This window comes from Bos grunniens, chromosome 29 (assembly GCF_055505025.1).
Source record: "Bos grunniens cultivar Pamir isolate PY7600 chromosome 29, Bosgru_T2T1.0, whole genome shotgun sequence".
NCBI classification, from domain to species: domain Eukaryota; kingdom Metazoa; phylum Chordata; class Mammalia; order Artiodactyla; family Bovidae; genus Bos; species Bos grunniens.
Window position 1 is genome coordinate 458,654 of NC_141193.1, and position 115,759 is coordinate 574,412.

The 115,759-nt window shown below is 60.8% G+C and overlaps 8 protein-coding genes and 2 long non-coding RNA genes across 30 annotated transcripts; 5 read left to right on the forward strand and 5 right to left on the reverse strand.

Annotated features, from left to right (window-relative positions):
* The first annotated feature begins 826 nt into the window (after positions 1–826).
* PHRF1 (PHD and ring finger domains 1) lies at positions 827–23,826 on the forward strand. Of its 5 annotated transcripts, none has more exons than XM_086384215.1 (18): positions 827–966; positions 4,581–4,696; positions 4,999–5,097; positions 8,072–8,286; positions 9,162–9,245; positions 10,644–10,762; positions 13,263–13,360; positions 13,631–13,806; positions 14,215–14,341; positions 17,172–17,299; positions 17,741–17,922; positions 18,270–18,389; positions 18,851–19,005; positions 19,617–22,109; positions 22,298–22,455; positions 22,639–22,908; positions 22,990–23,118; positions 23,496–23,826. In XM_086384215.1, exons 2-18 carry the CDS (start codon positions 4,603–4,605, stop codon positions 23,637–23,639), a joined length of 4,791 nt encoding a protein of 1,596 aa, XP_086240341.1. In that variant the 5' UTR covers positions 827–966; positions 4,581–4,602; the 3' UTR covers positions 23,640–23,826. The 5 variants fall into 5 exon arrangements, with proteins under 5 accessions (XP_086240341.1, XP_086240342.1, XP_086240338.1 ...); XM_086384216.1 differs by having other exon boundaries at positions 18,273–18,389; XM_086384212.1 differs by having other exon boundaries at positions 853–966; positions 4,522–4,696.
* Positions 23,827–24,388: 562 nt separating this feature from the next.
* On the reverse strand, positions 24,389–27,801 carry IRF7 (interferon regulatory factor 7). 3 transcript variants are annotated; one of them, XM_086384233.1, is made up of 9 exons: positions 27,309–27,801; positions 26,802–27,097; positions 26,556–26,718; positions 26,267–26,474; positions 25,971–26,029; positions 25,697–25,874; positions 24,867–25,394; positions 24,676–24,794; positions 24,389–24,602 (listed from the first exon to the last, which is right to left on the reverse strand). In XM_086384233.1, the coding sequence occupies exons 2-9, from the start codon at positions 26,819–26,821 to the stop codon at positions 24,435–24,437; spliced, it is 1,443 nt and encodes a 480-aa protein (XP_086240359.1). In that variant the 5' UTR covers positions 26,822–27,097; positions 27,309–27,801; the 3' UTR covers positions 24,389–24,434. The 3 variants fall into 3 exon arrangements, with proteins under 3 accessions (XP_086240359.1, XP_086240360.1, XP_086240361.1); XM_086384234.1 differs by having other exon boundaries at positions 27,394–27,456; XM_086384235.1 differs by lacking the exons at positions 25,971–26,029; positions 27,309–27,801 and having other exon boundaries at positions 26,802–27,066.
* A 396-nt stretch (positions 27,802–28,197) lies between these two features.
* On the forward strand, positions 28,198–33,370 carry LOC147341638 (uncharacterized). The gene is made up of 2 exons (XR_015157771.1): positions 28,198–29,642; positions 33,274–33,370. It is a non-coding gene; the product is annotated as an uncharacterized LOC147341638 (long non-coding RNA).
* Positions 28,501–35,643, reverse strand: CDHR5 (cadherin related family member 5). 3 transcript variants are annotated; one of them, XM_086384223.1, is made up of 15 exons: positions 35,473–35,643; positions 34,835–35,010; positions 34,440–34,490; positions 32,785–32,877; positions 32,579–32,680; positions 32,392–32,502; positions 32,138–32,308; positions 31,533–31,623; positions 31,316–31,413; positions 31,023–31,223; positions 30,793–30,906; positions 30,640–30,715; positions 30,035–30,193; positions 29,324–29,517; positions 28,501–29,011 (listed from the first exon to the last, which is right to left on the reverse strand). In XM_086384223.1, the coding sequence occupies exons 1-15, from the start codon at positions 35,534–35,536 to the stop codon at positions 28,592–28,594; spliced, it is 2,121 nt and encodes a 706-aa protein (XP_086240349.1). In that variant the 5' UTR covers positions 35,537–35,643; the 3' UTR covers positions 28,501–28,591. The 3 variants fall into 3 exon arrangements, with proteins under 3 accessions (XP_086240349.1, XP_086240348.1, XP_086240350.1); XM_086384222.1 differs by having other exon boundaries at positions 30,035–30,553; XM_086384224.1 differs by lacking the exon at positions 30,035–30,193.
* Positions 35,644–37,907: 2,264 nt separating this feature from the next.
* On the reverse strand, positions 37,908–39,209 carry SCT (secretin). The gene is made up of 4 exons (XM_086384236.1): positions 39,046–39,209; positions 38,846–38,947; positions 38,334–38,426; positions 37,908–38,129 (listed from the first exon to the last, which is right to left on the reverse strand). Exons 1-4 carry the CDS (start codon positions 39,120–39,122, stop codon positions 38,015–38,017), a joined length of 387 nt encoding a protein of 128 aa, XP_086240362.1. The 5' UTR covers positions 39,123–39,209; the 3' UTR covers positions 37,908–38,014.
* Positions 39,210–49,404: 10,195 nt separating this feature from the next.
* Positions 49,405–52,307, forward strand: DRD4 (dopamine receptor D4). Its single transcript, XM_086384238.1, has 4 exons — positions 49,405–49,705; positions 51,194–51,306; positions 51,410–51,942; positions 52,024–52,307. The coding sequence occupies exons 1-4, from the start codon at positions 49,436–49,438 to the stop codon at positions 52,224–52,226; spliced, it is 1,119 nt and encodes a 372-aa protein (XP_086240364.1). The 5' UTR covers positions 49,405–49,435; the 3' UTR covers positions 52,227–52,307.
* Positions 52,308–55,360: 3,053 nt separating this feature from the next.
* On the reverse strand, positions 55,361–84,616 carry DEAF1 (DEAF1 transcription factor). 3 transcript variants are annotated; one of them, XR_015157769.1, is made up of 12 exons: positions 84,306–84,616; positions 81,830–81,927; positions 80,409–80,538; positions 80,002–80,148; positions 79,038–79,177; positions 77,018–77,083; positions 73,343–75,920; positions 72,566–72,694; positions 71,445–71,573; positions 69,809–70,056; positions 63,216–63,305; positions 55,361–55,799 (listed from the first exon to the last, which is right to left on the reverse strand). XR_015157769.1 is itself a non-coding variant. In XM_086384231.1 (12 exons), the coding sequence occupies exons 1-12, from the start codon at positions 84,592–84,594 to the stop codon at positions 55,695–55,697; spliced, it is 1,695 nt and encodes a 564-aa protein (XP_086240357.1). In that variant the 5' UTR covers positions 84,595–84,616; the 3' UTR covers positions 55,361–55,694. The 3 variants fall into 3 exon arrangements, 2 of the variants coding, with proteins under 2 accessions (XP_086240357.1, XP_086240356.1); XM_086384231.1 differs by having other exon boundaries at positions 63,216–63,302; positions 73,343–73,469; XM_086384230.1 differs by having other exon boundaries at positions 73,343–73,469.
* A 149-nt stretch (positions 84,617–84,765) lies between these two features.
* Positions 84,766–90,265, forward strand: TMEM80 (transmembrane protein 80). Of its 7 annotated transcripts, none has more exons than XR_015157767.1 (7): positions 85,378–85,423; positions 87,430–87,449; positions 88,201–88,294; positions 88,383–88,475; positions 88,566–89,139; positions 89,347–89,552; positions 90,096–90,265. XR_015157767.1 is itself a non-coding variant. In XM_086384228.1 (7 exons), exons 2-6 carry the CDS (start codon positions 86,577–86,579, stop codon positions 89,550–89,552), a joined length of 423 nt encoding a protein of 140 aa, XP_086240354.1. In that variant the 5' UTR covers positions 85,378–85,423; positions 86,447–86,576; the 3' UTR covers positions 90,096–90,265. The 7 variants fall into 7 exon arrangements, 5 of the variants coding, with proteins under 5 accessions (XP_086240353.1, XP_086240355.1, XP_086240354.1 ...); XM_086384228.1 differs by lacking the exon at positions 88,566–89,139 and adding an exon at positions 86,447–86,586; XM_086384227.1 differs by lacking the exons at positions 85,378–85,423; positions 88,566–89,139 and adding an exon at positions 84,766–85,310.
* Positions 87,029–88,234, reverse strand: LOC147341644 (uncharacterized). The gene is made up of 2 exons (XR_015157772.1): positions 88,096–88,234; positions 87,029–87,371 (listed from the first exon to the last, which is right to left on the reverse strand). It is a non-coding gene; the product is annotated as an uncharacterized LOC147341644 (long non-coding RNA).
* Positions 90,266–91,936: 1,671 nt separating the features above from the next.
* On the forward strand, positions 91,937–110,573 carry EPS8L2 (EPS8 signaling adaptor L2). 5 transcript variants are annotated; one of them, XM_086384219.1, is made up of 21 exons: positions 91,937–92,024; positions 94,220–94,342; positions 94,447–94,502; positions 95,274–95,338; positions 103,792–103,953; positions 104,273–104,422; positions 104,508–104,587; positions 104,663–104,805; positions 104,885–104,955; positions 105,111–105,237; positions 105,395–105,483; positions 105,695–105,769; positions 106,009–106,157; positions 106,251–106,380; positions 106,491–106,603; positions 107,949–108,054; positions 108,633–108,746; positions 109,001–109,070; positions 109,179–109,359; positions 109,475–109,607; positions 109,679–110,573. In XM_086384219.1, the coding sequence occupies exons 2-21, from the start codon at positions 94,299–94,301 to the stop codon at positions 109,760–109,762; spliced, it is 2,142 nt and encodes a 713-aa protein (XP_086240345.1). In that variant the 5' UTR covers positions 91,937–92,024; positions 94,220–94,298; the 3' UTR covers positions 109,763–110,573. The 5 variants fall into 5 exon arrangements, with proteins under 5 accessions (XP_086240345.1, XP_086240346.1, XP_086240347.1 ...); XM_086384220.1 differs by having other exon boundaries at positions 94,220–94,312; XM_086384221.1 differs by having other exon boundaries at positions 94,282–94,342; positions 103,752–103,953.
* Positions 110,574–115,759: the final 5,186 nt, after the last annotated feature.

Here is a 115,759-nt window from a genome sequence, read left to right on the forward strand (position 1 = left end):
CGGCCGGTCCACTCAATTCACCCGCCGCCGCCGCCCGGGGCTCTTAGAAGCCCGCGTTTGTCCCCCACCTAGCCGATGGGGCTCCCCGCTTCTGGGGTCCTGGCAGCTTCTCGCGCTCTCCCCTCCGCTGCCCCTTCCGCCAGCACCTCTCGGCCAGGTCCCTCCTCACCCACTAACTACCACCGGCGAGTCCTCCTGGCTCCCGAGTCCGGGACTCGGCTCTTCTATCAGAGCACGAATTCGTTTCTCACACACCGAGCGGCGCAGCATCCACATGGTTCACTGTTTACTGTGTGCGGCCCCGGCGGGACTCTGGGCTGGGGGCTCGTTCTTGTCCAGCACCTGGCGGAGCCCGCGCACAGGGTCCGCCAGTGTTCGGTGGCGTGAACGGACGGCGCAAAGCTGTTGGGCCGGGGACGCCGCCAGGCTGATCCTCGGCTCGCGCTCTCCGGGTCCGAGAAATGGGGATCCGGTCCGGTGAATGCGTGGGGGCGGAGCCACCGCGCGGGGCGGGGCCCGGGCTGGGGGCGGGGCCCTAGGTGTGCCGGGCGTCCGCTCCCATTCGCCCTGGGCGGTGAGCTAGGATTGGACTGTACCACCTTCCAGACGGGGGCGTACCTCTCGGAACAGCCCACAGGCGGGGGCGTAGACTCTTCAAGATCTTCCAATAAACTGGTCCTTCTGGACAACAACAACGTATTCAATGGTGTTCCCAAGGCTTCGAGATGCCTGAGCTCAAGTAGCGGCGCTCTCCCCACCTCAGACGTTTCCTTCCCTCCCTCGTCCCTATGGTACCCACCAACAGGCGGGGCGGGAAAGCCCCGGAAGCCGGCACCATGTACTTCCGGGTCAAGGAGCGCGCGGCGGAGGCGACGGCGGCGGTGGCGGTCGGGCCTAGTTGTGTCTCTTGCTGTGGCGGCACCTGCGGCAGCGGCGGGGAACGGCCGGCGGGGCGCACGGTTCCGGGTACGTGCGGGCCGCGGCGTTCCGGGTTTCAGTAGCGCCCCGGCCGGAGGGCCGCTCCGGGCGCCGCACGCTTTGTCTGAGGCCTGCCCGGCGGTCCGAGGCCTGCGCTGCTCAGGCCCCGGGCTGACGGGCGGCGGCGGCCTCCTGCGGGTGCTGGAGGCCTCGCGCAGAGGCCGGGCGGCCCGCCTGCAGGCGGGTTCCCGGGAGGCGAGGAGCCCTCCGCCTCGTCCTGTGGCACCCGCCCCCTGTGCTGTCGCTCTCCGCGCTCCGAGAGCGGAGTATGACCCTTTGCTAACTCGTCTCCACGCCTCGTCTTCTTTGCTTTTATTGGCTTCGCCTGTGTGTCGACAGGCCCGTGTGGTTGTTGGGATGGTCTCCCGGTCCTTAACTCACGTAGTCTTCATAGCAGTCTCTCGGGAGTAGGTATTGGCCTTTTTGTTTTTACAGATAAGTAGATTGGAGTCTGGAGATGTTAAGTAACTTGCCAACGTCACACAGCTGCTGAATGCCGAGCCAGGGCCGGTTGTTAACCTAAGCCCTGAATCTGATTCCTGGCCCATGTTTTGTTTTTTTTTTTCTTTTTTCTTTGTAACAAGGATTGTGTTACATCGTTGTCAACTTTGTGGAGTTTATATACTTTTCTTGTTTCTGTAACAATAGAATAGTAGTCACCTGGTGAGCCACGGTTTGGCCTTTGGTCACTTGGACAGAACCTAAGGCTGAGTTTGACTTGGGCTTTAGCATGCCTGCCCTCTCCCTGAACCATTGGTGTTTTTCCTTAGGGAAAGAATGTTGAGTCAGAATGACAATAGCTGGTTCTTCTTTTGCACCAGGCTGGTAGTAGGGCCCTGACAGAGCCAGCCTGGCTTTGGTTCTCCCAGCAGCCCCCTGTAATGCACTCTTGATCTCTCTCTCAACCCTGCTAAGACCTTACTGGACTCTAGTTTGTTGTTGTTTTTGGTGGTGGGGAGGTTGGGCTCTCGCTTTTTGACTTGTATTGCAGCTTACAGTTTCAAGGTCTTGTAGCTACTCTGGCAGACGACGAATGAAAAATGAGATTTGAGCCCGTTGGACCTGAGCCGTTGGACCTAACACCCTTGCTTAGGGCCTGGGGACGGGCACCCAGGTTCTGGTCACGGCACAGCTGCCAGTGACCACACCGGAAGGCCTTTTGGTTCCTTAGTTGGGATAAAAGGTGCTTTCAGTCCCTGGATTTGAAAATAGAGGGAAATACTACTTTCGTTTAAATTTTCCCCCGGCTCCCTCAAGTTTGGAGACTGAGCAGAAAAGCCATAGAGCACTGCCTGCACTGTCGGAGGCGGCCAGCAGCCGGGAGGGGCCGTGCGCCTCCTGCAGAAAGGGCTTCCCGGGCATTGGTCTGGAACGTGCAAGCGGAGGTGGGGATAGTGGATCTGGGCAGGCATATCTGAGCTGGGGCTGCCACTGGGGCCAGTAGGTCCTGAGCCAGGGTCACATTCCCGCAGTGTTTTGAGTGTAGCGTTCCTCACGGAGAAACGGGGTGCCAGGGGTCCCTAATGTTGGTCTCTTATTTAGTGTTTGCACAGCTGCTTGGTCTGGGAAGTACCAGAGACTCCGGGCTCTTCTCCCTGGGCGCTGCCAGAAGGTGCTGTGTGTGACCATGCCCGGAAGGGAGAGGGGTATTGGGTGGCCTTTGGAAAGTCTCCTCCCCGGCTGTGATGGCGAAGCACAGGGCTTGAGGGACTGAACCCCACATGTGCAGGGACACAGGGAGTCAGCCTCGCTCCAGAGCTGGTGTCCCTGGCAAGTCCCCGTGGGCCAGACCCCATCGTGGCCACACTGACCTCTTCTGACAGCTCTCTGAGGCAGGCCTCGGTCTCAGTTACTGAGGGAGAAGCCAGGGGTTAACTTGTACTTTTGACCTTGTGCAAGTGAACCGCCCCTGAGGGTGCTCTGTGGTCTCCTTGGAGGGTTACATTTTCTGAAGTTTGCCCTGGTACTTTCCTGGGTGTGAACACTGACCCCCCACCCCCACCCCGCCATAGGCTGAGCGTCCCCGGTGCAGGACCCCTGCCGCACGAGTCGGGCAGGGTAGGTACGGTAGGTAGGTGTCATAGGATGGCGCTGTGGAATCTGGTCACAGGTGCAGCCTGAGGCTTACAGGTCGTCCACCTGCAGCGGCCCTGCCGCCGCCATGCGCACAGGAGGGTGCCGTGCTCCTGGGTGGGCAGTGGCACCGTCTCATCCGACGGCATCTCCAGCAGTGCTTGTGGTCGGGGCTTGGGTAGAAGACAGCGAAGGACCCTGCCGTGCTGCTGACTCACCAAGCAGGGGCGTGCAGACCCGTAGTTGAGCAGGACTGACTGATTTTCTCAACCCTAGGGAGCTAGGTAGAAAAAAGGTGGTGACTTTGGGGTCATGATCTCAGTTGACTGTTTCCAGCCAGACGCATCGTGTGGCAGGTGGCCATTTAGTGAAATTAACATGCCTTCACTGTTTTAGAAGCCGTCGTTCCAGAGCCTGGGGCTTTGTCTGGGATGTGAGACCCCCTGGCTGTGACCCTGGCCTCAGCCCCATCAGGGACCGCCCTTCGGGAGCATCTGTGCAGTGGTGGGGGCAATAGCGCCTGCCCAGGTGCTAGCTGATGCGTGTGGAGCACGCGGCGTGTGACCCTTGGGAGAGAAGCCTGCATGTGGGATCCTGGAGTGAGAGGCTTTCCTGCCTTCTTGGCTTGCTGCTGTCCGCCTCACCTCCTGCCCCGGTTCTTGCTTTGCTTCCGTTCCTCTGGTCTTGCTCTTTAGATGTGCAGACTGGACTCACAAACGCACTGTGCCATGGCGGGGGGTCTCCTCTCAGGCTCACCAGGGAAGTGAGGAGCCCTGATGGGGAAGGAACCCTTGTTTCGAGACCAAAGTCAGAGTCCCTGGGGCAGGAAGGTGCTTGTGTCCCTTTACGTCTGTGAGGTCACCGGTCTCGGTCTTCGCCGTTACACTGGCAGAAGCAGGCAGGCTCGGCACCCCCAGGTGGTGACCAGGAGCCCAGGAGCAGGTGGACATGGCAGCCTGGCCCCTGCTCCCCACAGCCCCATGCTGCTCCTGGGTAGGCAGGTGACTTGGCCGTGTTCCTGGAGGGGCTGAGGCCAGGTCAGAGGAGCCCCAGCTGGTGCCTGTGGCCTCTTGTGGGGGGCAGGTGTGCAGAGCTGGGCTGGCCAGCCGTGGCTGAGGGGGATGTGCCATGGGAGTGTGGGCAGAGGGCCAGCTTGCCACCTGGACCTTCTGGCACCCACCCCTCGCTGAAAGCCCCACTTTGACTCAGCCTGTGATACGCCGTTTCCCTCAAGCCTGGCCTTGGGTACCCGCGGAGTGTTGAGGTGTGGAAGGTGGCTGAACAAGAACACGGCTGGTCTGAGGCTACATTAGGCTTGTTGTAAGTTGGCATCTGGCTGTGAACGTGGCTCTGTGGACAGGAGCCAGTCTTCTGTGTGTGCCTGCACAGTTCCGGGCCAGTTCTGTCTCCTGTGCTAGGGCGGGATGCATGTCGGCAGGAGTGTGACGTATAACGGTTGTCACTGTCTAGGGGGAGCTTAACGCAAAGCCTAGAACAGAGGGGACTTACTCGACCCTCGCTTCTCTCAGAGCTGAACGCCCATGTCCAGCGATGGATGACGACAGCCTGGACGAGCTTGTGGACCGAAGCCCGGGGCCCGATGGCCACCCCAGACTCCGTCCTGCCGCCCTGGCCAGCGATGCTGGTGAGCCGCCCCCCGCCCCTCCGCCCAGAGCGGGGAGTGAGCCTTTACGCGTTGCCCTTCAAGTGCACAAGCAGCACGTCGTCTGCTTTTTATTGTTGACGTGGTCAATACAAACGTGCTCTTAAGTCCAGAGCCTCCACCCGCACACCTCACCCTCGCCGCCTGGCCCGGGGGCCGGGTGCTGCCAGGAGCCCTGTTGGCAGGTGTGCTCTGAGCGCCCCGTGCACCTTCTCCCCAGCCCTGCTCTCTGCTGCCTCGGCTGTGACACTGCCCTCGGGCCTGTGTCTTCCCTGTCGCTGTAGAAGGAAGCAGTGATGCCCACAGCGACGCCTCTGAGGACGACTCTGGCAGCGAGCACAGCGATGAGGAGGATGCGGACGGGGACCTGGAGGACGGATCTGGTGAGAACACGGACATCCTCGGGGCCCCAGGTCCTCTCGCGCTGTGACGGGAGTTGCTGTTCAGAAAACAGCCTTGGTGAGCTTGCCGCCTTCCGCATACCCGGCAGTGGAGGCTGTGAGCTGTCAGGGTGATGTTGCCTAACACGGTGGCCTCCTCTGGAAGTCCTCTGCAGTGGGTTTTGTCTTCAGCTGGGCAGCTGGCTCGCGTTGATGTGGTTGGGCTGACGACACAGTGGAAAGGTCTCTTGTCTGATGGCAGCAGGAGGGTAAAGGGCCTGAGAACAGGGAGCAGCGTGAAGGGCGTTTGCAGGGAGCATGCAGCTGGACGGACCTGTGGGCAGGGTGGACCCGGAGCCCGTTAGAGAGCAAGAGTAGCCTGAGCCCTGGTTCCCAAACTCCCGAGAGAGCCGGCAGAGGCGTGGAGCAACTGCTACAAGACTCTCAGTCTGCACCTCAGAACTTAGGTGCGGGAGCTTTGCTGTGTGCATGTCCTGCCCCGAGTGCCGCGCACCTGCCGCGCTGCCTTCCCTGGCCTTCCCGGCCACCCTGGCTGGCGCGTGGCCTGTGGGCTCCCCAGACTGTCCCACCCAGCCCCTCCCCGTGTGGCACTGGGCTTCAGGAGCTTGGCTCATTGCTGCTTCCCTTCCAACACCGCTGTTGGGACCTGCGTGGATGTTGAGGCATCCACCTGGTCTATCACGGTCCTTGGAGCTCCGTGGATATGAGCGTTAGAATGTTCCAGAGAGGTAACCCACATGTTTGGGGCAGTGCCTATGAAGGAGCAGCGTGAGTTTGCTTGCGTTGGTGACACATTATCCCAGAGTTAGACTGTAACTTCTTTGCAGGCACAGGCGGCTCTGGGCTGAGTCTGCAGGTGACAATGGGGCTGTTCCACTCGTTTCTGCAGATAGACTTGGGGCTTGGCGGCGGAGGACGTGAGGTCCTTGTAGGTTCAGCCCTGGAGCAGAGGCCACAGGGCCTGTGGATGCCAGTGGACAGGGGCTGGGTGCAGGGGGCTGGAAGACCGGCAGGAGCTCACCATCCAGGGGCAGAGACAGCGCACAAAGAAGCGGTTAGCTCAGGGGGATAGATGCCAAGGGTGTTGTTTAGGGGACATCAGGAGAAGGGGGTGGGCTTAGGTTCTTTGGTCTTGGGTTGGTGAGAAGCTTCCAGAAGGACAGGTCTCAGGTGTGATCTGGAGGGCAGGAGAGCTAGCTGGGCGGTGGTGTATGTGGGGCGGGCAGAGTGCTGGCGGGCAGCTGGCACAGAGCCGAGTCCTGCAGGTGATGAGGAGGTGCTGGTGGAGGGCAGGCACCTGGAGGCCACAGCTGTAGCTGAGGGGCACCGACCCGCCACTGTACACCCCGTGTTCTTCAGCGCCAGTCTGTGAAACAGGCGGGGAAGGAGGGGATCTCCGGCTGGTGAAAACCTAGACGGCTCGGGGGGCCTGCCTTCCGAGAAGCGACCTGCATCCTCACAGCCTCGTGTCGGCCGAGCCCCTCGCCTGCAGCTCTTTCTGCCCATCTTGTTGCTTTTTCGCCATGACGTTGATTCCCGAAAGTCACTTGCTTGTGTCGCTGTTTGCTCAGGTTCCAGCTGTAGAAACACCTGTTCAAGTCTTGATGAGAGAGGAGAACTGAGGACTCTGGTCTGTGCCTCACCAGCCATCCAGGTGGTGCGCACACACCCTCCTGCTCTGCTCCTCGAGCCCCTCCCCGAGCGGCCCCTCCCCACAGCTTGCTCTCGGCTCTTCCTGTGTGGTCCTGCCCTGCTCACGGGGCCCTTGCCCTCACCTTGCCTGGGTTCGCAGGCGTGCCAGCAGCTGCCACTCTGGGCTGGTACCCGTGTCTGCACCTCCTCCTCCTGGGCCCTTTTCTGTCTGGGACCTGGTCGTGCAGCTCCCGGGATGAGGTGGGCGGGCGGCTGGCTCGGCCTCGGTGCCTCACTGCTGGCGGCTGCTGCCCCTCAGGGACTCGGGGTGGCCTCCAGGGGCCGGCTCTCTGCCTGCCCCTCAGCTCCTGGTCTTCTGGGATTCTGGAGGAAGAGCCAGAGTACCCGGTTCCCATGCTCCACCTGCTGCTGTGCCCTTGGCCTCAGCCAGGCGTGTATCTGAGCCAAAGCACTCTCCAGAACTCTGTGGAGCCCAGCTTAGTTCTCTTGTTTTGTAACAGATTGTCACACACACAGCAGCTGAGAAGAGCACACTTGATGTCTCAGTGTCGTCTGTAGTCCAGATACCAGCAGCCAGTCCTCTGCGCAGGTCTTGCCCAGTTGACATCAAGGGGTCGCAGAGGCACCGCTCCTATGTAGGCTCAGGGTCCTCCCCCAAGGTCTGGCTTGTTGCCGGGTTTCAGGCCCCACAGTGTGGGGCTCTCATCCTGTCTTTGCCCTGGTGGGACCCCCTCTCCTCCTCGCTTAGGTTCTGGAGGCCACCCCTCGGTGGACAGGGTGCGTCAGCCTCTTGTTCTCTTGGGTTGTACAACCGGCAGAGGAAGCTGCTCTCCAGAGCTCGTGTGGTTATGTCGTGTGACAGCAGGGTCTCGGGCATGCGAGGACCCTGCCCACCGCGCCTCTCGTCCGCGTCTTGCTGTGACTTGGATCTTTATTCACTGGAGTTCAGTGGGGAGAGAAAACTGAAGCACATACTGACTTTCGTGCGAGCTGAATGGCCTCAGAAACTTTTAGAGGTTGATTAGGGCTGTGGTGTGCAGCTTGCCTGGTTAGGCATTTGTGGTCTCTGATCTGGAGGAAAGGAAAAGGAAAGGCCTTCCCCGAAGGTGGCAGCTCCCTGACGGCTTTGAGAAGGTGCTGCTGGAGTGAGGTGTCCTCCAGAGGCCGCTGCACTACGCCCAGAGGCGTGCTGGCCCCTGGGGGCCGCCTGCCTCCTGCGGGGGTTCCAATTTGGCTCCAAGTGCAGCTGGGGCCTTGTGCCTCCTGTGCGCCAGTTCACAGACTTGTGATCTTGCCTCTTAAGGTTCCGAGGACTCTGAGGACGATGGTGACGACCTGGACGCGTTGGCAGCGGCGGCGGATTCTCAGGGAGCTCTGGAAGGCAGCGGTGCGTTCAATTCCGATGACGACTCCGAGAGCTGCCCGATCTGTCTCAATGCTTTCAGGGAGCAGGCTGTGGGAACGCCCGAGAACTGCGCCCACTATTTCTGCCTCGATTGCATTGTGGAGTGGTCCAAGGTGCGTGGCGTTTCTTCGGGCTGGGCTCCGTGTGGGTGACCAGCCCCTGGCCGGCCTCTCGTGGGTCTGGGTCTCTGCTTGATGGCAGGTCTGGTCTCTGCTTTGTCCATGCTCTGGGCCCTTGGGTGGCTAGTGACGCTCACTCTGGGGAGCACAGAACGAGGAGAGGGGTTTATGGGCCAGAAATCCCGGGTGGCCCAGGGCTGCCGGCCAGCTGAGCTGGCTGGTAGGCGTGTGCTGAGGGGTCAGCTCACAGACACGGAGCCTGACCCGTGAGCGCAGCAGTGGTGCACACGGGGGCGTGGGTGCTGCAGGGTGAGCTCTGGAAGCACTGCCCGCCCTTCTTCTGAACTTTGTGAAAAAAACTCAAAGAAGCATGAGCCCAAGGACAAGTGACTGCAGCTCCGGCCCGTGCCGTGCTTCAGGACGCCAGCCTCGCCTGCTGCTCCCCCCTTCCCTCTGTCATGGCTGTGGGCCCTGGAGCGCGGGCAGGACTGGCTGCGCTGCACCCGCCCTTCCGCAGTGAGGGTGGCGGTGGCGGCAGCGACTCGAGTGCCGAGCCACCTTGTCCGTGCCCGGCTGCCCACCTGGCCCCCAGTGCGCCTGCTGCCCCGCGCCCTCCTGTTTACTGGGCACTGATGGTTCGTGTGTCGGCTCCCCAGGAGAGCTGCCCCGCGCCACGGGAGCGTGGCTTCTCTCTTCTGCACGGCTGTGCTCTCGGCCCTCACACAGGGCCTGGTGCACACGGGCACTGAGTCAGCGACTGGGTTTTTTTGTGAAAGGAGCTCTCAACTTCTAAGAGAAATCCTTTTGAGGTGGTGTTAACAGTGACAGTGACTCTTCAAGATTATAATACAGTTTTTATTTTTTTACAGAATGCCAATTCCTGTCCAGTTGATCGAACTATATTTAAGTGTATTTGTATTCGAGCTCAATTTGGTGGTAAAATCTTGAAGAAGGTAAGTGTAGGTGCACCCTTATGTGTATTACATTGGTCCCTGTCTCATGGGAAACCTTCCTTCAAAAGGTGATTTGCTCTCCTGAAGTATTGGTTGCGTGCGCTTTAGAAATCTGCTGAAATGCCATTTGCAGCCGTAGGCTTAAAGCCTGGGCTGGCGGTGGTGCTATGTGCCTGGCTGGTATGGGCTCTGCGTCAGGGCCATCCCTGACTCCCTCCCCTTCACTCCACGCGCCTCTTCTGCTTCTCCGAGCTGCTTCGTTCCTGAGCCACAGCAGCCACGTGGGGGAGGCTGGGGTGGACCCGAGACTTGGGAGGCGGCCAGCTTTCGGGACCAGACTTCTGAAGGCACAGGGCAGGGCCAGGAGAGCTAAGGGCGGGCATCTTCCTCGCTGTTGGGGCCTCTGCAGGCCTCCTTTTGTTGAGCAGCAGCGTTAGTCTCAGAGAAGGCGTTCGCTGGTGGCCTGGTGGTTGAGACTCCCTGCCTGCATGGTCTGGCCCTGGTTCCGCCCTGGTCAGGGAGGTCCTCACAAGCCTCGGGGTGCTGCCGGGGAGGATGGTGCATACAGACTGGCTGCACATCTTCTCAGTGGGCTGGTTGTAGCCAGAGATCTGTTTTTTCACTGTGGAGCCAGAGGCAGCGGGGACTCCGCTTTGGGGACACAGACTTCTCTGAGTCTGTGTGGGCGACCCCATCCTGGCAGGGACGCCCTCCTGTGCCCGCCCGCACTCTGCTGTTCTGCCCAGAGGCCGCAGGAGCGCGGGCAGTTTCCTTGCAGGCTGGCTCTGCTTGAGTAGCTGTGAGTTAGGGCGGGCCCTGAGCTGTCCTCTGTGGGGAGGCAGAGGTGGTGCATGTCCCCTCATACCAATAGGTCCAGATCCGGCAGAGAGCCCGGAGGCACGGGGAGGCCCTGAGTGCCTGCCTGGTGTGGGAGCGAAGCTGGGGAGCACGGCGGGGAGGGAGGAGCAGACACTGCTCCTCGGGTGGGACTCGGGGCAGGAGACCAAGGCGGCCCGCCCCCCACAGATGGTGCCTGCTGGCGGCACCATGGGGAGCAGAAGTGACTGTCGAGGGGCAGCGCCCGCTTGAGGCCAGGTCCATGTGTGCCCGCCGCCTCCCCGCTCTGCAGCGCCACCCGTGGGCTCGGCTGGCTCTTTGTTCCTCTGCCCTGGGGTCCTTCTGCAGCGCACACCTTGTTCTCTGTTGAGTCACTTCTTTCTTGGGGTTCGCTGTCCTGAAATGGCTAGGGAATGTTAAAACCATGTATGTGTTACTTCAGAGCCCCCGGGCCCACGGAAGCCGTGTGCGCAAATCTGCTTTGGATCGATTTAGAACGATACAAACAGCTCTGGGGCTTGAATCCTGCTTGCTGTGTGCTCAGCGCACTCTTGTCCCCAGATTCCAGTAGAGAGTGCCCAGCTTGGGGAGAACGAGAATGAAGACCCGACCTTCTGTGAGGTGTGTGGCCGGAGCGACCGGGAGGACCGGCTGCTGCTCTGTGACGGCTGCGACGCTGGGTGAGCCCCTCCCCGTCCTGTCGGGCCTGGCTCCAAGTTGGGACCCCCAACGTGCTAAAGGGGAGCCTGTGGGCCGCTGCTCCGCACGCCAGCCCCACAGGCCTGCCCGGCTGTGCTCGGCGCCATGAGCCCCCACAGGTCATCTGAACCCCAGCGTCTGCTGCTGCACCTGCCGGCCTGGCCTGAGCTCACGTGCTCCATCCCCTCTACCCTCCTGCGGCTGTTTCTCTCGTTGCTGTTTACACCCTCCCCGTTCCCAGCCATCTCCTAAGACTGCTCGCAGAGGTGCACCTTACAGCTCAGGACGGAGGGCAGACGCGGGAAACGGGGGTGTGGGCCGGCCGGGCCAGGGTGGACAGGCTGTGGGAGCCTCCCCGGCAGGGCAGGTGGGCAGGGTGGGCTTCCAGCAGGGCTGCCAGCCGTCCTGTATCCGCAGTAGCCTGTGGTGTCGTCCGTCCACGCGGTGGGGGCTCCTGCTTCCCATCAGGCACGCTCCTCACCCTGGAGCAGCGTGGGCCCTGGAGGACCAGCACCCATGGGGCAGTGCAGACTGCCTGGGCCACCCGCCAGGGCCCCTTCCTGCCGTCTCCCTGTCCCCTGGTAGCAGGGCCCTCTCTCAGGGCCTAGCCGCACCTCCGCCTGCCTCTCAGTCCCCCTCAGGGCTCACACCGCTGAGAACACGGACCTCCCTCCTTCCTCATGGCTGTCAGCCGCATCCGTGTCCTGTGACAGCCCCAGAGGTCTGACCGCACTGTGCCTGCTCCGCGGCAGTCCCGGAGCTTGGCTGTGTCTGGGGGAGTCACGTTTAGCCTGTTGTCGCTCTGGATCTGGAGGGCAGAAGCGGGGCCCTGGTGTCCTGCCCACGGACCTCGCCGTCACGTACTGTGGCTGTGGGACGCAGGGCAGGGCGCGTCCTCGCCTCCAGTGTGGGTGGCTGTGCAGGAAGGGCTGGGACTGCGGGACGCTGCTGGGAGGCCACACGCAGGGGAAGGAGAGGCTGGTCCTGGCGTGGCCGCGGTTACCAGCCTTGCCTCTGGCTTCCCTGAGCCTGAAACCAGCCTGTGCGTTTTCTGGTGGTCTCGCAGATGCTGGGGCACTGGGGAGCCCCGAGTGGGGTGTTCATTTGCCAAGCTTCGATTTTCCCTTAAGCTGTTACCTCTGGGGGAGTAGGGACTGCACCGTGGGGCTTGTGGAACCTTAGTTACCCAACCAGGGGTTGAACCCGGGCCCTGGCAGTGAAATGGTCACTGAACCACCAGGGATTCCCTCTGTTTGTGTTTGACTTAACGGTACTCGTGAGTGGGGACCTCTCCGTGTCAGGGCTGCGCTGTTGCCGTGGGCGGGGGTCGTTCCTGTAGATGTGTGAGTGCTGCAGGCCTCCTTGAGGAGCGGCCACGGGGGTTTCCCGGGCTTGAGCCTGCAGCTGTCTTCTCCGTGGAGGGATTTGTGGGTGCAGACTGGGCAGGAGGGGCCCACATCACCCCCGCCAGCCTCTGCTCTGAGATCCTGGGGTGTGGTGGCGAGAACACGGTTGAACCACTCTCAGTTCTGGAGATGCCACTCAGTGTTGGGTGGTATTCTTGAGACTGACTGCGTCAGGGGGATTTCTCAGGCTGAAATATGGTTTGGGTTCTGGGTGCTCCCCGGTGCTTGGGGTCGGCCTGTGGCATCTGTCCACTGGGTGCTCGGGTGAGGTCCAGCCTGGGGATCGGGGCAGGATCTGCCTCCCTGCGACCTCACACAGGGCAGGGCTGGGAGCGGCAGGAGGCTTTGCAGCGGAGTCCAGCCTGGGCTCGGGTGTGCAGCGTGGGGTTGGCACTGTCTGGAGTCTCCAGGGTGCTGGCACTGGTGGCTCCTCCTCGACTGCTCCCCTGAGGACAAGTTAGGAAGCACTGTGGGGCAGGTGTCGCCGGGCAGAACTGGTGCTGATGTAGCTCCTCCTCGGCTGGGGGGCGCGGGGCCACCTCCGTGGTGGGCAGGAAAGGACCTCCCAATGACATGTACTTGGAGACCACCTCCCAGGAATGGTGGGCACCACCCGTACAGCTGCCAGCTTCCAGCTGCCAGTCTCTCGGCTCCAGATAGTATGTGCCCCGCGGAGAGTTGAGGGGCTATTGGGGCCCTTCCATAGGGCCGAGATGCCCCGAGGCCTATGGAGGAGGTCTGGCCGCCCAGAGTGCCTGGGGGAAGGGAGCGGACAGGGGTCCCCGGCTCAGGCACAGTCGCCTGCCCCGCGTCCTCGGGAGGGGCCTCCGCGGCAGCCCAGGCGGGGCCGGTGCTGCTGTCAGTGAGGGTGGGTGCTGCATCTCTGTTCTCAGACGCCCGTCCCGGAGCCTGGAGTGCGCCCTGGTGACCTCACTTAACTTCACCATCCCTGCAGGTCCATCTCCAGACGCAGTTGCATTGCAGGGTTAGGGCTCCAGCGTGGATGGGGGGTACAAGAGCACAGCACCACATGGGGGGCACTGTCGTGAGGCTTAGACACCCTCTTGTCCCCCAGGTACCACATGGAGTGCTTGGACCCCCCTCTCCAGGAGGTTCCAGTGGATGAGTGGTTCTGTCCGGAATGTGCTGCCCCTGGGGCTGCTTCTGCCGCTGGTAACGTGCTGCCTGTTCTCAGGCAGCCCAGACCCTTTCTGTGGGGGCGGGCACCTCGGCCCAGGGAGATGGCATCGGGCTGTCTGGCAGGGCTGGCTTTCAGTTGGACTCCGGTGCGAGGGTGGGAGGGCACGTTGGGTATGCGGTTGGTCAATGGGGGGTTCTGAGGGCCCAGCCACCAGGCAGCTGCCCCCTGCCTTCCATTCCTGAGTCCCCCTGCCAGGGCCAGGGCGTGGCGAAGCGCGTCAGCCATAGGTGTTTTCTTCCAAGATGCGGGTCCTGTGAGCGAGGAAGAGGTCTCCCTGCTCTTGGCTGACGTGGTGCCCACCACCAGCCGGCTTCGGCCCCACACGGGGAGGACACGGGCCATCGCCAGGACGAGGCAGAGCGAGAGGGTGCGAGCGACAGTGAACCGGAACCGGATGTCCACGGCCAGGAGGTTCCAGGTGGGTCCCTGTGGCCCTCCACGATGACTGCGTGCTGGGAGCGACGCTGAGGGGCCCGAGGCGGCGACAGCAGCGGAGAGGTGGCCCTGGGGGTGCTGGGCAGTGCTGTCACTCACGGGCCGTGGTGCCAGCCCGGAGGGCTGAGGACTTCGTGGTGGGCTTGGGCCCAGGACCCCACCGTCGAGGCCTGCAGTCCGCTCTCCTCAAGGCCCAGGAGTGCTCCTCCTGCCTTCGTGCCCGACCTGCCCCTCGGGAGGCCTTCCCAGACCCTGCTCCCCATGGGCACTCGGGAGCCCCCGCAGCCTGCCTGGTGTCTGTTGCTGCAGCTTGTGGGGCTCGGGGTCCCCGGGCTCCCTTGAGAGGCCTGAGGCGACTCCGCCCCTGACCATGCCATCCTGTGCTGCGCAGCGTGTCCCCAGGTACCTCATGTCTTCTCTGCTGGATGAGACCATTGAAGCCGTGGCTGCCGGGCTCAGCACGGCTGTGTACCAGCGCCCCGGGCCGCGTGCCCCAGCCCGCCGCAGGAGGAAAGGAGGTAGGCGTTCCTGGCTCCCGCTGCCCGCAGTCCTTGCCGTGGCGTGGCCTGGTCTCCATGTGCATCCGAGGCCCTGCAGGCCTGGGGTTTGGGTCTGGTTAGTCCCTCTGACGGAGAAGGCAATGGCACCCCACTCCAGTACTCTTGCCTGGAAAATCCCATGGACCGGGGAGCCTGGTAGGCTGCAGTCCATGGGGTCGCAAAGAGTCGGACCCGACTGAGCGACTTCACTTTCCCTTTTCACTTACATGCATTGGAGAAGGAAATGGCAACCCACTCCAGTGTTCTTGCCTGGAGAATCCCAGGGACGGGGGAGCCTGGTGGGCTGCCGTCTATGGGGTCGCACAGAGTCGGACACGACTGAAGCGACTTAGCAGCAGCAGCAGCAGCAGCAGTCCCTCTGAAGAACGCCCTGTTGGGCGGCTGTTGGTGTGGCAGCACCCCGAACGTGCATCAGAGTGACACAGCCTCCCCAAGTGGGTCGGGAAGAGCCCGAAGGGGCCTTGTGGAGATTCGTGCTGTTTTCTTTGGCTCGGGCAGCCCGCCGGTGCAGCCCTGTGCCTGGCTTTCCCGGGTGGGGGCCGTTGAAGTAATTCAGCATCTGTGCAGCTGCCATGCTGCTCACGTTTTCTGGGCCTTTTCTGTGTTAGTTTTGGTGACTTTGTCCCAGGAAGTTCGGTTCATTTCTTCCAGGGAGAAGCTTTCACCAAAGGTCAGCATCCTTGGCGGTTCCTGCTCCGTGCTCTGTCTTTGCTGGTCAGAATTCTGCTCCGTAGAGGAGCTGGCCCTCTTGCTTAACTACTTGTGTGAATCAGAAGACACGGACTCCTGTTTCATTGAGTGGGTTACAATCTGAAAAACCAGTGTTATTGAGACATATTTGCTGTGACAAGGGCATCCACTCTGGGCACGTGGCTCCCAGTGAGGCCGGCGAGCCTTCCAGCTGGACCCTGCCCCCGGCAGCCCCTGCGGGTGCCTGCCATCCTGCCGTTGGTGCTGTCTCTGCGTCCGTGGTTCTGCTCGGGAGGGGCTCGCATGTGTGCCCTGGTTTGTCACCGTGTGGCGGGGCTGTGGGTTCACTTGTGTTCTCTGGTGCGGGGCGTGCCGTGGCTCGTCCCTCTGCCTGTGCCGGGCATCTGGCTTGTTCCTCGGTGAAGCTGCTGTGCAGACCCTTGCCCATGGGTGCCCGTGGGTGGGTGTGCCTCCTGCTCTGGCTCAGTAGACAGGAGGAGACCGGTTGGCGCGGGAGGGGCCATGTCAGAGGCGCCCACCCCGCTCGCAGCGGCAGTGTTCTTGCCCAGCTCCTCCCATCTTCCTGCGCTCCCGGGCCTCCCCAGAGGACAGGCTGGGTGTGGAGACGAGACCTGAGGGCGACCGGTGGGTCGGTCACGGCTCTCTGCACCCAGAGGTCACGCTGATCCCTGAGCTGCAGGCTCAGGTGAGAGGTTCCGCTTCTCCTCTCTTTCTCCTGACTCTGCCCCGTCACATCCAGGACCTCACATCTCAATCCCAGCAGCTCACCTTTTGTCCGCAGCACCTGGAGAGGCGGGCTCGCCTCTGCTGTGTCCCTCCTGTCTTCAGCTGTCACGTCTCTGCAGGTGTGGTCACAGCTGTGGGGGCTGAGGGGCACGGGCACAGGCCCCGTCACCTCTTCCCCGGGGCCTGGCCGCTTCCGGCCAGTGTGTCCGTGCCCCCCGCCTCCTGTGTTACTTTGAAGCACGTCCTCGTCTTACGTGTGCGTGTCTCCCGGCACATTTCTGCAAGAGAGGGAGTGTTTTCTCTGACTTAATCCCGAGACCGTTGTTACACCTGAGGAGATGAGTAATTCCACAGCCTCACGATGCAGCCTGTCGGCATCGGAAGTTCTAATTGTGTCATAGACATGATGGAATTTTAAAGCAGTTTACGTGGAGCTGGAGCAAAGCTCTGTGCTGCGCTAGGGCTGCCTGTCGTGCGCCTCTGTCCTCTTGACGGGGTGGAGCAAGCAGGTCTCTTGGTGGCAGATCTCACCTCCTGGGTGGCTGGAGGCCTGCGGCTGGTTCAGCTGTGGGTGGAGTTCCGTCAGGCTCAAGTCTGCGAGTCACTGAGGAGATGGCGCAGTGGCTCCTCCCTCCCGGCCACGTCACGGAGCGTGGCTTCCGCAGCCGGTGCAGGCTCACTGACGCCCGGCCTGCTCCTGTGCTGACTAGTTCTTGTCCCTGAGCTGCTGCGGCAGCGTCCTCCCGTGGAGATCGCGCAGGGCTCTCAGCTTTGTCATGGGCTCAGGGACCCAGACTCGGTGTACACGCTTCCACCGCACAGTCACAAGGGTGGATCCCTGTCTTCCTTGGAACCCACTTCTGGGCTGAGGTTCCTGAGTGCTCCGGGGCTGCAGGAGCAGTGCGGCCTCGGGGCCCCCTGTGGCCGCCGGGGATCCTGCCGTTGCCCAGAGCACCCAGGTGGCTGCTGGCTGTGCAGGGTCGTCCTCGGGATATGTTTGCTGGAAACATACCGTGAAGTCCTCTGTTCCCCAGCCTCTGGGAGCAGTCCTCAGGGTGAGACTGCTGAGCGGCTCGCGTCCTCTGGTCTAATGTTGTTCCATAGTGGTGTAAACCGTCTCCTTGCTGGTTCTAGTGATCAGGTCTGGAGATCAGCATAGGCTCAGACTTGCCTTGTCCTCGCTGTGTGCTGCCCCCCGGCCCCCCGTGGGGAAGCGTGTAGACACCCCGTAATAAGAAGTAAGGGAGCAGTGCCCCCAGGCGGGGTGGACAGTTGTTGGTCGGCCGAGCCTTGGGGGGACAGCAGGGTGGGGCAGACAGCGAAGCGAGTGCTGTCAACGTGCTCTTGGCAGGAAGACGGAAGAAAACGTCAGGAAGAAAGAAAGCCCCGTCCAGATTGTCTACAAAGAGCAGGAGCTCAGGGGCGAGGTTGAAGAAACGCCCAGGTCGTGTGAAGAAGAGGAAAGCACAGAAGATAAAGGTAGTCCGGGACGGGGGTCTCCCTAGGGGGGTTCTCCGGCTTGTGTGCGGTGGGGGGACAGCGGGAGGCACGGAAGTAGCTGTCTCTGTAATTACTTGGAGACTCACCAATAAAGACGCACATTTCTGCAGCGTGGACTGCAGACGGGCCTGAAGCGAGGTGTGTTCAGAGTACCGCAGAGTGGCTTTTGGAACCACAGGGCCCCACGGGGACAGGCCCCCACCTGTTGGGCTCTTGTGCCCAGGGTAGCAGGCACCTGGTATGAGGCGGGTGGAATGAGGCCTGGGCGGGGTCCTTGTGTGATGAGTACGTGCGCCCCTCAGGCTCTGGGGCGGCCAGCCCTCTGCCCCGTGTTTGGTGCCGTGGGTTCCTAGTTGAACTGGCATTTCCGGAGGCCATGGATCTCAGCCCTGTCGTTTCTCTCTCTGACCCTGGGTTCAGAATGAAGCCACGGCTCGTTCGCGCATCGCACGGACGCTGGGCCTCTGCAGGCCGGCCTGTGGAGCCTGCACCCCCTCCGTGTACAAGCCTGCAGACCCGTCTCTGGGGCTGATGCGAGCCGACATCGGGGCAGCCTCCCTCTCCCTGTTTGGAGACCCCTATGAATTGGACCCCTTTGACAGGTGGGTGCAGAGGGGCTGGGCTCTCTCCCTCAGGCTAGTGGACACGCCACTTCCGCTGGGGCCTGGCTCACTCTCGGGGTTTGTGTTTGTGAAGTTCCTTGCTCTGAGCAGCTCTCAGACCCCATTAGGTGGTGACTGAAAAGAGCTCCGTGCTCCCCTGGCGTGTCTGCCCCCATCCCTCCCGACTCGGAGGCCGGGGCGGCTGCTGACACGAGGTCCCTGCGCAGGCCCCGGCTCGGCGTTGAGTCACGGGGCCTGCCGAGGGCCGCTCGCTGTGGAGGGTGGGAGGGAGTTCCCGGGCCTGGACACGCAGGCCCACCTGCCCTTTGGCCTGTGTTCCTCCCCAGCAGTGAAGAGGCGTCTGCAAGTCCTGCTTCCCCTCTGAGCGCCAAGAGAAGGGTTCTTTCCCGATCAGCCCTGCGCTCCCACCAGCCTGTAGCCAGACCCATCTCCATGGGGCTCTCCAGGTGCGTCCTGGGGGGTAGGATGGGATGGGGTGCAGGTGGGCCCCAGGCCCGCAAGAACAGTGGACCCCACGGCGGGTGGGCGCTCTGCCACATGGCACCCTGAGGCCTCTTGTGGCCTCTCCCTGGCTCGTGGGTGAGGAAGAGCTGCAGCTAGTCCCAGGCCAGGGGCACGGGGCGCAGGGACAAGGAGGGGGCGTAGGGCAGGGCGGGGCTGGGCAAGGAGCCAGCCTTCTTTCCCGGCTGACAGTCCATCAGCCCAGCCAGGCAGCATTGCTCCTGCGCTCCGCCTGTCGGTGTAGCTGGGGCCAAGGGCCTCGCATGCGTCTACCCCCTCGCCCTGCCGTCTGTTGGTGGGAGCTGCTGGGGGGTGGGTCTTGTTCCTTCTCTCGGGGTCCCTGCCTGCACGTGGGGCACCAGGGCTGGAGGGGTGAGACAGCAGGGCGTGCCCGGTCTGCTTGCAGGAGAGGTGCTCCTGCCGTGGCCCCCCAGCCGGAAGTGGACACAGAGCCCAGCCCTGACCTGCTGGGGAGCATCCTGTCTGGCCAGAGCCTTCTGATGATGAACGGTGCCGACATCATCATCCACCGCGACGGCTCCCTCAGCGCCAAGAGGGCAGGTGAGCAGCTGTGCCCGCGGCCTCCTGCCGCCCTCCGCACGCCCCGGGTTAGGGCCACACGTCCTGGAGGCAGTCTGTGTGTGGCCGACCCAGCGGCCCTAGGGTTTACTCTCAAGCAGTGGGTAAGGGTGCTAAAGGCTAAAGATGTCTTTCCGTCGCTTGCTGATAGTGCAGTTGGTGGTGGGGTTTCCAGGCGGCCCACAGGCCCTCCTTGCTGCGGCACAGCTGCTTGTCTGCTCTCACAGCCCCAGGGACCCGCGCAGGGCCTTCTCCACAGGTCGGGGCCCCGGCGGGTCTCAGGGCTGGGGTGGATCTGGCCATAGAGGGCAGGCCAGGCCTCACAGCTGCAGTCAGTGGTAACCTGGGGTGCTGCTCCCTTTTCAAGGGTCTGTCAGAGCCCAGGCCCTTTCTGATCCACAAATAGCATAAAGAGTGCAGGAAACAGAAGTGGGCGTGGACCGCAGCACAGAGAGCCTGGGGCCCCCGCCCCCCAGGCTGCAGTGTTGAGCAAGCAGGAATGGAGACCGCACCGCACTGAGACGGCGTCCCGGGGGAGGTGGAGCCCCTTGCGGGGCCAGCGGGACCGATGGCTCGGCCTTTCTGTCTTTCAGTGCCAGTCTCTTTTCAGCAGAACTCAGCTGGTCCATCCAGAGAGCCAGAAGGCGCCGGGGGGCGTCAGTCAGGAAGCGGGCCACAGAGCTCGGGGCCCAGCTGCCCGGGCAGGGCCGCCCCCGCCCCCGCCCCCACCCGTGTCCCTGCACTCACATCGGGGGCAGCGGCAAAGCCGGACTCCTCGGTGACCCCTCGGTTGGGCCAGTCTCAGACCTCGTCCAGTGAGAGCAGACCTGGTATACAGCAGAGTGAGGGTGGCCAGTGTAACAGTGACAGCAAGCACTCTCTGCCTCTTGGGCCCGCGGCGCTGAAGGCCTCACACAGCAGTTCTGACTCGCCCTCCAAGAGTACAGTGCCGGGCCAGGCCCCGAGACCAGCTCCCAGGCGGACAGACATCTCCGAGCTCCCCAGGATACCAAAGATCAGGAGAGACAGCAGCCGGGGGGACGAGGGCCCTGCCAGTAGGCAGGGCGTCGAGCTCCCCAGCTCCTGCATCAGCCGGCTGACAGGCAGGGAGGGCCCTGGACAGCCTAGCTGCGGGGCCCGGGTGGAGGGTGAGCCCAGCAACCGGGGCGCACAGGAGCCCAGCACGCACTCCGGGGGGGGCCCCCAGCCCCCCGGCCCCCTGGGGCCGGCCCGGGGGAAGGCTGTTGGCTCCACCTTTGAGAGTTTCAGGATCAACATTCCTGGGAACACAGCCCATTCTGGCAGACTGCTCAGCCCTGGCTTCTGTAACACGTTCCGGCCGGTGGACAGCAAGGTGCAGAGGAGAGCGAGCCCCTCGCCCCTCTTCTCTGTCAGGAAGACGAAGCAGCTCAAGAGCGAGATCTATGACCCCTTCAACCCCACGGGCTCCGACTCCAGCTCCGCCAACAGCAGCCCCGAGCGTCTGGGCCTCCTGCCCTCGGAGATCACGCGGACCATCTCTGTTGACAGCCCCAAGGCCCTGGTGCTGCCCCCCGTGCGCTGCGTCACCTCCTACACGGTGCAGACCGGGGCGGGGAGAGAGCTGGAGCCCCCCCAGGGGCCCTCCAGTCTGCCTGAGCTCCAGGAAGAGGAGCCCTGCGCACAGGCTCAGCGGCCGTCCCCCCCGGAGCCCTGGGGCGATGAGGAGCTGCCTCCCCACAGCTCCTTCTTCGGCTCCGAGGGCCGGACAGTGACCTGCGTGACTGTGGTGGAGCCCGACACGCCGCCCAGCCCAGACGCCCCGCCTGCCACCACCCACAGGGTCGTGGAGCTGCGCTCCCTCTCCCGCTCCCGCTCCCGCTCCAGTTCCCGCAGCCGGAAGAAAGGCCCGCAGCCGAGGGCGGCCACCAGGGAGCACCGTGCCGGCCGCTCAGGCTCCCGCTCGTCCCGCTCAGGAGACCGGAGTTCCAGGTCTGCCTCGCCGCCGGCGGGCGAGGACCAGCCCAAGAGACACCGGCCCAAGGCCCGGGGCCGCAGGTCCTCCAGCGAGCGCTCCAGCAGCCGCGAGCGTGCCAAGCGGAAGAAGGCGAAGGACAAGAGCAGGGAGCGCGGCAGAGACTCCTGGGGTCGCGGCCGTCGGAGGTCCCGCTCCCGCTCTGGGAGCCCTGGGAGCTCATCCCACGAGCACCGCGAGGGCCGTAGGAAGAAGAGGCGACGGTCAGGGTCCAGGTCTCGGGGGAGGGAGTGCTCGCCCCCTAGGCACCCCAGGGAGAGGAGGGGGCGGCCCCGAGACAGGCGCGGCTCCCGCGAGAGGCGGCGGCGAAGGTCCAGGTCCCCCAGCTCGGAACACCGGCCCCGGGCGCACCGGCGGCCTCGGTCCCGGGAGAAGCGCTCGCGGCCCCGCCCCCACTCCCCTGAGCGGAAGTTGGCCCCGAAAGAGGCTTCTGCAGCACCCACTCCCCAGGGGGAGCCCAGGCCAGACAGGGAGCCCCCAGCCAGGTCCCCGGCTAGACCCCCATCCTCAGCGGGAGCAGACGGCTTGCCAGAAGGGCCCGAAGTCGACAAGACTGCCCCAGTCCCGGAGGTGCTGGCCGCGTGTCCAGCGGAGGACGTGGACTATGGCGACTCTGTGGAGGCGGGGCACCTCTTTGAGGACTTTTCCAGTGACACCATCTTCATGCAGCTTGATGATATGAGTTCCCCGCCCTCCCCAGAGAGCACGGACTCCTCCCCAGAGCGTGACCTCCTGCCCAAGACCACCATGCCCCCAGCTGGCCCCCAGCACGACACCAGCCTGGCCATGGCCATCATCCGGAGGGAGGTGTCTCGGATCCACGGTGAAGACGTGGCACAGCCCTCGCCTGGGACCGAGGGCCCCCAGGAGAAGCACTTGCTCCAGCAGGACGCAGACGAGGCCGCCACAGTGCCCTGTGCCCTGGGAGCCCAGGCTCCGGGCGGGACGCCTGTGGGGAAGGAGGAAGGCCCCTCTCAGAACCCCCTGCTGCGGGCTAAGGCGCTGGTGAAGAGGGTCACCTGGAACCTCCAGGAGGCAGAGTGCGGGGCCCCGGCCAATGACAGAGGCCTGTGTGAGTAGGCACTTTGAGGGGGCGGGGAGTGATCCTTGGGTAACTCCCAGGCTGCCTTGGTCGTTGGGGGTGGGATGGCGGCGCCTGCCCTGGACGCTTCAGGACGCTTTTCTGGAATTTTCTAGCCAGGAGGCAGTCTTGTGGCCTAGAGGGCCCCAGAACACCCACTCCCATATGTTGGCCCCCAGGGACACCACTTCACAGGCCACAAAAGCCCCGGGAAGGAGTCTGGGAATCGGACGACGTGGGCCCCATGGCTGGGTTCCAGCAGGCACCCTTCTCTGAGCCGCCGGCCCCTGCTTATGCGCTTCCAGAGCCTGGCTTCCCCTACACTGACTCCTCTCAGGTGGGCCCCTGGGCTGGAGGGATGTGGCCTTGCACCCAGGCTATGTGGGCTGGGCTGGGCTGGGTTGGGTCTGAGAGCCGCACGCACCAGCCCTTGCTGCCTGGGCTCTTAGGGTTCAGAAGTGGGGTTGGGGGCACGGGGTAGTGAGTGTGCAGAGGCCGAGCAGGCTGTGTTCTCGCCCAGGTACAGAGCCCCAGCCTGCCCCCCGGCCCAGCCCTGCCATCGGGCATCCCGCCTTATGCACCTATCAGCCAGCCCGCGGTCCAGTTCCTCCTCCAGGGGAGCCTGCCCCTCCCGGGCTGCGGGGCGGCCCAGAGCATGGCCCCAGTGTCCACCACCCCGACTGCAGCCTCAGAGCCAGCTGGCCACGCTGCCGCCACCACTGCTGCCAACAACTCTGAGGAGAGGACGGCTCCCCCCAGGCCGACCCCAGAGAAGGCCAAGAATGAGGAGGTGAGACCCCTGCTCCTCCTCCAGGGGCAGGCGCGGGCCGGTAGCCCGGTGCCGAGCCCTCACCGGTGTCCTTGCCCCCAGTACATGAAGAAGCTGCACGTGCAGGAGCGGGCCGTGGAGGAGGTGAAGCTGGCCATCAAGCCCTTCTACCAGAAGAGGGAGGTGACCAAGGAGGAGTATAAGGACATCCTGCGCAAGGCGGTGCAGAAGGTGGGCGGGGCCTGTGCGCCTTGGGCTGGGTGGGCGGGGCCTGTGAGCCTTGGGCTGCGTGGCCACACCCCACACCCCCTCGCTGTAGCCGGCCACTTAGGTGTTTGGGGTGTAAAGGCTGCTGTTTGTGAGCGGTTGTTAAAGAGGTTGAGCAACACTACGTTTAACCCCACTCACGGCTAGGAAAATGAGACCCCTAGAGGCGGACATGTCAGATTGCTTGAGGAGGGCTGTCAGCCACCCTGTGGTGGGCAGAGCAGGTAGACGCACGTCGGCCTGCCCGCTGCCCCTCACAGGGTCCCCAGGGCCTGGTCCCCATGATCCATGACCATGTGGGGAGCAGAGGGATGTCTGGGTCACTGTTCCCCCTCCCCCAGATTTGCCACAGCAAGAGCGGGGAGATCAACCCCGTGAAGGTGGGCAACCTGGTGAAGGCCTACGTGGACAAGTACCGGCACATGCGCAGACACCGGCGGGCCGAGGCCGGCGAGGAGCCGCCCGCCCAGAGCGCCGAGGGCTGAGGAGCGGCGGGAGCAGAACACCGGACACACCCCGCCCTCCCGTTTTCAGGGTTCCTGTGATCACACGTGGTCTGTGCACCTGCTTTGCTCATAGTTTGAAACTGGACTTTTTTATATGTATATTATAGATACACACTGTTCCCACTGTGTTCTAATTTATCAAAAATGGATTCTCTTTAGAAATGTCTGATTGGCTCAGTACTTGAAAGGTGGTGAGAAAGCGTGGGCCCGGGTGGGCACTTCACCCCTAGTGAGCCTTCTGCTCCCTTGTGTTTCACAGACAGATAGTTGCTCAGGTGTATACTTGGCTCCCCACCTCCCAGGTGGCACCCTGTTGGCAGTTCCCACTGGCCAGAAACAGGCCTTGGGCAAAGCAGACGGAGTCCTCGTTCACAGCAGAGGGACCCAAGGGCTGCCTCTCTGGCACAGGGGGACGTCTGTGCACTCCCAGCAGTTTGTTGGCTCTAAAGCGTGGCCAGAGCTCTCACTGTGAAGTAGAAGAGGGAAGGGGCGTGCACAGGGGCCTGTGGGGGCAGGGCCCACAGTGTGATCCGCTGAATCCACGATGCCCTCCAGAGCCCGAGCTCCACCCTGCCCCCAGTGGACACTGGCATGGTTCTCAGAAGCTGTTTCTTTTGTTTCTTAGCCAAGCTGTGTGGCATGTAGGATCTTAGTCCCCCAGCCAGGGACCGAACCTGTGTGCCCTGCATTGGAAGTATGCAGTCTTAACCACTGGACCGCCAGCGAAGTCCCCTTAGATCTTTTTATTGGATTGGAAGGGGTTGGGGGTCTGGCTTAGGCAGCCTGTTCCACCTCCATCATGAAGTGCTCCAGGAAGTGCTCCAGGTCTTCGTAGAGGCTGTTAGAGCTGGAGAGGCAGAGGCTGAGGCTGCCACTGTCCAGGGAGGACACACCTTCGCGTTGCACAGCCTCCAGGTACGCCCGGCACAGCCACGGCTCCAGCTGCGGGGAGGGTGCTGTCAGGCCAGGTGGGGGCTGTGTGCAGCCTCCCCCTCCCTGGGACCTGGCCCCTCACCTTCACCAGGACCAGGCTCTTCTCCTTGGGCCTCCCCACTGATAGGTCCTGCCCGAAGCCCAAGTAGATGGTGTAGTGCGGGGAGCCGCGGCGCTGCTGGGCCCGGAACTCCACCAGTTCTATGGAACAGGGCTCTGGTGAGGGGGCGGGGCACAGAGGGCCCAGAGCCCCAAGGCAGGTGCGTCACTGACCTTGGAAGAAGGTGCCGAAGTCAAAGATGGGCGTGTCACAGTCCCGGGGCAGCAGGCGAGCGGGGCTGGAGGTGCTGGCTGAGCCCAGGGGCCCCCCCACCTCCCAGTAGACTTTGCACTTGCCCAGGCGCCGGGCCCACAGCCACGGCCCCCGGAGCTCCAGCTGCAGGCCAGGAGCCACATGCTGCAGCAGCTTCTCCGTGTAGTGGAGCTGCTTCTGGTCGGGCAGCCCGGCAGGGCTGGGGAAGGCTACCTGCTGCAGCGCTGGAGCCCCTCCAGCTACAGCAGAAGGGCCGTACAGCAGCACGCAGCGTGGACGCCCCACCACCTCCTGCAGCACGGTTCGGCCTTTATACAGGATGCTCAAGTCCAGGGCCCCTAGGCTGGGCTCCGGCTGCAAACCAAGCTGTGAGTAGCCAGGGCCAGCCAGGGGCGGCTCCCCTGCCATTGGCGTGCAGGCACTGGCAGAGGCTCCCATGTGGGGCTCTGCCTCTAGGGGCTGCCAGGGCTCTGGGGGTGGGCCTGCATCTGGAAAGGAAGAGAAGCCTGAGGTGACACCTGGGCCCCCAGGTCCTCCCTTTCCCACACGTTCCCTGGCTCCTGGGACTGTGGCCTGAGGCTGGAGGCACCACCTTCTCTGTGGCAAGTACAGCTCCCAAGCAGAGGGCTCTGGCCCTGCAGAGGCCCAGCTATACTGGCCCAGCTGTGACCAGCACCATCCCTGCCAAGCACCCCCTCCCCTGGGCCACCCTCTCTCTCTCCAGGCACTCTGCTGTCTTGCCTGTCCCTGCAGGGTGGAGCACCCCCCACCCCCTGCAAGAGGCCCTCACCAGGAGCCTCTGGGGGGGTCAGATCCAGCAGATGGTCCTCCAAGCAGCTCTGCTGCAGCGCCTGGATCAAGAGGTCCCCGGCATCTCCAGCTAGGCTTGGGGGGCAGGGTTCAGGGTTCAGCCGGTGCCCCAGGCTCTCACCAGTATCTGCTGCCAGGCAGGGCCCCAGGAGGCCACCCTGCAGAAGAGGACAGCGCCAGCATAAATGAGCTGCCCCCAGGCCCAGGGAGGGAGCAGCCTCAACCCAGGATGCAAGAGTGCACAGGGGCCTTACCCTTGCAGGTGGGGCATCTTCTAGGGCCTCGTCCTCCCCCTGGTCAAAGCCTAGGCCTTCTGAGGGAGAATTAGGGTTGGGGAAACGCTGAAGTGAGGGATGTCAACGCCCCCTTGGTCCCGGAAGCTGGGCTGCGCTGCCCCTTGGAGCCCCAGCGGCCTCCTTCCCTCCAGTGCTGCCTCCCGTCTAACTGGCGCCAGCTTCTAAAACCTAAAATCTGACTTGGCAGCTACTCCCAGGACACAGCACAGTCCCCCTGCCGGCAGCGCCCCTCCCCCACCCCCGGCCTTCCTCACCTGGGCACCCCGGCTCGGAGCTGATCTTGTACACCTTATGAGGGTCGGTAGGGTCCCCCGAGTTGTCTTCCAACATCACAAAGCGTTGCGTGCTGCGCAGAGCGCAGCGGAAGTTGGTTTTCCAGGAGGCCCGCAGCGCACTCTCAGGGATCGGCGGGGCACCTCCACCGCTGCGGAGCGGCCACCTGCCGCGGGCCACGGCCCAGGCCTGAGAAGGAGTGTGGAGCACGTGGCCTGGACTTGCAGGCCTGAGCGGCCCTTCCCCGCCCGGGCAGAGCTAGAGTCTCACCTTAAAGATGCGCGAATCGGCCTCGCCCAGGTCCTTCCGCGCGAAATGCTTCCAGGGTACGCGGAAGCGCGTTCGGGCCGCGTCCAGCCACCGTAGCCCCTCATAGCGGCCGCTGCTGACCTCGCCCAGAAGCCAGTCTCCGAAGAGCACGCGCGGGGTTCCCCTGCGGGCGGAGCAGCCAGGTGTCAGGGCGCAAGGGGGCCGCCGGGGACGTGGGGCCGGCACCGGGCAGGGAGGCGGGCTCACCGGTCTGGAGCCTCGGCCATTGGTCCCTCCGCAAAGGCTGGGCCTGGAGAGAGCGGCACGCCCTGTGCTCAGAGGGCTGGGGTCGCGGCGCGGTCGGGGGTTGGCGCAGAAGAGAGAGGAGGGCTGTCTGTGAGTCTCCACAGGTAGTCCCGGGTGTCGGGGGGTCACAGACGCGGGCTTCCCGTCACGGCGTTGCGGAGGTGAGTCCTGGCCAAGACGGCGCTGGATGTGGCTACAGATGTGGCCGGCGCGCGCACGAAGCGTCACAGGTTTTGAGCCGGCGTCCGGGCTGGGCCCTACGGGGGCGCGACGGGAACGGCCGCAGGAAAACGAAACCCGGCGTTACGGAAAAACGAAACCTAACCCGCCACGCCCCGCGCGTCACCGCCACCTCCCCGTCCAGGTCCCCGAGTTCCGGACCCGGGCCCCGCGCCGACATCCGTGCAGCCCGCTCCCTCCTGGTCACTGCTCTGCGAAGCGCATCCCGCACCCGTGCCTTCCACCGACCTCCGTGGTCACTGCTCCGAGAATCGACCCCGGAGTCCGACGAAGCCTTCACTCGGGTTCTTCCCGCGTTGGGTCTCCCCAGTACCTGGCGCAGGTTCGGGCCGCGTTCAGCCTCAGGACGCGGAGTCACCCGTGGGGAGATTGCTCCCCTGGGGCTCACGAGCAAACACTTTTATGGTGGCGGGGGCGGGGGCGGGGCGGGGGCGGGGCCGGGCAGGGGCGGAGCTCCAGGTGCGGGGGAGGAAGTCACGTGCGCCTGGAGCGGGGCTGAGCGCAGGTGCGCAGGACGGGCTCTTGGGCCGCGGCGGGAGGCGGCACCGGGGTCCTGGCGACCTTGGACCAAGCCCCGATGCGGCCCAGCTGCTCCCCTCGCTCAACCAGCGCAGCGGGGCCTGGGGCCAGCAACCAGCTTCCCGGGAGAGGCCGTGGGATAAGCCGGGGGTTCCAGAAACAAAACCTGGCGCATCGCGGAGCGGAAGAGCGGGCAATGGGCGCGTGGGAGGGGCTGCGGCCGCGCTCTTTGGATTCTTAACCAGTGACAGTTCCTCAGGCAATAATATTCAAATACTGTCGAGATTAAAATACTTGGAAGGGATGGAAAAACACCGGCCACCCGGAAGGAACGGTAGTGGTGGGGGGGCGCGGTGCGGAAGTCTTGCCTGAGGGCCGCCCCGAGGAAGCCAGTGGAGGGGGTTCAGGCCCCAACTCCGTGACTCTGGGTTCCGTCCGTCCATAGCCTCTGTTCTGTGCACCCACCAGCCCCACGTGCCGCCCTAGGCTCGTGGCCACCGTCGTTCTGGGCCACACCCCCCACCGCCAATCAGTCCAGCCGCCTGGACTAGGTGCCTCCGCGAGCGCCCCAGAGCGTTTACTGCCCTCACTGTGGCCCACAGGTGCAGCAGTGTGACCCTCGGGACGGTCCCGGGGCCCACACCCTCCCACACGAGTCCTTGAGGGGGGCTTCTGGCCAAGTGGCTCCTCAGCCTCCCCCAGACGAAGAATGTCCATGTCGAGTCGGCCGTGGTCAGACCAGGAGAGGAACTTCCTGGCCACCAGCTGGCACCAAGCCTGGGAAACCCCTCGCGCAGCCGGTGGTTTCCGGGAAACGGCGCCGAGAGCTCAAAGCAGTGCCCAGACCGCCCGCCCCTCGCGGCTCCCCCAGCGCCCCTGGCGGCCAGCACACGTCCCCGCAGAACCGAAAATGTTAGTTTATTCTGCGCCGTGGAGTGTGGGGACAGCCACCAACCCGACTCTCGGGGTCCAGACTCTGGGGGGAGGTGGCGTTAGAAGTGGATGGAGTAGGTACCAGGCGCGTCCTGGGCATCCGCAGCCTCGTCGCCGCTGCCCTCGCTGCCAGAGTCGCCAGCGCCACCCGCTTCCGAGGCTGGCGTGTTGAGAACCACCACGTCGGCCTCGGCGCCGATGTCCTCTCCGAACCACACGGCCTTGTAGCCGCCCTCAGGCCGCCGCTCCTTGGTCAGGATGGACCTCACGGCCGCCGGGCTGCCCCCGTCCGCGGCCTTGGCAGGGGCCTCTGGGAGCCGACGCGGGGTCTCAGGGCTGGGCGGCGCGGGCTCCGGGGGCTCGGGGTCCCGGGGCGCCGGCAGGGCGTGGCTGGGTGAAGGGCTAGGCGCCGGCGCCCAGTTGGCGTCGTCCGAGTCGTTGAGGAAAGCCTGGTTGTCAAACCCTTGAGGCTGGGGCTCCTGGGGGCCGGCAGGAGCCTGCGGTCAGCCAGCGGCCAGCTGGGCTCGGCCACCCTGCCCCCGACACTGGGGGCCGGGCGCTCTGCCCCTCCACCCTGCTCTCCTCGCCTCGCACCCCATCTCCCACTCTGACCACTGGCCTCCCTCCATCTCCCACGCTGCCCGCTGCCTCACGCTGCCCAGCTCTCCATCCTGCCCCCTCTCCACCGCCCCGCCGTCTCCGGCTGCTCTCTGTGGAGTCTCCAGTCCGACTCTGCAACCCTCTCTCCTGGCCCTGCAGCGGGCAGCTCCTGCCCCCACGCCAAGCCTCACCAGCGCTCGGCCAGAGCCGCACGTGAGTCGGTGGCCGTAATTCTTGTAGACCAGGACCGCGAGGGCGATCAGAGCCAGGAGGAGCAGTGCGCCCAGCACCCCGCCCAGTACCGCCATCTCTGCCTCCGAGAAGCGCCGGTCCCCAGCCTGGCCTCCGTCTGGCCTGCCTTCTGTTCCGTCTGTTTCAGGTGTCCCTGCGGGCAATGTGACTGCTGCCCACTTACTCTCACACCCCAAGCACTCCCAGGCTGAACTGCGGGAAGCTCAGGACACGCTGAGAGCAGGCCAGGCCTGGCACCAAGGGCCGCGGTTCCCAGAGGTGGGTACACTGATCCCCCACAGGGAACCCAATAGGCCGGCCTGCTGGAGAGGGCGGGGAGGGGGTGTCAGTGCCCACCAGTTCCAAGTGGGAGGCCGAGGGGGCCACTATTCCATCAAGGAGATGTGGGCAGCATGGGGCCTGTGGACTGAATGACGCTGGGAACTGGGGGGGTCACTGAACCCCAAATCTGGGCTCTGCCCCAACCCCCACACCTTCCCCAGTTTAACTCCTGGCACCCTTAGGGCCTGTCTCTCCCCTAGACCAGAACAGACCTCCCTTGGGGTTTCGTGGTCATGCTGGGCTGACCTGGGGTCAACCGTGCCCCACGGTGATGACCCAGTCATGAGTCAGGGAGCGTGAGGGTGACTCAAGGGTAATGGGGGTGCTACCTGGCGTCCAGGTGTTCCTGCTGGACCCAGGGGACATCGGCGTCGAGGTCTGTGCTGAGGCCCCGCTGGCTGAGGCTGTTGTGGGGGAGGGGCTGGTTCCCACACTAGGGGGCCCCGCAGGCGCAGGCGTGGAGGAGGCCGGTGGCCTCAGAGTGGTGCCTGAGGAGGGGTGTGGGCCAGTGTCCCCCCCAGAGCTGGTCGTGGAGGACCCCTGAGAGGGCTCAGGGGGCTGGGGGGCTTCCGAAGTGGGGCTGCTCGAGGGTCTGGTTGCTGAGCCCCCGCTGGGTGAGGCTGCTGGGGGGGAGGGGCTGGTTCCCACACTGGGGGGCCCCGAAGGCATGGAGGAGGCTGGTGACGTCAGAGTGGTGCCTGGGGAAGGCTGCAGGCCCGTGTCTCCTCCAGAGCTGGTCGTGGAGGACCCCTGAGAGGGCTCAGGGGGCCGGGGGACTTCCAAAGTGGTGCCGCTCGAGGGTCTGGTAGTTCCTGCCGTCTCTGGGGATGTGGGGGGACCTGGGGGGCCTGGGGCCAGTGACAGGGCTTGGACTCGCCACTGTCCCCAGCAAGGGGCCCTCCCCCTGCCAACCTGGGGTCCTTGGGAGGCTCACCTGTGGGGGAGGGCTGAATCTGAATCTCCACGACCGTGGTCGCGGTGCCTGAAGTCACTGTATTGTTGGCCTCAACCTGGGCAGGAAGGGGGTTTGTCCGTCCTGGGCTCCAGCTGGACCCCTGGCCCTCTGAGACCACCGCCCACCTCTCACCTCGGCGTAGAAGACCCCGGCATACTCCAGTGAGGTAGCAGTCAGGACTGCTTCTCCGTCCATTCGGAAGTTAGAGTTGTTGGTGATTCGATACGTGATGGCTGAGTTGAGGTCCTAGACGTGGCCGCAGTTAGTCTGGAGCCCAGGCTGCTCTGCAAACCGCTCCTCCCCCGTCCCCCGCCCCCCACCAGCAGGAGGCCAGGCAGATCAAAGGACCAAGCGGTGCCTACTGGGAATTCAGGGTCCTGGGCCCGGATCCTCAGCGGCTGGGAAGGGTCAGCTGCATCCTTGACGACCACGCCCACCCCAGAGCCAAGCCCTGCAGTGCCACGATACAGGCTCTGGGTGAAGTGGGGCACGCTCCCGCTGGCGTTCCGGGCCTCCACCGTGACCTTGGTCACGGAGTATCGGGCATTATCAGCCTGCTCGCCCTGGGGGTTTGGGAGACAACAGTGACCAGCTGGTCCTTGAGCTGCATGTTCTGTAGCTGTGGGCCCAAGCAGGGCCTTGTGCAGGCACCAACCTTGACCACCAGAAGGAAGGTCTTGGCGTTGGGGATGCTCTTGGTCATGGTGAGGTTGCCCGAGTCGACACTGATGGAGAATGTGCTGTCCTCGTTTCCTGAGAAGACGGAGGGAGTGTTTGGGTGGGGTGCCCTCTGGAGGCCTGAGGTCTCCCCACATAGGGATGGGTTCAAGGTGTTCCCTGGAGAGGGAAGTTGGGAGCTGCTGCCCACTCACCACTGATGATGCTGTACTTGATGGGCTGGTTGATGCCCTGGTCCCCATCCACGGCGTACACGGGCCCAGGATGCAGGATGAGGGGGGCTGGCTGTGGGAACAAGGAGGGGCGAGGACCCCGTCGGGCTGGTGCTGTGGCCGCTGCTTGGCCTTCCTGCGCCCCTCCAGGAGGCCGGGGTCGCTACCAGTGGGCAGCCAAGGACACAGCCCAGTCGTCCAGCACTCTCCACTGCAGCTCCGGATCTGGGGCTAATGAGTCAGTTTGCCCAGAGACATTGGATCAATCTGAACATGCACGTCTGTCTCAAGAGGCAGCACTCAAAGATGGGAGGGCGCACCTGGTGGCCGTGCCAGGCCCCCAAGCCTCCCCAGCATCCTCCCCCAGCTCACTGCCCACTCGCTGGGCCCCAGGGGGCTGTCTGGCTGTGCCCTGAGGACAACTGGACCCAGTTCCCTCACTGGCATTTCAGAGGCCCTGGCCACCATGGCGTGGGGCAAGACTGGTTTACGAAAGAAGTTTCACTTTTCCTTGAAAATTACAACCACTCCGGCCCCCCTTGCAGGCCCCATGCCCCTGCCACCCTGCTCCTTGGGGTCCTCCATACCAGTCTGTGGCCAGTGGGCACAGCCCCATGGTACTGGGCATGGATGCAGACAAAACCATCCGAGTAGCTGCAGGGCAGGAACCAGGGGGGCCGCAGGTCGACGGGCTGCACCTCCAGGACCAAGGTGGCTGTGGCTGTGTTTCTGGGCTCTGTGGTCTCCTCCTGTGTGTCCTGCAACAGCCCGCCCTGCGGTCAGGCCTGCGCGCTGGGGGCCGAGGCCGTGCGCGGGGCCGTGAGCGGGAGTGCCTGCTCACCCGGGCCAGCAGTCGGAAGGTCATGTTTGGCCACCTCTCCAAGTCCAGTGATTGGTCCAGCCGAAGTGCTGGGCGGTTCGCACCCACCAAGGAGAAGAAGCTGCTGGCACCCTGGGGAGGCAGGGGACTCAGCCCGAGAGGACGCAAAGGGGAGGGGTGCCCGGAGCAAGGAGCTGGGAGCACTGACCAGGGTGACCTCTTGGAGGGTGTAGAAAAGGACATCGTCTTTGTCCTGGTCCTGGGCCTCCAATTCTGTCTCTGAGATGACGGTGGTGTTCACCCGAGTGTCCTGGGGGGCGGAGGGGCTGGTCTGGCCGTGACCTTGACCCCCAGGCTTAGACCCCGGCCTCCAGATGCCCCAGATGGTACCGGCCGCTGCCCCCTCTCGCTCACCTCAGGCACTTCCCAGAGCTTGGTCTCATAGGGGAACCTGGGTGGGTTGTCGTTGACATCCAGCACAGACACAAACACCCTCAGCTGAGTCACCTAGGGGAGGGAGAAGGTCCCCGGCCAGGCCGGGTGAGCTCATTCCGGATGCTGCGGTGCACCCCAGACAGCTCTCCGCCTGGGGCTCCTGCTCCAGGCATTACAGACAGGGAACAGAAAGTGATTTTAAAAACACAGAAGTGTGGGACTTCCCCGGTGATCCAGTGGCTGAGACTGAGCTCCCAACACAGGGGGCCCGGGTTTGATCCCCAGTCCCTTGTGGCTCAGCTGGTAAAGAATCCGTCCTCAATGCAGGAGACCTGGGTTCGATCCCTGTGTTGGAAAGATCCCCTGGAGAAGAGAAAGACTACCCACTCCAGTATTCTGGTCTGGATATTCCATGGACTATACAGTCCATGGGGTCACAGACGCGATTCTCACTTTCTTGTTTTTCAGGGAACTGTTAACAGATCCCACACACGGCAGCTAAAGACTCTGTGGGTGTCTAGGACCTGGTGCAGGCAAATAATGAAAATAAAGATTAAAAAGTACAGACAGAGGCGTGGCTGACCTGGAGAAAAATCACACAGGCCCTGCGGGGTGCGAGCAGCAGAGCCCCACAATGAGGAAAATGGCAAAGCAATCCAATTTCTTCAAACATAAAACTCGGGGGGAATCAAGAAACCCGTAGATTGAAAGAGACGTGAGAGAAACCTCAACCAGCTGCTCCAGGTGGACCTTTCTGGGGACCCGATTCAGGCAAGAAACTGTCACAGACGCCTCTGGCCCCGGGGGAGTGGGGACGCGGGGTGTCGCACTGCTGAGGGGTCCCTGCCTTCCCCGGTGTGATGGTATCACCGCGGGAGGGGTCCCTGCCTTCCCCGGTGTGGGTGTGATGGCATCACCGCGGGAGTGGAGCCGTTAAGAAGCAGCCTTATCTTTTATTTTATTATTATTTTTTTTAAGAAGCAGCCTTATCTTTTAGAGCCTCATCCTGAAATCTCCGTGGTGCACTGTGATGTCGGCTGGGGGCACCTACGGGACTCAGGGAAAACCGAAGAGCCGACTGGCGCGCGGGAGGGGGCGCGAGGGTGGGCGCCTCTCCGAGGACGTGTCTATCCAGGGAGCGGGCTCCTGCTCTGCTTTGATTCACTTCATTCCGGAGGCGGGGACCCCGCTGGAGAGCCTCCCTTTACTGGAGAGAGTATTTCTCCTGCCGCGCCCTGGGCTGGGCGGGGCCACGGGGGGAGTCAAGGACCCGCTGGAAGATGCTGCTGACCAGGCCCCAGGTGGACGCCCGGGGTGGGCAGGACCTGGCCTGAGGCAGAAGCAGCAGATTAGCGGAGGAGGGACGGGGGAGGGGAGGACGGAGCTGGCGGGAGGGGTGCCTCCCGGGTCGGCTTGGGGGACCCACTGGGCTGGGTTGGGAGCTCAAGGCACAGTCTGCTGGAGGCAGTGTGGCCTTGCTGGCACAGAGGTGACTCCTGAACACGCCACCAGGCGGGGTCAGCAGGGAGTGACCGCGGCCAGGCAGGGCGGAGCACAGAGGTCCAGGCCAGGGCACTCTGACGTCAGAGGGGGTGGGCTCGGGGGTCGTGGGAGGAGTCTGGGGGCGCACTCACCACAGAGTCACCGCTCCTGCACTCCAGGTGAGCCAGCAGCATTGTGTTCGCCTGTGAGGGGGTGGGCGTGGGACTCACCTGACCGGCTGGCCCCGCCGACTGTCCCCATCTCCCAGCTGAGGAGACGGAGCGAGGCAGGTGCTGGCTCGGGGTCCGTGTCCCCCGCCCTGTGTCCAGCGGGCGTCAGGGCCCGGCAGCTTGACTCCCTGAGGGGCCCACCCCCGAGACCAGGCCCTCAGCCAAGCCTGGGGTTCCAAGAGGCCCCCTGGGCAAACTGAGACCCAGAGAGCCCCAGAGACCCCCTCTCTGGGGACGAGTGTCAGTGCCCAGGTGGATCCCACAGGGGGTCCCTGCCGCCCCCACGGGCACAGCCAGCCTGGGTCCGCTGTCCGCACCTCATAGTCCGGGGTCACGTTGAGAAACAGCTGATTCCCCTGGATCCGAAACGCAAAAAGGGTGGACGAGGGTCCAAGGGTCACCTGCTGGCCCTGGGGGACGTAGATGTCCAGGAGGGGCTCCCCGGGGTTCGTGTTCTCCTTGACGGTGAGGGAGGTCTTGTCCACGGAGCAGACTGGACGTCGGGGAGGAAGGGTCGGTGCTGCCAGCCCCCTGCCCGCGCCCCGCCCAGCCCCCCGCCCGCTGGCCAGCCCCCCGAGACCCGCCCAGCCCCCTGCCCGCTGGCCAGCCCCCCGCACCCCGCCCAGCCCCCTGCCCGCTGGCCAGCCCTGCCCCCACCCCCGCCCGCGCCCCGCCCAGCCCCCCGCCCGCTGGCCAGCCCCCCGAGACCCGCCCAGCCCCCTGCCCGCTGGCCAGCCCCCCGCACCCCGCCCAGCCCCCTGCCCGCTGGCCAGCCCTGCCCCCACCCCCGCCCGCGCCCCGCCCAGCCCCCTGCCCGCTGGCCAGCACCCCCCCGCCCCGCCCAATCCCCTGCCCGCTGGCCAGCCCCCTGCCCGCGCCCCACCCAGCCCCTTGCCTGCTGGCCAGCCCCCTCCCTCCGCGCCCCGCTCAGCTCCCTTCCCCTCCACGCCTGTACCCTGGGCCTGGGCCTGGGCCTCAGCCGCGAACAGCAGCGGGAGCAGCAGGACCCAAGTCCCCATCTGGGCGGTGGTGGCGGGCGGCCCGCAGAGGGTCCGAGCCCGTCTGGTGTCCAGGACCCGCTGAGCCACCTGGGTGCTGCCTGGCGCTTTCTCCTCCCGGGTGACCTTCGCCCCGCCAGGCGCCGCCCCACTTTATGGTCCTTTACAACCGCCACCCGCAAGCCTGGCCTCCACCAAGGGGGCCCCCGTCGGCCGCCGGCCAGGCCCCTCTGACTGCAAGGAGAGGGAGACCAGATCCAGGCCACGTGCAGGGGCTGACGGGGCTCACCCCACAGACCCCGAGGAGCTCACAGCCGGGCAGGGGAAGCGGGAACCAGGGCTTGGACTGAGTGGTCAGGGGGACTGGCTTCTGTGCTCACTGTATTCCCCCACCCCACCTCTGCTGGGCTCCTCTGCCAGAATGAACAGGCGCAGTGCTGGGAGTCAGCTCTGTGAGGTCCAGGCCCACCTCCTCTCCGTACTCAACCCTCTAGGGAAGGGAAAGGTTATTTGTGTCCCAGGGACTCCCCTACCTGTCCCAGAAACAAGCTGGCTTCCTCCAGGCAAGGCTGGGTGAGCCCACAGTGACAGAGATGGAGTGTTCCAGGGACAGCTGGCAGCTCTGGGGGGGCACCCTGGGTGCCAACAGAGGGGCATCCTGGTGAGGAACCTTAGCCCAGGCCCCCAGGCATCCTGCCTCCATTTCCTTGGCCACCTAGGCTCAGTAGCTGGGAGGCACCAGTGGGTGCGGTCCCGAAGGGGAGAAGGGCCCGCTGTGATGGGGCGTGGGGTGGCGTCTCCCCCGCCTCCTGGCCTGAAACACCTTCGTGGAGCAGCCCTGCCTGCTGGTCCTCCAAGGCCTCCTGCAACCCCGGCACTTCTTGGGCTGTCGTCACCGGCCCTGCCCCACAGGTCCCGGGGTAGTCAAGGCGCTCGGCCAGACGGCGGGCCAGGACACAGGGCCGAGAGTCACGCTCAGTTCCCTCCACTGGGGAGCCGCCTCCTGTGGGACATCTCCTGCCTGTCACCTCTTCCTGCTTGGCTGAGCCTCCCTGCCCCGTCCTTGCCCCTTGCTAGGCTTCAAGAGTACATGAACCGAGAACTTCCAGATGTCCAAGCTGGATTTAGAAAAGGCAGAAGAACCAAAGATCAAATTGCCAACATCCATTGGATCATAGAAAAAGCAAGAGAGTTCCAGAAAAACATCTACTTCCGCTTTATTGACTACACCAAAGCCTTTGACTGTGCAGATCACAGCGGACTGTGGAAAAATTCTTAAAGAGATGGGAATACCAGACCACCTTATCCGCCTCCTGCCAAACCTGTATGCGGGTCAAAAGGCAAGTTAGAACCAGATATGGAACAATGGACTGGTTCAAAATTGGGAAAGGAGTACGTCAAGGTTGTATATTGTTACCCTGCTTATTTGGTCCCATCGGTTCATGGCAAATAGATGAGGAAACAATGGAAAGAATGAGAGACTTTATTTTCCTGGGCTTGAAAATCACTCTGGACAATGACTGCAGCCATGAAATTAAAAGACACTTGCTCCTTGGAAGAAAAGCTATGACAAACCTAGACAGCATATTGAAAAACAGAGAGGTCTGTTTTTAAGAAAAAACGTCACTTTACCTACAAAGGTCCATATAGTCAAAGCTATGGTTTTTCACGTACAGATCTGAGAACTGGACAATAAAAAAGGCTGAGTGCTGAAGAATTGGTGCCTTTGAACTGTGGTGTTGAAGACTCTTGAGAGTCCCTTGGACTGCAAGGAGATCAAACCAGTCAATCCTAAAGGAAATCAACCCTGAATATTCATTGAAGGACTGATGCTGAAGTTGAAGCTCCAATCCTTTGGCCACCTGATGCAAAGAACTGACTCACTGGAAAGGACTCTGATGCTGGGAAAGATTGAAGACAGGAGGAGAAGGGGATGACAGAGGATGAGATGGTTGAATGGCATCACTGTCTCAGTGGACATGAGTTTGAGCAAACTCTGGGAGATGGTGAAGGACAGGAAAGCCTGGTGCGCTGCAGTCCATGGGATAGCAAAGAGTCAGACACGACTGAGTGACTGAAGAACAACAACCTTGCCCCCTCACCACTGCCTCCCTGGGAAGGGAGCTGGGGGACATGTGAGCCCCCCACGGTCTCTGAATGTTTGCTGTGTGGATGACAGGGGTGCAGCCAGCTCCCAGGGAGCCCAGGGGATGGGCAGCAGATGAGGAAGTGGGCAGATGAAGCTCTCCGCTGGCTTCCCAGGTTTAAAGGGCAGCTGGGCGTGGCCACGGTCTTAGACTCCGGAGGACAGGACCCTCCTTCCCTGGACAGCCACACCCCACAGGTGCTTTGAGGGTACCAGACGGCAGTGCACAGAGAGAGTTCGCGGGGCTAGGGTCTGAATTCCTCCTTTATTGGTGCCAGATGCAACCCATCCCCCTCCTCCCACCCCCTCCCCTGTCCAGGCCCCCCTCGAGAGGGTCCTTCTTCCTCAGGGCCTCATCGGGTCCCCTCAGCAGTCGGGACGGCCGGCTTGGACACCATGACCCCTGCCTTCAGTGCAAGAGGCAGCTGGGAAGACCAGGCTTGATCCTCGGGGGGCCTCAGGGGCGCCCTGCAGAGACGGCCGGGTTAAGGGTTGGGGTCTTGGCGCGGGAGACCACGCCCACCTGGGGACAGCAGGCCTCTCTGGTCACCAGCGCCGGCAGTTTCCCCTTCCCAGGCTCCTGGACCGGGGTTGTGTCCAATTGTGCCCGAGACCCAGAGTGCCTCAGGGAGGGAGGCGCTGGAGGAGGGATGGGGGAGGGCTGCCGCTCACCAAGCCTGAAGGGCGGGCGCGTCCGACCACAGCAGGCATAGCGGGCCCTCCGCAGACTTGGTCCAGGCTGTGCTGTTCTCTGTGTCCTGCTCGCTGCCCCCCACCCCAAGTCAGGATTAGTCTGGAGTCGGGGGGATCCCCCACCGCGTCGCTTGTCCCCCGCCAGCCCCTCACGGGCGGTCTCCACCAGGCCCCGCCCCTCGCCCGCCTTTCCCTCCAGGCCCCGCCCCTCACAGGCACTTCCCTCCAGGCCCCGCCCCTTGCCCGCCTTCCCCCTCCAGGCCCCGCCCCTCACCGGCGCTCCCCACCAGGCCCCGCCCCTTACGCGCGTTTCCCACCAGGCCCCGCCCCTCGCCCGCCTTTCCCTCCAGGCCCCGCCCCTCGCCCGCCTTTCCCACCAGGCCCCGCCCCTCGCCCGTCTTTCCCCTCCAGGGCCCGCTCTTCACCTACGTTTCTCCTCCAGGCCCCGCCCCTCACCTGCCTCTTTCCTTCCCCCAGGCCCCGCCCCTCACCTGCGTTTCCCCACCAGGCCCTGCAGCAGCCGCTGCAGCCGCGCGCTGTCCCTTAGGCGACTGAGCTCGCTCGTGAACGTCCCGTCCGAGTGTCGCGGGGCCCTGCGGAGAGGACGGGAGGGCGGCCGAGGGTGGTCAGGGCCGGGCGGGGGCAGGATGGGTTGGAGCTGTGGGCGCAGGCCCCGGGGCCGCAGGCTCACCTGGGGGGCGCGGGGCGCGCGGCGCAGCACCCGAGCAGCAGCGGCAGCAGCAGTAGCAGCAGGGCCAGCTTAGCCATGGTGCACGCCTGTCCGGGCTGAGCAGCCGCGAGGCTCAGGCCCCTTTATAGCGGCGTCCGGAGCGGGAGCCGGGCGGGCGGGGGTCGGCGCCGCCCCGGCTCCGCGCCGCCAGAGCCGCGCCCCATCGATCGCGCGGGAAGGTCAGGGCCGCCCCCCCAGCTGTCGCCCCGGCATCCCGCCCGCCCCTAGCGCCGCGGTGGCGCCCCTCGGCAGACCGGCGGGGGTCGGGCGCCCGGAGACCAGGGGACCCCGGTGGGGGCAGCGGGAGGAACCTGCAGGGGAACGGCCTGTGCGAAGCTTAGAGGCGCCAGCGGAGGCCCGATGAGGCTGTCCAGAGGGCCTGGAGGGGACTCAGGCCGCGGCCACCGAAGCCGCGGACCGAGTGACCTTTCCCCAGTCTTCGGACGCGGCACGGCGCGGGGAGCTGCGGGCAGGTTGGGGGTGGGGGCCTGCGGCCGCGCGAGACCAGGGCCTGGGGCACCTGGGCCTTCGTGTGCGTTTCTGCAGGCGGGAGATCTGATACTACCTCGGTCGGCCTTTCTACAACCAGCACTCCTGAAATCCTGACACAGAAACTGCAAATCGAGTCAGTGGAGTTATAAACCAGCAGCTCTTGTGTTAAACTTCATGTGCATTTTAAAAGTAGTTCGCAGACTTGTTTTTTAGAACAGTTTTAGGTTTACAGAAAAATCGAGCTAAAAGTACGAATTCACACACACACGCAAACACACACACACCCAGGCTTGCCAGCACGGGGCATTCATTTAGGACATTTGTTACAAATGATGAACCAATATTGTACATTATTGTTAACTACATCTGGGATTTGCCATTACTAATCATCTTGGTGTTACATATTCTATGGGCTTTGACAAATGTATAATCACACGAATCCGCCTGTGTGGACACTACCTCACAGAGCTTTCCTGCCCTAAAAATCCCTTCATGCCACCTGCCCATTCATCCCTGTGTCCCCAGCACCTCACCTTTTACTGTCTCTGTTCAGTTCAGTTCAGTTCAGTCGCGCAGTCGTGTCCGACTCTTTGCGACCCCATGAATCGCAGCACGCCAAGGCCTCGCTGTCCATCACCAACTCCCAGAGTTCACCCAAACTCTTGTCCATCGAGTCGGTGATGCCATCCAGCCATCTCATCCTCTGTCGTCCCCTTATCCTCCTGCCCCCAATCCCTCCCAGCATCAGAGTCTTTTCCAATGAGTCAGCTCTTCTCATGAGGTGGCCAAAGTGCTGGAGTTTCAGCTTCAGCATCAGTCCTTCCAATGAACACCCAGGACTGATGTCCTTTAGGATGGGCTGGCTGGACCTCCTTGCAGCCCAGGGGCCTCTCAGGAGCCTGTTTACCTTCCCAGGAATGTCGCGTGGTGGAGTCACACAGTGCGTGGCCGTTTCTCATTGGCTTCTTTCACTTACACAAATTGAAGTTTCCTCCGTGTCTTTTCATGGGCTGACAGCTCGTTTCTTTTTGAGTGCTGAACAACATTCCGTTGTCTGATACACCACAGTTTATACACTCACCTACTAAAGGACGTCTTGAGTTGCTTTGGTTGCTGTCAGATTTTGGCAATTATGAGTAAAGCTGCTGTAAGCATCTACATGCAGGTTTTGTGTGGATGTAAGTTTTCAGCTCCTTTGGGTGAACAGCAAGGACCGTGATTGCCGGATTGCATGGTAAGAGTACTTTTGGCTTTGCAGAAAGCCACCAAATGGTCTTCCAGAGTGGCTGCACCAGCTTCGCATTCCCATGGGGCGTGGGGCGTGGTATCTCATTGTTTTCTGTATCTGTATTTTTAAACAGCTGTTGTGGCCTCTTCTTGCACAAATTTGGCAGATTACAACCCCTAAACTTTAGCAGCATTGACCAATTAATCACATTCATGAGAATACTCAAAACCCTGAGTAGTCATTCAGATTTTTTAGCACCTCAAACACTTAAGTGACCAGGCAGATCTTCATAGGAAGGATCTTCCTATCTTAAAAAAAAAAAAAATCAGCATGCAGGCATATTGACTTCTAAACAATTAACATACAGTAAAAGATGAATTATGACTTATGTCTGGATCGAGTGACTGCCACCATAATCAGGATACAGAACAAGCCCATCGCCCCAAAGAACTGCCTCCTGCTGCCCACAGAAAGGGTCCACTCTGTTACACGACTCACCAACTGAGCGGCAGTAGCTTAGTGGGCAGCAGCTTGGGACGCGCCCGCTGTCCTACGCTGCTCTGGTCACAGCGGCTCCAGGTCCCAAGCGGTCACTAGTGCAGAAGGACAGACAGGGTGAGGCGAGGCCTGAGTGGCAGAGCCGGGCGGGGCTGAGGCAAGGAGGGGCAGGCAGGCAGCCCCGCGGGTGCCAGTCGTAGGGGAGTCTGTGGCCAGCTGCCCCATCGAATCTGAACAGCCGGCCCCCGCTGCGCCTGCCGCTGGCACTCTCTCCAGACGGCTCCTGGCCGGTGTCCTCCACACCCACATGTAGCCGGCTCAGCATTTCACGTGGAAAGGCAGCAGACAATGTGGGCTGGCATCTGATGGGAACTGGAGAAGCAAGCAATGGGTGGCTCAGGCCTGGCCTGGTTTGGACCCTACTTTGCGACAGAAGCTACGTGGCAGAGCACCACGTGGACCCCCAGATTCCAGGGAGAGCCCCAGGGTTTCCCAGACGCCACGCCTGGCTGGGCCTTTGTTACAGGCACACAGAAAGCAGTCAGGTTACGTGAACAGCTATCCAAAGCCTTGGATCAGACATCATTCTGTGTGTGGGATCCTAAAAATGGCCAGGTTCAGGGTCCAGGATTCTTTTTTTTTTTGGCTTGGATCTTAGTTCCCTGACCAGGGATCAAACCCAGGCCCTCGACAGTGAGAACAGAGTCCTTTGCACTGGTCCACCAGGGAATTCTCAGGGTCCAAGATTGTGAGGAAGAAAAAGCAGCTTTATTTTTTCACAGTAAAACATAGGAGGGAACATATTCAACGCCTAAGAATATATCTCACTGTGACACAGTTTTATTCTCTGAATACTAAATCACCAAAAATATTCTTTTTTGGGGGATTTTAACTAAGATTTAAATGGGCTTCCCTGGTGACTCAAACAGTACAGAATCTGCCTACAATGTGGGAGATCCAGGTTCGATCCCTGGGTCGAGAAGATCCTCTGGAGAAGGAAATGGCAACTCACTCCAGTATTCTTGCCTGGAGAATTTCATAGACTGAGGAGCCTGGCAGGCTTCAGTCCTTGGGGTCGTGAAGGGTCAGACACGACTGAGCGGCTAACACTGCTACTGCTAAGATTTAAATGGCGAGTTTAATGGCATCTACTCTTAGCTCTGCATTAGGGGTGTTACAGGAGGGCACTGGAGAGAACTCATTCTTTCAGATCTGTGACCTCTTCTTTCACAGAGCTGCAGAAGCAGTGCGCCTTAGGCTACCTTCGGCTGAGCACTTCAGGATATGAACTTGGGGCCCAAACTTGTTGTTCAGTCGCTACGTTGTGTCATAGACTGTAACCTTTCTGTGGCTTTAATGACCGTCCCCTTTTACAGACCAGAAAAATAAAAATCACTTTACTCCTTACACAGAATTAAAGACATACAAAAGTAGACAAACTCCCAGGTACCATTACTCAGCTTCAACAATTTACAACCACTCTTACCTACCCCTATGACTTTCTCTATTTTTTCAATTTAATTTTGGAGCAGATCTCAGAGCTTGTATCAGCTCACCTATGAGGATTTCAGTATGTATCTCAAAAAGGTAACGACTGGATTGTCAGCTACCCGACAGAGGTTGTCAGGGAGTCTGCCTGATCAGCCAAGCTGAGTTATCTGAGTTATCCAACCTGAGCCAGGAAGGGCAGGGGCTGGGAACAGTCCACGGGGTGTCGGGGAGGTTGTCACAGGGTGCAGTTGCTGTAAGAAGGGTCTTTTAAGGCAGGAAACTGATAGGGACTGAGAAAATGTTGTGAATAGTTTAGGACTGGTGAGCACAGGGGGACAACGCCCTTCACATTAATGTGAGGAAACTTGGCATGTTTTCCTATTTCTTGTCTCCTGAGTAATTAACATAAGATACGGGAGATGCCCCCATCTATTACCTTCCAAAGCGTCATTATTTCACACTTCGGGTGCAGATCTGAGACTTGTGCTGCGCGTGGTGTTAAGCAGTGGCGAAGCTTTGCTGCTTTCCACACGCCTCTCCGCTGTCCTTCCGTGTTGCTGCTGCTGTGGGCCAACCGTCTCTATGCACTTAGATCCGTGGCCACACTCTCCGCGCATGCCATCCGCCCAACTGCCACCCCTCCTCCCGTCTTAGCTACAACACCCCCGTTAATTCACCATCATAGTTACAGTACTTTTATAAGTCTTCATATCTGACAGATCACATTCATTCACCTTGCTTTTCTTCAAGAGTGTCTTAGCTATTTTTGACCTTCTGCGATCAGTTCAGTTACGCAGTCAGGTCCGACTCTTTGAGACTGCATGAACTGTTTAGGGCCATACCACCCTGAACGCGCCTGATCTCGGAAGCTAAGCAGGGTCAGGCCTGGTTAGTACTTGGATGGGAGACTGCGTGAACTGCAGCACGCTGGGCCTCCCTGTCCATCAGCAACTCCTGGAGCTTGCTCAAACTCATGTCCATTGAGTCGGTGATGCCATCCAACCATCTCATCCTGTGATCCCCTTCTCCTCCTGCCTTCAATCTCTCCCAGGGTCTTTTCCAATGAGTCAGCTCTTCGAGTCAGGTGGCCAAAGTACTGGAGCTTCAGCTTCAGCCCCAGTCCTTCCAGTGAACATTCAGGACTGGTTTCCTTCAGGTTTGACTTGTTTGGTCTCCTTGCAGTCCAAGGGACTCTCAAGAGTCTTCTCCACATCACAGTTCAAAAGTATCAATTCTTTGGTGCTTTGACCTTCTGAATTTCCATATAAATTCAAAGATCTACTTGTCAAGGTTTACAGAAGACTATTAGGAGATTAATGAAAACTGCATCAAATTGTTGGATCAATTTTAGAATTACAAAACTCTTCCACAAAATATGATCAAAACAAATCCAGCAGCACTTTTTAAAGGATTATACACTAGGACCAAATGGAGATTTATCCCAGGAATGCACGGGTGATTCAACAGACAAAACTCAATCGGTGTAGTACATCACATTAATAGAATGGAGAAATACATTTAATCATCCGAATGGATGCAGAAAAATGCATTTGATTAAATCAACACACTTTCATGATAAAAAGACTTAATAGACCAGGAACAGAAAGCTATTTCCTTCACACGATTAAGGCCTTATATGAAAACACAACTGACATCACACGCAACGAGGAGGGGCTGAAAATTCTCCGTCAGCTCAGGAAAAAGACAGGCGTGTCTTTTTCTAGTCAACATTGCCTGGAAGTTCTAGCCAGAGCAATTAGGCAAGAAACAGAAAGAAAAGGCTTCCGAAATTGGAAAGGAGGACATCCCTGGTGGTCCGGGGACAACCAAGCTCCCATGCAGGGGCCGCAGGCTCAGTTTCTGTCAGGGCAGCTAGATCCCACGAGCCCCGACTGAGAGCTCGGGCGCTGCAACTAGAGATTCCGTGTGCCACAACTAAGGCTGGCACAGCCAAACTGAAAAAAAAATAGAAGTGAAACTGTTTCTACTTGCAGATAGCACGATCTTATACACGGAGAACACCGGGGGAAGAAGCAGAAAGCCCAAAACCTGTTAGAACTAATAAACAAATTCAGCAGTTTCAGGACATAAGATTGACATATAAGAATGAGTACTTCGACACAGTATCAATGAGCAATTCAAAAATGAAATTAAGAAAATAATTCATGGGACGTCCCTGGTGGTCCAGTGGTTAAGAATCTGCCTGTCAATGCAGGCGACATGGGTTCAATCTCCTGGTCCAGGAGGATTCCGCGTGCCTCACGGCAGCTACGCCCGAGTGCTGCAACCACTGAGGCTCATGCACAACCTGGAGCCCGTGCTCTGCGACAGAGGCAGCCGCTGCAGCGAGAAGCCCACACGCCGCGACAAGAGAGCAGCCGCTGCTCGTGGGGACTGGACACCCTCATGCAGCAGCAGAGACCCAGTGCAGCCATAAAGAGAGAAGTAAAAAAAATTAAGTAATTCATTTGCAATAGCATCAAAAAGAATAAAATTCTTACTTATAAATTTTAACCAAGAAGGTAAAAGACTCATACGATGAAAAGCAAAAAACATTGCTGGAAGAGATTAAAGAAGGCATAATACGTCAGTCTAATCACTTCATGGGAAATAGATGGGAAACAGTGGAAACAGTGTCAGATTTTATTTTTGGGGCTCCAAAATCACTGCAGCCATGAAATTAAAAGACGCTTACTCCTTGGAAGGAGGGTTATGGCCAACCTGCTGCTGCTAAGTCACTTCAGTCATGTCCGACTCTGTGCGACCCCATAGCCGGCAGCCCATCAGGCTCCCCCGTCCCTGGGATTCTCCAGGCAAGAACACTGGAGTGGGTTACTATTATTCAAAAGCAGAGACATTACTTTGCCAACAAAGGTCTATCTAGTCAAGGCTATGGTTTTTCCCAGTGGTCATGTATGGATGTGAGAGTTGGACTGTGAAGAAAGCTGAGCTCCAAAGAATTGATGCTTTTGAACTGTGGTATTGGAGAAGACTCTTGAGAGTCCCTTGGACTGCAAGGAGATCAACCAGTCCATTCTAAAGGAGATCAGCCCTGGGTGTTCTTTGGAAGGAATGATGCTAAGGCTGAAGCTCCAGTACTTTGGCCACCTCATGCGAAGAGTTGACTCATTGGAAAAGACTCATGCTGGGTGGGATTGGGGGCAGGAGGAGAAGGGGATGACAGAGGATGAGATGGCTGGATGGCATCACTGAGTCGATGGACGTGAGTCTGAGTGAACTCCGGGAGTTGGTGATGGACAGGGAGGCCTGGCGTGCTGGGATTCATGGGGTCACAAAGAGTCAGACACGACTGAGCGACTGAACTGAATGTTCATGGGTTGGAAGACCTAATATTGTTAAGACGCCTTTGCTCAGCAATGATCTTCAGATTCAATATGCTCCTTACTGAAACCCAAATGACATTTTTTTTTTAATAAATGGAAAATCCAACTCTAAAATTTGTATGGAATTGCAAGGAAATCCAAATAACCAAAGCATTCTTGAAAAAGAAAAACAAAGTTGGCACAGTGGCTGATTCCAAAACTTGCTACAAACTACAGAAATCAACACAGTATGGTCCTGGTGTTAAGGCCAGACATAAAGATCAGTGGGATAGAAACGACAGTTCAGATACAAACCCGTACATCTGCTACCAATTTGTTTTAAATAAAAGAGGCATTTGACTGTGCCAGGCCTCGGCTGTGGCGTATTTGACTGTGCCAGGCCTCGGCTGTGGCGCACAGAATCTGTAGTTGCAGCACTTAAGCTCTTAGTTGGGGCTCGTGGGATCTAGTTCCCTGAACGGGGATCAAACCCAGGCTTCCTGCCTTGGGCGTGTGGAGTCTTATCCACTGTATGACTGGAGAAGTCCCATCAATTGATTTTCAATGAAGATGTCAGGACTATTTAATGGGGAAAGAAGAGTTTCTTCAATGGCATTGGAATAACTGAATATCCACATGCAAACCCATGAAGCTGAACCATTACCTCATACCATATATAAAAATTAACTCAAAATGAGTCAAAATCTAAATTATTTAATCTAAAATTATAAAACTGGAAATTCCCTGGTGGTCCAGTGATTAGGACTCTGTGCTCTCATTGCCAAGGTCCCAGGTCCAGTCTTAATCGGGGAAATAAGATCCCACAAGCCATACACATGACAGAAAAGAGAAGGGAAAAAAAGGTCTTACAAAAAAATAAAATAAAACTCTTAGAAGGAAATACAGGGACAAATCTTCATGGCCTTGGATTTGCAATGGTTTCCAAAAAAGTTGTACAAATGACCAAGAAGCACACGAAAGATGCCCTATGACTTAAGGGAAATGCTATTCAAAGGCACAGTTTCATAGAATTACTGATGAAAGAAATCAAAGACTATCTCAATAAATGAAGAGATGTACTGTATTCATGAGTTGGAAGATAATATTGTTAAGATGTCAATTTCCCCCCAATCAAATTCCCAGCAGGACTTTTTTGCAGATACAGACAACCTGATTCTAAAATTCATATACACAGGGACATCCCTGGTGGTCTACTGGCTAAGACTGCAAACCCCCACGCAGGGGGCCTGGGTTCCACCCTTGGTTAGGGAGCTAGGTCCATATGCCAACTAAGACCATGTACACCCAAGTAAATAAATAGATGCTTAAATAGAATTCACACAGACGGACAAAGGAGCTAGAACAGTCAAGACAGGCATGTGAAGGACAAAATTTAGAGGACCCACACTGCATGATTTCATGACTTACCATAAAGTCACAATAATCAAGACTACTATTGTTGAAAGACATGTGGACAATGAAACTGAGAGTTAAGAAATAGCCCCACAGAGATATGATCAAGTGCTCATGGACAAAAGTTCAAAGGCAATTCCATGGAGAGAAAAGTCTTTTCAACAAGTGGTGCTGGGATAACTAGACATCCACAGGCAAGAAAAATTAATCAATTAATCACATCAGCTCATACCTTACAGATAAAAAAAAAAAAAACTCAAATACACTGTTAGGAGAATGAAGAGACAATATTCCTCTCCAGTCTGGGAGGAAATATTTTCAAATTACACATCTGACATTTCTCCCCATTTTTGTCTGCAAGACGTGTCGTTGTGATTGTTTGTTTGTTGTTTGTTTTTGCTGTGCTGCACTCCAGTACTCTTGCCTAGGAAATCCCACGGACAGATGAGCCTTCGGGCTACAGTCCACGTGGCCACAAAGAGTCGGACAGGACTGTGAGAGCACGACACAGCATGCTGCTGCTACATCATATTCTTTCCCCAATCTGGGCTGCCTTTTCACTCTTTTTAAGCAAAATATATTTTCTTTATATGCAGATTTCCATTTTCTTAGCATCACATTTCTTTATTTTTTTGGCTGTGACAGGTCTGAGTTGGGGCTTGCGGCTCATGGGCTTCGTTGCCTCAAGGCATATGGGATCTAGTTCCCGGACCAGGGATCAAACCTGCCTCCCTGCACTGGAAGCCAGATTCTTAACCACTGGACCATCAAGGGAAGTCCTTGGGCTGCCTTTTCACCCTTAATGGTGGCAGATGTCTGAGGACCAGGAGGGAGACTCAACGCTGAGGCCAGCCCATCCTCTGATAAGCGTTGAGTCTCCCTATTGGTCTTCAGACCTTTATCAGGTCTCCTGTGATTTGGCCCCTTGTGGGGATCATCACAGTATGTCTCCTCAGGTCGCTGTCTTCTCTTTAACTTCCCTGCGTGTAGGGTGTGCAGGTTGACAGGGTTCTCCTGTGGGGCTTCTCTTCTCTGTGAGAACGATGAGACTCAGGTAAGATTAAGCTCCCAGTGGCCTTCTCGTGGCCTTGGCTCCTTTTACAGCCTCTCTAGGCTTTGTGGGGTGAGCTCATTTTTCAGGCTCAGAGGGGCACACAGCTTGCTCAGGGTGATGGAGCCAGGATCAGGGTTGCCCACCCAACTGCTGGAGGAGGATAAGGGTCAGGCAGTGGCTGTGGGTTGGAGAGTGACTGAGTGTGGTCCAGGCTGGTAGGGACCCAGGTTGGGGTCTGCAATCATTGCAGGGGGAGATGAAGGGGGCAGAGAGGCCGGGTCGGGTGGGGGTGTAGAGAGGAGTGCGCCTGGAGGGACGGAGGGGGAGCCTGGGCTGGGGCGTGCAGGCGTCTGTTGGAAGCAGCCTGGAAAGGATGCCCCCCACGCGGCTCCATCTCTGCCTCGGGGGTCTGCAGAAGCATCTCTGGAGGGGGACGCCCAGCCTGGGCCCATGCAGGGTCGCGGGGGTCTCTGAGGCTGGACCTGGTGGCGCTGGCGTGAGTGCCCGCAAGTCTCGAGGGATTGTTGAGTCGCCCTTTCATCCTGTGGGTTTCTCTGGGCGCTGACCCTCGCGTCGTCCCGCAACCCTGCGTGGCAGAGAGCGATGCTGGACCCGCCCAGGCCAATCACATCCCTTCACTGGGCCGGCGCGTTTGTCCATCTGCCCGGCCCTAGGGTCGAAGTCCAAGATAGGCCCAAACCGGGTGCAGCTTGGAGCGCCCTGGGGTCCGCGGAGCCGGGCGGTCGGGGCGGGACTAAGGCCCGGCTGGGCGGGCCTAGGGGCGGGGCTCCGGCGCGCGGCCGGGACTGTCCGTGGTGCTGAGCGCCCGGCGGGGCGCGCGGGCCGGGCGCCATGGGGAACCGCAGCGCCGCAGACGCGGACGGGCTGCTGGAGGAGCGCGCGCCCGGCACGGGCGTCGGCGCCGGGGGCCCCGGGGCGGCGGCGGCGCTGGTGGGGGGCGTGCTGCTCATCGGCGCGGTGCTTGCGGGGAACTCGCTCGTGTGCATGAGCGTGGCGGCCGAACGGTCCCTGCAGACGCCCACCAACTACTTCATCGTGAGTCTGGCGGCCGCCGACCTGCTCCTCGCCCTGCTAGTGCTGCCTCTCTTCGTCTACTCCGAGGTGAGCCCGCGTCGCCCCCGCACACGCACCCTCGCCCGCTCCGGGTCCCCTGTCCCGGCCACACGGAGGACCGAGCCTGACCCCGCTGCTTGGCTTCTCAGGATCCTGGAGCTGGGCGCTGTGCAGCTCCCAGGACGACCGGAGCCGGGTTCCCTCTGAACCTCGCTCCCCCACCCCCCATCATCCCGCGGTCGGTCTGTCCGCTTCGCGATCCGTCCGCCCTCCCGCTCTGTCCCTCTCTCCGCTTCGCTTTCTCTGTCTGTTACCCAAGAGATGCTTCTGTTCTTCAAACACAGACCCCAGTAACAGGCGGCTTTTGCAGTCCAGACCCCCACCCAGCCCCCTCCGCTGGGTTCCCGTCCCCCCAGGGGGAGCCAGCTGGATGGAGTGGCAGAGTCAGGCTTACCCCACACCGGCTCCCCTGGGGCAGAGACACAGAGGTCACCCCACGAGGCCACAGCCACACAGAGCCACGCATGCACACACGAGCACGACCCGGGCAGGGCACCCTCACTCCTGCGCTGATGTGGCTCACAGCAGGAGGGACCCTCAGCTTCTGGGAGGTGCAGGGCAGGGAGCCTGGCTGGAGGAAGGGGATGCCCACCCGGGCTGGGGAAGGGCCTTTGCCAGAACCTGGGTCCGGGAACCACCACACCCAGGTCAGGTCTGGCCCTCGGGTGGGTCCCCCTTGGTGCCAGCCATGTCCACTCTGCAGTTTGGGCAGAGAAAAGCTGCTTAGGCGGAGTTGGGGACGCGGTGTCCCGGGCTGTGGGGGGAGGGGAGGCATGGTTTTCTAAGGTGGAGGGTGAGTCCAGGCAGGGCTGGGCAGAGAGGCCAGCAGGACAGGGACGGGCATGACCTACTGCCCCCCCCACCCGAGCTGTAGACAGACGTCACAGTGACGGCTCTTAAGCTCCTAATCGTCCCAAATCAGCAGGAGGAGATTTAGAAGGGGCGGCTGTCTGCTCCTTTGCCCTTGGTGGGGGCGCTGAGCAGAGGGCCGAGGCTGCTACTTCGTAACAATGATGTGCATGCTACCGTTGCCCTCACTTCAGGAGTGCGGGGACGAGAGTGGGATGACCTGTCCAGAGTCCCAGAGACAGAGTTTCAGCAGACAGGCCAACTGCGCGATCTGCTGGAGACCGGGGTGGATGCTGGGCTCACGCTCTAGGGCAGCAAGGTCCCCACCTGCAGGGAGGGGCCCCGCGGACCCTGAGCATCAGGGATCACAGCCAGCCGTTGCCTACGCCCCCAAACCACCCCTCCAATCCGAAGGCGTTTCCCAGTTGTAACAGGAAGGATGGGAGGTCTCTCGGCGCCCGGCCTGAGGGGAGGGGAGGACCGCCCTGCTTCCCGCGGAGCGGCTCCTCTGTTATTCAGCCCCCTCGCTGCCAGCAACGGCGGGGGTCAGGAAGACATCTCGGGGGCGGGGCCGAGGAAGGTCAGCTTCCCGCGACTACTGTTGCTGCGGCTCCTCTCCGTGCTCAGGTGCAGGGCGGCGTGTGGCTGCTGAGCCCGGGCCTCTGCGACGCGCTCATGGCCATGGACGTCATGCTGTGCACGGCCTCCATATTCAACCTGTGCGCCATCAGCGTGGACAGGTAAGCCGCCCCGCCGCCCTCACCGCGCTCCCCGCGGGTTCGTGGCCGTGGGCGCGCCCCGTCGGGCCGCCCCGCCCCGCCGCCCTCACCGCTCTCCCCTCAGGTTCGTGGCCGTGGCCGTGCCCCTGCGCTACAACCGCCAGAGCAGCGGCGGCCGGCAGCTGCTGCTCATCGGCGCCACGTGGCTGCTGTCGGCGGCGGTGGCGGCGCCCGTGCTGTGCGGCCTCAACGACGCGCGCGGCCGCGACCCCTCCGTGTGCCGCCTGGAGGACCGCGACTACGTGGTCTACTCGTCCGTATGTTCCTTCTTCCTGCCCTGCCCGCTCATGCTGATGCTCTACTGGGCCACGTTCCGCGGCCTGCGGCGCTGGGAGGCAGCCCGCCGCGCCAAGCTGCACGGCCGTGCGCCCCGCCGGCCCAGCGGCCCCGGCCCGCCCGCGCCGGACGCCAGCCAGGCCACCGACGCCGCCCCCGCCCCGGATTCCGGCCCGACCCCCGACGCCGACCCCGCCCCGGACGCCGTCGCGCCCCCGGAAGCCAATGCGGCCGAACCCCCGCGTCAGGCCCGCAGGAGGAGACGTGCCAAGATCACAGGCCGGGAGCGCAAAGCTATGAGGGTCCTGCCGGTGGTGGTCGGTGGGTACCGGCCCCGGGGGCGCGGCGGAGGGGGGCGGTGCCCAGGGTGGGGGCGTGGCGGTGACTCCGCCCCGCCCCCAGGGGCCTTCCTGCTCTGCTGGACGCCCTTCTTCGTGGTGCACATCACGCGGGCGCTGTGCCCCGCGTGCGCCGTGTCCCCGCGGCTGGTCAGCGCGGTCACCTGGCTGGGATACGTCAACAGCGCCCTCAACCCCGTCATCTACACCATCTTCAACGCCGAGTTCCGCACCGTCTTTCGCAAGGCTCTGCGCCTCTGCTGCTGACAGAGCGCCGGCGCCGCCTCCCCTGGCGGGGACCCGCCTCGCCTGGGGCTTTGTAGGAGTAATTAAACAGATCCCGGGTCACCTGCTGGGAAGGCTTTCGGGGGGCGAGGAGGAGGCATCCCCACTGGCCCCATCTGGTCAGTTAACCCTTTCCTTCCTTCGAGGAAGGTCCTGGCTGAGCCCTGGGCTGAGCAGTGGGGCGTCAGGGAGGTGCATGCCCGGGAACAGGGGCGCCCGTGACCTCGGAAGGCTGCCTGGGCTCACACCCTCCCCCACACACTCCACCCGACTCTGCTCCCCAGCCAGTGGCACCAGCCCTGCCCCCACTTTGGCAGCCCCCTCAAGGTCAGAACGCAGCTCCCTGCCTGCCACCCGATGCCCGAAGCCCAGGAGAGGGGCCGAGGGGCTGGGTGGGCTCAGGGAGGGCCAAGCACACACCCGCAAGGCGCTCATCCATCCTCTGCCACGTGGCCAGGACCAGGGCCAGAGCAGCTAGCTACTCGCCCGCCCCCCGCCACAGCGTGACCCCCGTAACCTGAGGCAGCCCCTCCTGGACTTCACCTGGGCCCTCTCAGTCCCCCGTCGTGGGCACCACGCTGCTCCCTAGTGCTGTGGCTGAGCGCTCTGGTCAGGGACACTGACCACCGAGCTGGCCACAACTGGGTGCCAAGGCCTTCTCTGGAAGGAGCTCCTGTGGGCTGTGAGGTGACAGCATCAGGCCCAACCTCAGGATGTTAAACTATTCCATGAAAAGAGGGGCCGCCCGTCCCGTCTGTGGGTGAGCACCCTTTCCTTCTCAAGGGCTCAGCTGCCACCTCCTCCAAGAAGCCTCCCCTGACCACCTGCAGGACCAGCCTGTCCATATCACCCTGGGAGAGACTTGCCCTCAGGGAGCCGAGCACTGAGGAACGGGGGGCCCATGCAGAATGCTGTGTGCCTGTACCACAGGGGCTGACACAGAGGGAGAGGGGCCCTGGGCGGGACCCTGACCCTGGGGCTGCTCCAGCCTCCAGCAGCTCCGCCCCTTTGAAACAAGACGAAGGCCACAGCACGTACCCTGGGTCTCTTCCAGGGGGAGCCCCAGTGCCCAGGGAGGGTCCCCTAAACCCAGGAGGAGCCCCAGTGCCCAGGGAGGGTCCCCCAAACCCAGGGGGAGCCCCAGTGCCCAGGGAGGGCCCCAGATGGTACAACCGAGACTGGGCAGGATGCCTGCTCCAGAGCTAGGCTGATGATCCCTCTGAGAATCTCAGACTGGAAGTGAAGACCAGGGAGGGACCCACTGGGCTGACAGCAGGGTTAGGGTCAGAGTCCGGGTCAGGACTGGAGCAGGGGCCCTGACTGTGGCCACTGGCCCTGCCGCCTGGCTGCACACCCGCAGGCCCACAGGCCACACCTGTGCCCTGAAGCTCAGCTCTGCCACGTACCTGCTGGGCCTTCTGTGGTCACTTCCGATGGTTAGAGCTAGTTTCTGCTGTTGCCAAGAGGATCTCCGCTGGCAGCAGCCACACCCAGTGTGGACACCAGCTGCTCTGCCCACCCCCCAGTGTCTGCGTGGAGAGAGGCCACGTGCCCATCTCTGCACCCTTCTCATCTGTACTGGGAACAGGGTGACCACGTCCCTGATAGGCCAGGCTAGTAAGTGCACCTCATGGGGGCGGGGACGTGGATGCGCTGGAGCCTGCTGCTGTCCCTGGGCCATCCCCGCTGTGCACAGACTCCAAGAGGGGGACAAGCTGGAAATGGAGGGCAAGCTGGGCAGGGGAGGGGCACGGTGGGCTTGGGTGCAGATGCCGGAGTCTGGCTGACCCGGGGCTCCAGCAGGCGCCTCGAGGGTCCCAGCACTGGGCAGGCCCCCTGATGCCACGCGTCTCCACACCTCAGCAGAGGACCAGCATCCTGATGGCTGCTGCGCTGCGCTGACAGATGCTGAGGCTGCCCTGTCCCTGGGGGTGCGTCTGGCAGGAGGCGCGGTCAGAAGGCGATGCCGTCAGAAGTGCTGACATGGAAGTGAGGGTGCAACCCACGCTTGGTGTCGTGGAGTTTCTGGAAATCTCCTGACGTCCAGCACGACACAGAGACAGCTTCACGGGCTCAGAAACCATACATTTTGGAAAGTGCCCCCAAAACACGTAGTCCCAAGGCTTCCGTCCTGAGGAGAAGCTGCCCCTATCCCAGGAAACCCTTGCCCAGGATGGCCTCCCTGCAAGGCCTGGTCCAGAGACCGCTGCACTGCTTGAAGGGGTCCCCTGGCCAGAGCTGGACACCAGGGAAGGACCTGGCACCCTTTGCCTGTGGGCTTCATGCCCACCTCAGTCGCCATTTTAGCCTTTTCATGTTTGGGGAGACTCCTTTCAGGGGTGCAGCCATCACCAGCCCCTCCTGCCGAGGCTGACATGCCTCCTCAGCTCTCTTAGCTCTCCAAACCCCAGGAGGCGGGGCTGGCCTTCCCTGAGACAGTGGAGAGGAGTGAAGACCAGCTAAATAAAACCCGAATAAACCCACTTAGCCTGTGGAGGCCAGGCAGAGCGCCGGCAGAGGCTTCTGGGGGCAGGGCCCTCCATCACCTGCAGCCAGGCTGGGCGTGGGGACGGGCCCTGGGGCTCCTGGGCTCACAGCCCCCTCCCTCAGGCCTCCAGCCACCCCCGGGCTCACCCGGAGCCAGTGGCGTCCCCGAAGGCCATGTGCTATGGACTGAGAACCTTCTGGAAACAGGAGCTGGGAGATGAACGTGGAAGAATCGACCAGGGGGGCAAGCATCGGGGTCAGAGTCTGTGACTGGGGCAGAGCCCCTACCTCCTCAGTGCAGAGAAGAGGGGGCGCTGCAGACCCAGGGCTCCCCCAGAACAGGCACTGGGCACAGGCGGGCTTGGGAAGTCACGGGGATCAGGCCCCAGGCTGCTGCCATGCTGGGTGGGACTGCTGGGCTTAGGCAGTAGCCGTGCCGGGCAGGTGCCCAGTGGCCCGGTGCACCCTTGCAGAGGAGGGTGGCAGGCCAGGGCGCCTCGTCTCCCCCGAGCCTGGACAGTGGGGCTTGGCCTTCCTGGCTGGTGGCTCTGGGACCCCCGCCGGGCAGGGCCCCTTCTGTTCAAGGCTTCTGAGCTGCACCAAGAACAGCCCCCTGGGGAGGTCAGGACTGGAGTCACCTGTCCGGGTGGGACAGGGGTATTGACTTTATTGACAAGACACATATATGTACACGCGTGTTACAGAACACGACACACCCGTAGGGAAGACTGGACGCTCATGATCCAAGGGATTAAAAAAAGCACCACGAGCATCGGGCCCAGGCCGTGTCCACCAGCAGCCACGGAGGGGCCAGCGCCCGCCCCCAGAGTTCGGCAGTGGGAGTGCGCTGCTGAGGGCGCGGTCGCCCAACGTCCACTCGTAACTTGGCCAGCAAGTTCCTCCTTGTCCTCAGAGTCCCCTGTCCTCCAGGGTCCTTCCTGGCCGCAGAGGCCCCACGGGCCCTCACACGGTGACCTTCTCGATCACGCCCTCGCCGACGTGGACGTCGTCCCCCTGGACAGTGACGGCTGCAGACTGACCACACACGTGCTGGTGGTCCTTCCAGTCCTGCAAGGGAGGACAGACCGAGTCACGGCTCCGGGAGCGGTCGCCCCCCCGAGGCCGCGGTCCTGCACGTGCTAAGCAGCCAGCCTTCCTGGGCAGGGGCGCCCAGCCTCGACCACCCCGTTTAAGGAACGCACTCAGAGGCAGACAGCCTGGATGGCCCTGGAAACACGTCCACACTCTCATCTGGCGGCTTCCTCCCTGGGATCAAGCAAACACAATCACACCTGCAGAGAAATACTTGTATCTGACGTCGCTGCCCACCGTGTTACTGATAAGCGCCCAAGTGAGAACACTAAGCGTATCCACAGAGGGGCTGGGTGACCGGGCCCCCCAGGAGGTCGGGGAAGACGGCCCACACCTGCCGTCAGGGTAGGAGATGCTGCTGCCGCTCACAGGCTCTGAGGGCCTGACGGGGTGTGGTTAGTGGAGACGTGGACCCCGAACACACGAGAGGCTAGGGTTCAGTGAAACACAAGACGTGAACGAGCGTCACACACGCGTGGAGGAGCAGAGGCCAGGGTGACCCCGGGAGCAGGCTCTGCCTGCCTGTCTCCGTGCTGTCCTCTGCTTCCGTATTGGCTACAATAAGTGTGCCTTATTTTTACAATAAAAAGGTGAAATTTCAAATCATTACAGGCATACCTGGGAGAGAGCGCAGGTTCACCTCCAGAATAAAGCAAATGTCACAACTGAGCCAGTCACCTGGGCTCAGCTGTCCCAGGCTTGCTCGGGCTACGCTGCACTGCGGTCTGTTCAATGTCCATGGACCTAATGCAAAGGACACTCTACTCCTAAAAACGCTGACCGTGCCCTGTCAGTGCATGGAGGCCACAGACCCTCCATTTGTAAACACAGTTACCTGAGAAGTGCAGAAAAACAATGTCTGGCTGCGTATCAAAAGAACAGACGAAAGTTTGTGGAGTATAGTTGATTTACAATGTTAATTTCTGCCGTACAGCAGTGATTGTTAAACACGTAAGTTTTTGGCGTATTCTTCTCCATCATGGTCTACCACAGGACGCTGAACACAGCCCCTGCTGCGGACAGCGGGGCCTTGTGTCTTCACCCATCCTCACTTTGCTAACTGCAAACTCCCAGTCACCCCCCTTGCCCCACCCTCCTCGGCGACCACAAGTGTGTCCTGGTGTCTGTGAGCCTGTTCCTGTGTTGTAAATAAGTATCTGTATACTTTTTTAGTATCATTTTTAGTATCATCTGGATCATTGTTTAGATTCCACACGAGTGATACGATATTCGTCTTTTCTGACGAACGCCACTTAGTGTGACAAGCTCTAGGTTCGTGCATCTTGCTGCGAGTGGCCTCATCCCCTTTTTATGACTGAGTGACATCCCACTGTGTACACGACCACAACTTCATCCGTTTCTGTGCTGATGGACACTTAGGCTGCTTCCATGTCTTGGCTACTGTAGATACTGGTGCTGTGAACACTGGGGTACACTTATCTTTTCAAATTAGAATTTTGTCTGGATATATGTCCAGGATTGCTGGGTCATACAGTAACTCTGTTTTATTAAATTAAGGAAACCTCACACTGTTTTCCACTGCGGCTAGACCAACTGACATCCCACCAGCGGTGCATGAGGGCTCCATTTCCTCCACATCTTCTTCAGCATTTGCTGTTTTTCAGACTCGAATAAACTTTTAATTTGAAAATTACCTGACTATGTAAATCCATATAGTACGTAAAACTCAACGTGTGCTGGGCTCACGTCCACAATGTTTCAGTTCCGTTCAGTCGCTCGGTCGTGTCCGACTCTTCGCGACCCCATGAATCGCAGCACGCCAGGCCTCCCTGTCCATCGCCAACTCCCGGAGTTCACTCAGACTCACGTCCATCGACTCAGTGATGCCATCCAGCCATCTCATCCTCTGTCATCCCCTTCTCCTCCTGCCCTCAATCCCTCCCAGCATCAGAGTCTTTTCCAATGAGTCAACTCTTCGCATGAGGTGGCCAAAGTACTGGAGTTTCAGCTTTAGCATCATTCCTTCCAAAGAAATCGCAGGGCTGATATTCAGAATAGACTGGCTGGATCTCCTTGCAGTCCAAGGGACTCTCAAGAGTCTTCTCCAACACCACAGTTCAAAAGCATCAATTCTTCGGCGCTCAGCTTTCTTCACAGTCCAACTCTCACATCCATACATGACCACTGGGAAAAACCATAGCCTTGACTAGACGATCTTTGTTGGCAAAGTAATGTCTCTGCTTTTGAATATGCTATCTAGGTTGGTCATAACTTTCCTTCCAAGGAGTAAGCGTCTTTTAATTTCATGGCTGCAGTCACCATCTGCAGTGATTTTGGAGCCCATAAAAATAAAGTCTGACACTGTTTCCACTGTTTCCCCATCTATTTCCCATGAAGTGATGGGACCGGACGCCATGATCTTCATTTTCTGAATGTTGAGTTTTAAGCCAACTTTTTCACTCTCCTCTTTCACCTTCATCAACAGGCTTTTGAGTTCCTCTTCACTTTCTACCATAAGGGTGGTTTCGTCTGCATCTCTGAGGTTATTGATATTTCTCCCGCCAATCTTGATTCCAGCTTGTGCTTCTTCCAGCCCAGCGTTTCTCATGATGTACTCTGCATATAAGTTAAATAAGCAGGGTGACAATATGCAGCCTTGACGTACTCCCTTTCCTATTTGGAACCAGTCTGTTGTTCCATGTCCACTTCTAACTGTTGCTTCCTGACCTGCATACAAATTTCTCAAGAGGCAGATCAGGTGGTCTGGTATTCCCATCTCTTTCAGAATTTTCCACAGTTTATTGTGATCCACACAGTCAAAGGCTTTGGCATAGTCAGTAAAGCAGAAATAGATATTTTTCTGGAACTCTCTTGCTTTTTCCATGATCCAGTGGATGTTGGCCTCTCTGGTTCCTCTGCCTTTTCTAAAACCAGCTTGAACATCTGGAAGTTCACGGTTCACGTATTGCTGAAGCCTGGCTTGGAGAATTTTGAGCATTACTTTACTAGCATGTGAGATGAGTGCAATTGTGTGGTAGTTTGAGCATTCTTTGGCATTGCCTTTCTTTGGGACTGGAATGAAAACTGACCTTTTCCAGTCCTGTGGCCACTGCTGAGTTTTCCAAATTTGCTGGCATATTGAGTGCAGCACTTTGACAGCATCATCTTTCAGGATTTGAAAGAGCTCAACTGGAGTTCCATCACCTCCACTAGCTTTGTTCGTAGTGATGCTTTCTTGACTTCACATTCCAGGATATCTAGCTCTAGGTGAGTGATCACACCATCGTGATTACCTGGGTCGTGAAGATCTTTTTTGTACAGTTCTTCTGTGTATTCTTGCCACCTCTTCTTAATATCTTCTGCTTCTGTTAGGTCCATACCATTTCTGTCCTTTATCGAGCCCATCTTTGCATGAAAGGTTCCCTTGGTATCTCTAATTTTCTTGAAGAGATCTCTAGTCTTTCCCATTCTGTTGTTTTCCTCTATTTCTTTGCATTGATCGCTGAGGAAGGCTTTCTTATCTCTTGCTGCTATCCTTTGAACTCTGCATTCAGATGTTTGTATCTTTCCTTTTCTCCTTTGCTTTTTGTTTCTCTTCTTTTCACAGCTATTTATAAGTCCTCCCCAGACAGCCATTTTGCTTTTTTGCATTTCTTTTCCATGGGGATGGTCTTGATCCCTGTCTCCTGTACAATGTCATGAACCTCAGTCCATAGTTCATCAGGCACTCTATCTATCAGATCTAGGCCCTTAAATCTATTTCGAACTTCCACTGTATAATCATAAGGGATTTGATTTAGGTCATACCCGAATGGTCTAGTGGTTTTCCCTACTTTCTTCAATTTAAGTGTGAATTTGGCAATAAGGAGCTCATGATCTGAGCCACAGTCAGCTCCCAGTCTTGTTTTCACTGACTGTATAGAGTTTCTCCATCTTTGGCTGCAAAGAATATAATCAATCTGATTTCGGTGTTGACCATCTGGTGATGTCCATGTATAGAGTCTTCTCTTGTGTTGTTGGAAGTGGGTGTTTGCTATGACCAGTGCATTTTCTTGGCAAAACTCTGTTAGTCTTTGCCCTGCTTCATTCCGTATTCCAAGGCCAAATTTGCCGGTTACTCCAGGTGTTTCTTGACTTCCTACTTTTGCATTCCAGTCCCCTATAATGAAAAGGACATCTTTTTTGGGTGTTCGTTCTAAAAGGTCTTGTAGGTCTTCACAGAACCATTCAACTTCAGCTTCTTCAGCATTACTGGTTGGGGCATAGACTTGGATTACTGTGATATTGAATGGTTTGCCTTGGAAACGAACAGAGATCATTCTGGCGTTTTTGAGATTGCATCCAAGTACTGCATTTCGGACTCTTTTGTTGACCATGATGGCTACTCCATTTCTTCTGAGGGATTCCTGCCCACAGTAGTAGATATAATGGTCATCTGAGTCAAATTCACCCCTTCCAGTCCATTTCAGTTCGCTGATTCCTAGAATGTCGACATTCACTCTTGCCATCTCTTGTTTGACCACTTCCGATTTGCCTTGATTCCTGGACCTGACATTCCAGGTTCCTATGCAATATTGCTCTTTACAGCATCGGACCTTGCTTCTATCACCAGTCACATCCACAGCTGGGTATTGTTTTTGCTTTGGCTCCATCCCTTCATTCTTTCTGGAGTTATTTCTCCACTGATCTCCAGTAGCATATTGGGCACCTACTGACCTGGGGAGTTCCTCTTTTAGTATCCTATCTTTTTGCCTTTTCATACTGTTCATGGGGTTCTCAAGGCAAGAATACTGAAGTGGTTTGCCATTCCCTTCTCCAGTGGACCACATTCTGTCAGACCTCTCCACCATGACCCGCCCGTCTTGGGTGGCCCCACGGGCATGGCCCCACAATGTTTCACATCATACGTAAAAATTAACTCAAGATGGATCATAGATCTAAAAACAGGGAGTTCCTGATGGTGCAGAGGTTAGGATCTGGCCAGGGTTCAACGCTCGGTGGAGGGACTTGGATGCAGCAAGCTGTGTGTGTAGTGCAGTCCCCAAAATAATAGTGAGTTAAAGAAAATAAAAATTCAAGACTTAAAATTATAAATGTTTTAGGAAAAAATAGATTTCCCTGACCTTGAGTCAGGCAAACTTTCTGAGATACTACACCAACAGCGTGATCTCCATTAAAAACATTTTTAATAAAGTGGGCCTCTTGGGACTTCCCTGGCCATTCAGTGGTTAGGACTCCACACCTCCACTGCAGGGTACAATGGTTCAATCCCTGGTTGGGGAACTAAGATCCCATAAGCTGCACGGCGCGGCCAAAAATAAAGAATAAAGAATTTTTAAAAGCTGGGCTTCAAATTTGCATTCAGACTGCACATAGACGTTGCCACACTTGATAAGGAGAGGAATAATCCCATTTAAAAATGAGCAAAACATCTGAATAGACATTTCTGGCCAAAGGATATTCAACTACCCAGTAAGCACACAAAAAGTTGCTCGACATCATCAGTCATCAGGGAGGTGCCAACTAAACCCACTGGCCGCCACCCCCAGTGGCAGGGCTACAAGCAGAGGGCACGAGTGAGCGCTGCGGGTGGGGCGGACTCACTGCTGGCCAAGCTGAGTTTCCTACCAGAGTCACACACAAGTCTGCCTAAAACGTACATGTGAATGCAGCCGAGACAAGCACCTGCCCTCCGGCGAGTCCCTCCTGAGTGTCCACCGACACTCACCCAGTGGGGGCTGCCCAGACATCCGTCGGGTGACGGCTGGAGAACAGGCGAGGTCCAGCCACACCGGGCAGACTACCCAGGCCCACAGGGTGGACCTGAAAGCTGCTCGGGGGAGCCGGATGCAGGCAATCACACGCAGCATGAGTCTGCTGTGGCCAGTGTGCAGAGCGGGTGAGCGACGGAGGGAGAGGCTCCTGGTCGCCAGTGCCCGGAAGTGTTGGCCTGAGGGGGCTTTTGGGGGTGATGGGAGGTCCTAAAGCTGAGCTGTGATGTTTTCACAATGGCAGACTTACTGTGGATCGCTGAACTGTGCGCTTAAGCTTGGTGGAGTTTACGGTCTGTGCGTCCTGCCTCCCTCAGTGAAGGCATGAAACACACACGCCCACCCCCCAAAGGGACTGGAAAAGAAATGGAGCCTGCACGTAAGAGCGGCACAGCGCATGGCCGCTCCCACTCACAGGAAGGGAGGCGGCACCGAGCGCCCCGGGTCTCAGGGCGCAGAGCGCGGGCCGGAAGCCTCACTGCCAGCACCAGCATTTACCACAAGGAGCTGCGGGTCCTCCCAAGTGTTCATTCTGGATTGCACGTGAGAATCAGCGTTTCTGAAATTCACTGTACTTCAAAGCCCATGCCTTTATCAGGGCAGCGTGTTGCAAGCGGACGAATCTAACACAGTCAGCGGAGAACTGGAGTCTTCGTCTACAAGGTTATACCCAAGACCTAAGTGCCCAGCTCAGTAAGAGTGCAGCTGCTGTAGTCAAGGTGGCATCTAGCTAAAATGACTGCATCAAGAAATAAACCCACGAATCTTCCTGGGATGGTTCAAAGTCAGGGACACCAGCCGTCAGCTGCCCTCTGGGATCACAAGCTGGCTCCTCCTGGCAGCCCAAGCTCCCCGCAGTGCCCCAGGCACAGCGGGCAAGCAGGCGCCCTGTCCTCAGTGCCCAGCCCACTGGTGAGACCAGGGAGAAGCAAACCCGTGGGTCTCTTCCCCAAGCGTCCAGCCCGACACATAGGCAGGGCCCAGGAGCAAGCTGGGAGCCATGGACATGCCCTCCACGCTGTGCCGACCTCCTCAGCGCCCCACGCAGCCCTAAGACGCAGAGGAGGAAGGTCCCACACACCCTGGTCGTGGGGGTCATCCCTGCCCACCTCTCGCTGGAGGGCATCTAAGGACGGGAGTCGTGGGCATCCCGGCAACGCAAAGGCCGACACGAGTCACTGTGTGTCCACCCATCACGTTGCTGTTCCTCATTGTGGCAAATTTCCAGGAGAGGCGAACCCCACAGGCCCCCACCCCACGGCTAGGCCTTGCACTCTGAGTAAGGGCCAGAAAGCCAGCAAGTGCTACTCTCTCCAGTCTCCTTAGGGTCAAAGGCCAAGGGATGGAAGCAGAAGCACAGCGTGCAACCGTGCACACAGCCAGGACCTGTGACCAGGCGGCCAGGCTGGGGATGCTGACCAGGATGAGGTCCGGGCAGCGGGTGAGCAGCGGCTTCCACGGCCACAGCCCACGGCACAGGAGGCTGCCTGGGGGCCCTGCGGGGGCCTGGAGACACCGCAGGGGGCGGGGCGGGGCCTACCTGGCGCCGGCAGGCGGGGCGGGGGCGGGGCGGGGGCGGGGCCTAGCTTGTGCCGAAAGCGGGGCGGGGGCGGGGCCTGGTTTTGCAGGGGGCGGGGGCGGGGGCGGGGGCGGGGCCTACCTTGCGCTGGCAGAAGGTGGAGCAGTAGTTGACCTTGTGGCAGCCGGTGCACTCGCTCAGGGCCTCGCGGCCACAGTTCACACAGGACTGCTGCAAGAGGACAGGGTGTCAGTGGTGGGCACGCTGCCCAGAGACACAGAAGAGGAGTTGGTGACCGGGACCAGACCGACCCACATCTCCCGCCGTTGCCTTACAGACTCTGAGCAGGAGGCAGGGGGCTGGATCACATACAGGCCAACCTTGCTCCAAACTGCAGGGATTTCACTTCCACCCAGTGTGCAGAAAGCGAAGCTGGGAGGACCAGAATTCTCAGGCATCAGGGCCAGCCCCTGAGTGGCCAGGCCCCGGAGGCCCTCAGCTGGACCCCCACTAACAGCCTGGGTGCTCCTTGTCCTGCACCCCAGGTGCCCCAGCCCACCAGCTGGGCTCCGTGAGCTGGGCCTTCTGTGTGCTTTTCCCACAAAGCGTGCTACTGTTCCTTCTAGAGCGGGGAGAGGCGGTAGGGGGCAGTGCAAGGGGGTGACGGGGCCGGGCCAGTGTGTGCACCCACACACGGTGGCAGGCAGCAGGACCCCAGCACGCTGCAGGCCAGACCCCTGCTCTGGCCGGTGGGGGGCTGTGTGGGAAAAACAGCATGCTGTGTCTTGGTTCCTGTTCTGGATTCAGCTTCCTTCTCTGCTGACCACAATGCTGACCAATACTTCCCACCTATAACCTGCCATCCCCCACTTCTTCAGGAAACTCCAGCATCACAGGGGCTCCGAGGCAGTAAGCTGGCTCGTCCCTGCCTCTCCTTTCCAGGACAAAGAGATTCTCCGGGGAGAGCAGAGGTCTTGCAGAGCCCTCGGCACTGGGCGTGGAGCAGCCGGCAGCCGCCTGCGAGGTCTGGGGCCCCGAGGACCCTCCTGCCTCTCGTCTGGGAGCCCTCGCGCCGCACCCCGACCCCCACCAGCACCTGGGCCCACCCTGGCTGTGCTCCCAGCACCAGGGCTGTCCTTGGACAAGAGCAGGCGCTAAGTAAACGCCTCTCACCTGAAGCAAAGGCCTGCATCGTGATGAACCTTGGGGGGCAGGCGCTGCTTGTGTGCAGAAAGTATTTCCAATCCCTTGGGCCTTCCCAACATATTCCTTTGGGAAAAATATTTCTTAACCCAAAATAACCAGAAGCCCGGGATCCAAGTCAGACACATCAGCACACGTGCAGGGGGGAGGCGGACGGCGGAGAGCACCCAGGGCAAGGTCTGCACACGCCTGCCAGGACCCACACGGCTCCACGCCGCCGGCCAGCAAGGCCCAGATCTTGGTTCCTAAGACCATTCGTTCTCCACGGCTGATTCCAGGCCTGGAGCTGGATGGCATCACCGATTCAAAGAACAGGAGAATGAGCAAACTCCCAGAGATAGTGAAGGACAGAGGAGCCTGGAGTGCTGAAGTCCGCGGGGTCACAGAGTCGGACACGACTGACTGACTAAACAACTACAGGGCCGGGGCAGGGAGCCCCCAGTTTGGGCCTGGGGGGTCTTCTAGTCCTAGAGAGGAGGAAGGAGTTCAGAGGGCCAGGTAAGGGACTTGGGAGACACTGAGAGAGTTCCAGCCGCCTAAGATGCAACAAGCTGAGTGAAGCCCACAACACGGGCCCCCTGGGTCCATTCAGACACAAAGGGACTAGAGACAATCTGCGGGGGAGGGTTCTGGAAACACTACACCAGCCCTGTCCAGGAGGAGCCCCCACCAGCGTGCCCGGTGAGGAAAAGGGGGACTGCTGCACTTCACAGCTGGAACCTCCAACATGGCCACGTGCCAAGTTGGACCCTGGAGTGAGATAAGGCCTTGAGAAGAGAGAAACGCGAGAGCCTTCCCCCTAGCAGCCACAGGAGACACACCTGCAGCCAGAAGAGACGGCACTGCTGACCCACGGGCACTGGGCTTCCGCCAGTGCTGAGAACAGTGTCTGCTGTGTGCCCGTGGCACTGGAAGGAGCCCTCAGCATAGCGGCTCTTCTGACCACACTTCCCTCTTGACGGGAAGTCGGATGACCAGTGTAGGCCCGAGAAGGAGCCAGGGACACAGAGACGGGCCACAGCTCAGGCCCAGCGCCCTGCAGCCACATGGCTGGTTTCTGCTGGACGTGGCGTCCTTGATGGGAAGGGCGTCTGGTCTCCTGCCCTGTTTAATCTCTGCTGAGCTAATTATACACACGCAACACAAATGCCCCATGGGTAAAACTGACTAAACCTCTCTGATAGTTCAGTTGGGCTAAAATTTGATTTTCTAAGAAATTCCACATGAAACATCCAAGAAGGCAACCCCGGTTCCCTCCCTGGCAGGCAAGCGCCGGGGTCTCACGTGGAGCCTCTCCGTGGGCCGTGCGGCCTCACTCTCTGCTCCCCACTACACACGCCCCTCAGAGCTCAGAGCACGCTGTGGACGCCTCCCGACAGGCTCTACAGCAACAGCTCCTCGGGGCCTCTCTCCGTGCGATCCGGGGTGGGGGGGCCTCTCCGTGCGATCCGGGGTGGGGGGGCCTCTCCGTGCGATCCAGGGTGGGGGGGCCTCTCCGTGTGATCCGGGGTGGGGGGGCCTCTCCGTGTGATCTGGGGTGGGGGGGCCTCTCTGTGTGATCCGTGGGTGGGGGGGGGTCTCTCTCCGTGTGATCCTGGGTTGGGGGGCCTCTCTGTGCGATCCGGGGTGGGGGGGCCTCTCTGTGTGATCTGTGGGGTGGGGGGGTCTCTCTCCGTGTGATCCGCGGTGGGGGGGACCTCTCTGTGTGATCAGGGGTTGGGGGGGTCTCTCTTCGTGTGATCCGCGGTGGGGGGGCCTCTCTGTGTGATCCGGGGTGGGGGGGTCTCTCTCCATGTGATCCACAGTGGGGGGGCCTCTCTGTGTGATCCGTGGGGTTGGGGGGGTCTCTCTCCATGTGATCCGCAGTGGGGGGGCCTCTCTGTGTGATCCGGGGTGGGGGGGTCTCTCTCCATGTGATCCACAGTGGGGGGGCCTCTCTGTGTGATCCGTGGGGTTGGGGGGGTCTCTGTCCATGTGATCCGCAGTGGGGGGGCGTCTCTGTGTGATCCGTGGGGTTGGGGGGGTCTCTGTCCATGTGATCCGCAGTGGGGGGGCCTCTCTGTGTGATCCGTGGGGTTGGGGGGTCTCTCTCCATGTGATCCGCAGTGGGGGGGCCTCTCTGTGTGATCCGTGGGGTTGGGGGGGTCTCTCTCCATGTGATCTGGGGTGGGGGGTCTCTCTCTGTGCGATCCGGGGTGGGGTGCCTGCCTCTTGCCATGTGATCCAGAGTAGGGGGCTTGTCAGGTGCCCAGAAGCCCCTCCATGACAGACCCGTGCCCCCTCCACCCCCAGCCTTCTGGCTCCTTCCACCCAGACCCTGAAGGCCACTTCTCACTGCTGCCATCTGCTTCAGGGACACATTTTGGGTGCCTCTCTCGCATGAGTCAAGTCATGACCCCTCAGTCCCCAGATGATCCTGGCGAAGGCTCCCCAGGAAGTCTGGTTCCCAAGACCCAGCGTCCAGGCATTGTGGCCTGCAGGGGCCATGGCTCAGACACATCAGCAATTACAAAGGTGAGCACACTAGGTACAGAGGGTGGTCAACCCACATCTGCAGGAAACAGAACCAGGTCACCCGAGGAGCCTAAGCCTGTGAGCCCCACCAGTGTCGGAACTCAGGTTATGGACATGTGATGATGTCCCAGTGGAGGAGGAGGCTCAAGCCTCTCACTAGAGGCTGAGCATCTTCCACCAAACAGGACTGTTAAGTGTAAAGGCATCTCATGTCGCATTTGTTTCCTAGAAATACATGAAATTACAAACAAAATGCACAGCCCAGCCTTTCATGGGTGGGGACCTGAGCAACCCCGCCATGCCAGATGCTCCTGGCTGACCCGCCAGACACGCACGTCAAGAGGTCTGCATGGCAGGAATTCAGCTTCTGGACCCTTCGTGTGGATGAGCCTGGCCATGACTGTGGGCTGGTCCTATCTGAGAAACAAAACCCAGGCAGCTGGCCCAGCACAGGGCCCTGAAAGTACCCGCACGACCCAACCAGGTGGGAACCCACGCTGCATCCTAACCTACACTTTCTCTTTCAGCCCATCCGTCGTCGGAGAGTTTTCACAGAACTTACTCGTAGTTTATTCTCTGAAAGAAAGTCCAAGAAAATCTATGAAAGATGTCAAACTGAAAGCTAAACCGCTTCCTCTTGCACTTCCCTCCTGGGAGGAGGCCCTGGTCAGCAGCCCGAGCTGCCTGCCCACTGTCCAGCTGGTCTGACTGCTGAGCTGGGGGGTGCACAGCAGTCTCCCCACACCTGCACTCCCGGCCCTGGACTCTAAACAAGGACAAGGGTCTCCCCCACAGCCCCCAGGCTCAGCAGGGGCAGGGCACACACGATGGTGGGCGTCGGACAGGCAACCACAGGCTGGCACACAGGCTGGCAGCTGCTGAGTGAACTGGGAGCCTCCATGGACCCGGCGGCTGGGCTCCCAGCCTCACCCCCTGGAGAAGGGGCAGCACACACATCCACGCAGACGGCTGTGCACAGAGATCAGAGGGCAGAGACACTGGCAGCGTCCACTGACCGAGGAGTGAAAAGCAGCCCGGGACGCGGCGATTGGCATGGAGTCGTGAACAGGAGTGAAACGCTAATCCAGGCCACAGTATGGACGCATCGTGGAAACACTGCTCAGGGAAAGGAGCCAGACACAAAAGACCACATCCTGTGTGATTCCCATTTCCAAGAAATGTGCAGAACAGGCAAAGTCAGAGAGAGGAAGTGGGTGAGTGTAACCGGGGTCTGGGGTGGGTGGGAACAGGCAGAGTCAGAGAGAGGAAGCGGGTGAGTGCAGCAGGGACCTGGGGGTGGGTGGGGTGGTGCTCACGGGTCCGGGGCTTCCCTGGGAGGTGAAGAGCCCTGGAATGAACGGGGACTGAACGAGTGTGGGAGCCAGCTCCTGGACTGTGCACCGGGGCGGGTGGGGTGGCACTCATGGGCCCGGGGCTTCCCTGGGAGGTGAAGAGCCCTGGAATCAATGGGGACTGAATGCGTGTGTGAGCCAGCTCCTGGACTGCACACCTTAAAGGGGTGAGTCCTACAGCATGTGAACCGTGTTTCAACGAGAAAAAGAACACGCTTTCATCATGCATGTTAGGGATTTTTCTAAAGTATAAGATCATAAATATGTGAACGCATGAGCACACAAAAACAAACGAGACTAGTTATAAAAACAGATACAAATAAACGTTTAAAAAATAAAAGTAGTAAAATGCTTATGAATGTGAAATATGCAAATATTAAATGATTAAAAAGTTAGTCTCTGAGCAACACGAGACCACTGTGGCTCAGACGAACAACCTCCCAAGCCAAAGAGAAAAAGGGGCAGCTGTCCTTCGGGTCACCAGAGCAGCCTGCAGGCTGACCCTCCCAACAGTCACCAGGGAGCCAGAAGGCAGCGATCTGAGGTCTGGAAAGCAAGGAGAGCCGGCAGGAATGGAGGGAGCCTGGCTGGGGGGAGGCCCTGGCAGGTGGGGCAGGAACTGGCGGGGAGGTGGGTTGTGACGCTGAACCTGGGGCAGGGGAGGGAAGGGTGTGGGCAGAAGGCTGAGGCTAGAGCTGCAGATGGCCAGAAACCAAGGAAATGCATGCCATGCACGGCGGCTACAGGCCCTGGCCGTCCCCAGGGAGCCAGCACGGGGCCGAGCCAGCAGAAACAATGGGCGAGACAGCTGTGCCCACGGTGCCCCCACCCCCTCCAGGAGAGCCTGCAGCCCCACGCATGAGAGCAGCAGCAAGACCACGCCCGTCCTGCCCAGACCAGGCCTACAGCCATGCCCAGCAGCGGAAGCCGAGACAGATCCCCACACGACGGGCGGGGGAGCAGCCAGCTCAGCTGCTCGTGAGGACCAAGTCCCGCGCTTGCCAGGTGAGCACACAGAACCCAGCAGGGCTCAGAGCTTCTGCCTGGAACCAAGGGGCCTGGAACCAGCAGGAGCAGGGTGTCCCCAGGTGCAAGGGGAGGAGTGCGCACAGCGGGTCCTGAGACGACCAGAGGGTCAGAATCAGCCGACAGCAGACAGGCGACCGTGCTAAGCGGCCGCTCGGGACCCATCAGAGTAAAGGGGCTCCACAAGACGCAGGTGGGCTTTCAGCCCACTGCGTCCTGGCTGTGACAGTCCTCCCCAGCCCCCTGCCAGATTCTGCAAGCCTCAGCAAAACAAAAGCATAATTAAGAATGCGATAAAACTTTCTTTCCTCTTGTCTACAAAAAGTAGTAAAGTGAAAATTTTTCTTACATAGATTTGGTGAGAAAAAATCAACGTGGTCCGTTTACAAACTACAGTCCACAGCAACTGTGACCGGCAACACCCCCGCTGCCCCCGCGACTCCGCGTCACAGGGGACAGTCCCCGGGGAGGCTGGCCTGACGGGACGCGCGCCGTCTGCCACAGGTGGTACTGGAGTGTGTGTGAGAGCTGAACACCCGAGGGGGACGCCTGCCTCGCTAGCAGACAAGCTTCACTTGCGTGTGCGCCCCCCGCGCCCCTGCCCGGGAAGGCGGCACACACCCGCGGCGCAGACGGTACCTCCTTCCGCTCGGCGTCCGCCTGGGCTCTGGCCTGGGCCGCGGCAGCCTCCCGGTAGGAGCTGGCCTGCTTGGTCTGTTCGAACAGCGTCTTCAGCTGCTGCGCGGTGCTGAGCAGGGAGTTAACCATCTCCTCCAGGTACAGCCAGGTCCGCTGCTCCGACACCTCCAGCCCGCTGACCACCGCGGGGGAGACAGCTTTGGTGGGGGTGGAGGGCGGCGCTGCCAGGGCCGGCAGGGACGTCAGCACTAGCCCGAGGGAAGCAAAACAGAGCAAGGAGTCAGCACGTCACCTGGCTCCAAGGGCCTCCGTGTTCTCACTGAGTGAGGGAGACCGGGCTGGTGCACAGAGACCTGGCTCCAGGGGCCTCCGTGTTCTCACTGAGTGAGGGAGACCGGGCTGGTGCACAGAGCGCAGGCCTAGAGGGCACCTAAGGTACTGCAGGTGCAGAGACGCCCTCCCCCCCGGCGCCCCCTCTGACCCCTGCTGCGGCTACAGCTGCCCGACCACGGATGGCACGCCAAGTGCAAGCAGGAGCTGAAGCCTCCTGGTTTCGTTTCTGCTCACACAGAAAACTTCAGGGCCGTCTGTGGGCACGGGGTCTGGGGCACAGATCAGGGCTAGCGGGGGGCAGGTTCCTCTCAGCTGCAGAAGAAATCACGGGGGTGGAAAGGGAACCTGGGGCGACGCTGGCTCTGGACAGGACATGGAGACTCACACTTTGGACGCACGAGGCCTGCCCACCTCTGTCCCAAGGGACCTGGGCAGAGATGCCCCGGGGGAGACACGCGCACCCAGGCCTTGCTGTGCACGTCGGCCTCCTCTGAGGAAAAGCCCTGATGGGAGCACCGGCTGAGTCCTTGGCGCAAATGCCCCACCAAGGCCCATTTTCAGCTCCTGGGTGAACCACTAGACAAGAGCTGCACGAGATGCAGAGTCAGTGCTCAGGAGCCAGACCCACAGAGTGGCCAGACCTCGGCTGTGAACCCGCCCCCGGGAGCGGAAGCACGGGGTCTGGAAGACAGGACCCTGAAGCGAGCCTCCAGCCCTCGCTGCGCCGGACCTAAGGGGAGGGGCAGTGGGACAGGGCAGACAGAGGGGGCATCGGTCTAGACCGGAGCCCCGGTCTAGGGGCCCCGCGGTCTAGACCAGAACCCACCCCGACACGATCACCCCAGGAACAGGCTGCACCGCCCTGAAGGAAACAGGAAACCCCGAGTCCACACTGGAATCAGCAAGGAGCAGGTAGGCAGGAGTGCCGCGGCCACATGGGTGAACACCCCCGAGGCTGGCCGCGGCCTGCTGGGGCTCTGCCGGGGCTGGGGCTAGGCTTTAGGAGGTGGGTCGGGGGAGGCAGGTAGTGACAATCAGATACACACACACAAGGACGTGCTGGCAAGCTTCAGGCCAGTGAGTCACGGACACGCACACTCTCGCACCTGAAGCCAGGGCACAAGTGCCCTCGGGGACACTGACCCAGAGCAGCGTCCCGGGTGGAGCCCGGCAGATTCTAGGCTCTGCAGGGCACAGGGCACTAGGTGAGCAGCCTTGCCCCACCTAGCATCTGGCAGTAGCTTCCAGTCTACAAACAGCCCTGCCTCCCCAGACCTCGGGAGCAGGGCTCCTTCTCACTCACCTATTTTGGGATGAGATGTCGGCAGTGCGGCCTCTGGGAACGGTGTGATCTGGCAGCTGTCCTGATAACCGGGGTAGTGGGGCTCCGGGTGGCCGACCCTGCACGGAGGCTGCACGCTCGCTTCCTGCACTGTGCGGAGAGGGGCGCCATGCCCGTGACCCCGCTGCTGCGCGCCCAGCCAGACAGCCCCCGAGCTCACAAGTGGAGGAAGTGGACTGTTGAGACAACAGCGCCAGGGGCCCAGAAGGAAAGGGAACCGACGATGCACTGGGGCCCGGAGCGAACCAGAACTGAGGACGCGCAGGGGCCCGGAGGGAACCAGAACCGAATACAGCGCCGGGGCCCGGAGGGGGACAGAACCGACGACAGGGCCAGGGGTGGGAGTGGAACAGAACTGATGACGCGCGGGGGCCCGGAGGGAACCAGAACCGACGACAGCGCCGGGGCCTGGAGGAAACCAGAACCGACGACGCGCGGGGGCCCGGAGGGAACCAGAACCGATGAGGCTCGGGGGCCGGGAGGGAACCAGAACCGATGAGGCGCGGGGGCCGGGAGGGAACCAGAACCGATGAGGCTCGGGGGCTGGGAGGGAACCAGAACCGACGACACGCGGGGGCCCGGAGGGAACCAGAACAGATGAGGCGCGGGGGCCGGGAGGGAACCAGAACTGATGACGCACGGGGGCCCGGAGGGAACCAGAACTGACGACGCGCGGGGGCCTGGAGGGAACCAGAACCGACGAGGCGCGGGGGCCCGGAGGGAACCAGAACAGATGAGGCGCGGGGGCCGGGAGGGAACCAGAACTGATGACGCACGGGGGCCCGGAAGGAACCAGAACCGACGACGCGCGGGGGCCCGGAGTGGGGCAGGATGGCACAGGAGCAGGTGGGCTCCCACTGCTCCCTTTTGCTCCCTAACGTGGCCTCAGAGTTTACAGATGCACAGGGCGCCTCTGCCCGCCGGCTCTCTCTACGTTCCACCAGCAGCCTCAGCTTTTCAGGTCCTGGTCCTCCACCACCGGCCAAGCCCCCAGCCCCACTCCCTCCTTCGGGGTCTCCATGGCTCCTGCCGGTGAAAGGGGAGTCTCTCGGGGCCAGGGCACCAGGGCTGAGACCACTTGCCTGTGGCTCCTGCAAAGACGTCGCCCTGGGCTGGACTTTCCGAGATGACCGCAGTGGCCTCTACGGTGGACGCCCGGTCAAAGGTCAGCGCACCCGAGGTAGTGATCTGTCCTGAGGGGGTCACGGTGACTGCAAGGGCAGGGCAGCCGTTACTCGGCCAGCCGGAAACCCACCAATGGGGCAGGGGTGGCGTGGGGTGCACAGCAGTGCCCGGGGGCCCCCCAGCCCATCTCCACAGGGTGGTGCCTAGCGCCAGTGAGGGCAAGGCCCACGCCCCCAGAGGCGGCTCTGGCTGTTGGATCCTAAACACACACATGCGTGTACCCTCTCTAAGGAAAACACTCACTGAAGTTGAAGAGAAACAGCAGCCACGCCTCCCAGCATCTCAGAGCTCCGTGTCCTCCAGGCCCCGAAGGACCCACTGGGTCGTGGACAGTCTCTGAGGACCCATCAGCCCCCAGACCTTCCCTCCCTTTGGGTCTTCCCTCCACCCCCACCCACCGTCTCAAGGTTTCAGGAGCAAGGGCTCCTCCCTCAACTCCTACCAGCCTCGCCTGCCCACTGGGGCATACGCAGCCTCTGAGGGCGGGGGGCTGCCCGAGACCCAGACCTGCGCACTTGGCATGAAGCCAATGCGGAGGAGAAGCCGGGACCCAGGAGGCCAAGGAGCCTCTGGGAGCAGGAGCTGTGCCGTTTTAGACCCAAAGCCCTTGGCCACACGCGTGAGCAGCACACACTAAGAGCGCGCGTGGCGGCAGGGGCTGCGCAGACACTCACAGGTGGTGGCGGCGGTGGCGGGGAGCAGGGTGATGTTCTTGGGTGCGTCCTTCTTGACGGGCGTGGCCGGCAGCTCGCTCTCCTTCTTGCGCCTCTTGTAGGGCACGAAGAGCCTGACGGGGCCGCTCTAGGGGGTGGGGGGACAGAGGGAGATGTGAGGGAACCACCCGACTCTGTCCCGACGGCTGCCCTGCCCAGGGACGCACCCACGCAGGGACACGCCCAGCTCTTAGCTCTCTTCAGCCCCCAGTGCCTCGAAGTAACAGAAGAGGTGCTTTCAGGGAGACCGAGTGAGTGAAAGCGCTTCAAACAGTGAGCATCGTCCACATCAGAGTTTCAGGAATGCCCAGGAGACAGAAAACAAACGGGGCCCACGAGGCCAGGGGGCGCCCCACAGGCCCAGACGCACAGGAGCAGAGGCCCTAGATGGAGCACCAAGGCAGGACAAGGGGAAGGCTGGGGAGCCTCCCAGCTCGTGCCCGAGACCCCGTGGGCTAACTGGCCCTCCCTGCTGCCCTTCCGCATGTGCTGTGGACCCAAGCGTGGACTTTCTTCTCAACCCCAGGATCTCCGCTGGGCTCCTCCCTTTTGTGATTTTTCTCCACGTGATGAGATGTCGTCACACCTTCTGGGCTGACCTGTGAGGTCTCAACCAGCAGTGTGGCTGCATTAGGAGTAAGGATGGGGGCGGCCCTAACCTGGTGGGATTAGTGTCCCTGGAGGAGGAAATACCAGAAACACCCCCTAACTGCCACGTGAGTGAGAGCCTGCAGGCCAAGAGGAGCCCCTGCCAGCAGCAAACAAGCACTGGGACCCGGGCTGCCGCCTCCACAGCTGTGAGAAAGCCCACGTGTGCTGCTGCTGCCCCGGGAGTGGTGCCTGGCGGTGGCACCCAGGCCATGGTGCCTGCCCCGGCCCCGCAGACTGAGACCGAGATCGAGACCCCTGATGAGGACGCTTCCGCCCTGCAGACACGGAGCCTGCCTGGAAGCCCTGTCAGCTGCTGCTACAACGGGAAGGGTCCACTGCCTGCTGCTGTTCTTCTGTGGGGTCCACACACCCCCGTTCCTTTACACATCTCATGACTTCTGTTGAAGCTGGACATCCTGGGCGCTGTACTGGACCGCCATGCAGACGTCTGCTCTCCTCCAGGCTTCCCGGCTGGAGTCCTGCACGAGCTGTCCCCCGTGGCCCCTCCGGGCAGCAGCAGTCAAGCTGCCGCACCAGCTGCTGGCTCCGCTCTTTCCAGCCGACTGCTCTACCCTCTGCAAACTGCTCCGCTGTGGGATCCAGGCACCTGGGGCTCTGTGCTGGGGGCTTTTGGGACACATCTAGAGGAAACGCCCCAGGACAGTCGCTTAGCTGGCATCCGCCCACACACTGCCCTGGAGCGGAGCCTGGGCAGCACTCACGGCCATCAGCCTAACTCCGTGGTCCTGTTGCTGCCGTGACTACCGCGGGGACTTCCACCGTGTGGGGTACGGGCGAGTGGGGCCGGGACGATGGGGCCGGGGGCCTGGAGCGGAGCTTTCCCTCAGCCGAGCAGGGCCGCGGGCAGGGAACAGGCCCTGGCTCACACACCAGACTCACAAAATTCTCCTGGATAAATATTTTTTTGCTATATGCCACCAGGACAGCTTTCAGAGATTCTAAGCAGGTTTTTCCATTATTTCGCCAATGAGGATTATGTCTCTGGGGGTTGGCCCATGGAGCTCTGCAGACCACCGTTCCTGACTCGGAGCCAAAGCGTGTCCGTTTGACGAAGGAGACGTACGAGACTTTATTTCGTGGACTGCACCTGTGGTTCCACGTCTAAGAAACCCCAGGTCTAACTTAAGATCACAGATTTTCTTCTAGAAACTTTAATTTTGTTTTCAACAAATCTGACTCTAGAATCCACTTTTAATTCACTGGTATACGAAGTAGGACGTCTGGGTCAAGGGTCACTCTATGCCTACAGTGTCCGACTGGCCCCACGCCTTCTGGGTCCGTGTGGGTGGCTGGTCTGCCCCTAGATTGACAGGCCCTCCTCCGCAAAACCACACACTCTCACCCAAGGACACCACTTGGCAGGTCTGGGGCCCGAGCTGTGGCCTCTGCAGTCTTAGTCTTCATTCTCAGAGCTCTGCTGCAATTCCATTTCCTCTGCCTTTCCATAGAAACCTTAGAATCCTTAAAATCCTGCCAGGACTGTGAAGGGAGCCACGTCAAACCTGTAGATCTATTTGGGGAGAAGAACACGTTCCCCACACAGAGGCTGCCACCCCACAGGTCCATAGCATCCCTGAGTTCTCTTCTGGCGCTTCTAGCTTTCAGCATCCAGGTTCCGCCCTGCAGGTGACACCTTGGGGTTTCGGCATTTGCGGAGACCACAGACAATCCTGTTGTGTGTTCCACACTTCCTGACGGGGCAAACCTCCTGCTCTGCTCCTTTGACCCCTGCAGGATATCCAAGAACATCACCTGCCGGTCCCCTCAAGCAAACTTTAAAAGTATCTTATTCTCACACAAATATCCTGCTGGGTAATTCTTCGGCCACCTGATGCCAAAAGCCGACTCACTGGAAAAGATCCTGATCCTGGGAAAGATTGAGGGTAGGAGGAGAAGGGGGTGACAGAGGATGAGATGGTTGGAAGGCATCATCGACTCACTGGACATGAGTTTGAGGAAACTGGCAAATAGTAAAGGACAGGAAAGCCTGGTGTGCTGCAGTCCGTGGGGTCACAGAGTCGAACGAGACTCAGTGACTGAACAACAACGTTCTATTAGAATCACATGTGATCTGTATACAAACTAGACGGTTTCAGGATATTTGGTTTTCCCAGTCAAGAACGTCTCTCCAGTTGGCTTTCCTACACAGCTGCTAATAGTTAACCAGATGAGCAATCGAACTTTAAAAAGGAGGACTTCCTTCATGGTACAGTGAATGAGAATCTGCCTGCCGATGCAGGGGACATGGGTTCGATCCCTGGTCTGGGAAGGTTCCACATGCTGCAGAGCGAGCAAGCCCGTGCACACAATACCGAGCCCAGGCACGGCCACTGCGGAGGCCTGCGCGCCCCAGAGCCGCGCCCCGCAGCCAGAGGCCCGCCCGCTGCAGCTGGAGAAAGCCCGCATGGCAGCAGAGACCCAGGGCAACCAAAAGTAAATAAGTGTTTTAAAAGTACTAAAAACAAAACCTTTAAAAAAATTCTTAAGAGGAAACCTCATTAAGCAGGTTTTTAACTTTTGAGACATTTAAAAATAATATTCAATAATAAGAACTCCTGAAACAAAGCTGGTGGTTCACACAGGGCACACTGGCCTCACGCTGAAAGCCGCTCAGCGGAGTCAGTCGGGACAACGCCCGCCTTTAACAGTTAGGGACCCGGGTAAGCAAAGACTTGCGAAGACGCTACTGTTCTCTAAACAAAGCAGTTCCGTGCGATATTTTTTACAAAATGATGTTAAAAATGCAAAACGTAAAACAGCGCGTTGTCATCACCGTGAGAAAAGCCTGGGGGGGCAGGACGGGGACGTCACGCGGTTTACTTTATCTAGGAAGGTCCCCTTCGGGTCCTCTGAGCAGTCCAGGGGCCCACTTGAGGCCTCAGCCACCAGAGCAACAGCCGATGAACAGAGTCTGAGGGGAAACTAAGGGGGAAGTAGCCGGAGAGGGGCCGAAGGGGCACTCACCAGGGTCATGTCGTCACAGCAGGCGGCACAGGTGCAGGAGGCTGCATGAGGGTTCAGGATGCCATCCTGGGGTTCAAAAGACACCGCGACACGGGAGAGGGCGTGAGACACCGCAACACGGGAGAGGGCGTGAGACACCACGACACGGGAGAGGGCGTGAGACACCGTGACACGGGAGAGGGCGTGAGACACCGTGACACGGGAGAGGGCGTGAGACACCGTGACACGGGAGAGGGCGTGAGACACCGTGACACGGGAGACGGTCTGAGAGACACCGCGACACGGGAGAGGGCGTGAGACACTGCGACACAGGAGATGGTCTGAGAGACACCGCAACACGGGAGAGGGTCTCGGAGACATCGCGACATGGGAGAGGGCGTGAGAGACACCACAACACGGGAGAGGGCATGAGAGACACGACATGGGAGAGGGCCTCAGAGACACCGCGACACGGGAGAGGGCGTGAGAGACACCGCGACACGGGAGAGGGTCTCGGAGACACCATGACATGGGAGAGGGTCTCAGAGACACCGCGGCATGGGAGAGGGTCTCAGAGACACCGCGACACGGGAGAGGGCGTGAGAGACACCGCGACACGGGAGAGGGTCTCGGAGACACCGCGACATGGAGACGGTCTGAGAGACACCGCGACACGGGAGAGGGTCTTGGAGACACCACGACACGGGAGAAGGTCTCGGAGACACCGCGACACGGGAGAGGGTCTCGGAGACACCGTGACACGGGAGAGGGCGTGAGAGACACCACGACACGGAAGAGAGTCTCGGAGACACCGTGACACGGGAGAGAGTCTCGGAGACACCGTGACATGGGAGAGGGTCTCAGAGACACCACGACACGGGAGAGGGCGTGAGAGACACCGCGACACGGGAGAGGGTCTCGGAGACACCGTGACATGGGAGAGGGTCTCAGAGACACCATGACACGGGAGAGGGCGTGAGAGACACCGCGACACGGGAGAGGGTCTCAGAGACACCACGACACGGGAGAGGGTCTCGGAGACACCGTGACATGGGAGAGGGTCTCAGAGACACCACGACACGGGAGAGGGCATGAGAGACACCGCGACACGGGAGAGGGTCTCGGAGACACCGCGACATGGAGACGGTCTGAGAGACACCGCAACACGGGAGAGGGTCTCGGAGACACCGCGACACGGGAGAGGGTCTCGGAGACACCGCGACACGGGAGAGGGTCTCGGAGACACCGCGACACGGGAGAGGGTCTCGGAGACACCGCGACACGGGAGAGGGTCTCGGAGACATCGCGACATGGGAGAGGGTCTCAGAGACACTGCGACACCACAGCACGGGAGAGGGCGTGAGAGACACGATGACACAGGAGAGGGCCTCAGAGACACCGCAACACGGGACAGGGTCTCAGAGACATGGCAACACTGGAGAGGATCTGAGACACCACAACAAATGAGAGGGTGGCCCTCAAGCGACAGGCCCAGGCTCCAACCAGCTCTACCCTGACCCCCGCCATGAGGATGGAACCCATTGTTTCCAGAACCTCTCTGCACACACCATCCACCTTTCCCATCCAGGGAGTATGGGCGTGACGCCTCTGCCAACCCCAGGAGCTAAACTGGAAACAGGAGCAGGGGCCCTCTCCCCTTGGATAAGCTCAAGAGAGATGGTTGGTATCTTTCAGAAAGTCACGGACAGAGTTACTCAGTCTCATTGGGTCTCTCTGCCACACACGTTATTAAACTTCCGTTTGACTTTCTCCTGTTAATAAATGAACTCACGTGTGCTCACTGAAATGGAAGCTGTGTTGCCTCATCCATTCCTCATCCTTGCACAAGGCACTGTGCAAACCTGCTCAACGTCCCATTCGAAACACAGGGAAACAGAAAGGTTAAGTGACTTGCCCCAGGTCACACAGCAAGTAAGTGGAGGACTCAAACGATATCTGTCTGACTCTGGCCTGTGGGCCTTCAGAGCCCCGTAGCTGGCACCCTGGGAGGCGGGAGGTGGGGAGGTGAGCGCTGGGGTACCTGGATGAGGCACTGCAGTGGCCGCCCCGCATAGCGGATGCTCCTCTTCCAGTCTTTGCTGCTAGCCCTTCCTGCCATGGCTTCAAACTCGGTGGGGCTGTACCAGTTCTCCCCCTGCTTGATACAGCGACCCCGGCCTCCTGAAAGGACAGGCCACCTGCTGTGCTCCCTGCTCACACCAGGCCAACTGCCCCCTTGCACCCCGCCATGAACCCACACCCGCGGGCATTGCATCTGACCACATGCCCAAGCATCCACCTGATGCCCTGGGCACCATGCCTCGACCCCCTCCCTCGTGGAGCTGATGACCTCTGCCCACTTGCAGAGCTTCCTGCCGACCGGACACCAAGTGGACCCAAGACCTCAGGAAACATGGTCTGGGCCTACGGCCCCCTCAAAGTGCCTGTTTGTTTGACTAGTCTATGCCATTACAGCCTTCCTTGACCTCAGCTTATGTGGAGGCTGCAGACCCACCTGGGCCCACCCCTCACTTACCTGGGCCCGCCCCTCGCCCACCTGGGCCCACCCACATCCTCCTGGGCCCGCCCCTCGCCCACCTGGGCCCACCCACATCCTCCTGGGCCCGCCCCTAGCCCACCTGGGCCCAGCCACATCCTCCTGGGCCCGCCCCCACCCACCTGGGCCCGCCCCTGCCCACCTGGGCCCACCCACATCCTCCTGGGCCCGCCCCCCCACCCACCTGGGCCCACCCACATCCTCCTGGGCCCGCCCACATCCTTCAGAGCCCGCCCCCCGCCCACCTGGGCCCACCCACATCCTCCTGGGCCCGCCCCCCGCCCACCTGGGCCCATCCACATCCTCCTGGGCCCGCCCCCTGCCCACCTGGGCCCACCCACATCCTCCAGGGCCCGCCCCCTGCCCACCTGGGCCCACCCACATCCTCCAGGGCCTGCCCCCCGCCCACCTGGGCCCACCCACATCCTCCTGGGCCGCCCCCACCCACCTGAGCCAAGCCTGCTCTTGTATAAGGTGCCGCTGATGTTGCGGCAGCGCACGGGCAGCTCGCTGTCGTACACCGACGGGTCCCAGTTGTACTTGGTGCCACCCTTCTCTTGACCGGGAGCCAGAGGAGTGGGAGGAGACTGAGGTCCTTGAGCAAAGAAAGCACCGTGAGAGACCCTAAGCACAGCCTGGACCACAGGGAAGCACAGGGACAGCTCGACTCTCACAGGTCCTCCTCAGCTCAGCACCCCGCCCCCACAATCCTGGGCAACTCTCACTGCCTGGAACATTTTCTACTTAATCAGTATTCGATATTCAAGTTCCCCACAAAACACAGAAGCTCACCCAGGAATACACAGCAGCCCAGGGGGCACTTGGCCCCGGAGGCCTGGAGTGGGCAGACGGTACCTGGGGTGAGAGGGGCTGCAGGTGCCTTCAGCCCGGCGGTCTCCACGATGCTGCCGTCCGTGTGCACGACGATAAGTGTGGCCTTCTCGGGGTTCAGGCTGTCCCCAATCTGAAGGGCTGTCCTGCCCGACTGCAGGACAGAACACCCACTGTCTCAGAGACAGCCGCGGCACCCCTCTGTACCAGGCTGTGGTCCCCCAGACAGGTTCCAGATGACACCACCCCCAGGGGGGCCTCTTTCAGACACTGAGCCAAGACCAACCAGAGGCGAGGTCTGCGTGGCCCCGAGCAAATGCTCATGTGGCTTGTCCAAATTAAGGGATAAACACGCTTCCGGCACAGGAAAGGCCCTTTCTTCTGCCTGGAAAGCTCTCACGAGGTCACAGGTCTCAAGGGACGGTCTCCAAGAGGCCAAGTCCATTGGTACAGGAGCCAAGATCCGGTTGGTATGGGACCTGTTCTCATGCCCAAGTCCCACGCAGAGAAGGGGCCTCCCAAGCCACACTGCCCACACGCCTCCCCACGGGCCTGTATGCTGCTGTGACCTCAACTGCCTCCCCCCGGCCAGTGAGACACCCCACTGCCCGTGAGGAAGCCGAGCCCACCCCGACTGCCCCCAGGCACACCTCACGGCCTCACCCAGATAGCCCTGCAGTGGACTAGGGACCCTGCACACCGAGGTCTGGGACGTGCTCCTGCTACCACGCTGAGAGGGAAGCACCGAGGCAGAGGCCTTTGCTCCTCTCTGAAAACGCTGCCTTCACACCAGAGGAGGTGAGGAGTCGACCGCGGGGCTGAGGGCCCCCACCCATAGGCACACGCACACCCGGCCTGCTCTCACAGACCTGCGGGGTCACTGCCTCAGTCAGGGCGTCGGCCCTGCGTGAGTGTGAATCGCTGGACTCGTGCGACTCTGGAGCAGAAAAGCAGAACGTTTTGTGCTGGTTCGAGAGCCACAAAGGGTCTTTCTAATGAGGCAGGCGGGACGTGCAGAAACTCGAGCCGCCCTCTCCCTGTCGGTGTCCAGGAAGGTCACACCAGATTCCGGGCCTTCCTGTCGTCAGAGCCTGTGGACGCGGGCGCCCTAACTTCCTGACCCTTAGGACCAGAGAGCCCGCTGTTGGGTCGGATACCGGCCCGAGGCACGGAGCTGCTGCCTGGCTACCGGCCGGTGTCTCTGGGCACCAGAGCATATAAACCCACGCTCTTAAACCTGCGTCCCCGAGGCCTCCACTGACCTGCCGCCCTCACACTCGCGAGTGAGCTTCCTGCCAGTCGCTGTCCCAGTGACAACTTTGCTTCAAGTGTACAGACCCCCAGGCGTGCTCCCGCTCCCCCCGGGGAGCTCGGCGGAGGGCGGGCTCAGGGTCCCCGGGGAACGGGCCACCCTCCTTGGGCCGGAATTGGCCCTAGTGTCTTACCAGCACGTGGCCTGAGAGCGAGGCCGCATTCGCCACAGACGTGGTAAAGACGTTGTCTGCCGAGGCACCCACGTTGGCTACTGTCACGGTGGTCACCTCTGCAACACAGGAGCCTGACTCAGCGCCTGGCTGGAGCCAGAGGCCACCAGGGGACGGGGTGGTGGGCAGTTGCCACGGCAGGTCCCTGAACTGCCAAGGGAGGCCTAACCCTGGGCATGAAATGCCCGACCAATGTTTCCAGAACACAGTCTGATAGACCTGATCCTTCCAAGGATAAGAGGCTACCTCTCCATCCCCGCAGAGCCTGTCACGCACGGTGAAGACCCACTGAGCTGGTCACAGCTCTGCCAAACTGCCGTGGCCTTGTGCTCCCTCCTGGGGAAAAAAAAAACCACCCAGAAGGAGCTTCTCAGACCCCAGAGTCCCGTCCCTTGTTGTGGGGACCCTCCCAGACCCCACGGGTCAGCACGGTTCTGGCTGAGGTCCATCCCTCCCTCCCCCTCCATCACCTCGACGTGCCACTGACCTCTTCTTCCTGAAACCCATCAGACCTGTCGGTGCCCCCCGCCCCCCAACATGGAGCCTGGCCCCTCCCAGCAGCCTGCGTACCCCACCTCCCTGCACCGCCCCCCCACAACCCACACCTGATGGGCTGCCCTGACAGCCTTCCCCTGATGCTCGCCCCACTTCAGGGGTGGCACCGCGTTCCAGAATGTCCCAAGCCTAGCTGGGCCTGTGCCTGGCAGAGGTGCTCAGATTGAGAGAGGGTCCCGCACAACCTGTCAACCTGTGCTCACTGAATTGCTCTGAAAATCCCTCTCCCGTGTGTCTTCTCCACCGTTTCCCAGGGAGCCTGGGGCTAAGGGGCCTGAGCCCATGCTCAGGTCTACACAGCTGGCCAGCAGCCCAGAGGAGGCAGCCTCACCCAGCACACGTCCTGTTGAGCTACTGAAACCCAGGAGTCACCTGACCTCAGTAACTCACAACAAACAAGTTTTAACACACTCAAAAAACACAACTATAAAACTGTGCAAGGAAAAAAACAAACACCTGACATTGGGGCTTCCCCGGTGGCTCAAAAAGAACCCACCTGCCAGCGCAGGAGACAGATTCGACCCCTGGTCTGGGCAGATCCCACACGCAGCAGGGCAGGTGAGCCCATGCATCACAACTACTGAGCCCAGGAGGTGCAACCACCGAAGCCGACACACCCCAAGGCCGACCTCCGCAACAAGAGGAGCCGCTGGAACAAGAGACCTGTGCACCACCGCTGGACAGCAGGCTCCACTCACAGCCAGCGGCGAAGCAGCAGCAAAGCCCGCGCAGCGATAAAGATCCAGCAAAATCGAAAGTCAAAAATTAAAAAAAACCTGATGCAACACATTTCTTTGATATTAGGACAAACAGCATCATAGTTCTTTTCCGCCTTCAGAAAGATGTGTGCATATAACATAAACCTGAAGAAAAGTCTAAGTATTCAAGATCTCAATGTTAAACCAATTTAGCAACGAAAGTGGAACCCTTGTTTAAGGGCCACAAACCCTTCTTCCCATGCTTCTGCGAGAATCCCGAAACACCACAGTACAGGCAGACGAGAGGCAAGGCGGGCAGCGGGGGAGCTGGCCCCACCCAGCACCTCCAGCGCCAGATAAACGCAGGAGAACCTGGATGCGGAGGCCGCTGTCCAGTTCTGAAACCCACGAAGTTCCTTCTGGAAGAACAGCCCCAGGACACTCCCCAAAGGTTCCAGCGCCTGGCTCTGTGGGCCAACAGGGAGCCTCACGTGGGAGGGACCGTCACTTGGGAAAGTCTCTACCTCCTTCAGGATGGTGTCCCAGGGAGGCACAACCTCTAAAGGGCGCTTTGGGGCGTGGCTCAGGAACCTTGAGAATGAGCATGTTCTGTTCATCAAGAACAAAAACGTGGAAGGGAAGACCCATCAAGGAAACGGGCGGGGGGGGGGGGGGGCGGTCATGGGGACAGGCCAGAGGGGGCACTGAGGAACAGGGTCCTGGCCTCTAGAGCCACTGCCCCCAACGCTTGCGGGCTCTCCCTGGCTGAGCACGCCTCACTCCCCAGGGCTCGAGTGCCATCTGGACCCGGCCAGCAGGATTCTAGGTGACCAGATACGCCCATCCCCGCGCTTCTCCAGGACAGGACCTGGGTCTGACCCCCGTGTCACCAGCAACCAGGACATAAGGAAGGGAGAACGGGCAGGGCAAGAGGCAGGTGCTGAGAAGGTTCCGGAAAGAACGCAATCCTGAAAGGAGGTAAAGGCGTTCAGGGAGCAAGTGTGCGGCAGGAAAGGGCCGGGGCGCTCCCCGGGGCAGGTGTGCAGGGACCACGGGGCACACGACGTGCGTGCGCGGATGTGCTGGGCAGAGGCAGGGCAGGTGTGCGCGGGGGACGAGACAGCAGGGCGGGCGCGCGGCAGGTGCGGGCAGGTGGGCGCGAACCGCGGGCGGCCGGCACTTGCCTGCGAAGGCGGCGGCCGCGGCGGCCTCGTCGGGGCCCGGCAGGGCCTCGGCGCCCATGTCCATGTGCCCGGGCTCGGCGGCCATCACCGCCACGGCCGTCACCCGCCGCGTCTCGCGCTCCGACTCCGAGTCTCCGTCCTCCTCCGAGTCCTCGTCCCTGCTGAGCACCGGCTCCTCCGCCTCGCCTCCCGCCGCGGCCGCGGCCGCCGCCGCCACAGCGGCCGCGGCCGCCACCGCCGCCGCCTCGGCCAGGCCCAGCTGCTTGGCGGCCGAGTCCGAGTCCTCCATCCGGACTCCGCCGAGCCCGCCCGAAGGCTCCGGCCGGGGCCGCCCGAAGGCCGGGACAGAGCCCGAAGCGCGCCGCCCGAGGAGGCCGCCCGAGCCGGGCCGAGCCGAGCCGAGCCTTCCAGAGGAGGGTCGCCCGAACCGAGCCGAGCTGAACCGAGCCGACCCGAGGCCGCCCGAGGCCGGCTGCCGAGCCGAGCCGGCGCCACCCGAACAGGAGCCGAACCGGCACGAAGCGGCCCGATCGAGCCAAGCCGAGGCCTGCAGTCCAGAAACGACGAGGGCCGACTTGGGCCGAAGTGGGCCGAAGTGCGGAGCCGAGTCAGCCCGAATTGGTCCGAGGCCGCCCGAGGGTTTCCGAACGACTCCGCGCCAGTCCTTCTCCGCGCTCAGGAGGCCGCGCCGGCGTGTCCTCAGCCGGCGAAGGCACCTACTGTGAAGCCGACTCTGCCGGCCTCCGACGCGGCGGGGCCCGGCCTAGAAACTTGCGCCACCGGCTCCGCCCGCCTAGGGAGCCGAGCCCGCCCGAGGAGGAGCCGAGAGGAGCCGAACGCTCCCGAGCCGGGATCCTCTCGCGTCTCGGCTCGCCTCCTCCTCCTGGCCGAAAGTGCCCGAGCGCTGTCGGACAGGCTAATCGGGCCTCGGCCACGGTTCGGAATCAAGCCCCGAAACGCGGCGCCGTCGAGCCCCTTCGGGAGCAGAAGCGAAAATGGCCGAAGGTATTCCGTTCGAGTCCCGCGCCGAGAGGCTGCCGGGATCGCGGCGGACTCGGTGGGCGGGGCGGGCAGGAGCGGGGCGGGGCCCGGGGGCAAGATGGCGGCCCCGCGGCGAGGTGAGCGGCTGGCGGCGCCTGAGGGGCGGGGGCGGGAGGTCCCGGAGGGCCCCCCGGGGGAGCGGTCCGCTTGGCTCGGTTCTTCCCGGTGCGGGGACACCTCGCGCGTGTTATTAACCAGTGGACTCAGCGTGTTCACTAGGTGAGGCCGCCGCCCGCAGAGCCGGCCCCGGGCCCGCGGCCGTGCGGTCCCGGCTCCCCCGGGCGACGCGCCGCGCCCCTCGACCCAGACGGGCGCCGCTGTGCTTCTCGGCCAGCAGCGAGCGGGACGGCTTGGTCTGAGGCCGGGAGGCGGGGGCTCCCCGGTTCGGCTCGGCCTGGCCCGGCGGCGCCCTTCGCCGGGGCCCGTGCGAAGTCCGGGCGGCCGGGGCGCTCGACCCGAGGGAAGAGCCGTTTCCGCACCGCCGTCCGGGCCCGGGGGTCTGGAGCGCCGAGCCCGCCGGCGGCGCTGTCCGCGCTCTGAGCGCCCGCCGGGCTTTCCAGCCGCGGAGTTCCAAAGCGCGGACTGGTGCCGGGCCGCCGGTCTGAAGTTTGCACGTTCTCATGCGGTGATAATCGCGTTCCCACTAGGGCACGGTCCCTTCACACCCTTCCTGTGTCACCAAAGGGAGGACGTTTGTTCTCTTTGCTTCTGCATCCAACTTCTGACAAGTGGCTCAGACTGTAAAGACTCCGCTTGCAGTCGACCCGGGTTCGATCCCTGGGTCGGGAAGATCCCCTGGAGAAGGGAATGGCAACCCACTCCAGTACTCTTGTCTGGAGAATCCTATGGACAGAGGAGCCTGGCGGGCTACAGTGTCTATGGGGTCACAAAAAGTCGGACACGACTGAGTGACTAACATGGACACCTGCTCACAGCCGCATTGTTATTGCAGTAGATCATTGACAAAAATGTGAAGTCCTAAAAGCCCGGGCTGTCTTGTCAGAATGAGCCTCTTTCTGTAGATCGAAAATTATTGGAACACCGTAGCTACCCTTGCCGTTCATTGTTTAAATCCCAAATAGCTGACGGGTTTTCTACAGCGTATTTTCCCTGAGCCCCACCATCTCAGTCTGTAACAATGATCAGGCGGCAGATCTGAAGGTCTGCAGCGCACTGTCAAGAGAAGGATCGGAAGAGAGGAAACTCCTGATTAGCGAGAAGTCCACCCAGATGGTGACAGGTAGTGAGGCCTCCGAGCTTCCCCGGGCTTGGGAAACAGTGCATCCGGCTTAGAGCCCACTCTTCCTGTATGGCCACGCGGGTTTTATTAATGATGGGGCTGGCACCCGCCTTGGCTCCCTGCACTCAGCACCTGCTGCTTCTCTGTCGCTCATGTCCCGTTCCAACCACTTAAGACCTCTATCCAAGTGAGACTCCCTAGAGGACCTCGGATCTGCCCAGGGAGCAGGGTCTAACCCTTTGATGTCCCCCAGAGCTCACTCAGGCCAAAGGTTTCTCTCTTGCCTGCTTGGGACTAAGGAGGATGTGGTGTGGGACAGAGCACCATCCCACCTGCTGCTGGCAGATTCTGAGGCCCACACTCATCTCACGATGCAGGGAGAATGCATAACTGCTGTGTGGTGGGAAGGGGTGGAAAGAACTTGGATTGCTGGCTTAGAAAATGCTTATTTGGGGAGAGATTTAATTTTATGAATAAAATTCCAGAGAAAAGCAAATGTCTCTTATCAACTGCAAAGACCTGAATGAGAAAAGGTCTTCATCTGCACACGCGTGGCCAGGTGCAGAAGCCACAGGAGACAAGAAAGTTGCGGGTCTGGCTCCTCCCCGGCGATGGAGCAGATCCCTCTGTCCTGGCCTTTGGTGTTGAGCGTGCGTCCGGGCTTCACCTTGTCAGGACGCCCTGCCTCCCCGCCTTAGGTTCAGCACAGCAGGTGGTCAGATCCTCCTTGGAGGGATGACGGGTGCAGAGGTGTCGGAAAGGAGCCTCGCTGTGGGCCAGTGATGCTGGACAACAGAACAGGCCAAGACTTGGGGCCTCCCTGACTGGTTCCTTCTCTTCCAGGGAAAGCTTCCTCTACGGTGGTATCCTGCTGCTCTGTCCCCTGGCCCTCTGTCAGCCCAGGACCCAGGCCTCCACACAGGGCACCTGCAGTTGGCTCCTGGCTCCTGCTTTTTGCTCCTTTAAGCCCCACCACCACCTCTCTTGTGGGTTCTGAATTGGGGGGGGGGCATCCTCTGCCAGGTGGAGAGAGTTGACAGACCTACTCCACCACTGCCTCCTGCTCAGCCCCACGCTGCCAGCTGCCTGACTCCCACTCAGGAGGCACAGGAAACTGAAAACCCTCGCCTGGAACACTTAGAGAAATGACAAGTGTTTGGAGCTGAGCAAAGCTCTGGGCAAAAAATTTAACTGTCCCCCCGCCCCCATCCCTCAAAGAAAGACATTTTCTTTGAAGAAAATGAGGAAAAGTTATTTTCTGCTTTCAGTCTTATAACTGGGACCCAGATCAGGGTGATGCACTTGGGAAAGCCCAGGAAGCTGAGGCTTTCAGCCTACGGTCACCAGAGGTGTGCTGGGTCCTCAGGCGACAATGTCCCGGGAGGGAAGGCCAGCCCCGCCCCCCATCCCACAGGGGTCCTGCCAGGCGAGGCGGCACTGGAAGCCTGGCAGGGGCTGGTGGTCAGGTCTCCATGGCCACCCGCAGGGGCCTGGGCTGGACCTACCCACCTGCAGGGCCTCCGAACAGACGTCAGAGCCTCCTGTTGGCCTCCCTGGGGCGGGTGCCCCGGCAGGGCTGTCTGCTGGGCCTGAGAGTCCTTAACCGCTGGCCAGCTCTCGTCGCTCCCGCTGCAGATGCTGCTCTGTCTGAGTGGAACGTACTACGCCCTGTATTTCCTAGCTACGCTCCTGCTGCTCGTGTATAAAAGTGAGTCACGCGGAAAGAGGCAGCGCGAAGGTGTGGGCGCCCTGGCGCCTGTGACGAGACCTCTGCTCTGTTGCTGGTTTGTCTCCAGGTCAGGTTTTCACTTATCCTCACAGTTGCCTGGTCCTCGACCTGACTCTGCTGTTTCTGATGGGGATTCTGGAAGCGATTCGGTTATATTTCGGTGAGTTGACTGAAAACCATATAGTCCTTGAGACACCAGCGTTGCTAGCTTCACATGGAACCTTTACACACGCATCACTTTGTACCACAGTTCGTCTCCTAAGGCCCCACAGCGTAGAAGCCCTGATAGAACTGCGTCCCCGTCCCCGCTTCACAGCTCACCGCCAGCGCCCGGGCCTCCCCACTCCCGGTCGCAGGCACACAGACACAAGCTCATCTCTCAAAGGAGGTCACGCTGTGTGTTCCCCTCCTGCTCCAGAGCGGCGGATAGACGAGAACAGCGGGCACAGCTGGGGCCCCGAGCATGTGACGCGGGAGGGGGGTGGGTGAGAACGGCCTCTGCCCCCGCCCTGTCTCCCGGTGCCCCTCACCCCCGGGGCCCCTGGGGCGTCTTCTGCGCCCCCACCGGGGGCGGCTGGAGGTGAGCGTCCTACGTGCCTGCCGCTGGGTTATGAGACGTGCAGCCGCTTCGTCGTCTTGTGAGTGTGTGTGACATCTTCCAGAATGACAGCGTAGAGGAAAACGGTTTTGGAGATTTTAAAGAAAATCCTCTCAGTCCATGTGGAATTAGGAAAAGCTGTCAGAAGACAGTTGGGATCACTTTCAGAAATCTAGACTGCTGCTGCCCCACCACTGCTGACCTGGAGACCCACAGCTGGGCCTCAGTGAGAGCACTTCCCTCCCCTGTGATGGTCACTCATGTGGGCACTCCTGTCCCCCGTGATGGTCACTCGGGGTCGCCCCCTGACACCCTCGGATGCCCCATGACAGTCAGAAACTGGCTCTGGTCTCACAGCTGTGCCACCAGGGCCCTCCCAGGCGCCCATGTCCAGAAGGCCCTGCCCGCCCATCACGTCTGTTCTGCTCTCCAGGGACCACAGGCAACCTGATGGAGGCTGAGGTGCTGCTGGCCGCCAGCCTGGTCCTCACCGTGGGCAGCGCCCTGCTGTCTGCCTACTTCCTGCTCTGGCAGACCCTGGTACTGCGTGCGGACTCGGCCCTTGGCGCCCCGCTCCTGGCACTCCACGGCCTGGAGGCCGTGCTGCAGGTGGTGGCCATTGCTGCCTTCGTCAGCTAGGTGAGCAGTGCCAGCCCCGTGGGACAGCCCTGGACAGGAGCCCTCCTCAGGGCAGGTGGTCCCCCGCTGTCCCCTCGAGCAGGAAGGGCATCTTTGTGCTCACCGGCCCCAGTGTTAGAGAGACTGTGTGTTTGCGGTGGGGTGTGCGTGGCAGAGGTGGGGCTGGGCACCAGGGCAGAAGAGAGTGCTGCGGCAGGGGCCCTGGGCAGGCTCGGGGGACAGGGTGGGGGTGGAACCTGAGAGGGTTCCGGTTCTGGCTGGTGATCCCTGGGGTGCAGAGGGGGTTGAGGCCCTTCGGAAAGCAGGCGGCCAGGTCAGAGCCTCCCAGGGTCCAAGGCGCCCCACCCCAGGCAGGGGCTGCGGCTCTCTGCTCCCCCTGCAGCTGCAGGGCAGCCTGGGGGTCCTGGGCTCTGCCTCCCACAGGAGGTACTCGCGGGCTGCCTAGTCCCCCTTTCCCCGGGGGTGCTGAGGAAAGGTGATCTGGACGCTGCAGACCTGCGGGAGCTGGCGGCAGCGTTCTCTGGGGATTTGTGCCATTCACAGATCCTCGGTGAGTGTTCCCGGGAGGAATCTGAGCTGGTGTTTTCTAGTGACCTTCCTGCGTTTGTTTCAGTTGCACATCTTCTCTGTTTCGAATAACACTGTGTTTGAATATCTGGATATTTTCTCTTCGTTGTATCTTTAAAATAAAGGAACGTCTGTACCTCCCTGAACTGCCCCTGACTGAAGCCACCTGCCTCCAGGCTTCTCCCTCCACCCAGGTCAGGTCCATCAGGGCCCAGGCCCAGCAGCTCTGGAGCAGCACTCCGCCGGCCTGGGCCTCCTCGGGGCTGGCCTCAGAGAGGGGGGCCGAATTATCACCCCACTGGTCTTGTCCTCAGGGCCGAGTGGGCACGGGAGCGCCTCTCTGCCCCCTGACTCCTTGGGCTCAGCACCCGTGAGCACCTGTAACCCGAGGGCATGCGAGGCGCCCTCCTGCGGAGTCCCACCCCCTGCACCCCGCGTACGCTCCGGAAGCCTCCGAGGATGCCACAGCCGCTCCCTGTGGCAAGATGCCTGATGCCTTCCGGGTTTGCGACCCTCCTGAGGATCTGGGCCAGGCCCTAGACACCCCCATCGGTTTGGCCACAGGTCACTCCATGTTGGAGGTAGCCACAGGCAGTCTGGGACTCCAGGCTCCCAGCAGCATCCTTGAGGGGGTCAGTTCTGCTCTGAAGAGCAGAGGGTGCCCACCTCGGCAGCTCCCTTCTCCCGTTTTGCCTGTTCAGGCTCAGCCTCCAGGAAGAGCGGGCGAGGGCAGGCTTGCCTTCCCCTTGGGGTTGTCAGCAGATGGGGAGAATCAGGAAGCCAGGGCTCGCCAGGGCTCAGGGGCAGGGCTGGGCCGGAGGACGAAGCCACTCCCTGCACCCCTGTGCAAGCTAGCCTGGAACCCCAGGCCATGGGCAGGGAGGTCCCCACAGTGTGGGAAGGGGCAGTGCCACCGACATTCCAGGACAGGTGCCTCCTCCCCCGGGGCTTCCTGGCAAGCTGCCCGGCTCTCCTCGACCCTGGGACTCCGGCGCCCCACACACGCTTTCCTGCTTCCCCCACCCAGGAACAGTAGGAGAGCCCTGGGGGCGCCTGCCCTCCTCTTCACTTCCTCTTCACCCAGCTTGGTGGGCAGCAGCATCCTGGGGGGGTCAGCTCAGGAGGAGGAAAGACAACTACCGGCAGAGCTTGCGGCCTGGCCTGAGGCCGGGGGTCGCTGCCTGTAGCGCCTTCACGCCGACTGCCCGGCCACTCAAGGACAGCCTGGGCCATAGGCATCCCAACCCCCGCCAAGGAACAACCCCACCCCTCACGGAGTGCCCACCTGGGCTGGGCAGCGTGCAGAAAGACTTTAGGAGGACGCCTCTCCACCCCCCCCACCTGACCGGCTCAGGGCACAGGACTGCAGGGTCTCTGGCCAATGGCCCTATCTTGGAGACTGGCGCCCCCTCCAGACCAGAGGGGCACCCCGCGAAGAGAATGGGCCTCGGTCCCGAGTCCTGGGGCCCTGAGGCTGGGGGCACCTAGCAGGGGCACGTCTGCCCTCCCCGGGGATCCGCAGGCAGCTCGGCCTGCCGGCAGGACGTCGAAACGTCAAGGTGCGCCCTCCTGCGCACCCCTCTGCGAGGGACGGGCTCGCGGCCCCGCCCGCGCGCCCACCGGCGGCCCGGCTCTCCGGGCGGGGTTTGCGCAGGTAGGGCGTGTGTGGTGGGGGCACTGTCCCGGGGGCTCGTGGGGCGGGGCATTCGCGTGCCCCCGCCCCTGCCTAGGGCCAGCCCGCGCGAGGTGACTAACCTGCCGCTCAGGTTCCTCCCCGCGCCCCGCCCCGGCCCCTCCGCGCGCCCCTCCCTCCTTCCGAGCCAGGCACCGACAGACGGGCAGGCGGACGCGCGGACGAAGGGACCAGCGGACGGACGGCCAGGAGCGGGGCTGCGAGAAGAGCAGGTGAGCGCCCCGACCCCGCTCGGAGCCCGCACCGGCTCGGCGCTGGAGCGACGGACGGCGGGTCCCCGGGCCTCGGTTTCCCCAGGTGGCGGCACGACGCGGGGCTCCGCCTGGGTCTACAGGCCGGGCTGGGCCGCGCGGGGCATCGGCGAGAGGGGCCTCGCCGGGTCCGCGGGCTTTCCCTGGGCTGGCGGCCAGGAGCGGGGCCTGCGGCCTGGCCTGCCCCGTCTGGTTCTGGGGCGGCGCCGTGAGCTGGGGATGTTTGTAAGCCAGTGGCTTCTGAGTCAGACAGCCCCTCCCAACCTTGGGCTCAGTAGGAGGAAGCCCCTCCTCCAGTGAAGAAGGTGTTGAGGGGGTTCTCCTGCCCCTCAAAGGCCTCGGACCCCGCCCCCCGACCCGATGCCGGGCAGGCTGGGGGCTCCTTTGGGGCTGGCTTCCTGGGTGTGGGAGGCGGGGAGTGAGCCCCAGTCCAGGGTCAGGCACTCGGTCAAGTCTGGGGTGTGGGAGGTGGAGGGCAGGGGGAGCTGGGGGCCCCGCGGTGCGGCCCATGTGCCTCCAGTCTGGGTTGTGCTGGCCTGGCCTGGGCAGCCCCTGTGTCTCAGGTGTCTGCCATGGCAGGGGAGGTCGGTGGGCAGGGCTCCCGGGCTTCTGAAGTGCCCACTGACCACCTGTGTCCCTGCCCCCACATAGTCAGCCCCAGCTCTGCTGGGAGGCAGGGCCTGGCGGGCGACTCCTCCGCCCTGGCCTCCGCTAGGGCAGCTGACCCCGGGACCCCTACTCTGCTCCAGCCTTGCCCATGGCAGCAGTGGCTCCTGCCCCGCCCAGCAGTGCCCACAGCGTCCAGACCTGGGCACAGCCCAGCCGGAGGGGCTCCCCCGTCCCAGGGCCCCACCTGGCTCCCTGGCCTCAAGCTGACTCCTCCCCAAGGTCACTCTTCTGGGAGCTGGAATTTGAACTTGGAGCTGGTCCCTCCGCCCTCCCTGCCCTGCTGGGGCCTCCTCCCCTCCAGGCCTGACCGGCACAATATGCGGTCATCCCTGTGCACCCGGAAAATGGCCACAGTGCAACCGAAGTGCAGCCTGCGGCCCTCAGGGCCAGTGCCGGCCCCACCCCAGCCGGCCGAAGCCCGTGCTCCCCACTCCCGCCCTGTAGGCAGCCCCTCCCCCAGCTGCTCCCCAGCCCAGATGCCAGCGCCTAGAATCACCTTCCTGGCCAGCCCTGAGCCCCCCACCCCACCCCAGGGAGTCAGAGAACAACCCAGGTGTCCGCCCACAGGCCTGGGTTTCACCCAGGGGTGTGTGTGTGTGTGTATTGGAGACACGTGCCCAGCACCCTCAGCTCAGCCCGCCAGGAGTCCCACTAAGCAAACACTCCGGTTCACCTACTGAGGTCAGAAGCATTCCGAACATTCTCCACAGACAGATGGGCAGAGGAATCTTGCCAAGTCCAGACCCTGGGGATGTGGGGCGGGGGGGTGACCTGAAGCCCCCAGTCCCTCAACCCTCTTGGGAGCTTCTCTGTAGGTAGAACCTGGTCAAGCCAGAAAGTCTTAGGCAGTCCCTGCCCTGGATGCCAGCACCCCTGGCTTGTGACCCGACCCTGCAGGCCCCTAACACTAAAGCCACAGATGGATGGTGTCACCGGTGACACCTGCTGGGTGCAAGTGTGGGCCCCGGTGTCCCCACGGAGCACACAATCCCACAGGGCATGTCATTCTGGCCCAGGGATGCCAGGCTGTGCTTGGCACCCAGGGGTGGCTTTGTGCCCCTAGGCCCCTGCCTGCTTCGCCAGGCTCTCGCCTCAGCTCTGCTGCCTTGCCAGCCTCTGACCTGCCTCAGGGCCTTTAAACTTGCTATTCCCTCTGCTTGGAAGGTGCCTGCTTCCCCTGAGGCCCCTGCAGAGCCCTGGGACATCTTCCTCAAAACTCTACCCCAGACAGCCTCTGGGGCTGGGGCTCCCCTGCTGGCACGCCCTGGGGGCCCCTGAGCACCAGCCGGGACGTGGAGCAGGACTGGGCCTGCTGTGTCCAGAAGGCTGGGCTCTGCTCCCTGAGGACCACCTGCCCAGGCACCCTGCGGAATCTGGCCAGGCCCTGGCCTGGGGGGTGGGGAGGAGGAGACCCAGGCCCCGCATGGGAGCGGCAGGGCCCCGGCCAGGTCCGGCCGAGGGGTCGCTTGATTCCCCTGTCCACTCAGGTGTGGGCCGGGCACCAAGCCCTGGACTCCGGCCACACTGAGGTCTGCCCTCTTCCCGCCAGCCACCGTCGAGGACACCATGAGCCAATCAGGGTCCGTGAGCTGTTGCCCGGGTGCCGCCAAGTGAGCCCCCGCCCCACCCGCCCACCCCTCAACACCTCCACCCGCCTAGCCATCCCAAGGGAGGGTGTGGCATGGCCCCACCCTCACCAACCCCTCCCCTGCAGTGGCAGCCTGGGCCGGCCTGACGGTGTGCCCAAGATGAGTGCGAAGGACCTGTTTGGTGAGTGAGGTGTAAGAACAGGAGGCTGGGGACAGCTCGGCGGGGTGGGGAGGGTCTCCCCTACGGCCCCCCCCAGGGCTGTGCCAGGCCCCCACCGGGGAAGGCAGATCAGCCTGGGCCCCCAGAGGAGGCCCCTGGGCCCAAACCAACCAATAGGTGCTCAGGCCCCGCCCCCAAACTCTGGCCACGGAACAGCCCTCCCGCAGTGGGCCGGTAAGGGGAGAGGCCTTAGGAATAATTCAGGGAGCATCAATATTGATTCTCTGCGCTCCTCTCTGCCACCCGATCCTCCGGAGGGGGTGTGCTGGGGCTCCTGCTGGGCTGAGTGCCAAGTGTCTGCTCCCGGAGGGCGGGGCCTGGCCAGCCCCCTCCCCAGCTCTGACCTTCCCCCAGTCATGCAGGCCCTGGGAAGCAAGGAGCCCTGGGAAGGGCAGGGAGATGGTCTCTGGCAGCTCTTGGAATCAGGGCAAGGCCTGGACGAGACCCCTCCCCAGGCAGGTGGGCCTGGGGCCTCCTCGGGGAGAGGCTGAGCCTCCTACACCCGCTCCAGGGCAGACCTGGGCACAGCCGTGCCTTCACCTCGCTGAGCTGGGGATCCCTCCTGTGGACAGAGGGAGCCCCAGGTTCTGCCAGGAGAGGCCACCCCCTATTCTGTGTGCCCACGTCCGTCCTGGTGGTCATGAGGGGCCCACAGGCAGCCTGCGCTCTGGCCTCCCCTCGGCCCTGCCCGGGTCCTGCCTGTTGGGCCGAATGACAGTGTCTCCTGTGTAGAGCAGAGAAAGAAGTACTCCAACTCCAACGTCATCATGCACGAGACCTCCCAGTACCACGTCCAGGTGAGCCCCCCACCCCACAGGGCGCTCCTCTGCTCTGTACGCCCGAGTCCCCATGCCAGTAGGGAAACGGAGGCCCCGGGAGGCGTGGTCCGGCAGCAGGCCACATTCTGAGCTCCCAGCAAGTGGGGAGCCCCCCTCCCGTCCGGGGAGCTCCCAGTGTGAGAGGTGCAGGAGCCCTGGGGCTGCGTCAGGGAGAGGATGGGCTCTGGGTGCCCCTGCAGCCCTCAGACGGAGGGCCCAGTCGGGAGGAAACTGTCCTCCTGGCCCCACAGCGGAGGCTGGAGCGGGAGGGTGGAGCCGTCAGACTCGCTTCTGAGCTCCTCCTGGGGGCCTTGACAGCCACTCCCATGGAGCTGGGAAAGATGGGCGACCACACCATCTGACAGCTCTAGACCAGCTGACAGCTCAGGAGGCCTTTGCTCCCGGGTCAGTTTTAATTCACACTTAGAACCCAGGAAACATGTTTTTTAAATGACCTTCCTGTTCCTGGCAGCTGGCAAGTTCCTGGTTCCTGGTCACTGTCCAAACCTGTAGGACAAGAGGGCTGGGAAAGGATGAGGAGGGAGGAAGGGGGGTACCTGGAGCAGGAAGGTGGGGGACCCCATAGCAGGAAGGTGGGGGGGACCCGGAGCAGGAAGGTGGGGGGACCCTGGAGCAGGAAGGTGAGAGTGGGGTCCTGGAGCAGAAAGGTGGGGGACCCCATAGCAGGAAGGTAGGGGGACCTGGAGCAGGAATGTGGGGGAGTCCTGGAGCAGGAACGTGAGGGTGGGGTCCTGGAGCAGGAAGGTGGGAGATCCTGGAGCAGGAAGGTGGGGGGTCCTGGAGCAGGAACGTGGGGGAACCCCAGAGCAGGAAGGTGGGGGGACCTTGGAGCAGGAAGGTGGGGGAGTCCTGGAGCAGGAAGGTGTGGGGGTCCTGGAGCAGGAAGGTGTGGGGGTCCTGGAGCAGGAAGGTGAGGGTGGGGTCCTAGAGCAGGAAGGTGGGGGATCCTGAAGCAGGAAGGTGAGGGTGGGGTCCTGGAGCAGGAAAGTGGGGGACCCTGGAGCAGGAAGGTGAGGGTGGGATCCTGGAGCAGGAAGGTGGGAGATCCTGGAGCAGAAAGGTGGGGGGTCCTGGAGGAGGAAGGTGGGGGAACCCCAGAGCAGGAAGGTGGGGGGACCCTGGAGCAGGAAGGTAGGGGGGTCCTGGAGCAGAAAGGTGGGGGGTCCTGGAGCAGGAAGGTGGGGGGACCTGGAACAGGAAGGTGGGGGGACCTGGAACAGGAAGGTGGGGGAGACCCTGGAGCAGGAAGGTAAATACTTTCCTCCCCAGAGAACCCTCCATGCCCCAGAAGCCATGGGAGTCACTGCTTTCTGAGCCTCAGCCTTCTTGTCTAGAGAGCGGGTCCACTGAGCCAAGGGGGTCCTGGGGCTCTTGCCCGGGGCTGTGCTGTGATCAGCCCCTTGTGCCAGCCTGCCCAGGAGGCCTCTGTTCAGCCAGCTCCTGCCTGCTGCTGGCTCAGCACCCAAGGCAGCCCTCCGCAGAGGGACTTTGCCCTCCTGGTGAGGAGCCACCTGGTCACTGGGGCCTCCCAGCCCTTCTCCTAGATTTTAGTCCAAACTAGCCTGTGAAGGCGGAGAAGGCAATGGAACCCCACTCCAGTACTCTTGCCTGGAAAATCCCATGGACGGAGGAGCCTGGTAGGCTGCAGTCCATGGGGTCGCTGAGGGTCGGACACGACTGAACAACTTCACTTTCACTTTTTATTTTTATGCATTGGAGAAGGAAATGGCAACCCACTCCAGTGTTCTTGCCTGGAGAATCCCAGCGACAGGGGAGCCTGGTGGGCTGCTGTCTATGGGGTCGCACAGAGTCGGACACTTAGCAGCAGCAGCAGCAGCCTGTGAAGGACCCCAGCTCAGGACACCTCTTCTGCCCACTCAGCAGCCAGCAGGGCTGAGGAAGTGGGTGATTTGTGGCCCCGCCTGCATTCCCTGGTGGTTCAGAAGTGAAAGAATCTGCCTGTAGGAGATGCGGGTCTATGGGTTCCATCCCTGGGTCAGGAAGATTCCCTAGAGAAGGAAATGTCAACCCGCTCCAGTATTCTTGCCTGGAAAATCCCACGGACAGAGGAGCCTAGTGGGCTATAGTCCATGGGGTTGCAAAGAGTCGGACACGACTTAGTGACTAAACCACCACCCAGATGAGGAAACTGAAGCTGAGAGAGGTGGTGACACGATCAGACCGACCCTGGCAATGGGAGGGGGCGCCCAAGGCTTGTGGATTTGTTTCTTTATTCCACACTAACACACTGTGTGGAGAAGGCAATGGCAACCCACTCCAGTGTTCTTGCCTGGAGAATCCCAGGGATGGGGGGAGTTGGTGGGCTGCCATCTGTTGGGTTGCGTAGAGTCGGACACGATTGAAGTGACTTAGCAGCAGCAGCAGCCTGTGAAGCTGGCCTCGGGGGTTGGAGCGTGAGGTTCTGCACCAGCGCGCCCAGGACACTGGACAGCTCTGTCCTTTGTGGCTGCAGCCGCCCCCACCCTCCGTTCCTGCAGTTCCGCGTTTTTGAGAATCCTCTAAAACTGAATTCGTTAGCGTTTACGAGCATCTTTGCTCTTCTGCTTGGTAAACTTATTTCAAAGATGCTGTGTGTACGGAAGAGTTCTCCAGGTCCAAAGCCCCGCCTGGCCCCTGGACCTTCGTGGGGAGCTGCCTGTGTCCACATCAGATGTATGGGCTCCTTATTGAACAGTGGGGGGTCCTTCGCATTCAGCTAAAGGTGTGTGGATAAGAAATACCTCCTTCCAGTCTGGCTTGTCAACGCACATGCATTAACTGTGTTGAAGCGGGTAGAAATGTTTAATTTTGATGACTTCCAGTCACATCCATTTTTTTCTTTCATGGTCGGGTTGCTTTGGGGAGCTTGAGAAGTCTTACTTGCTTCGGTCATTGCTTGGCCCAAGGCTCTGAAAACGTCTTGCATTTTCTTCTAGATACTTTGTAGTGTGTGTGTGTGCTAAAGTCGCTTCAGTTATGTCCAACTCTTTGTGACCCCACAGGCTGAGATCTTCCCGATTCAGGGATCCAACCCAGGCCTCTTGCGTCTCCTGCATTGGCAGGCAGACTCTCCCACTAGCTCCACGTGGAAAGCCCCACTTTGTAGTCGAGGCTGTTACATTTAGGTCTGTGTTGCTGTTGCTCAGTCTCCAAGTCCCGTCTGACTCTTCGAGACCCAGGGACCACAGCACGCCAGGCTTCCCTGTCCCTCTCCATCTCCCGGAGTTTACCCAAGTTCATATCCATTGCATTGGTGATGCCATCCAACCATCTCATCCTCTGCTGTCCCCTTCTCCTCCTGCCCACAGTCCTTCCCAGCAGCAGGGTCTTTTCCATTGAGTCAGTTCTTCACATCAGGTGGCCAGAGTATTGGAGCTTCAGCTTCTGTGTCAGTCCTTCCAATGAGTATTCAGGGTTGATTTCCTTTAAGATTGACTGGTTTGATCTCCGTGCTGTCCAAGGGACTCTCAAGAGTCTTCTCCAACACCACAGTTTGAAAGCATCAATTCTTGGGTGCTCAGCCTTCTTTATGGTCCTGCTCTCACATCTGTACATGACTACTAGAAAGACCACAGCCTTGACCATACAGACATCGGCAAAATGATGTCTTTGCTTTTTAACACACTGTCTAGGTTTGTCATAGCTTTCTTGCCAAGGAGTAATCATCTTCTAGTTTCATGACTGCAGTCACCATCTGCAGTGATTTTAGAGCCCATGAAGAGGGATTCTGTCACCACTTCCACCTTTTAGAGCTATAATCCATTTTAAATTCATTTTTTGGTTTGAGACTCAAGGCTAACATTCCCTGTAGGGAAGTGCAGTTACAAGGAAGCTATTTTTTCTCCCTCATAATCACTTTGGTGCCTTTGTCAAAGATCGACTATTTGGGTCTGGATGGGTCTGTTCCTGGATTCTCTGTGCTTCATACAATTTTACCTCTTCCTAGCTTATTAACCATCTTGAAACCAGGCAATTTTGTTCTTTTTCTTTAAGGTTTTCTTCACTATTCTAAGTTCTTTGGGCTTGCATTTACATTTTAGAATCAAACTGTCCATTTTCACCCCTCCCCGCAGAAGCCTGCTGGAATTTTGATTTGCACTGAGTCAAGTCCGAGGATCAGTTTAGGGAGACTTAACATTGTGTCTTTCCCACCCATAAACATGGTGCCTCTTCACTTAAAGGTCTTCTCTAATTTCTCTCAGGCCTTTTTTGTGATTTTTTACTACAGAGGTCTCACAGCTCTTGGTTAAAACACTCCTTAGGTGTTTGATTTTTATATACTGTTATAAATTATATCATTTTTTAATTTAATTTTCCAGTTGTCTTGTAGCATTTGTCTTGTACAATTGAATTTTGTAAAGTGATTGAGTATCCTAAGACTTCGCTGAATTCATCTATTTGTTTCAGGAACTGCTCGTAGATTCATTGGATTTTTTATGAGTCGTTTTGTCTGAAAATACAGTACTTAATTTCTTAATTTTAACCATTTCGTCTTTCTTACTTTATTGCTCTTGCTAGAACCCTCAGGATAGTGCTCCACAATAATGATACTGGGCATCCTTGCCTGTGTCCAGTCTAGAAGAAAATACTCAGAATTCCCTGTTTTATAAGCTGCCTGTTTCTGTGGATAGCCTTTACAAGAATGGGAAAGTTCCTTTCCATTGTTTTGTTTGCTGAGAGTTTTTATCATGAAAGTTGTCAAATTTTATCAAGTGCTTCCTCAATTGAGATGTCCTTGCCATCCTGTTAATGTATGAATCGTGCTGGGTTTTTGGGTTTTTTGGCTGCGTTGGGTCTGCTGTGCTGCACATGGGCTTCCTCTCATTGTGATGCCTTCTCTCGTTGCAGAGCACGGGCTGAGGCACTTGGGTTCAGTAGTGGGGGCACATGGGCTTAGCTGCCCCTTGGTATGTGGGATCTTCCTGGAACAGGGATGCAACCTGTGTCCCCTGCTTTGGCAAGCAGGCTCTTAACTGGTTACCAGACCACCAGGAAGTCTTGAATCACTCTGTTTTTTTAAAATGTTGAACCAGCCTTGCATTTCTAGGATACATTTCATTTATTAATGGTTTATTATCTTTTTTATGTGTTGGCAAGACTAATTTGCTAATATTTTGCTAAGGATTTTTTGCACTAATATTTATTAGAACATTGGTCTATAGTTTTCTCTTCCTGCAAAGCCCTTAGTAGGTTTTGGTATCAGAATTATGTTGGCCTTATAAAATGAGTGGAGCGATGTTGCTGCTCCTCTCATCCTCAGAAACAGTTAATGGAAGGTTGTGACTTCTTCCTTTAAGTATTTGTTAGGATTCACCTGTGAGGCCCTGAATATACAGTTTTCTTTCTGGCAAGGTTTCTTTTATTATGAATTCACTTTTGTGCCTGTACGATCTCTAGTTATGTCCCCTCCTTCCTTCTGGTTATTGATCATTTGTGTTTTCTCTATTTTTGTCTTGATCAGTCTTGCTAAGTGTTTATCAATTACATCAATCCTTTCAGAACCAGCCTTGGGCTTTGTTGATTTTTCTGTTTGTTTTACTAGTTTGTTGATTTCTGCTCTTAATTTCCTTCTTCCCACTTGCTCTGGTCTCCTTTTTTAACATTTATTTCTGCGGCTGTGATTCCCTTTTTCTCACTTGCTCTGGTTTCCTTTTTTTATTTTCGCGGCTGTGAGAGGCCTTAGCGACAGCATGTGGGGTCTTCCGTCTTCACTGAATCTGGTTCCCTGACCAGGGATTGAACACCCGCCCCTGCAGAGTCTTAGCCACTGGGCCACCAGGGAAGTCCCACAGGGTTTCATTTGGTTGTCATTTTCTAGTTTCTTAAGAAGAATGCTCAGACCATTGCTATTGCCTTTGGTAACCATAGCTTGTTTCTGAAATCTGTGGGTCTGTTTCTGTTTTGTGAGTAAGTTCATTTGTATCGTATTTTAAAATTAGATTCCACATATGAGTGATGTGTGTTAGTCACTCAGTCGTGTCCGACTCTTCGAGACCCCACGCACTGTACCCACCAGGTCCCTCAGTCCGTGGAATTCTCCAGGCAAGAACACTGGAGTGTGCTGCCATTCCCTCCTCCAGAGGATCTTCCCGACCCAGAGACTGAACCCTGGTCTCCTTCGCAGGCAGGTTCTTTACCACTTGAGCTACAGGGAAGTCCTGTATGAGTGACATCATAAGACAGTTGTCTGCCTTACTTCACTGACTGTGATAATCTCTAACCCTGTCCACCTTGATGCAACTTGGAATATTTTCTACTTTTCCTTGTGACTTCTTTGGCCCATGGGTTGTTTAGATTTTTCTTCTTTTTAAGCATTTAACAATGTAAACATTTATGGGCATGAGTTCCCTCTAGCGCTGCCTTTGCTACATCCCGTAAGTTTGGGTACATTTCCTGTCTGTTCTCCTTGGTCACCGGGTATTTTATTTTCCTGGTGATTGATTCCCTTTCACTCACTTGCTGTCTGGAAGTGTGTTGTTCAGTTTCCACAGATGTGGACCCAGAGTAATTTAGAAAGATGTTGCTCAATTTCTGGTTAGCAGGTTTCACAGGTGAGTCTGGTATTGATTGCTGATTTAACCCTACTGTGTCAGAGGACACAGGCTGTGTCTTCAGGGGATCGGAACGCACGGGCGGTATGCTTGGTATGCTTAGCAGACAGACTGGCTGCCTGACAGTCTCTGCGTGTTTCTGCTCCCTCTCTAAGCTGCCCGTGGCCCTGTAGCCCAGCCTCTGAGTTGTGCGGGGAGTGGCCTCGCAGCTGCACGTGTGCAGGCTGCCTGGGTGGAGACATGAGAGGGAAGCCCCTGGCCCGGCCCGGTGTCACCAACTCCTCCCGGAGCTGCCAGGCGAGGCCCCCTTTCTCCACATCTTAACTGGCCAGCGTCGCCCACAAGAGCAACCGAATGGGGGAAACTCATTCTTAAAGGAATAGTCTCATGAGGCTTCAATCTGCAATTCTGGTATTGAACGAGTCTGCGTAAAATTTTCTTCTTTTGTTTTTTGGCTGCACCATGTAGCTTGTGGGATCTAAGTTCCCAGACCAGGGACTGGGTCCTCGGCAGTCAGAGCTCAGAGTCCTAACCAGTGGCCTGCCAGGGGGGTCCCCGGCATATAATTTTCTAACCAAAGGGTTCCTCCATGTCTATTTCCCTGTAGACTCCCTGTCCATGCCTTGTGTCAATTTTTCAATCGGGCCGTTAATCTTTTATACTTATTTACGTATGCTTTCATTATTTATTCATTTACTGTTGGTGTCCTTAATTATTAAACAAAACAGAGCTCTTAACAAAGTAAGAACTATCATTGTAATACAGATCAATCTTTTTCTATTTTAAAAAAATTAGTCTGCATCAAATCTATTACAGCTATTATTTTGTGTTTTCTCACTTTTTTAGAACTTTGTATGTGGTATTTTTTTCACAAGCATAACGTTTTTTTAGGTCAAATTTATGGGTTTTGTCTTTTTATTTCCTTTTTTTTTTCCCTTGTGGCCATGCTGCGTGGCACGTGGAATCCTAGCTCCCCAAGCAGGGATCGAACCTGTGGCCCCTGCAGCGGCAGCGCAGCCTTAGCCACAGGGAAGTCCTGATCTTCTGAGTATCTGGGTTTTCTTCCTGGCTTAGCAAAGTCCCCCAGGGGAGAAGCCTTTCTGAGGTTATGTGAAGTCACCCTTCACGCATCCAGTTCTGTGGCTAAGCCTTGCCTGCCTAAGAGTTTATGTCAGTATTCACCCAGCTGTCTTAGCACCATTTCCTGAATTCAGCAAAGGTTGGCACAGACACTCGGGGGCTCCTGGGAGGACAAGGCACCTGAGCCAGGCTTCCAGAGAGAGGAGGGGGTGGGCAGGGCTGGCCAGCCGGGGGCCCCTGTGGGCTGCTCACTCCCTCCCTACACGCTCACCGGGGCCCGCCGTGGGCCCGGCCCTGTCACGGGAGACAGCAGGCAGGCGGCAGAGAAGCGCGTGGTACCCCACATAAATCTGAGGACGATAAACAAAAGGGCAGGTCAGGGAGGTGGTGACAGGGAGGCTGTGGCTGGGCAGTCAAGGAGGAAAGCGCCCCAGGAGCGTCTGGAAGGAAGAGTGAGTTGGGAGCAGCCAGGTGGGCAGAGTCAGCAGGGGTGGAGGCCCCGCCCGGCTGCAGGGGACCAGGGGGCCTGCATCCCCGAGCCACGGGCGGACGAGGCTGGGGGGGATGTATGCAGGGCTGCTAAGGGGCTCACCGGAGCCTGTCTGTGGCCTCCACAGACAGCCCCAAGGTGGGGCTTTGTCTCTTCAGACCCCAAGGTCAGGGCTGTTCCCCCTCAGACCCCCAGGGTTGGCGTGGCCCCCTCAGACCCCAAGGCACAGCCCCTTGGCCCTTGACACCAGGAGGGCTGCACCCAGGGTGACACCCTGCCCACCCGCCCAGCACCTGGCTACGTTCATCATGGACAAGAGTGAGGCCATCACGTCTGTGGAAGACGCCATCCGGAAGCTGGTGCAGCTGAGCTCCAAGGAGAAGATCTGGACACAGGAGATGCTGCTGCAGGTCAACGACCAGTCGCTGCGACTGCTGGATATGGAGTCGCAGGTACCTCGGCGGGAGGAGGGCGCGGGCTGGTCCTGCCAGGCGGGTGGCGGCAGCGACCCAGGCGCGCTGGGCCTGTCTGTGGGACCTGAAGGCGGAGGGCAGAGGGCAGGAGGACCCAGCCGGGCTGGAGTCAGGGGAGCCACGCCCACAGGGCACGCCCCCCTCGCCAGAGCCCTCCGGGGCTGGACCGAGGCGGGCGAGCGGTGTGGGCCTGGCCGGTGCCGGCCGCGTCTTTGCGCCGGTCCCTTCTGGGCAGTGTCCGTGGCGCGCCCTCCCTGGGCCCACCCCCGTGAGCCGGTCCCAGCCCCCTGTCCCCCAGGAGGAGCTGGAGAACTTCCCTCTGCCCAGCGTGCGGCACAGCCAGACGGTGCTCAACCAGCTGCGCTACCCGTCAGTGCTGCTGCTCGTGTGCCAGGACGCGGACCAGAGCAAGCCCGACGTCCACTTCTTCCACTGCGACGAGGTGGAGGTAGGCGGGCGGCCGTGGGCTCGCGGGGAGGGGGCACGGGTCCCGCCTCAGAGCCGGCCTGACGCCCCCCGCCCCCACCCCGCAGGCGGAGCTCGTGCAGGAGGACATCGAGAGCGCGCTGGCTGACTGCCGCCTGGGGAAGAAGATGCGGCCGCAGACGCTCAAGTAGGGGCTCGGGGGACTGGGGCGGCGGGCCTGGGCGGGGCTGCACCGGGCTGAGCCGCCCCTCGTCCGCCTCAGGGGCCACATGGAGAAGATCCGGCAGCGGCGGTCGATCCTGCCCGCGGCCCCGGGCCCGGCCCCCATCCCCTTCCAGCGCTTCGGCGGGGACTCCCCTTCCACCAAGAACCGAGTGGGCCTGCTGACGCCGCTGGGAGAGCTAGGTGGGCCCCGCGGGGCGGGGCTGGGGGCGGCAGCAGAGGCGGGCGGCGGGCCGGTCAGCCGCAGCTCTGCCCCCTGCAGGCCTCCGCCGCCGCGAGTCGCTGGAGGAGGAGCCGCGGGCCGCGCTGGCGCAGAGGATTGAGAAGGAGACGGTGGGTCTCGCGCGGGGCGCCCCAGGCACTCCGGGCCCCTCGACCAGCCCCCCAACCACACCCTCCCCCGGCCCGGGGGCCAAGAGGCAGCAGGTGGGGGTGTCTGCGGCGGGTCGGGCCGCCTGAGGTTGACCCCTGCCCTAATCTGACCCCAGCAAATCCTCAACTGCGCCCTGGACGACATTGAGTGGTTCGTGGCGCGGCTGCAGAAGGCGGCGGAGGCCTTCAAGCAGCTGAACCAGCGCAAGAAGGGAAAGAAGAAGGGAAAGAAGGGGCCGGCAGGTGCGGGGCCGGGGCGGGCGCGGGGGCGGGGCGGGGGGCAGAGTGACCCCTGAGCGGGGAAGGTGCGGCCGAGCTGGTGGGCAGCCTCAGGCTGAGGCCAGACCCACCGGGCACGGCGACAGCGGGCCAGCCAGGCTAACGTCCGGCCCCCGTCCAGAGGGCGTCCTCACGCTACGGGCGCGGCCCCCCTCGGAGGCTGAGTTTGTGGACTGTTTCCAGAAGACTAAACTGGCCTTCAACCTGCTGGTGAGGGCAAGGACCGCCCCGTCCCGCCGAGCTGACGTGGGGGATGGGGCCCCGCTTGCCCGCGGTGCCACCTCCCCCCACATCCGTGTGCCCGCTCCCCTCACCACCCGTGTGCCCGCGCCCCTCCGCCCCACCCGTGTGTCCGCTCCCCTCCCCCCCACCCGCGCGTCTGCTCCCCTCCCCCACCCGTGTGCCCGCTCCCCTCCCCCAGGCCAAGCTGCAGAAGCACATCGAGAATCCCAGCGCGGCTGAGCTGGTGCACTTCCTCTTCGGACCTCTGGACCTGGTGCCTGGGGCTGGGGGATGCGGGGACCTAGGGGTTTGCCGGTGACTGGGAGAAGCAGGTGCCCACGTTGGGCAGTTGGCTGGGGCTGGCATCCACGCTCAGAGCTGCAGACACAGTGGGCCAGCCTGTAGCGCTGCGGGGGATAGAGGGGTTGGGAGATGAGGGTAGGGGAGTGGGGGAGGGGTTGGGGAGGGGGGAATCGGCCAGCAGCCCCCTCTGACCCATGCTGTGCCCCCCAGATCGTCAGCACTTGCGGTGGCCCGAACATCGCTCGCTCTGTGTCCAGGCCCCTGCTGTCCCGCGACGCTGTGGGCTTCCTGCGTGGCCACCTGGTCCCCAAGGAGATGGCACTGTGGGAATCCCTGGGGGAGACCTGGACACGCCCCCGGTAGGGCAGCTGCACGGGGCACACCAGGATGGGGTCCTGAGCGGGGTTGGCTCGGTCAGCGGGCGCAGCTCACCCCAGGCCCTTCCGCCCCAGCTCTGAGTGGCCACGGGAGCCGCAGGCGCCCCCATACGTGCCCAGGTTCCACAGTGGCTGGGAGCCACCCCTGGACGTGCTGCAGGAGGCCCCCTGGGAGGTGGAGGGGCTGGCAGCTCCCGGCGACGAGGTCAGAGCTCCTGCAGCCCCTTCCGACCCCACCTCCGCCCTCCACTCACTGCCCGCCCTCCTGGCTCAGCCCCTGCTGCACACCAAACCTAGGCGCCTGCTTCCCCACAGCCAGCTCCGGTGAGCCGACCGTCCTTTAGAAACTCCCCGAAGCACGGCCTGATACCAGAGCCCACGCCCCCAGGAGACGTCCTCCCCCAGGTCAGCTCCCAGCACACTCACAGGTAAGCTCCCCTCACGGTGAGGGGGGGGCGCCGCTCACCCCTCCAGTCACCGAGGCTCTGCTGTGGGCTGCATCGCCGGTTCAGTGGACATGAGTCTGAGCAGCCTGGGGGATAGTGAAGGGCAGGGAAGCCCGGCGTGCTGCAGTTCACAGACTGGACGACTGCGGTGGCTTCACTGCCGCCAGATGGCGGCCAGAGGCGTGTTCCGACCGCCAGCCTTTTCCGCGCTGGAGCAGCGTTTCCTTTCACCTCTGTTGTGTGCAGTTGAGAAAACGTGGAAAGCACGTGTAAATCCACTACCTGATATGTCACCTTTTCCCGTGTCTCCACGTTTATGCTTTAGAAACTTGTAGAAGCGTACTAAACCGCTGGACTTAAGTGGTCTCACCGATCCCAGTCACCCAGTCGGGGCTGATTTAGACCCCGCCTCAGAGCCCGAGGAGGAGGCTTAGGGTCCCCATGGGGACAGCCTTCCTCCCCGCTCCATACGCGTTTCCATGGACCACATCTCCCAGCCCCAGGGCCTTGGGGAGTCCCCGTCCTTCCTCCCCTCCTCTCCTCCTCTGTTCTCAGTCCTGGTCTGGACTTGTGTGGGGAGCACCTTACCTCCCAGACCCCAGGATTCAGTCTCAGGAAGGGAGGAGCTGGAATCCATGTTTAGACAAGTGTGCCCCTCCTTCCACCCCACATCAGCAGCCTGATGCCCCTGGTCCCTGGCCTAGGGTCACCTTTAAGAAACATTTTCATCCTTTGATCTCCAGCCTCTGGCTGCTCCACCCGAGCCCATCCTGACACACCCCCAGCCAGGGCCCCAGGAGCCACCGCAGCCCCACCCCCCGCGTGCCCGGGTCCTGAGCCCACACCGTGTGAGCGGTGCCCTTGTGCCCTAGCAGCAGGCTGTCCAGGAGGGATGGCCCAGCACTGGTGACAGGCGCAGGCCTGCTCCTTCCCGGGGCTGGGACACCCCGTGTGGTGCATGTCCGTGCGCTGTCTGCAGCGGCAGAGGGGCTGTGGCTCTGAAAGCTTCTGCCCGGCCCCCGATGGTCAGCTGACACTGTGTCCCCTGGGGGCTGGACCTGGAGACTCCTGAGGGGGCCTGGGCTGGGGCGGGCCTTGCTGTGCCCACAGGCCCCTGCGTGCCACCCGCCTCTGCTGCCCCCCCCCCCCACGCAGGGGGCCCCAGACGCAACGGGGCTGTCACAGTTTCCAGCCCAGCTGACAGCCGCAGCCTCTGCGCCGCAGACAGGAGGCAGCCACGCACCTGGGAAGCTGTGCCCGGCCCGGCCCCAGGCCGAGGAGAGACCCCAGCCCAGTGCAGGGCCTCAGTCCCTCCTGTCCCACACAGAGGCTACGAGTCTGTGCCAGCCATGGCCAAGTACGTCAAGGTCCTCTATGACTTCACGGCCCGCAACGCCAACGAGCTGTCAGTACTCAGGGACGAGGTCCTGGAGGTGAGTGGGGGCTACGGGGGGGTGTCGCAGAAAAGGCGTCTGCCTGGCCCTGGGGCTCCACTCTGGGTCCTCAGCCTGGCACCCCCAGCACAGCCTGGCTGATCCCCCTTGGGGATCTCAGAGGGGTGTCAAGGGCCCCTGAGCTGGGCAGGACTCAGGAAAAAGGAGGACTCTCCCTGTGCTGGGTGAGGAACCCCCCAACCCAGCAGAGCCTTGTCATTCACATCTACCTGGAAGCCCCCTCAAGGCACTTCCCATATTTCGTGCCAGTCCTGAATCCAGGCCACCCACTAAAAAGTGGAGCGGCTCGCGGGCGGGAGTGATCTATATCCACAGTCAGGCTAGAGGCTCAGGACACCCCAGGGGGACTGGGAACAGGCTGGGAGGCCAGGGGCCAGGATGTGGTCATCATCATGGGACTGGGCGTGGGCTGGCTCAGAGGGGACTGCAGAACCCTCTCTGGCCCGTTGGTAAAGAGGGGCTCCCCCTGGTGGTCCCCGAAGCCCACACTGGTCCCCGTTGCTTGGGCGGGGGCGGGGAGCTGTGGACCAGGGCGATGGCGGGATGCGGGGCTGCAGGTGCTGGAGGACGGTCACCAGTGGTGGAAGCTTCGGAATCGCAGCGGCCAGGCAGGCTACGTGCCGGGCAACATCCTGGCAGAGACCCGGCTGGAGGACGTCCCCCAGGAGCAGGTGAGGGGAGGTCTGCCCCGTCCCACTACAGGTCGGCAGGGGCGGGGCGAGGTCGCGAAAGACCCAGCTCGGACCCCTCCCTGCGGGGACTGATGAAAGCTCCTGGGTCTGGGCCAAGGCTGGGAAGGTGGGGGTTCCGAGCAGGTCCTGGGAGTGGGGGGAGGAACGGGGAGTGGGGGGAGAGGGCTGGGGAGGGATGCCGAGCTGACCTAACGGCGTCCCCACCCCGTGCTCTGCCCCCCCTCCCCCTGCAGGGAGTGAAATACTGGGGTCCTGCCAGCCCAACCCACAAGCTGCCCCCCAGCTTCGCCGGAAACAAAGACGGTGAGGGATGGGGCCCCTGGACCCCAGCGGCCCGCACCCCGTCGGGAGGCGGCGGGGGAGGGGAGCCCTCGTCCCGGCTGCGCGGGTCTGAGCCCCTGACACCCGCAGAGCTGATGCAGCACATGGATGAGGTCAACGACGAGCTGGTGAAGAAGATCAGCAACATCCGGGCGCAGCCGGCGCGGCCCTTCCGGGCGGAGCGCAGCCAGCCGGCGCCCCCGCCGCTCACCCACGCGTCTGGGCCCCGCGAGGTCCGCGCCTGGCTGGAGGCCAAGGCCTTCAGCGCGCGGTGAGCGGGGGTGGGGTGAGCGGTGGGGCGAGGTCCGCGCGGGGAGGGAGGCCCAGGCCTGCGGCGCGCGGCGCGCGGGGTCGGGGCCGCGCTCACGCTGGCGCTCGCCCCGCAGGGTCGTGGAGCACCTGGGCGTCCTGACCGGCCCACAGCTCTTCTCTCTCAACAAGGACGAGCTGCGGAAGGTGTGCGGGGAGGAGGGCGCCCGCGTGTACAGCCAGCTCACCGTGCAGAAGGCCTTCCTGGAGGTGAGCCCGTCCGCCCCGCGGTGCCGGGACGGCGGCTGGCGGGACCCTGACCGACGTCCCCTCTCCCCCAGAAGCAGCAGGGTGGGTCGGAGCTGGAGGAGCTCATGAGCAAGTTCCATTCCAAGACCCAGAGGCGCGCAGAGGAGGACAGTTAGGCCTGCGGCTGGGGACGCGCCCCGCGGCTGGAGTGTTATTTTTGTTCGCGGACGTGTTTCGGACCCAGGACTCGGATGGACAGTCACGCTGGCTGGGGCCCCTGGGGCCTGACCTCGGCTCGGCGCTGCCCCCGCGCACGCCCCCCGGGCCGCCCCCACACTCACCGCAGCCAAACTTGCCGCGAGGCGGTGCCAGCCCCTCCTCCGCCTGCCCCCTGATCCCGGAGCGCCGCCTGTACCCTCTGCTCCCGAGGCCGCAGGAACCCTCAGAGCCGTCAGGGACCTTTCCTCAGGCCTCGCCCCCGCACCCCACCCCCCCAAAGGCCGGCTGCGGGCCGAGGGCAGCAGACCTCAGCCACCCCGCTGCCCTTGGCTCTGAGCTGGCCAGGCTGGTGCCCCTTGAGGGCCTAGACTGCGTCAGCACCCACCCAGTGCTCTGCTGTCCTGGGGTGGCCTGGGGGGCTCCCCCCAGGAGTGGGGTGTGCCTGGGGCACTCCTTCACCGCCTGGAGGATTGAGGACGGACTGAACCCCATTCACCAGAGGACTGGCCCTGGGAACCCCTCAACGCCCCACACCTGTCCCCAGCGGGCCGCCCCCCTCCCCCCCCCCCCCCCCCACGCCTGTCCCCAGCCCTCCGCGTAGCTCAGGCGCTCAGAGCTTCCTCTGACCCGGTCTTAGGCCTGCTCCGCCTGGCCTGCTGTGCAGTGGGAGGTGAGTCTCAGAGCCCTGGACTCTGCGGTCACACCCCGAGGAGGAGAGGTGACCAAGGCTCGGGATCCACGCCATTAAACCACTTCAGTCTCCCAGCAGCCCCGTGTCTGTGTCTTGGAAATGCGCTGGGGTCGCTGTGGGTTCTGGAGCCCCCCTGGGATTGCACGTTTGGAAGAATTGCTGGGCAGAGGCAGGCAGTGGCCAGGCCGGGCTGGGGACGTTCCCTTGAGGCTGCTCACCCCTCCACACCCGGGCAAGAGGGCCCAGAGGACACTCCTGAGAGCTGCGGCTGTGCGCCCACTGCAGGGCCGTGGCTCTCCCAGCCCCGAGGTCCGGGAGGCCGGATGGGAGGGGGGGGGAGCAGGTCTGCCAAACCTCCAACAGGGAGGGGGCGTGAGTCACGGGGTCAAGATCGAAACTAGAAACTAGACTCGGAGGGTGAGCCCCAAGCCACGGGAGGGGCCCCAAAGAGGGCGTGGGGCCTGCGGGGCGGGGCAGGCAGCCGGCGAGGGTGGGGCCGATGCAGGGACTGGGGGCCCTGAAGGCAGGGGTCAGGGGCGTGCAAGGGGTGCCTGGCCGGCGGCGAGCCCACACCAGGCCCACCCTCGGCGACGGCCTGTGGTGCCCTCTGCTGGCCATTGTGCGCATTGCGAACCGGCAGGCCAGGAGGGGGCGTGCACCTGCTACCTGCCCCTGCACCCCTAGACAGGGGGAGGACCCCCCGGGATTCCAGGGTCTCTGCCTGGTGGGCGACCACAGGACGCTTGGACACAGAGGCTGGTTATGGCTTTCAGGGTGGGAGATGGTGGTAGTAGGGGGCTGGCCCCTGCTGGGCTGGGCTTCAGAAGCCCTGATGACTCACAGCGCTGTCGGGCCATGCTGGGCCACGTCTGTCGGGCTCAGCCCGGCCGGGTCAAGGGCAGCTGGGGGTGTCTGGTGCCTTCTGGGCAATATCAAGACTTGACCACCACGGAGCCCTCTTCCTGGGAAAGGAAGGTGCTCCCTCCAGCTCCAGGCCTTGAGAGGAGTGTCCTTGCTCCCATGCCTGGGCAGGATTCCACAGACAAGGAGCTCAAGAGGAAGAGGGGAGAACTGGGCATCCACCCACCCATCAGAAAGCACAGCCCCCACTGGGCCAGGACTGCCAGCCCCCCTGCTTGGCTGAGACCCTCCCTGAGCAGGCCTGAGCACCCTAGCCGCCCCCCCCCCGGCTCCCGGGGCGGCCTCTGCTGGCCCAGGGGTGTCCACACTAGACCTGGAGGTCACAGGGACAGCCCCCAGTGCACCCGCTGTCCCCACCCGGCCAGACGCTGTCATCAGCTGGATGGTCTGGACTTCGGGGACCCTGCCTCTAGGCTGGGTCATTTGTCTCTTGGAAGCCCCAAAACCTACACCTGCCTCCTTGCCCAGCCTCCCACCTCCCCCCACAGGCCACCTCCCGCCACAGCCCCCTCTGGCCCATCCTGCCTCTTGGGCAGCCTGAGGGGAGCCCACTCCCCCAGCTCCCAGGCCCCTCTTTCCTGACCAGGAGCTGCTGGTTCTGAGGCGCCCCCGCCTCAGGGGTCTGCTCAGGTCGCAAGGCTCCCTGTCCCCCAAGGACAGACACGTGCAGGGCCCAGGTCACTCAGCTATTGAGGTCCCTGCGAGGAATCCCTGTGCTTCCTACCCCAGGGCGTCACTCTGCAGGGCTGCCAGGTTAGGGGGTAATTGAGCACTTCCCTCCCTGGGGCCTGGCGATCTCGGCCCCAGAAGCAGGCACAGACAAGGCACAAGGGCCGGGGTCCCTTCCAGGAGCCCCATGGAGGGGCAGAGCCTGGGAGGCCCCCAGCCCACACTGGTCACGCAGGGGAGAGGTGGGGTCTGACGGCACAGCCTGGGGCGGAGGGTGGGGGCTGCGGAGGTTTGACCACAGGCAGAGCGGGCCGTCTCGCCCAGTGCCTGCCCAGCTGTGCTGCCCACGGATGTCCCCACCAACAAGGCCGGCTCTGTGCTGTGGACAGGCTGTCTTTGTGGCCGCCTTCCCACCCGCGCGCCTCTGGTTCCGCCCCCGCCCCGTCTCCTCCCCGACTCGGGCCAGGCCAAAAGGCCAGTGGGGCCCAATGCCATTTTGGGTGGAGATTCTTCTTTTCCATTTCTTTCTGACTTTTTCAAAATACTTGACTCACTGAAAGGTTACTGCACAAAATTAGTACAGGAGGCAAGATGTCTTCACACCCGTGTCAGCTGCCGGGATCACAGTAGAGGCACAACGTGTGCCTGTCACCGGGGGAAGGTGTACTCGGCAGGGCGGCTTCACAGGTGGCGGTGCTACTGAGAACAGCTCCATGTGGAGAAACATAAAAACGATTCCTATTAACCCTCCCCCAAAAGTGCTTGCTGTGGGAATTGCTAGGCTAACGTGAGGGGCAGAATTAAAGTTGAAGAGCACCTGGCCTGTTCCGTAGTGATCCCTACAGAGCATCCTCCTGGGCGGGGTCCGCAGGCCCCTGGGGGGCCCTGAACTCTAGACATAACAAGACAGCAGAATGTTACAGGCTGGGCTGTATCCCCCAGTTCATATAAGGCGGGGTCATTAGGACGGGCCCTGACCCAACGTGACTACTGTCCTTATCAACAGAGGACACTTGGTCATAGACATGCAGGGAGAAGGTCACCTGCAGACAGAGGTGGGGATCAGGCTGCTGCTTCTACAACACGAGGAGCCTCAAAGATCGCAGCCAAGCTGCTGACACCTGGTCTTGGGCTTCCAGCCTCCAGGACTTCGAGACAATGAGTTCCCGGTGTTGAAGCCTTATGGGCTATGGTCCTCTGTTACCACAGCCTCAGAAACTAGTACAGGGTGATTTGCCTTTTTCACTGGGCTCCTGTGGGCACGGATGGTGCAGAAGCCCCGGGGGGTGAAGCTGTTGGCTCCTCGGCGAGGATCCCGGTGTGGCCATGGCAGGACCCCCTCACACACACCTCCGGGAGGAAGTGCCCGAGCGAGCCCGGGGCCTCGGGCAAGCTGGCAAATGCCCCTGATGCAGCGAACTCCAGTCTGGGCCCTTGGCAAGAGCCCTCAGGTGCCAGCCTCCTGCAGCACTTGCTCGGGCGACGGGCGAACCCTGACCCACGCTGGGCCGGCCATGCTGTTCACACCTGGGGTCTTGGCAGGCATTTGCCCCCAAACAAGAGAAACAGCAGACAGTCTTTGTTGCCATGGTAAATTCGAGCTCTCTACTGGAAATTAGAGTTTTAGAGCCTGCCAGCATCAGGGAGGCAGCTCCCCGACCTACAGGCCCTTTTCCGAGCGTGCGATGCTGCTGTGAGTCCCACATGGACGTGGAAAGGGAGGCTCTGAATCTGCATTTTTCAACAACCGACGCATGACATTACAGAGTCACGGGGGCCAGAGACCCGTCCTTGGAGCGGGAGGGACCATGAGTCCCCGGGGCCCCAGTGAGCCGCGCCAGGGGTAGGCTCCCCGTCCAGACGGTGGCCGCCCGGAGAGACACCCCGAGCTGGGGTTCAGTGTCGATCGGGGGAGAACCTCCTCAAGGACCCGAAAAGGCCGCTCACCTGCTCCTGGTTTCTAGCTCCGAGTCTGGGCGAGGCTGGGTTTTCTCTGGATGCTTCGACCAGGATGGTGTCCCCAACAGAACGAAGGTGGGCATGGGGATGAGGTCCAGCTGCTGCTGGGAAGCCCGACGTCAGGGAGATTCGTAAAGACACGTATTCACGCTGCTCTTCTTTTTCATAGAAACCTGCTCTTTATGTGTTGAATGCTGGCACCCCAAAATGCCATAAAGGGACATGTTGATGAAGCTACTTGGGCTCAGCTACCTTGAGAGTCTTGGCAGGGTTTACGGGGGTGAGGGTAAGATGTGCCTGAGATTTGGAGCTGGGATTAGAATTGGGCAAATTCAAGACATAATTGGTTCAGGATTGGTGAGCACATAGAGGGTTAGAAGTGAGTTTAGAGGATTAGCTGAGGAAAATGGCAAAGTTGATGTTTTCTGCAACTGTCTGTCATTGTTATTTCAAAAGAAAGAATAAATTTGGGTCTCTAAATTGTCACAGTTTTATTTTCTAATACAGTAAATATGGATGGATAACACCCACAAGATAAAAGTTCTTTGGGACCCTTAATAATTTTTAAGTGTGTAAAAGTGTCCTGAGGCGCAATAGCTTAAGAACTGCTGACACAGAATTTATGAGGAGACCAATGATAAAGGGCAGAGCCTGGGGAGCTGGGCAGCCCTGGACGGACTGGACAAAGCGAGGGGTGGTGTCCACGTTCCCCGGGCAAGCTGGGCTGCAAGCGTCCCTGGGCAGAGACTCAAACTCGGCCACCACCGGGAAAGGTGCAGGCTCCACTTCCGCCTCAGACAGACAGAGCAGGACGCAGGGGGAGGCCCAGTGCCGCCTGTGACGTGAGGGGAGGTCTGGGATGTCCCCAGAGGGCACCCCCAGGGCGTGGGGGGCGGGAGAGGCCGAGGCAGCAGAAGCCACAGGAGAGGCAAAGAGACGGGGTCCACTTGGGCTCCTGACCAAGCGACCACAGAGCGGGGCTTCCCGCGACCCCCTCCTCTGATGGGATTGATTTGCTAGAGCCGCTCGCAGAATTCAAGAAGCCGGTTTACGTAGTAGATCGCTAGTTTATCACAAAGGATATTAAAGAGCATGAAAGAACTGCCGGATGGAGAGATACTTGGGCTGAGGTTTGGGAGAGTTCCAAGCACAGGTGCTTCTGTCCCTGTGGAGTTTGGGGCCTGGCACATGGAAGCCTTCTGGATAGCCAAGCTAGATGCGCTCTGAACCTCCCTCTTTGGGCTCTCGTGGAGGCTCCACCCCTCCTATTGTGGTTGCTCACCCCCTTGTGGCCCAGATGGTAAAGAGTCTGCCTGCGATGTGGGAGACCCGGGTTAGAGCCTGGGTCGGGACAGTTCCCTAGCGAAGGCAATGGCACCCCACTCCAACAGTCTTGCCTGGAAAATCCCATGGGTGGAGGAGCCCGGCAGGTACAGTCCCTGGGGTTGCCAAGAGTCGGACACGACTGAGCGACTCCACTTTCACTTTCACCCTATCGCTGGGCTTTCCTGGTGATTCATTTGGTAAAGAATCCACCTGCAATGCAGGAGACCCCTGTTCTATTCCTGGGTCAGGAAGATCCCCTGGAGAAGGGATAGGCTACCCACTCCAGGCGTCCCCTTCTCCTCCTGCCTTCAATCTTTCCCGGCATCAGAGTCTTTTCCAGTAAGTCAGTTCTTCGCATCAGGTGGCCAAAGTATTGGAGTTTCAGCTT

Coding starts and splice junctions, on each gene's coding strand:
- EPS8L2 (XM_086384219.1), top strand. CDS start 94,299: ATGAGCCAATCAGGGTCCGTGAGCTGTTGCCCGGGTGCCGCCAA. Junction 108,747..109,000: donor AGGACGTCCCCCAGGAGCAG/GTGAGGGGAGGT, acceptor CTCCCCCTGCAG/GGAGTGAAATACTGGGGTCC. Junction 109,360..109,474: donor GCCAAGGCCTTCAGCGCGCG/GTGAGCGGGGGT, acceptor CTCGCCCCGCAG/GGTCGTGGAGCACCTGGGCG.
- TMEM80 (XM_086384226.1), top strand. Junction 88,295..88,382: donor CCTGCTGCTCGTGTATAAAA/GTGAGTCACGCG, acceptor GTTTGTCTCCAG/GTCAGGTTTTCACTTATCCT. Junction 88,476..89,346: donor AGCGATTCGGTTATATTTCG/GTGAGTTGACTG, acceptor TCTGCTCTCCAG/GGACCACAGGCAACCTGATG.
- IRF7 (XM_086384233.1), bottom strand. CDS start 26,821: ATGGCCGAGGCTCCAGACCG. Junction 24,795..24,866: donor CTTCGGCACCTTCTTCCAAG/GTCAGTGACGCA, acceptor CCTGTTCCATAG/AACTGGTGGAGTTCCGGGCC. Junction 24,603..24,675: donor AGAGCCTGGTCCTGGTGAAG/GTGAGGGGCCAG, acceptor CCCTCCCCGCAG/CTGGAGCCGTGGCTGTGCCG.
- DRD4 (XM_086384238.1), top strand. CDS start 49,436: ATGGGGAACCGCAGCGCCGCAGACGCGGACGGGCTGCTGGAGGAGCGC. Junction 49,706..51,193: donor CTCTCTTCGTCTACTCCGAG/GTGAGCCCGCGT, acceptor CTCCGTGCTCAG/GTGCAGGGCGGCGTGTGGCT. Junction 51,943..52,023: donor GGTCCTGCCGGTGGTGGTCG/GTGGGTACCGGC, acceptor CCCCGCCCCCAG/GGGCCTTCCTGCTCTGCTGG.
- SCT (XM_086384236.1), bottom strand. CDS start 39,122: ATGGCTAAGCTGGCCCTGCTGCTACTGCTGCTGCCGCTGCTGCTCGGG. Junction 38,948..39,045: donor GCGCGCCCCGCGCCCCCCAG/GTGAGCCTGCGG, acceptor TCCTCTCCGCAG/GGCCCCGCGACACTCGGACG. Junction 38,427..38,845: donor GGCCTGGTGGGGAAACGCAG/GTGAGGGGCGGG, acceptor GGTGGGGGGCAG/CGAGCAGGACACAGAGAACA.
- CDHR5 (XM_086384222.1), bottom strand. CDS start 35,536: ATGGGGACTTGGGTCCTGCTGCTCCCGCTGCTGTTCGCGGCTGAGGCC. Junction 32,878..34,439: donor GCAGGAGCGGTGACTCTGTG/GTGAGTGCGCCC, acceptor TCCCTCCCCTAG/GTGACTCAGCTGAGGGTGTT. Junction 30,554..30,639: donor GATTCAGCCCTCCCCCACAG/GTGAGCCTCCCA, acceptor CACTGGCCCCAG/GCCCCCCAGGTCCCCCCACA.
- DEAF1 (XM_086384230.1), bottom strand. CDS start 84,594: ATGGAGGACTCGGACTCGGCCGCCAAGCAGCTGGGCCTGGCCGAGGCG. Junction 77,084..79,037: donor CACTGCAGTGCCTCATCCAG/GTACCCCAGCGC, acceptor TTTGAACCCCAG/GATGGCATCCTGAACCCTCA. Junction 70,057..71,444: donor GACATCTCATCCCAAAATAG/GTGAGTGAGAAG, acceptor CCCTCGGGCTAG/TGCTGACGTCCCTGCCGGCC.
- PHRF1 (XM_086384215.1), top strand. CDS start 4,603: ATGGATGACGACAGCCTGGACGAGCTTGTGGACCGAAGCCCGGGGCCC. Junction 4,697..4,998: donor CGCCCTGGCCAGCGATGCTG/GTGAGCCGCCCC, acceptor CTGTCGCTGTAG/AAGGAAGCAGTGATGCCCAC. Junction 23,119..23,495: donor TGCGCAAGGCGGTGCAGAAG/GTGGGCGGGGCC, acceptor CCCCTCCCCCAG/ATTTGCCACAGCAAGAGCGG.